This window comes from Saimiri boliviensis, chromosome X (genome assembly GCF_048565385.1).
Source record: "Saimiri boliviensis isolate mSaiBol1 chromosome X, mSaiBol1.pri, whole genome shotgun sequence".
NCBI classification, from domain to species: domain Eukaryota; kingdom Metazoa; phylum Chordata; class Mammalia; order Primates; family Cebidae; genus Saimiri; species Saimiri boliviensis.
In genome coordinates, this window is record NC_133470.1 from 102,396,567 (window position 1) to 102,518,462 (window position 121,896).

The 121,896-nt window shown below is 43.1% G+C and overlaps 1 protein-coding gene across 1 annotated transcript; it reads left to right on the forward strand.

Annotated features, from left to right (window-relative positions):
- Positions 1 to 21,748: 21,748 nt before the first annotated feature.
- Positions 21,749 to 118,950, forward strand: PLAC1 (placenta enriched 1). The gene is made up of 3 exons (XM_074391857.1): positions 21,749 to 22,302; positions 85,619 to 85,690; positions 118,147 to 118,950. The coding sequence occupies exon 3, from the start codon at positions 118,205 to 118,207 to the stop codon at positions 118,844 to 118,846; it is 642 nt and encodes a 213-aa protein (XP_074247958.1). The 5' UTR covers positions 21,749 to 22,302; positions 85,619 to 85,690; positions 118,147 to 118,204; the 3' UTR covers positions 118,847 to 118,950.
- The last annotated feature ends 2,946 nt before the right edge of the window (positions 118,951 to 121,896 follow it).

Here is a 121,896-nt window from a genome sequence, read left to right on the forward strand (position 1 = left end):
ACCCTGGTTCCGAAGAACCACAGCTCCATGCCTGTCACCATCCGTCTTCCCAAACGCTCATCAAATGAAATAACCCATCTGTGACAAATCTTCATTTGTCCAGTGTGGAAATGCAAAGCTTTTCTAATATACATCTGCATGTTATCCTGGTTTGCAAAAGCCTCCAAGCACATCAACAAAAGAAGCTGCTTGAAACGGATTCTGGTTAGTACTCGTCCCCTTGCTCATGTTCAAAGTGATGTCATTGCTGACAATTCAGAACCCTGCTACCTGCCACCTTCTGCAGGCTCCTAGGCTGTTTTCTGAATTCCCAGAATAAACTGTTTCCATGGCTCCAAAATGAACCCTTCTTAGGCCTCTACCAATCAGATCTCATTCCTCAGCCCACCCATCTCATCTAGCTGCTAGGGAGAAAGCATTCTTATTTAACTAATGCGCACTAAGGTGTAAGTGAGGTCACACACGAACTAGCCCAGGTGTGTTTGCGTTTCCAGAAGGGCCATCCTAAGAAACAGAATTCTAAACAGTCAAATTTCCAGAGTTATTTCGGGGCGTTGTGTGATGAGACAAGCCTTATTGGGCCAACTCAAATATACCGCATGGGTAACCGCCTCAGCGACGTCTGATGCCGTTCCTTTCTCTTGGAATGTTCTGGCCTCTCCTGTTTCTCGCTCCAAATCTTATTTTTCCTTCAAGGCTCAGCTCAAGTCTTACCCATGAAGCCTGCCCAGAGCACACCTGGCTTGAATTCCTGCCCGGCGAGGAAGTCATTGCCCCTCATTTGTTCCATCTGAGTTAGTTTGGTTTCTTCAAACAGATCCTGACCTCTCGTGAGAGCAGGAATCAGGTTTTAAACTTCTTGCCACTCTTCTACAACTCCTGGCATGATGCTGGCCTCACAGGATACGTACAAGAAATGTTCGTAGTAACAGCCATTGCTTTCCCGCATACATCAGATTTGAGTTCCAGCAGCCCTGTAAGGTAGGTGGTATTACCCCCATTTTACAGAGGAACTTGTAAAAAATAGAAAAAGAAAGAAAGAAACACTGCTCAAAAGGAAGAAGTTAAAGTCTTGTCTCCTTTCTATTTCTGGAGATTCTCAATATATCAGTCAATCGGATATTTTTGTGTGTGACCTCTGTGCCTTGCACTATTGGAAATGTAAAAAAGGTGTAGACCTGGAGGCCCGCCTTCAAGTCAGCCACGGGGCAGTGACTTCCAAACCCAGTTAATGACCAAAAATACCTCGGGAGCCTGTTAACATAGAGACTCCCAGGTCATCCCCAGAGATTCTGACTCAGCAGGTCTGGGATAGTGGCTTGGCATTCTCTCAGAGCCACCTGAGGAATTCTGGTAATCAGCCATGTTTGAAATCCACTGCCGCAGTGATCCATAACTTATATACACGCACAAGTCAGGTGTTCCCGGAAGAGTGGGAGGCACAGCACTCATAGGACTGGGAACACACAAACTTCGTATTTTAATTCTATGTTTATTTTAGTGTGTATTAGAAAGACTATAACCATTCCACAAAACTATGATTTCCCAGATATGATGCTTTTCTTTCATTAATAGTATATTTAGGCCGGGCATGGTGGCTCACGCCTATAATCCCAGCACTTTGGGACGCCGAGGTGGGTGGATCACGAGGTCAAGAGATCGAGACCATTCTGGGCAACATGGTGAAACCCCATCTCTACTAAAAATACAAAAATTAGCTAGGCATGGTGGTGCACGCCTGTAGTCCCAGCTACTCAGGGGCTGAGGCAGGAGATTTTCTTGAACCCAGGAGGTGGAGGTCATGGTGAGCCGAGATCGCGCCATTGCATTCCAGCCTGGGCAACAAGAGCGAAACTCCGTCTCCAAAAAAAAAAAAAAAAAAAAAAAAGTTTAACATTGGTAAAAGTAGACACAGACTGCAGATATGGCAATCAGGAAGGTGGTGTGCAAGTGACTGGTGTTTGGGAAACTGTTGTAGTTTGACTCCCTCGTTGTACTTAGTAGGGCATCAAGGCTCAGAGAAGGGCAAGGACTTGCCCAACATCACACATTGAGTCAGTGGCAGGGCCAATACTGATATCCAGGTCTCCCAACTCTGTCAGTATTTTCAAATTTATATCATCTGATTCATTGCTCAAATATCACTGTGTTGGCAACAGACACAGGAGGCACCCCGTGGATGCTAGAGAAGTTGGGGAGGGCTTGACGGAGGAAGTGGGACTTGATGAAGGCCCTTAAAGATGGAAGGATTTGTAACTCAGAGGAGATGAAAAGGGGCACGAACACAAAAGTCTATCAGTAAAAATGAATTTGGTTTTGGTTTGTACGGATATTGTGAAAATGGAACCCTGGCTGCAGCAGTTATGTTTTGCGATAATAGAAGCCTCTTGAACAATATATTAGTTTGGGCTTGATACAATAAGCAATAGGCAGCCCTTGTAGAATTTTGAGCACAGGTGTGACATGGTGAAAGCAAGCTTTTAAAAAGATTAATCTAGCAGCGGCCAACAGGATGCATATAATAAAGCCAGGCCAGTGAGTGGGTTCTTCTAGGAATTCAGCCACGGTAAGACAGGGACCAGAACTGGGATGGTGGGAGTGAGAACAAAGAGGGAAAGGTAAATCAATGACTCATTCAAAGGCAAGTCAAAGGCAGAACAGCCAGAACTTAGTCATCCATGAAAGGACAGATTTAAGATTCTTAAGCCTGGACAATGGAGTCATAGTAGTGCCCTTAACTGAAATGAAAAGCAAAGGAAGAGGAGATAGCGTGGGCAAAGCTGAAACATTTGGTTTTGGACGTGAGGAGTTGGGGGTGGTAAAGAAACATCCAAGTAAAGGTAGTTTCCAAGTAGCCTGAAATATGAGATTGGTGCCTGGGTTACAGGAAAGACGTCATTAAATTCTCATTTTAAATATGCGTAATTTACACAAGGATGGTGTTCCAGTGACATCCTCATTTGTGTTTAGCATTAATTCGAAAGACATATTGTTTTCATAAAGAAATTGTGGTGTAAGACTTTGAATGCAAGAGAACAAGCATTTAAGTGCCTTCAAAGCCAGAAAACATCAAGCAAAGGGTGGGACTGGTCCAAGTGAATAATTATAAATCTTCTCTTCTGGAAAGAAAAGAGAGAAAAGTCATGGTGTAATTTCCAGTTGTCCTTTCTTGGAGCTTTAATGCATAGAAGGATTTAGTGTCCTTGTCACCCAATACAACCTTTTAAGAACTGCTGGATGAGTATCTAGTAATGAACCTTTGGGAACACCTTGTATGGAACCCAGCTCTTCTGCAATTAATTCAGGATGGCAGCTGCCTGAATGATTCATATCAGAGCATCATGTAATATCACATAATTTGACAAAGCGAGAATGGGAGAGTTGACAGTATTTGCTCTGTTGTCTGTTACATACTTGCTCAGTGAACGAAAGGTTATACCTCCTTAAGCATAACTGACAACACTCTTGGACTTGCTAACCCCAAAAATTTCATCTCTGATTTCTGTGAGCCAAGCTGCAATAAACCGTCCTAGTTGGGGAAAACAGCAGGTTCCGCAGAGATTCTGGTGTGCTCTTAGAGCAAGCAGGGAGTTGGTTTGCTCTGGACATTTTTATAGGGAGAAGGACTGTGGGAGCCTTTTATTTCTCTTTCTTGGAGGCCGAGCCAGTCATCAGGGAAGCGTGTGAAGTTTCTCTTTTAGCCCTTCCACCATTCTTCCTGTCTTCTCTCTTCTCACGGCTACTTTTGATAGTCTACAGGCTTGCCTCTAAGTTCCCAGAGCTAGCCCAGCTCCAGGACCCCACTGTAAGACGCCACTAAAAACTCATAATAACTATTGTGTATTGAGAATTGACAATGTACCAGACGTTGTGCTAGGTGCTTTATATGTATAGGTTATCTCAGTTACTCCTATAAAAACTTATGAGGTAAGTACTATTATTCCCTTCCTTGTACAGATTAGAAACGTGAGGTTTAAAGAGGTTAAGTAGATTCCACTAAGGCACAAACCTGAGTCTGGAACTCTTTCCACCACATCACCCTTCATCATAGAGTGATAGGAAAGACAGGGGCATAACCTAACTAGCGAAAAGCACCCAAATCAACCCTAGCAACCAGCAGACTCTCACATCATGTTTTTGAGCAGGGAAGTTCCTAGAGGCCCTTACGTCTGCCCCCTAAGGCAGACTCCACTGAAGGCCTGAAGCAGGGGTGTCCAATCTTTTGGCTTCCCTGGACCACATTGGAAGAGGAAGAATTGTCTTGAGCCACATAAAAAAAAATACACTAACATTAATGATAGCTGATGATCACAAAAAACTCATAACGTTTATGAATTTGTGTTGGGCCAAATTCAAAGCTGTCCTGGGTCACATGTGGCCCACAAGGTGTGGGTTGGACAAACTTGGCCTAAAGGAAACTGGAAAGATGGTTTTTTACTTTTAACATGGGCAAAGGGAGAGTTTTGTTTTGGCAGGAAGTTTACAGTCGCTCTTTAGATGCTTTCAAGTTAAATTGTAACACACATTTTTTTCTTGGGAATTTCCATTGATTTTTAATTTGCACTTTGATTCTATCTAGCCCTGCCATGACTGATCTGTGACAGAGCCATGATGGCAATATCCCTTTCATAATCTCTTTCTACTGAAACATTGATCTTAAGAGTGGCATAGGACTTGAGGGGCAATAAGAAGCTTTAGGATTTGCATTTATCCCCTGTTAAATTGCAAGTCTCTTGAAAGAGTAGACTATCATCTCTTCTTGCGTTACCACCCAGTTCTGTATTGGGATTAATTCATCCCATTGGTTTCCAAGATGAAGACTAAGAACCATGATTCTTGGTCATACTGGAAGAAGAAATGGGACAAGAGACAAGCAGAAATATTGGGGCTCTAGAAGTGGGCAACCAAGAGAAGCCTGGGCTTCTTCCCAAATTTATCAAGGCTCAGTGCTGGTCCTGAGGACATGGCAGTCTGTACAGGCGGCCAATGCAGAGGCTTCAACGAAGCTAATCACTGCTGACCTACCTGAAGGGTTTTAAGGGGTTTTTCCATTAGTGGGCAAGACTCAGACTGAGCACGTCACACTCTCTCACCTAGTATTGCCTGTGCCAAACAAGATGGCTAGCTGAGATGAAGGAAGGTTTCTAACCAGGGAAACACGTTTTCCTTTGTTTATTTACTTTTCAATAAACTATCCCACCAATTACTGGTCAAACCAGCAATTCTGCCCTCTTGAGTATACCCTGGGTTTGTCATTACACCCTGCAAGAGATACTTATGATCACCACCGTTCCCATCTTCAAACCAGAGAATGACAAAACTCAAAGAGAATTCCTAACTCATCTCTTCCCACCCTTAGCTGCATGGATGGGGAACAGAGAGGCCTAGAGAAGGAGATGGATTTTCTTAAAGTCACATAGTGACTTAGTTATGGGCTAGAACCCAGATTTCCTGATTCCTGGATGAGCCCTCTTCCACCCCACCACAAGGTGACTCCATCAATAGCGGACCTCCAATTAAGGGCTTCTTGGCTTCCATGTGTGTCAGGTTCCAAAGTATTCTCTTCACTGGCTTTTCGGACTCACTTGATAATTCAAGGCTGTTTGGATAGTGCCTCAGCGTCATCCCGGATTCTTCTCCCCAGATCAGTTGCAATCCAGGCCAGGATGGAACATTGCCACAAAATCAGTCCTCCCTGGCCTCTGCACTGTGAGTAAACGAAAATGAATGTCTCTGTCTTCTGTCTGGGGCTTTTGGATTGCTGAGCAGATGTCTGTCTCAAAATGACTCCTTAGACACTGGACAAGGAAAAATATTAGTTACATAAGCCCTGATAAGGGAACACAAGCTTTTAGAGTGTTAAAAAAGCTATTGTTGCCTAGTTCCCACTCCCCGACAAGAAGACCAAATGCACAAAATATTGAATTTTTCCTTCTTAAAGAAGATATACATAAAGTCCCCTGACTTGAATAGCCTTTTAAGTCTTGTGTTTTTAGAAAATTGGCTTTTAAACCCAAACTTGAGCTCCTCTGAGGAGCTCTTAACCTGTTCTTCCACCAGGCATTTGATTTTAGTTATCATTTTTTCCATTCACATGAAGTGAGCACTATTTCCTAAGTATTAACCAACCAACCAAACAAACAACAAAAAAAGGGATGCCGTTTTGTTGAGCCTGCTGTATTCCATATATTTCCATGTTTTACCTCTCCTTATTCACCAGACTGTGACCCAGTATGGGCACTATTTTTGGAGCTAACCTAAGCAATAGAACTGCAGCACTGGGATGAGGAATTTGAGAAGGGCTACCTATGTATCTGGTGCTAGGCTGAGCTCTTGTTTCACTGCAAGCCTCAGCCCAGTAAAAGTTATGATATGGTGTTGCTACCTAATGCTACAGATGTCTCGTTCCTGCTGGATCCACTTTCAACAACTCAAATATAGCAGGGGACACAAGTTGGAACATGTTCCTCAGGAAGGGAACATGACACATGGCCACTCAGGAGGGCAAAAGCCACTCCTCTGTAGAGACCGACAGCTGCTCTGCTGAGGCCCTCTGGAGCAGCCAGTCAGTCTCCCGAGACAGGAAAAGCCATTTACTCTCCTCTACCACCTTTCGCCATGAATAGAGAAATTCAGGATAAGACTGTCTTTCTCCTGCATAGTCCAAGTCAGGGATGGCCCTGTGTAGACTTTATGGGATTTGAGGGATATGCCTAGCGTCAGCCTTAAGCATAACTGAAATAGATGACCATCTCCACATTTTAATGCAAGGGCTGTCCAATAAGGCTCAAATGATCTCCCTTTTGCAGCCATCATGCTGGCGGAAATCCTAGACCAGTCATGTCAATCATGGAGACTACCATTTCTACCATTTCCTTCTAAGGGAAACTGCACAGTCCCTTGCTGAAGAAAACAGCCCTAAATTATTACTTGAGAATGGAGTGGTAACTTCTTAGATTATGGTTGGGTACCTGACCCAAGCTGACGGATGATCTTTGTATGAAGTGGCCTAGCAAGAAAAAAACTGTACTTAGTAGGGCAATGGGAAGTAGCTGGGATGGATGACCTGTCTTCTGAGGATGTAAGTATGAAAATACTGAGATTTCCAGTTTGTTGGCAGCAGAAGTGTAAATGAAAAGACACTAAATCAAAGCAGAGTCCAACCTACGGTGGTTTTTATTTCTTTTTTAGTGGCAGAGTATTCAGTAACATTCAGGATATTGAGGAGATGGTAAGAATTAATCCCTGCAACTCTCTTAGTTCCTGAATGATGCCAATTCCTGAGTTTCTACTAAGAGTTTTAGAAGGACATTCATTTGCCTTCATATAGTTGGGGACGAGGCTGAACTATGCAAAAGGTAGTTTTTCTGTTGAGGGTTTTTAGCACCAGGTGGGCTCCTTTCCTTTGGAACTTGATTGAGACTTTGGTAAGCCTACCAATCTCTTACACATCATACAGAAGTCCCATTCTCAGTCTCCTTCTCCCATTTTACCCCCCTAAAATGTAGTCCCAGATTGATCATCACTGGATGTGGCCAGCTTCCCATTAGGACCACAGAAGATCACCCCCTTTCTTTCCGACTGGGCATTCCAAGCCAGGCCAGTCTAGTCAGAGTGTGTGCAAGGGATTTTTGATACCTTGCCTGTAGTGGTCATGCCAGCTTAACTTATTCTTTCCAACCTAGTCTAACATGATTGCAGATGCCCAACTGAATTTTCAGACCTTATGCGTGGTACCCACACAGACTGATGTTGGCACAAAGTGAGGTTGGGCATAGAGCCAGGATTGACTCTGCGGCAGCTCCGGAAGCAGAAGGCCTTTCATGGAAGTGTAAGACCTTCCAAGTCTCTTGTCACAATAGCTAGTATGGATGGTTTCACTGTATTTTTCAAGCCACATAGACACTCCATGTTTGGGCTCCATGTCAGGGACAGCACTCTGGAAGAATCCTATCCCTCACTTTACCAAAAGCCATCTCCATCATCTGTTTTCAATCTGGGCCAAATTAGCCTGTGATGGGAATCAGAGAAAGATAAATGATTCAAGGCCACTGTTTGCAAACCCCTGGCAATCTGTGATGGAAAAGACTTGTGACACTCAAATCTTTGTGCTGTCACACAGTGAGAGCAGACCAGAATCTCTTTTAGTCTCCACTGGGTAGGGCCATCTGAACCAGTTTGAAATTCACCTCTCTATTTTTTGTTGTTTATGTTGGAGATGAGTAGGCCCGCAATAATGGAGATAAGGTGCCCTAACTGACGTCTCTAGGATCTCTGTAGATGGAGGCAGAAATGGCCATGGAAGGCTAAGATGATTCCAAGGCCCACTAGATTAAGCCAAATCTCATTTTATTGCTCCACTCACACCCCCCAAATCAATCAATTGCAGCTTCAATCACAGGAGAAAATGAAAATTTCAAAGCTGTCTACTTCTTGATTTTTCTTTGTGTACTGAGACTTCACAGAAAATTCTGGAGATGGAGGGAGGGATGAAGAAAGCATTGAAATCGAACAAATAAATCACACACAAAATAATATTGCACATATTTCCTGGGTTTGTTTCTACAAGAGAGGAAACTGGACATGGTGAAATGACATCTTGGTTTCACAATTGAAGAGTCCATTTGCTCTTTTATTTATCTCCAATTACTGTCTGAGTTTGGGTTTTAAGGGACACTTCTCCTAGGCCATCTGATTAGCTGACATCCTCTAGTCAAGAGCAGACGGAGACTGGGCATGGTGGCTCATGCCTGTAAGACCCAGCACTTTGGGAGACTGAGGTGGGCAGATCACCTGAGGCCAGAAGTTCAAAACCACCCTGGCCAACATGGTGAAACCTCGTCTCCACTAAAGGTACAAAATTTAGCCGAGCATGGTGGTGCGTGCCTGTAATCCTAGCTACTTGGGAGGCTGAGACAGGAGAATTGCTTGAACTCAGGAGATGGAAGGAGGTTGCCGTGAGCCAAGATTGTGCCACTATACTCCAGCCTGGATGACAGAGCAAGACTCCATCTCAAAAAAGAAAAAGAAAAAAAAGCAGATAGAGGGATACTTGAGTCATCCATGGCAAGATTAGGATCCAATAACTATGAAGAAAAGAGGATGAGTCATTTGGCCAAAAGGCCCTTACTTTCCCCTTGAGCCCCTCAGAGCACACCTAAGCTTGCTTGTCTCCCTGGCAGGAGGAGAAGCTGGGGCTCCTTGCCGCATCCAACTGCCCTGTGAAGTGCATCATTTGTCAAAGTTCCTATTCTTCAAAGTGCCTGCTACAAGACAAATTAAATTCGGTTTAATTAACATCTGAGTCAGAAAGGGCCTTAAAATCACTTTGCCCAGAAGAATGCTAAGGCACAAATACAGAATTAAATATCACCATTTTACAACCATCACCTTTACAATGAATTTAGACAATGATCATCAACGTATGCTGAAACTACAGGGAACAAGTCTGCATTAGTTCGATTTCTTGGTTATGGTGGTATGTGCTCCGTTTTTCCATTATGAAACTATCTTTTTCCCCTTTGAAATTACAAGTCCAACAACAATAATAAATAAGCCTACAATGGAGCAAACTTACATAATGTGTCTCCTGATGTGACTCAATATGAGGACACAACATCATTTTAAAAGAAAAAGCTGGAGAAAAAGCATCTTGTCACAAAAATTGGGAAACTGGTCTCCAACAAGGAGAAGGACCTGAGTCTGAGCTCGGATTAGAATCTTTTTCCCGTGGCATCTTGCTGCACCATCTAGTTCCAGCCATAATGATATTGTTGGTTATGATACCTTCATATTTTTTCAACCAAAATTTTTTTTTAGTTTCTACTTTGTGTCAGGTAGTATGCTTGGCACTCAGGAGTCATCAGTGAATTAAAAGATGTCTGCCTTCATGGGGCTTATATTTATTTTCATGCTTTTTCATCTTTACCTTCTTCATCCTCATCCTCATCATTGACGTTTCATTGTATTCACCTGTTTTTTTTTGTTTTTTTTTTTTAAGTCCTCCTTTGCAGAAAGATTCCTAAATAGATATATCTCTAGGATCTGGCACAGCATAGATTTTTAATAAATAGTTGTTATCTTCAATTAAGGAATGTGTGTGTGGACGTGTGTGTGTGTGTGTGTGTGTGTGTGTGCGCATGTCGTAACTATGTGTATACTGCCATTTCACTTCTACACCTTAGCTCAATCTATTCCCCCCTGCTTGAAATAGCATCTCCGCTTCTCTCACATTATCCTTCAAGGCAGCCTCATTTCCTTAGTGATGGCTTCCCAGGAGGACCTCCTCCTCTTAACAACCAAAGTGTTTACCACTCATTTGAATCTCATCACATACAGTATTGTGACAGCTTGGGGATTGCAGTTTATTCATTTAACGCTGTTAAGGGCCACTGATGAATATGGGTAGGTAAAATGAGTTCCGGTTTCCCCGGGGCCCTGTGAAAACCACGATGCCCTAACAAAAGAGCAGCTATTACAATTTTAGGCCCTGAAAAGACAGATGAGGCCCTTTCTCTGATGAGGATCTTGGGCATACAGAATCTTCCTGGCCTGGTCACATGAGCCTGATTGCAATTCTGCCCCCAATCCGGGTCAAGCCTTAGCCCCTTGAGATTCGAACTCACTTGTACAATAAAGCGGTTGTTCTCTGGGCACTTGGGTCTGTTGCAGTTTTCTATCTATTAGGCTTGACTCTTCCTGACTTCAGGAAGGGAGGATACAGCCAGGATGCCTGAGAAAGGACAGTGCCTTCTCAAATGGCCCCAGCACCACCATGTCTGCTCTGCTCTAATTAAAAGTGCAGTGCACAGACACTTGGATATTGGCCTTAATTAAGGTACCCAAATGAAAAGCCTAGAATTACAGCTAATGTAGCACATATAGAACTGATTTTCCAAACCCTTAGCTGGGTAATTTTCCCAAGAGGCTACACACAAGTGACGCACAGATTGGAGAAGGAAGGTGTTTAGTTTCGTTTCGTTTTGGAATATTTCCTCATAGACAAAGAAATGGCCAGTGTTTCAGGCAGGACCCTCTTCTTCTTTTCCCTCCCTTCACTGCTTAACAGCTCCAGGGCATGTTGGCATGTGATATGACAGCCAGTGTGGTAGAGTAGCTGCGATGGTGTGCTCTGCCATCAGGATACCTGGGTCTTACTCTTAGCTCTGTCATTCGCTGGCTGCATGACCTTAGCCAAGTTACTAAACCTCTGATCTTTAGTTTCCTTATCTGTAAAAGGGAATAATAGTGGTACTACTTCTTAGGGTACTTGTGACAATTAAATAAAGGGATGCACATAAAGTGCTTAGAACAATGCCTGGCTCTTGGTGCTCTGTCAGTGTTAGAAGAAAATGCCCAAATTACAATATTGGGACACAAGAGTACCCATGTCCTTCTGAAGATTTGAGGTGGTAGCATGTTTGAAACTGAGGCTGTCCTGTAAAATTCATTCTCTGCCTAGGAAGCCATTTGCGCTCTGCTCTTTGCCTTAAAGCTCTGCTCAGTGGCTTGACCAAGTGGGAATGTACCACTCCATGGTGGAAAGAACAGAGATATAAACTCTAAGGCCCAGCCAGAAGCTCAGAGAGCAGCTAAGGCAATCACCCTCTTGTTCACCTTCACCCGCCACCGCCAAACGGACCCACAAACTCCAAAAAAGGAAGTGAATCTCTCAAGGTCACACAATAAATTAGTGGTGGACAGTTCCACCTCTTGATCTTTTTACTGCTTCTTTTATGAATAAGAGTTGGGAAAGAAAATGTGTGCAGCACAGAACAGGTTCAAAAACAAACTCCATGAATCTAGGAGACTTAAGCTAGTCTCTGTATACCAGGGTTCCTCAACTTTAGCACTATTGACTTTGGAGCCAGATCATTACAAATTACCACACATTACACTGTAGAATGTTTAGCAGCGTCCCTAGCCTGCTCCCCCAGTTGCGTGACAACCAAAAATGTCTTCAGACATTGGCAAATGTCTGCTCCAACAGTGAGGTGTGGTGGCAGAACCTCAGGCTGAGAACACAGCTGAGTAGGACAGCGTTGTAAATGCAGCTTGATCCTCAGCATTCTTTTTAGCGCTCTTCTCTCCACTATATTGTCTCCAATGGTGATATCATCCAGCCCCATGGCTGATGGCTTCCAGATGTGGATCTCTAGACTTGACCTCTTCCGGCCCTCTCCTGTCTTATGTATCCACAGCCTATTCGATGTCCCTCTTGCATCTGAGACAATATGTCGAACACTGAACTCCTGACTCTTGAGCCTGCCCTTTCTCCAACTCATTCTTGCCCTCATTCATTCCTTCTTGCGTTAGACAATATTGCACACCTAGTGTATTCGTTTCCTGTGGCTACTGTTACAAATGACCACAAAGTTGGTATGGTCTAAACTGCAGAAAATGTATTCTTTCACAGTTCTGGAAGCCAGAAGTCCCAAATCAAGCTGTCAGCAAGGCCTTGGTTTCTCCAGAGGCTCCAGGGGAGAATCTTTCCTGGCCTCTTCCAACTTCTGGTGGCTCCAGGTACTCCTGGCTTGTGGCTGCATCACTAAGATCTCTGTGTTAGTCATCACATGGTCTTTTCCTCTTCTCTCCCTGTGGCTCTCCTCTGTGTCTCTTTTTTTTTTTTTTTTTTTTTTTTTCTTTTTTGAGACAGAGTCTCACTCCATCACCAGGCACGAGTCTGGAGTGTAGTGGCACGACCTCAGCTCACTGCAACCTCTGCCTCCTGGGTTCAAGCAATTCTCCTGCCTCAGCCTCCCAAGTAGCTGGGACTACAGGCGCACGCCACCATGCCCAGCTAATTTTTTTTTGTATTTTTACTAGAGACGGGGTTTCACCGTGTTGGCCAGGATGGTCTCGCTCTCTTGACCTCGTGATCCACCCACCTCGGCCTCCCAAAGTGCTGAGATTACAGGCGTGAGCCACCGTGCCCGGCCCTCTGTGTCTCTTATAAGGACACTTGTCATTTGACTCAGAGCCCACCTATATAATCCACAGTGACTTCATCTTGAGATCACCTGCAAAGACCCTTCTTCCAAAAAAAGTCATGGTCGCAGGTTCCTGGGATTAGGACACAGACGTGTCCTTTTTAGGGGCCATCATTCAACCCACCACTCCTATTATGCACCAGGGATGTTACAGATGCTGGGGATACAATGGGGAGCAAAGCAAAGTCCCTGATCTCATGGAAATTACATTATACTTTAAGAAGATAGATAGATAGATAGATAGATAGATAGATAATAAATGGACAACTACATAATATAGAAGGTCAAGTAGTGATAAGTGCTAGGAAGAAAGAGAAAGCAGGGTAAGAAGATAGAAAATGACAGGCTATGTTACTTTTGATAGAATGCTCAGGGAAATTCTCTAGGAAGAGGTGATGTTCAAGTAGAGAACTGGAGTCAGGCATGGGAAGGTTGGGGAAAGGTATTAGAGGCAGAGGGAACAGAAAGTGTGAAGGCCTTTAGAAAGGATCGTTCTTGGCATGTTTGAGAAACAGCAAGGAGGCCAGAGTGGCTGTTGCACAGAGAGTGACCAGAAGAGCGCAGGAAATGCGTCTGGAGAGCTTGGTAGGAACCAGCGCACACAGGGTGTTGTGAGCCATGGAAAGGACTTTGGTTTGATTCCAAGCATGATGAGAAACCATTAGACTGAGGCTGTGGATCAGGGGAGTGACATGACCTGATTTGCATTTCGAAAATCCCAGCCTGTCTGTGATGTGGAGAAGGAAGCACAGCCGCAGGCTAAGCGCATAGCCGGTGAGACCAGCTCGTGCAAAGCGAGAGGCGCTGTCTCCATCCCCTTGCTCGAGGAGTCATTCCCGATTTCTCTCTTTCCCTTATCCCCAACATCTAATCCACTGGAAAATCCTGTCAGCTTTGTGTTCAAAATCTATCCAGAATCTGACCACTTCTCATCATCTCCATCACTACCCCTCAGTCTAAGCCACTGTTATCTCTTGCCTGGACCACTATAATAGCCTCCCAACTGGTCTCCCTGACTCCCCACTCTATTTGCGACACAAGAGCCAAATCAATCTTTTTAAAGGATAAATCAGAACATGTCACCCCCCTCTCTCCGAGCTTAAAACCTGTGATGGTTTTCCAGTGCACTTAAAATGAAATTCAAACACTCTGCCATGGTCTCCATTATCTTACTCCCACCTACCCCTTCAGCCCCATTCCCTACCACTCTCACCCTTACTCACTACCTTCCGGCCACTCTGGCCGGCCTTCTTTCTGTTCCTTAAACCCTTCCAGTTTTTTCCTACCTCAAGGCCTTTGCACTAGCTGTTCCTCTAGGTGATAATATGGGTTTTTCCAGCTGCTGTCACCTCCTCCAAGAGGCCTCCCTGATTATCCTCATGAAGATAGAATTCTGAGTGTCACCCTGTTTTCTTTTACTTTCTTCAGAACATGTATTACTTACTTTCTGAAATGATATCAGGTACTTGTTTGATTTATTATGTGTTTATATGGTGGCTTATTTTCTACCTGCCTTTTCTTACTAGAAGGTTAGCTTCCTGAATCAGGGCTCATGTCTGACGTATTTGCTGCTATGACCTCAGCATCTAGTACAGTGCCTGGCACACAGTAGTCCCTCAATTAATCAGTTGAGTGAATGAACCTCTCTCCAGTGCACAGCTGGACAGAAGCTTAAGGACCATCCAGTGAGTGGCCATCGGAATCATCAAGAGGGCTTTTAAAACAATCCCTATTGCCTGGGGCCCCTTCCATACCTACTGCATCAAAATCTCCTGGGGCAGGGTCCAGAAATCTGCATTTTGAACAAGTTCAGTTTGTAACAAACAGTTATATAGCATTTACTGCTATTATTCTAAGTATTTTACATGTGTTAACTCATTTTATCCTTACAAGAATAATTTTAGTATTCTGATTTTACTGCCAAGGAAACAGGCACGGGGAGGCTTAGTAATTTTGCCCAGGGCGACCCAGGCAGGAAGTAGTAGAGTCAGATTGAACCCAGTCAGTCTGTCCTCTTAACCACTATTCTGTGCTACCTCTGCATAGGAGGTTCTGTGATCAGTGCTGTTTGGAACCCATAAATAAAATTGGCTCCAATAAGGACACTGAGACCCAGACTAGACAATGGACCTGATTAAAGCCACAATCAGAAATGAAATAGATTTTGTGTCTTTCCATCTGATGAGCATTCCATTCTGTCCAGTCATTCTGTACTCTGTAGAGGGCTGGACTGGGGAGCATGCTGCCTACATAAAAATTCAATCACAGGAAGCTGTCTAGAAATCTTTTTGCTGTCAGTACTGGTTGTCAGGGAATGCAGGAACACCTCCTGGTATTGGGTTTTCTCATGATCTCTGGAGCAATACAAGCTTAATGTGGGAGACCCCCCTTCCCTCAGAAGAAGGCTAGCAAAGCCACAGGCCATGAAGCCTGCTGCTGCCGGAGGAGTTGAGGCCGGAGGTGTAAGAGAAATCCCCATAATGTCAGCGGAGGGAGCAGTATGTGCAGCGGAGCTTATCTGCTCCGGTCACAAAAAGTGCGCCAGGCCTCAGCAGGCAGCCTCACTCCCCCATCCTCGCCGGCCCCCACTGAGCGAACCAGGGGATGGCCCAGCCAGATGACATGCCTCAGTTACTCTCCAATGAGGCCCCGGGCCAAACAGGCTTTTCAATTTCCAGATGCTTTTTAATTAAAATAAAGGCCACTCTGTGACCTGACTTTGAACGGACAAAGTTTCCTTAGTAGAATGACTGTACGAGTTCACCCTTTTTCCATGACTTTTCATTGAGCAACTGAATGTTTGTAACCAATAAATTATGACTTGAGTCACATGACAGCAAGGGGCATGGAAGGGTTAAGTGACTTATGGAAGGTCACTCTGCTAAAGAAAGACTCCTTTGTTCAGCCTCCCCTCTTGCTCCTGCCTCTGTGAGCCCATATTCTACCTTTGGGGGAAACAGAAAGAGGGCTACACTAGCCCCGCTCAGAACAACAGAGGGTTGAGCAATGGTGTTGTGACCTGGTCCATCTGGGAATTCAGACTCTCCGTCTCTGCTCCAGAATGGATCTCAAGGGCTCAGATTTTCTGTACTGGTTGCCCACACCGTGAGTTCTAACCCAGCTTCCATCCTTTGGGGACATAAATGGCAGGAGGGAAAAAAGGTCACTTGATTTCCATCGAGGCTACATGGGTAGAGATATCTGGGGAGGCCTGTGGGGGACAAGGCAGTCTCACCAACTTCTGTCTTGGACTTGCCTGGTCTAGAATTCTAGCACGGAAAGGGGGCAAGAGGCCTGATGGCAGGGTTCGGCTCTGCCCAGATGTAACAGCTTACTTTTCCTCCTTAATTATAAGCCAGCTAAGCCTTTAGCAGAGTTCAAAGACAATGACGCTGTCTGTGGACTCAGAACAAAGCCCTGATCCTGGACTCCAGAGGTCGACATGTTCAGTGATGACTGATTCAGCTCCTCTGCCTCAGATGGTTCACTGTTCTTGTTCACCACATACTATGGTTAGGACAGCTGAGGTCCAGAAGGTTACATTTGTCCAAAGAGCCTCAGCTAAGAACTGAAGAGAGTAAAGGATGAGTATTTTCCTTTATGAGTTTTCTCTTCCCAAACTCCTGTCCTGTGTTCTTTTCGTGAAACCACAGCTTGGGTCGAGTTCTTTTTTCCCTGTTCTGCTGAAAGATTGGGTCTGATCTGTATTGCCAGCTGTAAAGACAGGACAAGGAAGGAGTGAGAAACCAATGAGAACTCATTTCAAGTTTTCCTTGAATGCTCCAAAATAGTTTCTTCCACATCCTGGAAGTACTAAAGCAGTCAGTGTGGTCTATCTTGGGCCACATCTACATGAAACCAACATAGCCCATAGGAAAGTGGAGGACCCAGCCAACCGCTCTTTGAGAGGCTGTTGATATTTGTTTTCTGCAGTTCTAAATTACCCATTTCTGTGCATCACAGATGCTCGTGGGTCACGGTGCATGTGATTGAGGTTATGGGTTGAATGCTGTAGGGACCATGTTTATTTTGTCCTGCATCCTTTCTCACTTGGGCCTTCTTTTATTGGCTGTGTGAGCTTTTCTTGTTTGGATCTCCTGAAGACATAGATACCTCCCTGCCCTTACCCCAACCTTCCATTTCATTCCTGAGTAGCCTTTTGGCTGGAGACTCCCTTGGCATTGCAAAGATTAAGGGTGTCTCCACAGGTCTGTTTCAGGATTCCCAAGAGAATTTGAGGCATAAGGCTGAGAAAATTAGTTTTCAGGTTCAGTGTTTGGAATCTTTTGCCCCAACATGTCATCCTGAATCTCAGAGTTCTGGAGACAATCCATAATTTCAGCTAGCTTTGGGCAACCTTGGTGTCTTCCTTTACCATTCAACTTGTGAAGTATCATGAAAGGGCCATATCCTAAAGGGCTCCCAAGTGGCTACTGGGCCAAGATTTTGGTGTTCAAGTAGAGTGTCTTATGTTTGACCCCGTAGGGAGTTGTGATCATACCCAACAGATGTGTAGCTTCAAAAAAGGAAAGGGTGGTAAGCTTCTGAAATATCCATCTGTTGAACATTTTTCCTTTCATCTGCAGGATAGATAAAGACCATGTGAACAGTTCTACCCAGTCCCACAGAAGATTATAGCCACATTTCTTCTCATGAACAGAAGAGTGAAGGCAAGTGAGGGACATTTGAGAAATGGCTGGCAGCACCTAGGTCAGGTTGTTGGAAGCTTTTGGGCTCTCATTCTGGGATTAAGTTATGTCAGGGAGCAAGGCCAGCCCCTTTCCTCCCTCAACAGATGGAGATCAAAAGGCAGTGTCAGCCTAACCATCCACAAATCTCTCCAGTATTTGACACTCACTATCAACAAATTCCATCTCTCTGTGAGGGAGGCTGCAATCTGAAACAGCCTTATTAGGGCACAGGGCTTGGGGACCAGGGTGGGCTCTGCATCCTATGGCCACATCTTATTTGGAATCATTTGGTTGACTAAACCTCTCTGAAAAAAAAATTAGGACTGTGACGAGATTTTCACATGATAGAGTTTCTAGGCTGAAAAGAAATGGCCACAGAATTATAAGCCATTTTATTCCTCATCCTGTCACACAAATCCACTCATATTTTCCTTTTCCCTGTCCCTCTCTCTGTCCCTTCTGTCTCACTTCCCTGCCTCCTTCCCTCCCTCTCTTCCTTCCTTCTTTTCCTCAATCCCTCCCTCCCTCCTTCTTCCTTCCTTCCTTCCTTCTTCTCTCCCCCTTCCCTCCCTCTCTCCTTCCCTCCATTCTTTCCTTCTCCTTCCTCCCTCTTTCCTCTTCCTCCTTCTCTCCTCCCCTCTCTTCTTCCTTTTCCTTCTCTCTATTTTTCTTAATTTTAAAAATACTTCAGCCTGCAGAGGCTTACCCAGTTTAATTTCAGCAAGTTCACAAGCCTGGGATGTTTCTCTCTTTCTCACCTTTTCCCTTGTCAGCACTTAGTGGATTCTCCAAAATGGCTATTTCAGCTTCAGCAGACACAGAGGGGGAAATCCATATTCTTGTGACTTACATAAGGAGTTTGAGCCTTGACAACTCCCAGACTCCTTTGGCTATATACTATTAGAGGCAAACTCTAGACGTTTCCTCTAATACTATGTAGCCTAAGGCGTCTCTGAAATGACAGGATTTATAGAGGTGCCTAGAAGTACATTCAATAAGGAGGAAAAACACCAGATCCGTTCTGAAATCTTCTCACCCACCAGCCGGTTGCCTATTATAGGGCATTGTTAGTGCAGCAATTTATGTATAGTAAATAATCAGTCCCTAACTTGTTTACTACTATATTGTGAATTGTTTGTTTGTTTGTTTGTTTTTCCAAATGAAACCCCCTTTTGGGGTAACATCCATGACTTATGAAAGAATCTTTTGCTCTGTTTCATCAGAATCATGAGTTTTTATTGAGGTTCATGTTGATCAAGGATATTCTTCTTCAGAGAGTGGGGATGTGCCTCCAAGCAGCTGATTAGATTAGTAGCACCAACATTTTCATTGAAGAGGAACATACCTGAGTATTGCCTGATTTTAGTACAGCTACCACAGGATGATGCTCCAGAGACACCATATAGCATCAAAATAGAAGGGAAGAGACAGCACAATAGAGTATACACATGAGAACTCAGGCTTCGTGGGCTTCTGAGAACACAGCCAGCTAGGGTATTGGGACCAACCAGAGACACCCTGTCAGCCCCTGCATTCCCCACAGAGGATGTTATGATAAGCCCTTGGAATTTGTCAGGGGATCCTGGGAGGTTATCTAATGATGCTGGAATCCCCTACACAGTTCCCACACCGAATAGCTATCCTTCCTCTCCTTGGACTATTCCAATAGTAGGGTCGTCACCACCAGAGACGGTTTTGCACTCTTGAATGGCTCTGAAAAGGATGCTTTTTATTTATTTATTTATTCGAGCTCTCAGTTTGATTTACTGAGCTTATGCTATGTGGTAGGCAGTGCACTTTGTACTGGGGATACAGTAGTGGATGAAACAAATGGGATCCTTGCCCTCCTGGAGTTTCCATTCCAGTGAGAAGGTAGATAACAAAGGAACAGAACTTTCTCCACCCAGCTCTATCACTCTCTATGCCTTTACCCACGTGTTGGTGGTGCATAAAATGTAACCCAATGACTTGGGAGGGTTTTGCTTGATTTATGAGGCCAGGGCAGAACTCCTTTATTCAGAAGACTAGACTCATGAATGCAACTTAGGACTACTTTTGCTTTTTGTTTCACTGGTGATATGGTTTGGATTTGTGTCTCTGGCCAAATCTTACGTCAAATTGGAGGAGGTGCTTAGCTGGAGATGACTGGATCACAGGGTGGATTTCCCTCTTGCTGCTGTCCTGATAGTGAGAGAGTTCTCATGAGGTCTGATGGTTTAAAAGTGCGTGGCACTTTCCCAGTTGCTCCCTCTCTATCCTGTTCTACCATGGTAAGACGTGCTTGCTTCCCCTTCACCTTCTGCCATGACTGTAAGTTTCCTGAGGCCTCCCAGTCATGCTTCCTGTTGAGCCTGCAGGACTGTGCGTCAATTAAACCTCTTTTCTTCATGAATTACTCAGTCTCAGATAGTTCTTTATAGCAGTCTGGAGTGACAGTTACAACTGGTCATATCATACATTGACTTACAGTGACCTGTCATTAGATACCCCTAAGCTTCCCCCCATTCCCCCCTTTTAAACATGTTTTACCACTAGGCCAGATTTTTCCTGTTTCATATTTGTGCAATTGATTTGTTGGACCAAATTACAACATTTTACATCTATTTCTGTACATTTCATTTTACATCTATTACATCTGTTAAATATTATTTTACTGCAAATACTCTGTCATGCCAGTCTGTTAAGCTAGTTTGTGATTTAGGAGGACAGAAAGCCCTTTGCATTTATTCAGGGGCCTGTATATAAAACTTATACCACTGGGCTATCACAGAGAGAAACTTAGTCTTAGCCAAAAGTTGAAGTCCTGACACCCAAGATGTCATAGGAGTTTCACCTCATGAGGTTATTATTATTATTTTTTTTAACAAATAAAGAAACAAGGCAATCATACTATGCTTTGGCTCAGTAGAATAATGCAAGGAACTTCCAAGCGTGTTATAGATAACAGCCTTCTCAGAAAGATCCCCAACTGCTCACCATGTGATTGAATTGGAACTGTGAACTTGAAACCAGCAGGTTCTTTGTTAGGGAAGAATCTGGGAGGGGGGTTTGCAAAGGCCAAATCCTCAAGGCAGTGGGACATAATTGGCAAATGTGTCCGTGATTGCTACCTCTTGGTATGAGTTGCATGAACTAGGACATCTTCTTGTCTTATTTGCATGGCAGGGCTGGAGGCAACACCATGACTTGGTGTTCATGGGACAACAAAATGACCAGCCAATTCTTCTGTTCCATGGAAGCCAGTCAAAGCAGGTTACTTGGTGGTGGGCTCAGGGACTGGAATCCAGTGGCTTGTGAACTCAACCAGCTAGGCAGGCTGGCAAGATGGGCCAACATGCCAAACCTCACCCACCCCAATCCCCACCCCCACCCAGCTCCACTTTCTTGAGGTTTTCGTTCACCAAACCTGAATGAGAGACTAACTGCCTGACTGCTAATTATTCCTGGAAATGGCATGATACGAAGTCTGCAAACATTTTCTGCAAACATTGACCCACAAGAGGCGAGCTGTTGAGTTTTGGAAGCTGGGAGGCAGGAGGTAGGAGGGGCTTGGGAGGCATTCCTCAAGCATGAGGCAGTCGGGTCCCATTGCCTGCTGGATTTCTGCTGTAAGGTCAGCAGGAAACAGATGCGTGGAGGACAGTCCCTGAGGTGGCATGGGACCACCCAGGGGTGTTAGACTTTTCAGGTGAACGTAGGAGGCTGGGCTGGGAGCTCCTAGGTAGCAAGAGCTGGACTGTTGGTGCCTTTCTGTTGTCAAAAAACTGTTTCAGCTGCCCCCCAGCCAAACTTTGCTTGCACACATGTTTTCCAGAGACAGAGACAAGAATGTGTTTCTCAGGGTGGGGGTGGGGTGGGGAGACTGGAGTGACAGTTACATTAGCCGTATGCGGGGCCACCCTCATCACCTCGGCATTTCCTGGAGATGGTTGCAGCCTAGCCTCCTGTGAACCCTAGCCAAGGTTCTTTCGAGATCCAGGGCAAGCCCCATGGCCAAGAGCAGGCTGGCCTGACTCAGAGGCAGAAACAGGAGACTTCAGGGACAGTAGCCAGGCGTGTAGACCCCTTCGCCGCCAAGCCCACCGCCTGCTTCAGCCTTGTCTTCCACTACTGCGGGCCTCCAGCTCCAGAAACGCCGGGCTGCCCCAGCATCTCACTCACATCAGGCAGTTCTCAGCTGCTCTGCCACTGCTCTTTCCTCTTCCCCCGTCCCGAGGGCTCTTTCCCCACTGCTTCTTTCTCCTAATTCCTACCCGTTCTGCAAGACTCTCCTCCGGGATCACCTCAGTTGGAAAGCCTTCCTGGATTCCCTCTGTCTGAGTTTGGCCTTCTCCTCTGTGCTCCCCCACAAAATGTTGTATTTCCTCCAATCACAGCATTTCTCAGCCTAGAGAATAATAGCTCACACTCCTCTCCAGCTTACAATGTACAAGTCGCTGTTCTACCTTCTTTACACATATTAACATCAGTATCTTGACCTTATTGATGAGGGACCTGAGAAATTCAGAGGTTAAGTAACTTGCCCAACATCACACAGCCAGGGAATGGTGAAGTCAGGATTTGAACCCAAGCTGTCTGGCTCCGAAGTGTGTCCCACTGGGAAATGAACTCTTTGAGGGCAGGTGAGTCAAATCATCCCTGAATTCTCAGAGTGGGCACTCCACAGATGTTGGGTGGGCTTAACTGAACTGCATGAAACCAGGAAGACCATGGGGAAGATCCTGGAAAGATGGGATGGGCCACAAAAAGAGGTAGCCCCTAATGACTCACACACCTCTCCCTCCTGCCCCTGTGGATGGATATTCAGGCATAACAGATCCTGCTGTGGGTGATTTCTGGGGAGCACAAAGGCCGGAACGATGTGGGAGGCTCCACCTTGGGAAGCAGCCTCTGGGAGGCCGTTTTCCAAGGCCAGACCCATTTTCGCTGGACCTTCCTGCTCTGTTGCCACCCAGCGTAGCCACTACTGCTCATTTGGTTTTGCTTAAAGACCACAATGTACTTACTCACTGGCGGATGAGAGTGAGGTGGGAGAGGGCTTGGCTTCTCTTTGTTTGGAGTGTTCACACTTAGCTCATCCTGCCCTGATCTCAGGGAAATTTGGAGAGGCCAGGAGGAGATCTTTCCTGGTCCTAGAATTTTCTGTCTTCAGCCTTGAAACCTTCATTTCAAAGCTTCACCTGTGTGAAATTCCTATAGACAAGTGTGAGCTGGCCATTATGGCCAGATTTAGACCCATCGCTAGTCCTTCCCGGGGCCCTTGGAGGCCCTTCTGAGGAAATAGACATCCCTTAAAAAAAAAAAAAAAAAAAAAAAAAAAAAAACGAGAACACGTTACCCGAGATCCAGAATACTGAATTACAAGTCTGGGCATCCAACTCTACACAGAGTGACTCTGGGTGTGGGTGCCGGAGTAGGACTGCCTGGACTGACATCTTAGCCCTGCCATTTGATATATGTGTGTGACTTTAGGTCTAGAGTTGTGCAACCATCATTACTAATTCCAGAATATTGTCATTACTCCAAAAAGAAACGGCACCAGTTAAACAGTCATTCCCATTATCTCCGCACTCCATCCTCTGGCAACTTCTAATCTCTTTCCATCTCTATGGATTTGCCTATTCTGAATAGCTCACATAAATGGAATCATGCATATGTGATCTTTGTGTCTGGCTTCTTTCACTTAGCATGTTTTCAAGGTTCATCCACATGGTAGTATACACTAGCCCTCGTTCTTCTTTATGACTGAGTAATATGACGGTGCCACGTTTTGTTTAGCCATTTGTCAGTTGATGGGCATTTGGGTTGTTTCCATTTTTTGCCTGTTGTGAATACTGCTGCTATGAACATTTGTGTACAAGTGCTTGTGTGGATCTGTGTTCAGTTCCCCTGGATGTGTGTGTACCTAGGAGTGGAATTGCTGGGTCATAGAGTAACTCCACAGTTAACTTTTTTTTTGAGACAGGGTCTCATTCTGTCACTTACGCTGGAGTGCAGCTATTTTTTAAATGGTTTTTGTGGAGATGGGGTCTCCCTGCATAGCCCAGGCTGATCTCAAACTCCTGACCTCGAGTGATCTTACTGCCTTGACCTCCCAAAGTGCTGGGATTACAGGTGTGAGCCACTGTGCCTGGTCCATGTTTAACTTTTTGAGGAACTGTCAAACTGTTTTCAAAGCAGCTGCATATTACAACACCATCAGCAATGTGTAAGCGTTCTGATTTCTCCACATTCTCACCATCACTTGTTATTTTCCATTGTATTTGTTTTTTATTACAGCCATCCTAATAGGTGTGAGGTGGTACCTTACTGTGATTTGGAATTGTGTTACCCTAATTATTGATGTCGAGCATATTTTTATGTGCTCAAGTGGGCATTTGTGTATCTTTTTGTGGAATACAGTTTATTCAGATCCTTTGATCATTTTTAATTGGGTTATTTATCTTTTTACTTTATGGAGTTTTAAGTGTTCTGTATGTAATCTAGATACAAGTCTCTTATGTGATATATAATGTCCAAAATTTTTCTCTCATTCCATGGGTGGTCTCTTCACTTTTTTGATTGTGTGCTTTGAAGCATAAAGGCTCTTAATTTTCATGAAGTCTCCCTTTCATCAAAGAAAAAAGAGACGTATTTTTTTTCCGTGGTTGCTTGTGCTTTTGGTGTCAAATCTAAGATTTATACATATGTTTATTTCTAAGAGTTTTATAGTTTTGGCTCTCGCACTTTGACCTTTGGTATACTTTTATTTAATTTTTGCACATGGTGGAGGGTAAAGGTCCAGCTCCATTCTTTTGCGTGTGGCGATACAGTTGTCCCAGCACCGTTTGTTGAAAAGACTATTCTTTCCCCTATTGAATTGTCTTGATGCCCTTGTTGAAAGTAAATTGACCATAAATGTGAGGGTTTATTTCTGGTCCACAGCACTTTTAACTGACAGAAAAGAATGGTCAGATATGGAGGGCCTACAATAGTCCCAATGTCTCAGCTTAGCACACCAAGAAAGAAGCCTCTCATTCCTCCATCTACTTGGTAGAGAAAGGATCGCTCCCCAAGGAAATGGTGGTCGCTGACATTAGGTCTAATGACTCAAGCTGGAAGGAGATCACGTGGCTAAGTTACACATGTTTGCAGAACCATCCTTCCTTTCTCTGGAAAGTTAGGCTTCAGTGTAGACCCCATTCCTCTTTCCGAGCATGCTGTCGTGAGTTTAAGAAAATCTTTTCTCCTTTCCCCTTAGCTGGGAAGGTCATCCAATGTTCACCCTCCTGAGACTGCACACTCTCAATTTAAGCTATAGTTAGAGTGCAGAATTTCAGAAAGCAGAGGGGTTTGGTTGCATTTTTTTTTTGTTTGTTTGTTTCTCGAAGGAAAAATGCTCTTGCTTGCAACTTCTTCGCTCCTCACACAGCTTCACACTTTGGGTAGCCCCCCAGCAAGTGGCAATGAAATTCCTCTGGACATGTCCTTCCCACTTTTGCTGGGAAGCGAGCACGTCACAGTTGCAGTGGACTTCCCAGGACAGAAAAGGAACGTGATCTCCCACTAGCTTTGGCCCTACCTAGCACCTAAGGATCCTGACTCATTCCTTCAGGAGATTCTTGACCTCTTGACTATAGGGTTTCCTGAGTTAGGGAAGGCAGAATGGCAGAGTGAAGAGGGGATAGGCTTTGAAAACCAGACAATCTGGGTTTGAGTCCCTGATTCTGCATTCGCTTGCTATGGCAGACACGGAGATGCACTGCTTGGATCCCCTGTCAAGAAAGAACCCGCTGACCAGCTGGAAGGAGTGTGGTTACTTGACAGCCTCCAGCTGTTAGCTCCTTCGGGGTCTGCCTCAGCTTTTGAGCCAAGGTCATGCTGTTCTTGAGGTGGCCCCTAGCCAATGACTGATGAAGGAGGTGATACAAAGCCCATTTCCACCACCCAGAATACTCCTCTAAAAGGCAGTATTTGCTCCAGAGTTCCCCATCAGGTACCGACTTTGACAGGTCTGCATTGTGCTCTGGGCTCCTCTTGCCTGGTCCTGCTTTCAAACCCTTTTCTTTCACAGGTTTTTCCTGCTAACTCTCTTGCACTCCCAACTGTCGGAGCATCTGTTTCACAGAGAACTCAACCGGTCTCTCTCAGCTTGTGTCTCCTCCCCTGTGACAGGGGAATAATGGCGTCATCACACAGGGTTGGTAAAAAGATTAGAACTAAGTAAAATATGTGCCACAAAGGAGGCATTCCATCAAAGGGAGCTGTTACTACTAGGGAATCTATCATTTCCATGGCTACATCCTAAATTTTAAACAAAATAGGCCTACCCATAATAATTCAAACGTGGAAATAGCCTCAATGTCCATCAACAGAAGAATGGGTAAATGCATTGTGCTGGGTCCGTACAATATAATTCTAATCAGCAATAAAATGGGTAAATCTAATCAGCATTAGATTGAGCTAAAGAAACCAGACACACAAAAAAATATATGTTGTATGATTCCTTTTCTCTAAAATGTGAGAATAGACAAAACTAATGGGCGATGGTAAAGGCCAGTGACTCAGTGGTGATCCTTAGAGGATAATGACCAGGGGCAAGAGAGAACCTTCTAAGGAGCTGGAAGTATTCTCTATCTTGATCTAGATTCTGATGTCACACACACATACACACACGCACACACATATACACACACACAAACACATATACACACCCACAAACACACACACATACACAGATATACACAAGCACAGACATATACACACATAGACAAACACACACACATACACACAAACACACACAAACACACACAGACATACACATACACACACACACACACACACACACACACACTCCAAAATCACAAAGCTTGCAATTAAGGCTGATATACTTTATGCACCTACCTGCATATGTTATAGCTGCATTTTTACAAAGGGAAATATGGGAAATATAGTGGAGAGTTTTTAAAAATTAGTAATTACCATATATACATGTTAAGTTTTTTAAATTTAGAAAATGCAGAAAAATAGAAAGAAAAAATCTCCTATGGCCCCACCTCCCAAAGATGACCAGTAGAGGCATTTTAGACATTGCATTGCATTCTCTATCCCTCTTAGGGCTCTACTTCTCTATGGTCTTGCTCTGGCTCAAGGAGAAAGAAGGTTCTACTATCATTTAAAGGAAGTTCCACCATCATTTCCACCTTCTTGGAAATAGTGCTTCTCACCCCTCTTTCACTCCTTCCCTCAGATAAAACCTCAAGCTCGATAGTGCCAAATGTCAACGTCCTCATCTGCATGTCACCTTGCACTACGTCTTCTGGGCCTCTGGCTCCCTTTCTGGACAGCCAGGTCACGAAGCCAGGTTCACCGTGTCTTCTGCCTTTACAGGAGTTGAAATGCTAACTCAGGCCCCAAAGGATGGGAATGTACCAATGCTCCCCAAGGCTGAAATGGTGCAGGTTCTGAGCAGCCAAGCTTTTTGCCTGGCAGTTGTGTGAATTATGAGAGAAGGGCAGTTTCTAGCTCACTTAGATGACCAGGAACTGTCAAGGTGACCCTGTAGGAAACATCTCAAGGCAGAATATAATCAAAATCAGGCATGTGAAAAACTGGGGCTTTCTTCCTAGACAGCTGCTTCTCAAAGTGTGGCTCCCAGACCTACAGCATCGGGATCAGCGTCACTGGGGAACTAGTTAGAAATGCAAATGGGTGGCGGTGGGCCCACCAGGGACCTAGCAAAAGAAACTCTGGGAGTGGGACCCAGTCATCTGTTTTAACAGGCCATCCAGGTAATTCTGAGGCACCGTCAAGTTTGAGTACCTCTGTTCTAGTGGTTTCTAAATTCCACTCACAGGGAAAGCAAGGACACATTCACACGTGCTCTGCTCATGCGCATAACCAGTGTCCTGTGTCCTTGGGATGACTTAGAGGCACACGCCAGGTCCATATAACTTCAAAGTCTCTTGTTCTTTATATCCTGAACCCAAGGAAACACATTTAACTTTTTTTTTCTGCTAGCGGAACAAAGATGAAATATAGCTCAATGTTCCCTCAACAAAAAGATTTATTAATTTGTACTAATGACTGTTTAGAGAAAAACATAAAAACCAATGTCCTTGTTGAATGCTTCTCGAGGGCAAAATGTGGATGTTATCTGCAAAATCAACAAATTTGTCACCAAAGTGAAATGTTATCTTTTCCTGAAGACTTTCCCAGGCAGCTCAAGGCCTCAAGAACTAGACAGCCTCCCCCATCACCATGATCAAATGAAGAGGGTTAGAACTTGCAGCCATAACTCAAATGCCTTAAGATGGCTCAGATGTCTGTTTGTTTTCAGGTTAGGAACTTTGCTCAGACACCCTGAAGAAAAGGGACCATGAACCTATTCAGAGACTCAAGGAATCCTCACAGACCTATGCGCCTCCTTACCAGTGTGTTCTGGTAAAAGCTTAACAATCTGCAAGTGAGCGCGCACACAAGCATAAATTTATGTATGTGTGTATATATATACATATATCTTTATTCTAAATGCGTAGCACATAATCCAAAAATAATAAAACATACAATATTCATTATTGTAAATTTCTTACAGCTAATTAACCCTCATACTTGTGCTTTAGTTGATTTTTACCTAACTCTTGTATCCATATTCAACCTAAGGTGGCAATTAACAAACAAGCGTGCTTCTGACATAAGTATTGGTTTAAATGAACGATTAAGACAAAAGCAAGACAGTAAAATGCATGTCGAAATTTCTTTGACTCACATCAGTGACACAAATGACTTCTTCACTAAATCAGATAATAGTCTTTAAATACTGGAAGAATATTTCCTGAAATTTTCTGTGCTGTTTGCAATGTAACAGCTACAGAGACAACACAGTTTTTAAGTTTCAAACATATTTTGTTAAGCCAGATAGTAAATATTTTAGGCTTTTTTTTTTTTTTTTTTTTTTTGAGATGGGGTCTCGCTTTATCACCCATGCCGGAGTATGGTGGTATGATCTCGGCTCATTGAAACCTTCGTCTCCCAAGTTCAAGCAATTCTCCTACCTCAGCCTACCAAGTAGTTGGGATGACAGTCGTGCACCACTATGCCTGGCTACTTTTTGTGTTTTTTACAGAGATTAGGTTTTGTCATGTTGCCCAGACTGGTCTTGAACTCCTGCCTCAGCTTCCCAAAGTGCTGGGATTACATGCATGAGCCACCATGCCTGGCTAAATATGTCAGGCTTTGCAGTCACATAGTCATTCTCATATTTTTTAACAACACTTTAAAAATATAAAAACCATCCTTTGCTTGTGGGTACGCAGAAACAGACTGTGGAGAAAGTTCTTAACTCTTGGTCAAGACAATCAGCACAATAGATTAAGCACTGCTTTGTAGCATTTGCTAGTTTTCGTGACATAAACAGTCCTACCATGGCCAACTTCAGACTACACAACTTGACGTCACTGAATATGGAGTTGAGGAGACATGCCCAGTGGCAGAACATTATATAGTATTTCTACTATACTGATACAAAAAATGTAAGTAACCTCAAGAACATGAATAATAGAAAGTGTAGTACAATAATTAGAAAAGGATGAGCTTCACATATGTATTAGCTTTGTGAGTTTTTTTGGTTCTGTTTTTTGAGACAAGGTTTCATTCTGTTACCCAGGCTGGAGTGCAGTGGCATGATCATAGCTCACTGGAGCCTCGACCTCCTGGGCTCAAATGATCCTCCTGCCTCAGCTGGGACCACAGGTGTGTGCCACCATACCCAGCTAATTTTTTAAACATTATTTTTTTGTAGAGATGAGGTCTCCTTATGTCGCCCAGGCTGGTCTGGAACTCCTCGGCTCAAGTGATCCTCCCACCTCAGCCTCCTAAAGTGTGGGATTATAGTCATGAGCCACCATGCCCAGCCAAGCTTTGTTTTTCATATAATTTATTTAATTGTAAGGTTATATAATTTAATTTCTAATAATGACTGGATTTAAAAACTCAGCTCTCAAAATTAATTTGTCTCTTGTGAGTTGGTATGAGCACACTACTGACCATAACAAATTTCACCCTGTCTTTTTTGTTGGGGGGTGGGTAAAAAGAGACTCTTCACTCTGCTTGGTCCATTATTCCTCGTAACAAAAGAATTTACTACAGGGTTTCTTTGAAGCTGGGAGTTTCCCTGGCTCTTCTAAAATAGGAAATGATTTTAGATGTTATTTTTACGTATTTTCAAAAAGAGGTCTGTCTCTATTCTCAACTGCTTCCTGACCACTTTTGCTTCCAAATAATGAACTATTTAAAGGAAAAAGCAACGAATATAGTGTGGTTTTAAGAAAAGCACATACTTTGCTCTTTCAGAAGCAGTTAAACAATACTTCTGCCCATAAAGTGGGGAAGAGTTAAAATAGCTTTCCAAGCCTCCTCCCAGGGCTGTGATTTGCCTGTCATCTGCTCAGGTAATGCCACTCATGGTTCTCATTGATTTATTCAGCTGTTTGAGCATCTACCAACTGCCCATCAGTGTGCTGAGCCCCAGGGACACAGCAGAATGCAAGAGAGACATGGCCCCTGCTGAATAAATAATTACGCAGATCATTATTTACTTATACTTTTTGTTAGCACCTTAAAGGAGATCATATAACATAGCGACCTGATCTCTTCTGGGGGGCTCAGGATGTGGCATTTAACCTGACACTTGCAGAACGAGTAGAAAGTCATGCCAAGGAAGAGGCAAAAAGAAGTAGAACAGTCTCCTTCCAGGTGACGGGGACATCCCATACGATGCTTGCTCAAAGCGCAGGTACACATACAATACATACACAGATATACAGTATATATTTGGGGTTGAAATTTAATGGGGGAAGAAATTTAAAAAAAGACATCCAAAAAGCCTCCTGGGAGGAAGACAATGATAATGTTTTTAAAACAACATTGAGGCCGGGTGCAGTGACTCACACCTGTAATAATCCCAACACTTTGGGAGGCCGAGGCTGGCAGATCATCAGGTCAGGAGATCGAGACCATCCTGGCCAACATGGTGAAACCCCGTCTCTACTAAAAGTACAAAAAATTAGCTGGGCATGGTGGTGCGTGCCTACAGTCCCAGGTAATAGGGAGGCTGAGGCAGGAGAATCACTTCAACCAGGCAAGCGGAGGTTGCAGTGAGCCGAGGTCACACCAATGCACTCCAGCCTGGGTGACAGAGCGAGATTCCATCTCAAAAAAAGAAAAATTTTTTTTTTTTTTAAAATTGAGAAACATTGGTTTATATAAACAACTTGGTGTTCTTGAGCTATTATCAGAGCAATGGCAGAGTTAAGAGGCTGACTCCTCCCATGAGGACTAGCTACAGACCTGCAGGCTCCAGAGGCTGATACTAAGACAGGAAGTTAGAGGATTCATGGTTTCCTACAACTCCAGAAAATATCCTCTGTTATCTTTCAAATATTGCCTCTTCCTCATTCTCTCTGTTCCCTCCTTCTGGAACTCCAACTGGACACTTACTGGAATTTCTCATTCTGTCCTCCATGTAGATTAACTTCCCTTTCTTTCCATCTCTTTATTCCTCTACTCTGCATTCCGGATAATTTCCTCAACTCTGTCTTCTGATTCACTCATCCTCTCATCAATTGTGTTTAGTTTGTTGTTTAATCCCTCTTTTGAGTGTTCTGTTTTCCATTACAATGCCTGTATTTCGATTCTTTTTCACATTCACCGGTATTTTTCAAACTGTTCTATTCTTGCCTTCTAGTTCCTATTCTTTTTTAAAATCTCTTTTGGCCAGGCATGGTGGCTCATGCCTGTAATCCCAGCACTTTGGGAGGCTGAGGTGGGTGGATCACCTGAGGTCGGGAGTTCAAGATCAGCCTGGCCAACACGGTGAAATCTTGTCTCTACTAAAAAATACAAAAATTAGCCAGGTGTGGTGACAGGCACTGGTAATCCCAGCTACTCGGGAGGCTGAGGCAGGAGAATTGCTTATACCCAGGAGGTAGAGGTTGCAGTGAGCCGAGATCACACCACTGCTCTCCAGCCTGGGTGACAGAACAAGACTCTGTCCAAAAAAATAAATAAATAAAAAATTTTAAAAATGAACATTTTCAGCATATTTATGTTAAAATCCCTTTCAGATTTGTCTATTAGCCGTGGTTCCTAAGGTATGAATTCTCCCGTTGGTTGCACTGGTCTTATGGTGGTTTATTTCCTCAAGGACTTAGTAAGTTCTAGTTATGCATTCATCGTCAGAGTCATAGTTACAGAGACTCATGTGCTATATACTACGTGGGTTTGAATTCTGACTCTGCCACTTAGTAACTGTGTGACCTTAGGTAAGTTATTTAATCTCTCTGTTCTTTCAGTTTCAGTATCTGGAAAACAGGGCTGTTCTACAAATGAGTTATTAGATTGGTGCCAAATTATTGCAGTTTTTGCCACTAATTGCAATGGCAAAACCTGCTTCAACACAAATAATATAAGCCAAGCACCTAGGATAGCATCTGGCACATAGTGAAGCACTCGGCTAGTGTTAGTACTGTTATTTGGCAGGAATTGTTTTACCTTGGAGTCTTGTGTACTTTGAGTTATGTGACTGCCTACTCTCAGCTCAAAGTGGCCAGTACACTTCTGAACTGTGTTTTCTCCCCCATTCCCACATACAGGCCAGCACTTCCCACTGCTGACTTTCCATAGGTGCTCAGATTCCACTCCTGTTCCCACCCTGCCATTCAAACCCTTCACTCAGGACGCGTGACCACCTTTGGTCCTTCTGTAGGCTGTGGAGTTGCTGCTGTGGCTTTGAGCTCCCTCTTCATTTCTGGCACTGCGATGTGTTTATTTTTGCTTTTGCTCTCTATGACATTTTTAAATTTTTCAAAAACAATGTGTTTGGGGCAGGGGAGGCGCTTCCTGCAGCAGCTTAGCCAACCATACTGACCAGCAATCCTTGAAAATTCTTTTTTATTTTTTTTTTAAGTTCTGGGGTACACGTGCGGGATGTGCAGGTTTGTTATGTAAGTAAACATGTGCCATGGTGGTTTGCTGCACTGATCAACCCATCACCTAGGTTTTAAGCCCAGCATGCATTAGGTATTTTTCCTGATGCTCTCCACCCGCCCCCGCCGCCGCCAGACAGGCCCCAGTATGTATTGTTCCCCTCCCTGTGTCCACGTGTTCTCATTCTCCCTGAACATTCTTCCTGAAGAGGCTTGCCTCTCATTTGGCAGTGGGCTCCTTGAAAGAACTCAGGACAAAGGCTGGATTCCTGGCGGGAAGGGACATATTTTATGTGTTTTGTATTCCCTCTGCCTGATATACTTGACATATGTTTACTGAATAAAGAAATGAAAGACTACCTTGGCAACAGCAAGCACTACAAATGGCCAGCTCACTGCTTGATTTCTCTAAGAATTACTACCACTGGGCTGTGCGTGGTGGCTCATGCCTATAAGCCCAGCACTTTGGGAGGCCAAGGCGGGCGGATCATGAGGTCAGGAGATCGAGACCATCCTTTCTAACACGGTGAAACCCCTTCTCTACTAAAAATGCAAAAAAATAACCAGACGCGGTGGCACATGCCTGTAATCCCAGCTACTCGGGAGGCTGAGGCAGGAGAATTGCTAGAACCCGGGAGGCAGAGGTTGCAGTGAGCTGAGATAGTGCCACTCCAGCCTGGGAAACAGAGCAAGACTCTTTCTCAAAAAAAAAAAAAAAAAATTACCACCACCATGATGTGACCCTCTGCCCCACTCTTCTTCCTGTGAATGACCTCTGTCAAGGTGACATGGCTTCTAACACATGACTGTAGGTATCATTCAATCATTGATGATCTCAAGGGTGAATACCACACATGGGTTTCTTTCGCTCTGTAAACAAAATGCCAAACTGGGAAATGCTGTAGAGGCCACAGGTTATTCTGACTTTCAGAGTGTTGTTTTAAAAGCACCAGAATAAAATGTTAAGCAGGTAGCTGATGCAATCTGGCAAAGTTAGTATGTAGCTCTATTTATATAAAGACACACACATATATCAGGCCATCAGCAGGATTTATATAAAGAGTAACTCTCCTATGAAGGTAAAGGCCACCCCCACTTCAGTTCCAGTGACTGAGATACATTTTTCCAATCCTGGGGGCAAATATAGATGCAGCAAGTTCCTTCTTTCCTTTGGAAATTTGGCAGGTAAGTCAAGTCTGTCACTGTTGCCACATTCTCTTGAGAGTTTATGACTGTGCACATGGCTTGTGTGAAAGCTTCGCTTAGGTCACCTTATGCCTTGGCAACCAGCATGGTGTATGACGATTCATGAAGACCCTGGTGTTTCCCAGATGGGGCCAGATCTGGCCATGCAATTATTGCCCTCCAGCTGGGAAATGTGACGTGGGGGTGATAAAGTGGCTGCTGAGAAGGAGGCAGTTAGACTCGGAATTTGGCCTGTTCTTTATTTAAATCTAAAGATTGAACACACACGCATAGATCTGAAATCGCTATCATACACACATGCACTCACACACGCACCCAACTGCACAGGATATTCTTTAGGAATTCATGTGGAATTCCCCATAACTCTATTTCCCAATCTAATTGCCTATTCCTTCCCCTGTTTACTTACCATCTCATCATTCTTATCATTCTTTCTTCCTTTACTCTCCTACTTATTTGTTTTTGTTTCTTTGTTTGTTTTTGTTTTTTTGAGATGGAGTCTTGCTCTGTAGCCCAGGCTGGAGTGCAATGGCACGATCTCGGCTTACTGCAACCTCTGCCTCCGGGTTCAAGTAATTCTTCTGCTTCAGCCTCCCAAGTAACTGGAACTGCAGGCACACGCCACCATGCCTGGCTAATTTTTTTTTTTTTTTTTTTTTTTTTTTTTTTTTGTATTTTTAGTAGAGACAGGGTTTCACCATATTGGCCAGGTTGGCCTTGAACTCCTGACCTTATGATCCATATGGGGCATTTGAATGTGGATTGAAAATTAGACCATATTAGGAGATTATTGTTTATTTTCTTAGCTGTGATAATAGCTTGTGGTTAGGAGGGAGAATCTTCTTGTTCTTTAAAGAGTCATTCTGAAGAATTGAATGGCAATGTGTTATGATGTCTGGGACCTTCAAATTGTGCGTGTGTGTGTGTGGTGTAAATAGATTGATAGAAACAGAACTACATAGCAAATATGTTGAAATGTTAATAGTGGAGTCTTGGTGGTTATATGTGTGTAGATTGTTCTACTTCTTTGATCTATTTGTACATTTGAATTTTTTCAAAAAAAAATTCAGGGAAAAAATAATGCATGAACCTTGTTAAAAACAACAACAACAACAATACAATACAAAAGGGTATGGTGGGAACCTTGCTGCCCCAGTCACCCACCACTCCTTCCCAGAAGCAGCCCCGTTCACATTTCTTGAAATTTTACCTGCATTTTACAAGCCTATGTGTTTGTAAATTCTGTTCATGAATAGATAGGTTCATGCTATGCGTCTTTTTGTTAGCTACAAATAGACTCTCTTATCTATTCAACTGGGAGAATAGATGGTCAGTTAATTAAACATCAGTAAAAATGGAAGTGCTTGAACCCACTAGGGAGCAGTGACCAAGCGCATGCAGCATGCTGTGGGTATCAATCAGTGCATTTTACACAGGAAACGGAGAGCATCCTTCAATTGTGAGAGTTGACTCCACAGACGTCAGCTAAGTGAGCTGCCACTGTAATGGTGGCAGCCTGCTTTTTTCCTCCCTTCAGAAGCCTTCTTGGAGGTGTCAAGAAGGCCCAGGCTTGCTAACATTGCCCCTGAGCCACTGGTAGAACCTTCAGGAATGAGAGAGATGAGCCATCGGGCCTGGGGAGAGCTGCAGTCAGCACGTGCATGAGGGGCCTGGGCCAGGACTCTTTTCAAATGTGGCCGCACAGGCCCACCCTGACTGTTCTGTGTGACCACTTGTAGATCTGGCTCATCTTTCAGTACAGTTTTTAGGATGGATTGCTTTTCGGATGAGTATGGTTTTAATCATTTTGTGCTCCGGGTGATGGTGGAACATCTGAGTAGAAAAAACATTGCCTAGGCTTCCTGAACTTGCCTGATCATAAGAATCATTTGGGTATTTGTCTAACCAGCTTTCCAGCTAGGGCAGTGCTGCCATACGCAGTTGGAGAACCAGGACTGGGGATTCAGTGACGGGACTGGACTGAGGGATGGAAGTTCCACTAATGGTGCTAGTTAAAGGCATGAGAAGAGACAGAAAAGGCAGGATGCCAGAGAAATGCTGAAGTCCAAGGACAGAGCCCACTAACTCCCATATGAGCTTCCGCCCCCAATCCCTCCCCTCCAGGGATGATTGCCTCCTCTTGCAATCATGAGAGTCACATTTCCAAAGCATGTGCAGCTTTGAATCCGAAAACCCTCCCCATCTGCCAGCACCTGGGCAAATTCAAATCACATACTTGGACACAAGACTCCTCCTTGCAAATGGGAAGGATGATTGGAAAAATGTGACTTCAGAAACCAGATCTGGACTGAACTGAAATTGCCTGAAAAATGAAAGCATTGGCACAATTAACAAAAAGGGACTGGATTCCTTTCTTTCTTTTATTTATTTGCAGCTAAATCCTGCACAGCTTGCAGACCTTGGGAGACAGCCATCGTCTTATCATTCCTGATATGAACTTGAATTTCTAAGAAATGACTTTTTTTAATGGCCTGTGGAATTGAACCCCTACTAGAAGCAGTCCTAAGACTCCCAGTCACAATGCTTTAAGAACATTCCTGAGACAAGAGCAGCAGCTCTGAGGGGCTCGAGTGCCCAGACCTATGAAGCCATGTGCTGATCTCAAATTGGTCTCTTCAGGTGTCCTAGAAAACCTGGCTCTGCATCGAACTTGCCCGCTGCATTGGGACAAGGTAGGGCAAGTCCCGATGTCATTGTAGAGCAAGTCCCACAATGCCAGAGGACTGCATTGGCTTGTCACACTGCCTGAAACGTTCACATTTCAGTGTCAAGCACTAAAGTCCCCTGTCTTCTCTAAATCAACATGTCTAAGAGGTAAAGACAGGAACTCTCTCTTTTTTTTTTTTTTTTTTTGAGACGGAGTTTCGCTCTTGTTACCCAGGCTGGAGTGCAATGGCGCGATCTCGGCTCACCGCAACCTCTGCCTCCTGGGTTCAGGCAATTCTCCTGCCTCAGCCTCTCAAGTAGCTGGGATTACAGGCACGCGCCACCATGCCCAGCTAATTTTTGTGTTTTTAGTGGACACGGGGTTTCACCATGTCAATCAGGACGGTCTTGATCTCTTGACCTCATGATCCACCCGCCTCGGCCTCCCAAAGTGCTGGGATTATAGGCGTGAGCCTCAGTGCCCAGCCCTGTAATTTTTTTTAATACAATCAGCTTTTCACTTAAGATTAAAAAGCAAATGGGGAAGGGTGGGTAGTGATGTGTCTGGTTTTTGGTGTAAGCCTGGAGGGTGAGCAGGTGGTTAGGAGAGGGAAGGGTGTCAAGAAGACCCAGGCCTGTCAACATGGCCCCTGAGCCACTGGTAGAACCTTCGGGAATGAGAGAGATGAGCAGAGATGAGCCATCGGGCCTGGGGAGAGGTGAGGTCAGCATGTGCATGAGGGGCCTGGGCCAGGACTCTTCTCATATGTGGCCCCACAGACACACCCTGACCGTAATGACTGTGGAATCGGGAAGCCATCACCACAGTTTCCAATTCCTTACCACTATTATTACCATGACTGTGTTGAGTGCCTGTGCTTTGAGTTTTCAGTGGACCTGGTAGCCAGGGACACTTCCACCTGCCCGATTATGCAGTGACACAGACTGATGGGCCACAGTAGCAGAGGGAAGCCATGGGCCTCACATCTGGGGGATCAGGCCTCAAGGATCTCTCATTACAGTTTATTCCAGCTCTGCCATGTCTCTTAAGAAATCCACAATTTTGATTTTCTGTAACCGCTCCCCCCATGCTTTTAAAAGCACATATTGTGTGCCAGATGCTAGAGCAAGGATATTAGATATATCGTTTATTTTATCCTCAGCACAATGCTGTGAGGTAGATGTTATTGTTAACCAATTTTACAGATGTGGAAACTGAAGCACAGAGAGATTAAGTAACTTGGCTGGCACTGCTCTGCTCCCGCCGAGCTTCTGGAAGTCAGCTGACCAGCTAGACCCTTTCAGATTACTTTTCCTAACTCAAGCCCACTTCTGAATTGTCTCTTCCTACTGACTCAACCCCTGTGTTGAGGGGTTTATCTTCAAATGAGGTTTCTAACCCTGCTGTGGAGTCAACCTGACCAAGGATGAGCCTCACCACTCACCTGGGGGCAGCTGCCTGTAGAACCATAGAACAGAAAGAACAAACTTCACTAGGGTTGGCCACAAACCACAAGATCCTTTAGAAGGACCCCAAAATGTCCATGAAGACCAATAGTCTGATCACGGACCGTGCCGCCAGAGAAGGAGAGGGCAGCATACCAACTAGCCATCCAATTTGAGTCACATGGCTTGTCAACGTGGGTTTTTTCAGAGGAAAGCCTTCAGCTCACCCAGCAATTCCAGCCTAAGTTCTTTTCAGAGTCTGCCTGAACTAGCTAGATAGTTGCCTCTGGGTCACTGTAACCCAAAAGGGCTTAATTAAAATCAGGAAATGGGCTCAAGTTCTTCTGCTGCAATGCTATAAACTCCAGATAGGCCAGAGTAGGCTACAAGGACACACGAGCATAAAAGGTACTTAGGGTACAGCACAGACATCTGGGGTCTTCTTACACACACAATACCCTCCTCCCCCCATAGAAATTAAGAACTGAGAAAAGGGAAGTATTTGGCTCTAGGTGAGCTTCCTTTGTAAAGGCTGGAGACAACAGCATTTGTCTATTGAACACATTTTGTCTGGGTATGGGGGAAGCAATCTCTCCAGTCTGAGGGTCTCAGGCAGGACTTGGTCTGGTGGGTGCTTGGGGTCAAGTGGGGGATGACTGGCAGGCTGAGGGCATGAGGAGAACGGAGGAAGAAAGCGGAGGCAGAAGGTGGGAGGGGTGAGAGACTAGAAAGTGAGGGGAACAGACACAGAAGAGAGAGACGAGGGATGCCGGAAATGTTTGGCGTAGGGACAGTTGGGAGGACCCGTGGCAGTGGCAGTTAGCTCTGCATCTTGATAAAGCCATTTCCTGTTTATCAGACATCGTTATGGCATTAGAGTTCTCACACTAAAGATTTATCCAAGAGGCCGGGCGCGGTGGCTCAAGCCTGTAATCCCAGCCCTTTGGGAGGCCGAGACGGGTGGATCACGAGGTCGAGAGATCGAGACCATCCTGGCCAACAAGGTGAAACCCCATCTCTACTAAAAATACAAAAAATTAGCTGGGCATGGTGGCACGTGCCTGTAATCCCAGCTACTCAGGAGGCTGAGGCAGGAGAATTGCCTGAACCCAGGAGACGGAGGTTGCGGTGAGCCGAGATCGCGCCATTGCACTCCAGCCTGGGTAACAAGAGCGAAACTCCGTCTCAAAAAAAAAAAAAAAAAAGATTTATCCAAGAGTAGACATTTGTGCCCTTTGGGTATTAATCCTTTTGGAACTCAGTTTTGCTTTTTGTTGTTGTTTGTATGTGTTTGTTTGTTTTTACTGTGAATATACCTTGTTTAGTCATTTCTGTTTACAAGTGAAACTCTGGGAACTCAAAATTAACATCATTATCTATGAGATTCTTATAGAGCCCAGAAAAAGTTTCAACCTTGTGTGCTGCATTGTTCGGCTGTGCTTTGTCCAAATGAATCTTTCCAAGGCAGCTGCCATCCAGTCTCAAGTAGATTTTCTTGCCCACAATTTCACTTGGAAAGGTCAAGTCCTTAATATCACATGGTACACAGCAATCAGAGTACAGCTCCTCTGATGCTTTTGCTTATATATTTTTTTTTTTGTATGGCTTTTTCAAGTTGGCTTAGGCAGAATTCTCCTCTGAACAATAAAGAGAACATGCTTTTCACTGAACTTTTTCCTCCAATTCACGTACTAGCCAGACTTGGATTTTCTGGGAAGATTTCAGTTGAGAAACAGAAACAAAGATTATGATTGCTTCTGACTACCACCAACTTCAATTTCCTTGACTGCTATGATATTCAGCTCCCTGAGCTGAGCCTTGAGGTCCATGTTCATCTTTGGCTCCAGAAGAACCTGGGAGATGCCGAACTTGAACTTGTCCGGCTTCTTGCCATTGGGCTTCATGATCCTGGTGTTCAAAGTGAACATGACCTTCTTCTTGCTGAGTGTCGGCTTAGGAAGAAGTCCAGGTCTCAGTTTGGAATAGATAGCTCTTTGAAATGTATTCACACTCCATTGCTTTCTGAAACTAAACATCCTGAGTCCTTTTTCTGGAAGCAGTGGTAGAAGAGGCAAGGAGTTTGCTTGTGAAAATTTGTTTCATTCTTTAAATAGCTATTTGTATATTCAGGGCCTTCTATGCACTAAGAACTGTGTTGGGTGCTGTGGACGTGACGGACATGAAGCCTTCTTATGGAGCTGGTTCTGCCTATAATTTGGCCCATTTTGAGGGAGTCAGAGTATGAACACTTCCGCTTCCTAAACTGTGCTGGGCTGTGATGTAGTGAGGTCTTTGAGGGTCTTGGGAATCAGTTGGGTTGTTTCCCTTGTAGTAAAAGGCTTCAGATTGTGGTGCCAAGACTTCCCAGTGTAAGCTGTCACTTGGTGCTGCTGTCATTGTGTTGTTTCTGTAGGAGAAGAAAGGTGTGATGTCTTTCCTCAGCCATCATAAGGGTCATGTCCAACACTCCTATAGCAAAGGCAGTTAACAAAAGCATTTAACACACTTATTAAATCAAAGTTTTACATGACATGGAAGCTTTCAGAAATGAAGACCCAAAGACTGAGGGAAAATTGTGTATGTTCATGTTTAGGTTCTCTGAAGAATGCATAGAAATGTGATTGGACAAAGGGTATGATCTAATGGAAATAGGCTGAAGGCAGAGGGTATCCAGTAAGGCCTGTATGTTTAGATTCTTGACTTCTCTGTGTAGCATTCCTGCCTCCCAGGTATAGGGCAGGACCTGTCTGGCATGAGGGTCTACAAGGGAGAAGTGACCTTTCTAGATTTTATGGGTTGCCTTGGGGGAGAGAGGTTCTAGTTTCTATGATTCACCACAGCGGAGAAAAGAGGGGCGGAAGACAGGAGGGTGGGAGAAGGTCAGAGAGAGATTTTGCTTCTGAAGTGGCTTCCAGTCTCCTTTAGTTCAACATACGCAGCATGACAAAGCGTTATCGTTGGGGTATGATTTTCTGAGCCCCAGCCCTTCTTATCTGCCATGGTTTTTTTTTTTTTTTTTTTTTTTTGTTTTGTTTTGTTTTGTTTTGTTTTTGAGACGGAGTTTCACTCTCGTTACCCAGGCTGGAGTGCAATGGCGCGATCTCAGCTCACTGCAACCTCCACCTCCTGCATTCAGGCAATTCTCCTGCCTCAGCCTCCTGAGTAGCTGGGACTATAGGCACGCGCCACCATGCCCAGCTAATTTTTTGTATTTTTAGGAGAGACGGGGTTTCACCATGTTGACCAGGATGGTCTCGATCTCTTGACCTCGTGATCCACCCGCCTCGGCCTCCCAAAGTGCTGGGATTACAGGCTTGAGCTCCTGTGCCCAGGCCCTCTGCCATGGTATTTAACACATATTTGCCTAGGCTGGGGCCTTACGGTGGCTTTTCTCTCCCATGGAGTATAAAATGCACGTGTTTTGTGATCATGGTTGGCCACTTGGATGTATTTCCTCTTCCTCCTGAGTTCTAAACTGCATTCCACAGGTTGAGGTTGCTGAAGTGCAGCTTCCAAAGAAGCGAGGACTGACAGTATAGTTAGTGTCTGTAGTCCCAGCTACTCAGGAGGCTGAGGCAGAATTGCTTGAACCTGGGAGGCAAAGGTTGCAGTTAACCAAGATCGTGCCACTGCACTCCAGGAGGAGAAAAGAGGGGCGGGAGACAGTGGCATGCTGACAGATGTCCAACAATTGCCTCCCTCAGTTGAGCAGGGAGGGGAATGCTGGTTTATAGTGTTTGCTGATTTCTACGGTGTAAATGCTCCCACCGTGGCCAATTTCAAGCTCCCAACGTGACATCACTGAACAAGGAATCGAGAATAGATGTGCAACAGCATGGCATCATAGAGGATATCCACACACAGATAAAATAGATGTAAATAACCTCAAGAGCATAGGTAACAGTAAGTGTAGTAAAAGAATTAGCGAGTGATGAGTTGTCAGTATTCATTAGCTTTGTGTTTAATATAACCTAATTGTAAGTTGAGATCATTTCACTTTTAACAATGTGAATTTCACTTTTTAACATTTCACTTTTAACAAACTGGCTCACAGAATTCATTCTGAAGCATCGATTCTCACTATCCGGGTGAGTGTGATGCTGCCTCACCTTTCTCTTAGCTTAAGTAGTAGAGAATCTGAGTAGACCGGGTCCCAAGGCTCTTGCCCCCACTTTAACCAGAACAGCCCTGCTTGTATTCATTTCATGCGTAATGGGGTTCTGTGTTTGAGCCCAAGAGAGTTCCAATGTTTTTTTTTTTTTTTTTTTTTTTTTTAATTTTTTTTTTCTTGTTTTGAGACAGAGTCTTGCTCTGTCACCAGGCTGGAGTGCAGTGGCATGATTTCGGCTCCCTGCAACCTCCGCCTCCTGGATTCAGGCAATTCTCCTGCCTCAGCCTCCCGAGTAGCTGGGACTACAGACACGTGCCACCATGCTGGACTGATTTTTATGTTTTTAGTAGAGACAGGGTTTTGCCATGTTGGCCAGGCTGGTCTTGAACTCCTGACCTCAAGTGATCCACCCACCTCAGCCTCCCCAAGTGCTGAGATTACTGGCATGAACACCCAGCTTCCATGTTTTTAAAATGTCTTTTTAAAAGGCATTGGTATAGATGGCCTATGAAGCTCCTTCCATCTATGGTATCTTAAGTTAGCCATGTCTTGCTAACCTTCCATTTTCCCTTTCATCCTTTCGTCCTCTCTTGTCACTCAGGCATCCTATTCCTGCTATTCCCAGAGATCCTCCTGTCCTGTCCCAAGGCTCTCCATCTTCAGTGAAGAGATAGCTGTTAGCAGCTGATATGGTTTTAGGTGATATTCTTCCCAGGTGTATTTTACTCTTCAACACATGACTCCAGAAGACACATAAGGTCTTTCAAATACAAAGAAATGAATTTCTGAAAGCTGGAATTCCAAGCAAGTCGCTGTGGGTGAGGGGTGGGGTTCTATCTGTACTCAGTGCCCTTAAAATCATAACACTGAACAGTCAGACCTGATTCTACTTTGCAGTAGCCTTTAAAAATCTCTTGATCTTGATGGGTTGCTAGGTTACTCCCGAAGAACTGCCCAAGAGTGTATCTCTATTTTTCTTTATACAGCACAGTTTTCTTGCAGTGAAAACTAAAACATTATCCTAGCAGATGTTTGGTTCATCTTCCCCTGAATGCAAACTTTTCATCCACGGAAATGGTAGAGAGGCTGCAAGGGTTATGGATATGACACAATCCTTTCTGAAGGCAAATTCACCCTCTTTTGCATGCCAGAGAAATTATTTTTCCAGGAAAACTAAACACTAAGCACATGCTTGGATGTTCCTTTCAAGCAAGAGAGGAGCCCTTTCTATCCCATTAAGGTCAGGCAATTGCCCAAATGATTTGCTTCACTGCCTATCATAGCAGGGAGTGTGGGATGGAACCAGCAGGGGTCTACTCTCATCTCTCTCTCCATCCAGCAGGCTTACTAAGCAAAGTTCATAGGTACAGGCACCCTCTGAAGCCTGGAGTCAGAGAGGCTGAGGCTGGGGGCCACTCGGGACCCCTCCAAGACACACACACACACACACACACACACACACACACACACACACAAATACACACACACACATACATGCATGCAAGCACGCACACACATAGAAGCCCACAACATTCCCTCAGTTCAACACAGCAGTTCATGAAAGCCAGTATTATGGAAGCAAAAGTAGAGCAGATCAGTGGAATAAGATGCGTGGAACCTGAGCACCCAGGAAGCCATGGGATGGGGCACAATAACAAGCTTCTTCACCAGCTGCCCAGTCTGCTGGGTGCATACTGTTCAAATGCAGATAGGCTAACCAGTGGTTCCGGAGCTGTAGAGGACAAGAGGGCTGCTATTTCCTGCCTACATGGAAGCCTAGGGGTACTGTCCATAGCTGTGCTTCTCAGGTTCTGTCCCCACTTGTGACACCAACAGCCATCTCCCTTTGGCCGCATTTCGCTGAGGACATGGCTCATTATCTGAAGGCTTCATCTGTAAGGAGGTATGTATGCATACCCAACACACAAAACAGACCTAAGGCCAAACTCTGTCCAGAGGAGGCCAACTTAGGCAATAAATCTTGCTCAATTCCCTGGTCGGAATACCTCTGGCTACCTCTGCAAGCCCGGTCTAGTCTTGATCCACGGCCCTTTGGCCAAAGTCCCTGCACAGTCGGCACTCTTTCCTCTTCTCTGTCCAAGCTGAGCTCACTCTCCCCTGGCCTTCCTCAAAGTCCTTCACTTTCAGAAGTGGAATCTTTTGAACCAAAACTTTCTTTCTTACAAAAAGCTCTTCTCTAACTCTCACCTCTAGCCTTCCTGCACTTCTAGGGTCTCTTGTATCTTCTAACACTTGAATTCTGAGGGAATTTGGTCTCTCCGGGGGAAGCAGAGAGGCACTCATTATTTATCCAATAACATGCAAAGGCTAATTATTACTTACAGACCATCACAGCAGTCATCAATCTCAGAGTGTGTTTTCCCTGTGTCACTTGCTCCTGACCTTGGAGAGACATTTGAAATCTAAATGTAAGCCGCCAGCAAAATATTGTCTCTTCGACACACCAAGAGGAGGGAAAGTTAACTTATCTTGTAGAACCCTTCAGAGAACTGTGGACTAGCTGAGGAAGGGTAATTAAAGAAAGGAAAAGGGAAGTCAAGGACAAATTCCCATGTAGTTGAAGAAGTCTCAAAATACAGTGAAAGTTCCCAAGAATTGCCAGAAAGCAAATCTTAACAACCACTGGGAAATGATGAGTCCAAGAATTTCAGAAGAACCTCCACCCTTCACCTGGCCTTGAAATCACCAAGGCGCTCCTGCTGCTCCACTCCAGGCTCAAGAAGCAAGCTGCTTTTCATTTCTGCTTTTCCAAGTGCACTCATATCCATTATTTCACTTGATTCTCACCATGACCCTGTGAGGTAGGTAGGACCGCTATTAGTTTTCCCTGTTCACTTCTGGAAGATTCCCAGGAGTCAGATTTTGCACAATTGTAAGTTGACAGGTTTGGCTCTATTTGCACATGCTAATGAAACCTGGCCTGGTCCAATCATTATGTAAAGGGAAGATTTGTCATGCAACATTGACCTAAGCTATGCCAAGAGAAGTCTGATCATCGGGGAAGGGGACTAGGGGAAATTTAATAATTTCTTGGGAAATGTAGTAATTCTACTCCTCCCTTCCCTTCCTGGGGCTAAAAACCCAGGCTTGAATTGGAAGGGCTTGAGTTATCCTCAAGGTACTCAAAAAGTTTCTTGGAGACTGGATACCAAGGCCAAATTCCTATATATTTAGCTATATTTGATCAGCCTTGTCAATGAATCATCTGTGCATCATGGACCCAGCTCTTGCAGGGAGGAAGAGACAGAGTAGAATGAGATCAGTGTCAATGGATCCTGACCTCCAAAAGATTACAGTTTTCCTGGAAGGTAAACTTGTATGCACTACAAAACAATTGTGTAGCAGCCAAACAAAAGGAAGAGAAGGTCAGAGAGGGTTGAGGCAGCGAGGGGAGGCATGCCAGAGAGTCAGAACAGGGGGATGGTTAGGAGCATGACCTCTGAATTTGGGCAGCAAACATGGCTTTGAATTCCGGCTCCACCATTATCAGCAATGTGAACCTCGAGTGAATCACTATATGTGATCCATAAAATGGGATGAAAATGAATAAGTACTTTAAAAGTTGCTGAGAAGATTAAACAAGCACAGTATGGTATCCATTATCTCACTGGAGAAAGTAAAACGTGGTGCTGTTTAAGCTGACCATACAAAATGGGGAAGGTTTGGAGATACTCACGGGGAGAGACAGGACGATACGAGGCACTGAAATAAACAAAGGTACTGAGTTGAAAAGGAAAGGAGGTGGGTGGTGATATTGAAAACGCTGATCTTGCTAAAGCAGAGGGTACACATAAAGGGAGTAGGAGAAAAGAAACTTTGTTAGATTGGGTGCGGCAAGATGGTAAAAGGCCACCAAGTGGCCGAGTTTAGACTGGATATGATAGGAAGAGAGAAGCCACCAGAGATTTTCAAGCAAGAAAGTGACTCGACCGGACCGGGCGCAGTGGTTCATGCCTGTAATCCTGGCACTTTGGGAGGCCAAGGCGGGCAGATCAGGAAGTCAGGAGTTGGAGACTAGCCTGGCTAATATGGTGAAACCCCATCTCTACTAAAAATATAAAAAATTAGCTGGGTGTGGTGGCACGTGCCTGTGGTCCCAGCTACTCGGGAGGCTGAGGCAGGAGAATTCCTTGAACCCGGGAGGCAGAGGTTGCAGTGAGCCGAGATCACGTCACGCCACTGCACTCCAGCCTAGGTGACACAGTGAGACTCTGTCTCAAAAAACAAACAAACAAAAAAGAGGGACTTGACAATAGTAGTCTTAGAATAGGATTGGCCTGTGGTCCACTTGGTGACTTGGAGAGGGCCTGGAGGATATCCATTGTTTCAGGCATGAGTTGATAATGGGTCTGGACTAGAGACATGAGAATGAGAATAGAAAACATTCAAAAAATAATTTGTAGGAAAAACTAACCAGATAAAGTAAGTAATTGGATATCAGAGATGAACAAGAAGGAAGAGTCCAAGAGAGTTCCAAAGTTTTTAGTCTAGGTGATTTCCAAAGTGGTGGTGCCATTGTTCTCGCTTATAAGTGGGAGCTGAACAATGAAAACACATGGACACAGGGAAGGGAACAATGCACACTGGGGCCTGTCTGGGGGGCGGGGGGAGGGACAGCATCAGGATCAATAGCTAATACATGCTGGGCTTAACGCCTAGGTGATGGGTCAGTCTGTGCAGCAAACCACCATGGCACACTACCTATGTAACAAACCTGCATGTCCTCCACATGCATCCGAGAACTCAAAACAAAATTAAGTTAGATTAAAAAAAAAAAAAAAAAAAAAAAAAAAGAACGTGGTGACACCGTTGACAGAAAAATGGGAGTCAAGAAGAGCAGTAGATATGGAGGGAAAATGATGGATTCAATGTTGAATTTATAGAAATGTCTAGAAAACTAATAGTTGATATTGGAATACCCTAGAGAGTAGAATTTCCTTCTTTTACTTCCTTTCATGAGATGCAGGTGTCATTTTTTGTTAGATGATTATATTATCTACAAATATTGACAATTTTGTTCTTTCTTTTCTGGTGCTATTGATTCTATTTTTTTATTGTATGGCATCGGCTTGGAGCACTAGTAAAACGTTGAATAGCGGAGTAGCAGTAGAAATAGACATTCCTGTCTTGTTCTTGATTTTAAGGGTGAAAACATCTAATATTTCAAAATTTGTTAACAAACACTTGTGTAATGTTTCTGTGTGTGAAACATCTTTATTATGAACACTTTACAAATATTTGGCTATTTAATCCTCCTACAATTATATGAGATAGATACTCTTATTATTATTATTATTATTATTATTATTATTACTATTATTATTCCCCTTTCACAGATAAGAAAACTGAGGCACAGAGAAACTGAGTAACTTGCCCAAGGTCGCACATCCAACAAATGTTCAAAGCTCCACTGCCTAGCTTTGGAGACTGTGTTCTTAACTACTCTGCTATACTTGCTGCCTCTTTAAGTATGAAGTTTTCTGTACCTTTCTGGAAGGTACTCTTTATCAAGTTAAACTTTCCTTGTATTCCTAATTTTCTTAGAGCTTTCTAAGAGCAAATGAGTTTTATCAAATACTTTTGCTGCGTCTATTGAAATGATCGTACTATCTTTTCCTTTGCTATGGAAATATAATTTACATTATATTTGGTATATAATGTAATTATTACATTGTTATATTTTCTAATGGTGAACCAGCCTTGGATTTCTAAGATAAACCCTACTTGGTTATGGTATAGTCTTCTTTTACCAAAGTGCGAGATTTGATTTGGTAATAATTTATTTAGGGGTGTTCTATAGAGTTAGTTTTGGTATTGGTGTTATGATAGCTTTGGAAAATAAGTTGTAAGTTTCTCGTCTTCTCTAATGCTCTGAAATAGTTTGTGTGGTAAAGGGATTATCTGTTCCTTAAAGCTGTTGTACACTTTACTTTTAAAGCCTACTTGTGTGTGTTAAGGGGGCTGAGGTATATACACCTTTGATTCTATTTCCATTTCTTTTCTAGTTTTGTTGATATAGTCAGATCTTTGTCTTACTCTCAAGCCAATTTTGGTAAAGTCTCCCAGAAAATTGTCCATTTCATCTACGTTCCAAATTTACTGGTATAAATATTAATACAGAATTCCAATTATTTGTAATTTTATACCTATACCAGGATTTACACAGTTACCAAGAATAATATTATCTTATACTTTTTAATATGTTCTTTTTTATTTTTATTTTTTTGTTTAGTCACATCCTTCGCATCTGACTTTTAATGTATTCTAAATGCAGTCTGTCCTCCTGCTGTCTCTTTTCCTTTTTCTTCTTCTTCTCCCTCTGGCTCCCCCTGTTCTTCTCCCTCTCCCTTTCTCTGCCTCTTTTTACTCTTGAGTGATTGTTGGTTTATTTTTTGCTAACCTTTGCCTATTTTCATGGTCTTTCCAAAGAGCTGGATTTTGCTTGTATTGATCAACATTTCATTTTTGATGATTGTGTATTTTGTAAATTTTTGCTTTAATCTCTGTTAGCAAACCTTACTCCTGCAAAGCTCATCTGTCTGGAATATCCTTTTCCCCTTCCCCTTCACTTGGCTGACTCCTACTCATTCTTCAGTTTATGCATCATGTCTTTCAGGAAGCCTTCCCTGACACTTCAGAGTGATTTAAATGCTCATCCTCTGTCTTCCCCCGACAACTTCCAGCCCTCGTCATTCCATGTTATAATTAGCTGTCTGCTTTACCTCTCTTCCCTATTAGACTGCAAATTCCTTGAGGGCAGGGACCATGTCTGGTTCATAATCATACCTCCAGTTACCTAATATAGTATTAATACTTGGCATCCCCAATAGGAGTTCAAATGGAAACTTCATTGGAGGTAGCAACCCACCCATAAGCTGGTAGGTAGATCTCACAAAGGAGCTCCTGGTACAGTCTGTTGCCTGAAGTTTGGGGTCCTTTTTTAAAAAGGAAAAAAAATACCCTTGGTAGCTTTCATTTCTTGATTTTTAACGTAATCAAATCCCTTCAAATGTGTCATTCCGTGGTCTGCCCTTTGGGGAAGTGTTCTATGCGTTCCACCTCTGCACTCCAGCATGGATCTAGAGAGTTCAACCCCAAAGGGGACAAGGCCAAGAGCTGGCCCCAAAGGAGCTGAGCCTGACTATAGTTAGAGTCTGCAGCCTGCCCCAGGGCCTTATTATTTCAAAGCAGTTTCCTGCGTGAGAACCTTTCCTTCTCTGTAGTGAAGGTTGGGGTACCTCACCCCCACCTCCACTCCTCTTGTTTCCAATCTCATCTGAAACACCTTTCCTTCGATATATTCATCTTTCCCCTCAATTCCCTCCCCTTATTTGCCATTGAGCTTGTAGTTTTTATTACTTGTGTCCAGGAGGCGTTTTGAGAATGTGAACTGAGGTAGTAGTTTATGAAATTGGCAACATCTGTGCTTTGCTGCCCTCAGTTTTCTTCTAGAAACTTCTGTGGTTAGCACTCAGGTCCAAGGAAAGCAGAACACAGAACGAACTGAAAGAGAGGCATACCCAAATCATGGAACACCATCAGCATCAGGGCTGGCTCCTGCCCACGTCTCAGCCCCCACCTCCACCCTAAGCTACAGGCTGCTAGAAGGCTGTTTCTAGAGACAAACATCAAGCTGGTGACTGAGGGTTTTCCTGCTCACTGTGAATTTACTTCCTGGGAAAGACGGTCTCACTTCCTCACGTCGTCTGGGTTCCTCTTTGAGGAAGGCATCATGAAACTAAAAATATAAAAAACACTTCTGAAAGAAGACTCGTTCTGAAATTGTTGGGAGCTCAGAGGATACAGGACCCAAAGGACGCCCACTCTGTGCTACCTGCCTAACACAGAACTAAGGAAAGAGAGATGGCTACAGGGAACCATGCAGGCCCCAGGGGTGCTAGGAGAAGGTGATGAACTGGTGCTACCAGCCAGCCTATATCAGACTTTTCTTCCTTCCTTTTCTTCTTCTTTTTTTTTTTTTTTGGAAAAGATGGGATCTCACTATGTTGCCCAGGCTGGAGTACGGTGGTGTGATCATAGCTCATTGGAGCCTGAAACTCTGAGCTCAGTGATCTTCCCCTTTCAAGCTCCTGAGTGTCTGGGATTACAGGCTTATGCCACCACACCCAGCTAATTTTTTTTTTTTTTTTTGTAGACATAGGGTCTCACCATGTCACCCAGGCTGGGCAAACTCTTGGCCTCAATCAGTCCTCTCTCCTCACTTTCCAGAGTAGCTAGAACTACAGGTACATGCCACCATGCCCAGCTAATTGTTTTTTTCTTTGTACAGACAGGGTCTTCCTGTGTTGTCCAGGCTGGTCTCAAACTCCTGGGCTCAAGTGATCCTCCCACCTCAGCCTCCCAAAGCTTTGGAATTACAAGTGTGAACCACTGCACCTGGCCCCTTACCTCAGACCTTTGTAAGGTTGCTTTGCTGACAGCAAATGTGCTCTAGGTAGTGTGCTGCGCTCTAGGGATGTAGCAAAGAATAGGACACAGTTACTGCCTTGAGGAGCTTATAATCTGGTGTCTGTGTGAGACAGCGTCCACATTTGGAACTCTCCTGGTCACTGTGCTATCTGGCACCTTGACTTCATTATGCACCATCTCTTCAGCATTTTCAGTGGCTCCAGAAACAGAAACTGCATCTCATTTATCTCTGTACCACCCAACATCTAGCACGCTACCTAAAATATGGTAGGAACCCAATAAACATTTGTTAGATGAATAAAGGAAGGAAAGAAAGGTGAAGGGAAGGATGATAGGAAAGAGGGCTAGATGAGGTATCCCAGAAATGTTTCGTATTGACTGGAGATGATGTGGAGCAACTTTCATAGGACCCAATCTCAGAGACATGCTTGAGTCCCTGATGATCATTGACTGGACCCTCCAGAAACAACCCTCCCAATCAAGATGTCTCTGAAGCAACTAGAATCCTGAAGCAGTTCCCAAAGTCATGGGACAAAAACTCAGGCATACCTAGGTCAGCTTCGCAGATGTTAGTGACTCTGAATTGGTCACTTTTATTGTAGTGTTTGCTCATCCTCGAAGGTATTAAAATAATAGGATAGGAAAATAGTTTGATGGTTCCTCAAAAAGTTAAACATGGAATTACCATATGACCCCACAATTCTACTCCTAGGTACATACTCCCCAAAAATTGAAAACAGGAACTCAAACACATGTGTTCACAGCAGCACTACTCACAATAGCCAAATCGTGGAAACAACCCAAATATCTATCACATGATGAATGGATAAACAATAATATGGTGTATCTATACAGTGGAATATTATTCAGCTATAAAAAGGAATGAAGTACTGATATGAGTTGCAATGTGGATGAACCTTGAAAACATGCTAAAGTACAGAAGTCAGACCCAGAGGTCACATATTGTATGATTTCATTTACATGAAATATTCAGAATAGGTAAATTTGTAGAGCTGGGGCACTCATGATTTCCAGGGTCTGGGAGGAATGAGAAGAATCTGCTTAATGGGTAAGGGGTTTTACTTTGGAATGATGGAATTGTTTTGGAACTAGTTAGAGGTAATGGTTATACAACATGTGACTATACTAAATGCCACTGAATTATTGAGTTGAAAATGGTTCCTTTTACGTGAATTTCACCTCGGTCAACTATTTTACCTTGGAAAAAGTCAAGAGTAGAACAGCCTCAATTCTGACGGCACACTGGGTAGTTGTGGGAAGTGGTAGACGAGGTGGGTGTAGCTTCCTTCCCTACCCACCACCCCACCACACCCCAATGCTTGTTCCTTTCTTCAACTAAGTCAAGTGTTTATTCCTATCTCCATTCCTGTTCATATCAAGAATCATCTGGAATTATTCTTAAGAATATTCTACTTCTCTAAGGACTGTTCATCAGAAAAAGGCAGTTTTAATTTGTTGGGAGTCCTAAGAAAGCCTAAATATCAAAAATTTTAGGAATATGGAAAGCCACCATGTAGCCATACGTCAGCTTAAGAAGACCGTCTTTTGCGGAGAGTCACCAGAAAATGATATAGCCAACGTGATGGGTGCATACAAGATACTGGGTACCTGGGGGATGCTAGGAAATGCTTGTTGATTGACTGATTCCTTGGTTGAGTAAACGAAGACATTTACATTATCCTAAGTGAACTAACACAGGCACAGGAAACCAAATACTGCATATTGTCACTGATAAGTAGGAGCTAAACTTTGGGTACACATGGACACAAAGAAGGGAACGACAGACACTGGGGCCTGACTGAGAGTGGAGTGTGGGAGGAGGGTGAGGATCAGAAAACGATTGGATACTCTGCTGATTACCTGGGTGGTGAAATAATCTGTACACCAAACTCCCATGACACAAAGTTTACTTGCATAACAAACCGACACGTGTACTCCTGAACCTAAAGTAAAAGCTTTTTTAAAAAAAATAGAAGGAGCCAGCCGTGGCAATAGCCAGGAAGGCACACCCAGCAGAGGGAATGGCGAGAGTAAGAGCTTAGAGCCAGGACCAAAAAAATATACCACCTGGAATTATGCTGCAGATGTTGACACAGCAGACAGCTTCAGTAGAAGTAGAGGATGGGAATCTTTCTTTAGAAAGATTCTAGTGAGATGCTTTGCAAAAGTAGTGATGAAATGAAAAATACAAATACCAAGGCAACACAATCTGAAAAAATAGAATTAGTGATGAAATATAATTAACTGATTTTCTCTTTGAATCATAGTATGACATTGATAGAATACTTGCGTCATGCAAGTATTTATAAGATTCTTCTGCTAATAGTCAACACCGGAACAACTGGCAGCTCACTTTTTGCACGTTTACCAAAGTTTGTCTTAGAAAGCTTATTACGGAAAGCAGCTCTTTAGTCTGAATGGCAAGTCTTGTTTTACAAAATCGTATCTCAACACAGCTGCATGTGAAAAGTGGTAATTTTTGAGCAGTCTTTGTAAAAGTAACAATGAATTTGGAAGTAGAAGCTGATGCTTTGTATCTTCTGCTATTTGTGTGGTCGGTGACACTGTTACTGCTCCCAAAGTAAACGATATGTGCTAATGAATATTTTGTGCAAGTTAAATGCTCATTATCCTCTTGCTGAGAAATAAAAATGCATTCCTTTAAAAACAACCAAAAAAGGACATTGAAACAAAGGATTCCACTCCAGTAAAATCTCATTTATGGGCTTCAGACCACATTTTGTGCAGGAGCTTTAAGCCGTTCATTTTTTCTTTCATTCCACAAAAATTTATTGAGCACCTGCTGTGTTCCAGGACATACAGTAATAGGGATGTACCATCATAGGCACGGATAGAGGAAATTCACATATAATCCCCCAGATTCATTTTTTTTTTTTTTTTTTTTTTTCTTTTGAGCCAGAGTTTCACTCTGTTGCCCAGGCTGGACTGCAGTGGTGTGATCTCAGCTCACTGCAACCTCTGCCTCCCAGGTTCAAGCGATTCTCCTGCCTCAGCCTCCTGAGTAGCTGGGATTACAGGCATGTGTCACCACACCCATCTACTTTTTGTATTTTTAGTAGAGACGGGGATTCACCGTGTTGGCCAGGCTGGTCTCAAACTCATGACGTCAGGTGATCCACCCACCTCGGCCTCCCAAAGTGCTGGGATTACAGGCATGAGCCGCCATGCCCGGCCTACAATCCCCCAAATTCTTTGTAGACATAATTTCAACCCTTTACTATCTCTAAACTTTGAGCTTGAGTAAGCTGATGGGCAAGAACAGGACAAGTTATGGTAATGATGATGGTGTGTCCACAGACTGGAATATGTGATCCAACAAATATGGTTAAGGGACAACAGAGAATACTTGAAAATAGGGCTATTGAAGGAAATGGCCCTTTGACAAGGAAGGTAGAACAGTTGGGAAAGCGTGGTCGATGTCATCTTCCTTCTGTCCTGTCCTCTTCCCCTTGCCTGGACCACCTGGGGACCATGGATTAAAGCAGTATTCTCTTACACTGCCATGGCTACACACACCCCTGGGTGCAGCAGCTGCTTTCTCCTCTCTCCAACATAGCGCATGAGGGACTCCATGTGAATGCTGGGTTGCCTGAAATTGAGGGAAAGCAATCTGGTCAGAACTAAGTTGGGCCTGCTTCTTGTTGACTATGCTACAGTTAATCCATTGCCATCTGTCTTTATTTTGCTGACTCACTGCTTTCATTTGGGTTGGCAGTTCTTTTGCTGTTGGCTGCAGTCTTTAACTGTTTACAGAGGACTGAGATGGATGGAGAATTAGGGGCTTTGCATTCATTCCCTGAATGAAATCCTACCCAGGTACCGTGGGCCTCTTGTCGAGGGGCTGAGGCCAAGGCCCCTGGATTTTGATGGATGATGGAGATTAAGTGTAGGGTAACACATCATTTAGTCTGATTGCAAGGCCAGATTTCTCCCAAGCGCTGCCAAATGAGCTGGGAGGTCATGCGAATTGTCTGCCCGAGCACAAGAGAGCGCGATATCTTTTAATTAGAACAAGGATGAAGGATATTTGGGACCTTGGTCTGTCAGAGGACTTGGAACACTCAAATGCTATACTTCGTTCAAGTTTCTCTTTAAGTTTCACCTTATCCATGAAAGCTTTTCTGCCTAAACTTTCATCCCCACACTGCACCCCATCCCTCCTCCAAAATTCAGTTCCCTGCACTTTGAATCTCATCGGCATTTGGTTTCGACTGTGTACAATCGTGCCTCCCACAGCCATTTTGAAGCTGTCCTTCAGCAGATTTGAGACCTATAGTTTATCCTGCGAGATAGAAGCTCATCAAGGTATGAAACTCAGGCCAGGCGCGGTGGCTCACGCCTATAATCCCAGCACTCTGGGAGGCTGAGGCGGGCGAATCACCTGAGGTCGGGAGTTTGAGACCAGCCTGACCAACATGGAGAAACCCTGTCTCTACTAAAAATACAAAATTAGCTGGGCAAGATGGCACGTGCTTGTAATCCCAGCTACTCGGGAGACTGAGGCAGGAGAATCACTTGAACCCGGGAGGCAGAGGTTGCAGTGAGCTCAGATCATGCCATTGCACTCCAGCCTGGGCGACAAGAGCAAAACTCCGTCTGAAAACAAAACAAAACAAAAAAAGATGAGCAACTGTAACTTTTACAGCTCATTTGGTTATGTGGCAATTGGATCCTGGAGGAAGCCATCACTGGCCTCTGAGACCTATAGGAATTCAGTAGAAACACCTTCAGGGTGCTTTGTCAAGAGGGTGATTTGTGTTAAGATGCTAAGGGTTTGTCGTGGGCTTATGTAAGTGTTAACCCTTTCAAGACTACTTTCTGTCAGCATTATATCATTTCTGGGATAGAGGGAGTTGAGGGTTTTTGGGTATATCTGCCTACTCCGCCTTGGTGTCAACCAGTCCTTTCCTGGAACAATAGAAGTTTGAAAGAAACCTTGTGCTTTAGGTAGTGGGGAGCTGGTTTGTTCAGGATAGTCCTATTTTACACCTGCTCTCTCAGTGTCATTACTGAAGCATTGCCGTTCACCCACAAAAGTGTCCCAGTTTGTACAATAAACTTAGCTTTAGGCAGAAAATATGTAATATACAGAATCACACTCAGAGCTAGAAAGACCACAGAGTTTTGCATCTTGATGAGCTTCTATCTCACTGGGATGAAGAACGGCCTTTCAAGTCTGCTGAAGGACAGCTTCAAAATGGCTGTGGAAACCAGGATTGTACAGTCAAAACGAAATCCTAATGAGATTCAAAGTGTAGGGAAGTGCATTTTGGAAGAGGAGTGAGGTACAGTGAGAGGATGGAAGTTTATGCAGAAAAGCTTCCATGCATACAGTGAAGTTTAAAGAAAAACGTAGCTGGGTGAGGTGGCTTATGCCTGTAATCCCAACACTTTGGGAGGCTGAGGCAAGGGAATTGCTTGGGTCCAGGAGTTCAAGACCAGCCTGCACAACATAGTGAAACCCTGTCTCTACAATTTTTTTTTTAATTAGCTAGCCAGGTGTGGTGGTTCATGCCTGTGGTCCCAGCTACTGGGGAGACTGAGGTGGGAATTTGCTTGAACCCAGGAGACTCAGACTACAGTGAGACCTGATCACACCACTGCACTCCAGCCTGGGCAACAGAGTGAGTCCCTGTCTCGAGAGAGAGAGAGAGAGAGAGAGAGAGAGATGAATGAAATTTGGCATTTGAGTGTTCCAAGTACTCTGACAGACCAAGGTTCTGAATATCCTTCATCCTTTTTCTAATTAAAAGCCACCACACTCCCTTTTGCTCAGGCAGACAATTCACATGACCTCCCAGCTTGTTTGGCAGCAATATCTTTTATAATTATATATTTTATAAGCAAGTATAAAAAGTCCATGCTTATAAAAGTTGTTCCCTTGACAAGTTAAGATTGTGTGGTCAAACTATCCTAGGGAAATGGCTTCTCCAAGCCACCAACCCTAGAAAGTATCCTGTACCAATGGGACAGAATCAAAAGTAGCCTCCAGGAATCGGAGCTCTCAGACACTGCTGGCAGGACTGTAAAATGGTGCAGGCATTTTGCAAAAGTTTGGAAGTTCTCAAACAATTCAACATAGAGTTACCATATGACTCAGCAGTTCCACTCCTACATATTTACCCAAGAGAACTGAAAATATATGTCTACACAATAGCTTGTACGTGAATGTTCATGGTGGTATTATTCATAAGAGCCAAAAAGCGGAAACAATCCAAATGTCTATCAACTGAAGAATGGATAAACAAAATGTAGTATATCCATATAAGGGAATATTATTTAACCATGAAAAGGAGTGGAGAACTGATATATGCTGCAACATGGATGAACCTTGTAAACATGATGCTAAGTGAAAGAAGCCATTGCGACTGTATCATATTATTCCATTTCTTTTTTTCTTTTTTGGGGGGGTTTGAGACAGAGTCTTCTTGTGTTGCCAGGCACCAAGCTGGAGTGCAGTGGTGTGATCTTGGCTCACTGCAACCTCCGCTTCCTGGGTTCAAGCAATTCTCCTGCCTCAGTCTCCCGAGTAGCTGGGACCACAGGCACGTGCCACCATGCCCAGCTAATGTTTGTATTTTTTTTTAGTAGAGACGGGGTTTCACCATGGTCTCGATCTCTTGGCCTTGTGATCCGCCCGCCTTGGCCTCCCAAAGTGCTGGGATTACAGGCGTGAGCCACCGCGCCCGGCTCATATTATTCCATTTCTAGGAAATGTCAGAACAGGCAAATTCATACAAGTAGAAATTACATCATGGATTGCCTAGGACTGAGCAGGGTGGGGATTTGCAGATGGGAGAGTGACAGATGAAGGGTACAGAGTTTCCTTTGGGGGTGATGAAAAGGTTCTAAAATTGTGGTGGTGGTTGCAGAATTCCATGAACATACTAAATGCCACTGAATTGTGCCATTTAAATGGCTGAATCGTATGGAACGTAATTTAGATCTCAATGAAGCCAGTAAACATGTGGCCTCCAGTTTAGGCTGCACTCCTTTAGCAAGGACATGGGCACTTTCTTCCAGACAGCTCTTCTCAGGCTTCAAAATGGGCAAGTATGAACTTAGGCAAATGCCTCATGAGGGCGGACCAGTGGGGAAAAGCCTTGTTAATACCGATAAACCTTTGGGTTTTTACAAAATTTATCTTTATAGAAACATCCAACCCAAAGCCACACACTTCAATAATATTTGACAGACAAGCTTGCCTACTCCTATCCCTCTGTGTAGATGCCCAGAAAGATGAAGTGACTTGCTCAAGTCACACAGCTAGTCAGTGGCAGAACGTAGACCAGAACCTGATTCTCCTAACTCCCACTCCAGTGCTCTTTCTCCTGCCCTGGCCTTCCACTACTTCCCTTTTCCCAGCCTTGCCCAAATCAGCCCCGTTGGCCCTTCCTGCTGAAATCCAGGAGTCAAGTCTGAGAATCCAAGCACAAAATCCGGGTGAATTTACAATTTGGGAAATACGGTACAACTTTCCTAAGTAGTAGATCAGAAGATCTGTATTATAGGTCTCCCAACATCAGGATGTGGACGGAGGACAGGATTTGACCCCTGGTACAACTACATTTGTGGAATAATCACATGCTTCTTTTTATACTGTATTTGGCAGTATTAGAAGAGAAAAATAATATTCATCTTAGGAAAACCTTGGTAACTGCAAATTTGCTGGCAACCTTATTTCCTCTTGCTTTCTTGGAAGAAACTAAACGAAAAAGCAGCTGTACAAATGAGCCCTGACCAACAGGCTCAGGACCAAAACAAAACAAAACCAAAAATAATAAAGCCAAAAACAAATTAAGCTTAATATTTAAATCAGAATGAAAAATAGGTCCAACTATACGCCTACTGAAGCCCTTGAAACTGCTAATCTCTACTTGATTATTCACAACCCGACCTTTGCAGGAGGTCAGGACAAAGCTGGGGACAGTCTGACCGAAACGTATCAGCAATTTTCCAAACCCCATCATCTGCATTCACAGATTTTCCTGAAAGCCCTAAGAGCAGCGAACCCATTGATCATGCTTGTTGGAGTCCTATTAGTACCACAGTGAAAAGAAAGTATGCTCAGTAGGCCATTAGTCAGTGGACCCTGTGTGCCAAGTACAATGCTTGTGCCAGGGGGAGACAGGAAAGGAGGAAGAAATGATGGCTGTCCAACAGTAGCCATATACCCCCAAAATAGGGTTAAGGCGAACCAGGCATGGTGTAGGGCAACGGCGTGCGGCAAGAGCAAAGCTGAAGGGGTAGGAGAGTTGATGTATGCTGTATAACAGTGAGAAGACCAGTCTTTATGGAATAGGCATTTGTTTTAAGGGAGTTAATGGGATGTTTGATTGAAAAAGAAGGTTGGAGACAGATTACAGAGGCAAAAGGCAGCATTTTGAAGAGGTGAGTGGCCAGATGAAAACCACATCAGGGGAGCCTTCTCTTCAACCTCCCCTCAACCCTGGTTTTGGTGTTCTCTGGGCTCCCACAAGCCCCTGGGCCTTATCCTAGCACTTTACACATTGTCCTATAATTCGCTGCTTCCTTGTTCTTCTTTCCTCAAACTGATTTCCTTGTGGGAACATCTTACATCTGGTTGACGTATATATCCCTAATGCCTAACAAAGAGTCTAACACATGGTCAGCACTCAGGAAATGCGTGTTGATAGGATGGGACAGGACGGGATGGGACTTGGTGGAAGGTTAGATCTGTGGAGGAGCTATCTGGAAAAGAAGGCAGGAAGAGATCGTTAGAAGGATGTCACCCTGCGAGATAGGAGGAAATATAGCCCTGACCCAAAGCAGTAGCGATGGTGACAGAGAAGAAGGGAGGCTGTCTGATGAATTTTGAAAGAATAGACAGGACTCGGGAACCTTACTTAACACTGACCCAAGGAAACAGTGCAAAAGGACTGTGGAAACAAAGTAGGTTCCCTATGAGGCAATGTGGTGGGTCCTACAGACCCCAGTAGGATTAACCAGCCTCCACTTGCACTTTGTGGACAACTGGTTATAAGCCCAGCTGTACTTTTCATGGCTAGAGGTGAAAGGGACTAGACCATTGCAGAGGGGACTTTGCCCAGCTGTCTCTGTACCGGCTGTGCTAAGTCACCAGAGAGCTCATGTTGACCAGTAAGACAAGGCTCAAGAGTGATGAACCACCGTTTGGCTGTGTTAATCCTAAAGTCTCGACTCAGCTCCCACCACCTGGAGGTGTCACACAAAGAATTCCAAAATAAAGAAGAGTGTCAGCCCAAGAAACAAGAGTCTCCTTTTCCTAGCCATGCCTGTTTCATTCCACCCTCAGTCTTTCTGTAGCTCAGGAAGGGAGGGCTGAGAGAAAACCACGGAACTTTTCAAAATCTCGTTTTCCAAAAGCTGAATCAGATTCCTTCTGTGTCTCCTGCGCAGACTGCATTAGTCTGGGTAATGTAAACACCGTGAGGCCGCAGCTGTCTGTCAGCTGCAACGTTAAAGCCCGTTTTGGGGGGCATGAAAAAAACCTGTCTGTAACTATCACAGATGAGAAGTGTTAGTTAATGAATGGTCCCTGCTGAGTCCAGAGCCCAGCTGAGTTATTTCAGTCTTGAGCCTTAGCAGAGATTTTTATTGGGTAACAAATTTCAAATGCTCCAGTCACCCCTAGACCCCAGATTGAAGCCTGTTGCTCAATCCAACCCCCACCCCCCTGCCAAAACTAATTCACTCCAGGGACATTCCTGGTTGCAGCTCGAGAATCTTGGTGTTTGGAGTGTTGGGTGATTGCTCAAGGAGGATTCGGTAAGGGCTTAATAATAACAGCAGTCCCCTTATGCTCCCCGCAGAACTGTGCAGACTGATCTTTTTCAAGAGTAGAGTCATCCATGGCTTCCACCAGGGCTGGTCAGCTTGGAGCAGCCTAAGGAATGGTGGCTTTGAGTGGGACACCATTGTTTCTGAGGCCCAGCAGAAACACCACTGTTTCTGCTGGGCCTCAGCTTAAAGCTCTGGGTTTTGCTGGCACCTTTCCACTCCTACTATTCCTTTTCTTCATTCATGGGCTCAGGTCAGGGGCAAGGCCAAGAGGGCCAGCATACCACCAGCTGCATTGAGACAGGGGCTACGGCCCAGGCCTTTACAGGCACAATTCAGTGGCATTTAGTACATTCACAATGTTGTACCATCATGACTTCTGTTTAGTTCTGGAACATTTTTATCACCACCAAAAACGATTCCCATACCCGTTAAGCCCTCGTTTCCCATCCCCTCCCCTCACCAGCTCCTGGAAACCACTAATCTGCTATCTGTCTCTGTGGATTTGCCTATTCTGGACATTTCATACAACCGGAATCATACAGTATGTGGTCTTTGTTGTCAAACCAGCATTCTTTGAGTACCCACTGTAATAGACATGAGGATTCCTCCTCAGGTGCAGCAGTTACTGCTTTTTAGAATACTTAGCTTACTCAAGGCACATGCTGGGTGACTGATTTGCACCATTCTGATTAATCTTCACAACTCTAAAGTAGATAATAATAATGTTCCCATTTCCAAGACGAGTAGTCCAAGACTGAGAGAAATTGAGTAGCCTGGCCAAGATCACACTAGTAGTTAAGATTCCAACTCAGGTCCTTCCATTATTTATCATGTATTCAGCCCCCTTAGAGCCAGTCTGCTTACTTAGCGGGAACATGCTCTCTTCGTGGTATGTGCTGCCTGTCCCATCTTGCCCACCCTTAAATCCCCACCATGACAGACCCCATAGGCAAGGGAATAATCTCATGAGGCCCTTGTGAAAATACCCATGTGTTGCCAGGGCTAGTAGCCTGGCACGAGTATCCCTAGTATTCATATGCCCTCGGGCACACCCAGAGTTTTCTTTAGTTCCAAGAGAGCTAAAGGTAACCCACCCACTTCTCTCCCACTCGTGAAAGCATATGGGAATGTTAGTGAGAGTTATTTATAGAGAAATCCTTGAATCTGCTCAAATTTATTTTTAAGTAAATCATACACAAGCTTTGGTGTTTGATTATTCGAAATAAATAATAACTGATTGTCAGATACCAATGTGTCCTGACATCAAAGGTGAGAACCTTTGGTCCAAACATATCTAGAGGCTCCAGAGAGCCACATCTCAGCTCAGTTAGCTCCAGTTTGCAGGTGAATTCCCAGATCAGTGAAGTTCTCCCTGAAGACTGAAGATCAGATTGTGTCAAACAAAGGTCTGGAGAGGCCTTCATGAGGCAGCCTCAAAGGCTGTGCACCTCATGTCTGGACTTTTGAGTAGTGACTCTGGTTGTGTCTGATAGACTCTCATGTCCCAACCGCATGTGCAAGAAATCACAAGAGGTTGACCCAAGTTGTGCAACAAAACTCGAGAAAAAGGAAAAGGAAAATGGGAGTTGTTCCACTGTTTTAAAGACTTCAGGATATATGTTTTAAAAATTCACAAATGGGAGTGGCACTCAGGAAAGTTCAGTGCAACTGAAAGAGACAAATACTGATACCCAACAGTCAGCTTCTATAATAATAATAATAATGGGACGGCCTGAATTCAAATAAACGGAACAGATGTTCCTCATGTGTTCTGAGTTGAAAATCATTCCTTTATGTGGGATCAGTTAAAAATCAAGCTTGGGACTTAGTGTATGTTTAATATAAAAACTCTCAATAAAAAGACTTTGGAGGCAAAATCCAAGTAAGGGCATGCTACAGTCATCAGTGCAAATAATCAACCAGTCAGCATTTGCCTGTAACAGACAAGATGTACATGTGTGAGGATGAGAATTACTGAGGATAGAGGTGGTGATAGAAAGTTCTTTGCCATCACATCTGACTGGAGCTCAGCATGCAGGGTCTTTCTCAATATAAGTGGAACCTGGAACTTGAAGCTGTAGTGAGCCCTGGAAAAATGGAAAAATCAATTCTTCTGATATTTAGTGGACATTAGAGGAATTTGCAAAAGATGGCTCTTAGGAGTAAACGAAACTGTCCGACAGGATAGCTAATTTCAACTTTAACCAGCCCAACCCCCGTACTGGGGTGGATATAATGGGAGGACTTTAGCCATAGTTTCTGCCATCAGGACTCCATCCACACCTAACAACATCAGAGCTGGAAGACATACTAGGAACTATGATCCAACATTCTCGCTTCACTGATAAGGAAACAGGCACAGGAGTCTCTTAGACACACCCAGGGTCACACAGGAAATTCATCCCCTGGCAGAATTCAGGAAACCCACTAAATGAAAGAGGCAGAATCAAAATGGAATATAGAAAACATTGTTGCCCTTTCACAATAGAGGCATAACATTAGGATTCTACAAAAAACACCAAACTGGCATGCTCTTTCATTCCACAGTACCAGCTAACAGCCTTGTTCATTTTTAAAGAATTAGTGCCGGGCGCAGTGGCTCACGCCTGTAATCCCAGCACTTTGGGAGGCCGAGGCGGGTGGATCACGAGGTCAAGAGATCGAGACCATCCTGGTCAACATGGTGAAACCCCGTCTCTACTAAAAATACAAAAAATTAGCTGGGCATGGTGGCGCGTGCCTGTAATCCCAGCTGCTCAGGAGGCTGAGGCAGGAGAATTGCCTGAAACCAGGAGGCGGAGGTTGCGGTGAGCCGAGATCGCGCCATTGCACTCCAGCCTGGGTAACAAGAGTGAAACTCCGTCTCCAAAAAAAAAAAAGAATTAGTGGAGTAAAACAGTCATCTAGTCCAAAAAAAAAAAAAGAGAGAGAGAGAGAGACACCAAACAGGCAGCCACAAAGGAGGTACTGACGAAACTAGGAAAGGGTCAAGGGCATTGGGAGGCTGCCTTACAAGGTCAGGCAGGAAAGATCAAACCAAAATAGTTAGGGAAGATGAAGGCATAGAAGGGATGTCACGTAATCAAAGTTTATAGAGAAACTCCTGAAAGTCATGGATCCAGAGGAGTTAGACACATTCACCAGATTCTGGAGTACAAGACAGTCGGACAGCCTTTGCAGTGCTTATCAGGAAAAGCAGACCGAAGAAAGCAGCTTTACCATACACATATACGAGATGCCCAGTAAATGTGAAGGAAGTGTGCAAACCTTCTTATTCTGAAGGTGTTGTGAAGTTAAAAAACATTTTAATGCTTCCAGTAAACCAATTCTTGGTTTAATAACGATGATATTAATAATAGCTACAATTTATTGAGCACTTATTATGTGCCAGGCACCATGCTGAGCTCTTTACATCGTTTTCTTATTTCCTCCTTTTACCTTTATTTCATCCTATGGTTGTGATATAGGCACTACCTACATTTTTCAGATGAGAAAACTGAGGCTCAGAGAGGTTAACTCATCTTCCCCAAGTCAGACAGCTAGTCAGTGGTGGAACCTCTGCTCAAATCCAGGTCTCCCTTAATTCCAAAGCACAGAAACACTCCCCCATCTTGCATCTGTAATTGGGATGGCTTGGTTGCTTGAGACTCTCCCTCTGACAGCAGAGAGATCTGACAAAAGTGGTATTTCAGAATGTTCATTCTGCCTGGTAGAAAAAGTGAACTGGAAAGATAAGCCCTGCCTGGGACCAAGGAAACAGTTAGGAGGCAGAACCAATGAAAGGGAATGAAAACAAAGAATTCTGTGAAATAGAACTGGAAGGAGAAACTGACAGACTCCAAAGATGAATGGGATCTTAATGTGTTGGGATCTGCTTTTGTCGTTTTGGAAATCATGGAGCTCTTCCTATGACAAGACATATAAATCTGTCTTGTACCTTCTGTGACTGCCGAGGCATTCATTCCTTGTGAGTACTATTACCACAAACACCGTTCTAGTGAGCACGCTGGATGTACGTAGATCTTTGTATACGGGAATGTATATAAAAGATCAATTCCCATCAGTGGAATTTCTGGGCTTAAAGCAACATATTTTAAATTTCGATAGACATTTTGGGGAAGATTTTCATGGTTGAGTCATTATTATTTTCGATTAGAGATGTGGGAGGGAACCTTCCTTGATAGATATTCTAGAGCAGAAATAAATGACTTGGTCGTCATTCAAAAGTGTAATCAAAAAGCACAAGGCCTTCCATACCATTCATACCGAGCAACGTCCATGTTGTCGAAGCTAATCACAGGAAGAAAGGGGCCAGAAGGCACGGTCACCCTTTTGGGAACCATTTGCAAATGGAGAACTTGGAACTCATCTCTCTTCAATACTTAATTTTGAGGGAAGGGAAACTATGCTGCGGGGTTGAGCAGCTGGATTGCTGTGGCAGGGACAGGGTCTCACTCTGTCACCCAGGCTGGAGTACAGTGGTGTGATCATATCTCACCGCAGCCTCCAACTCCTGTGCTCAAGCGATCCTCCTGTGTGGCTGTCATTCAATAGACAGCCCACTGAGAGGCTCCTAGGAGGAAGATTGGCAAACTGAATGGAGGGCAATTTTCAGATATAATAATAACAAGTTGATTTCATTTGTAGTTGAGAAGGCTGGCTATTGTTTTTAGTGAGGGAATCTAAATAAATTCTTTAAAACAGTTCCCAAAGGGAAGGGAAGGTAGACTTGAGTGTTATTATGAAGTATAATGGTCTGTTCCTCCAAGTGGTAAGTTTGATCCACTGCTAGAAGAGCCAGTTCTGCTTGGCACCTCCCCAGTACCAACTGCCTCTGGCCGAAAAGCTACCAGGCCATGGTGCCAGATCCTGGGTGTCATGAGCCAAGTAAGAAGGGAGTAGATAGGGAGAGAAGATAGCTGATGCTGGCTGTCTCTTCCAGACAGATGGCTTACAACAGAATCCAGTGCAAGCTTTTACAGAGACCTATGTGTGGAGACGATAGGACTGCTTTTTGAATTTCCACAAAATGAACTAGGTACAGAATACCACCATTTTATTCACTCACTTGGCAAATGTTTACTGAGCATCTACCATGTGCCAGGTACATTGATAAACATGGGGAGTAAAGTGTTGAACAAAACAGAAGTGGCCCCTGCCCTCAGGGAGCTTACTGTCTCATAGGCGAGGTGAGTGGAGAGCAAGTAAACACACAAACAGATACAGAATTACAGATGGCAAAAGAAAAACTACAGGTGGGGCATGGACTGAGGGTCAGGATGGCCTCGCCATGGTGGCCTGGCATTTAGAGTGAGTTCTGAATAAACAGAAGGAGGCCAGTCACTTACAGAGCCAAGAGAAGAGCCTTTCAGGCTTAAGGGAGCATGTGTGAAAGCACTTTTGGGATTCAGGCTCTTGAAGTTGCTGGTCAGGCAGGAGGCTCCCTGAAAGTTCCTCCACTTTTTGCTCCCCACTGCGTAAACCAAAGTGCTCTGGGCTTGGCGGCTGCTTGGGGCACAGAGGACCAGGTGGGTGCCAGAGAGCAGCCTGAAAGTTGCCCAATAGCATAGTGATAGCCTGCTAGTTTCAACCAGTTGGATGAGGTGAGCTTCTAGAATATTCTTAAACCCTACAGCCTCCGAGACCCATTTTGCAGTGATTTCCATTCCGGATCATCACTTTCTTTCTGCAGGGGACGCTTGCCTGCGGATAAGGGGTGCCTTGCCTTGGTTAGGGTTAAAGATTGAGGCGGTGCTGGCCTTGAGGAAAAGTGCAAGCAGCGAGGGAGAGAGCACAAGAACTGAAGCCAAGGAAGCAGCCCCTGCCAACAACTTCCGTTCCTTCCCTTTCCTTCGGCATGGCTGCCCAAAGAGTCCCCAATGACTGTTTATGGTGATATGTTTGTTTTGCAATTGACAAAGAAGGAGGGAGCCCTTTCTGACATTTTTGCCCAGAGGCCCCAGATTTCTCAGTCTGAAACTGCCAAATATGCAACCTTGGGTGGATATTTGGCTGAATCACTTTGAAGGGCTTGTCAGTGCCTAAAATGGAAATTGTTAGAAAGCAGAGGAGGGTGGTTGCCAGCAACCATGAAATGGTAATGACCAAATCATTTATTTTTGCAATGAAATGTCATCCCCTAACACTACAAAAGCAGGTTTTTTTCTAGCTTAGAAGTACTGACTACCTATAAAAATCTCAAAAGTGATTCTGTGTGCCATGCACGTGTACACACATACCCCATCTCTCTCCCACCCTCTGCCTTCCCTCCTAAACCAAGCTTCCTCCACATTCCTGGAGCCCAGCTGCAACCTGGGATGAATTAAGATATTGGCTGATTATGAAAGGTAATCAGGTTTCAGCCATCCTATAAAATGAAGGGGAGTTCATTTGGTTATTTGTAAGATGGTATGTGACCGACTTGCCATGTGGGAAAGTTGGTAGGCTGTAACAGAGCATGCCCCAAAACATGATGTGGGTTTTTAAATTTTTTATTTTTTTGAGACCAAGTTTTGCTCTTGTTGCCCAGGATGGAGTGCAATGGCACGATCTTGGCTCACCACAACTTCTACCTCCTGGGTTCAAGCCATTTTCCTGCCTCAGGCTCCCGAGTAGCTGGGATTTACAGGCATGCACCACCACACCCGAATAATTTTGTATTTTCAGTAGAGGCGGGGTTTCTCCATGTTGGTCAGGCTGGTCTCTAACTCCCGACCTCAGGTGATCCGCCCACCTTGGCCTCCCAAAGTGCTGGGATTACAGGCGTGAGCCACCACAGCTGGCACAATGTGGGTCTTCTGTTCAAGGGTCTAGCTATAGCTGCACCTACGAGACGTGATACTTAGTAAGGTCTCTCTCTCTCTCTCTCTGTGTGTGTGTGTGTGTGTGTGTGTGTGTGTGTATACACACATACATACGTATATACATATACATATATACGTGTATATATATGTGTATCTGCTTTGTTTGCAGGCAAATCACGCAAGATTTCCCATTGTGTACTTTGTATTTTTAAACTCTGATATGTTTTCTTTTTTTTTTTTTTTTTTTTTTTCCTGAGTTTAGGAGGAAAAGACTGGAAAATACATTGTGGGTTGACACTGGGGAATGCAAGAGGATCTTTCTTTGAAAACAGCCATTAAGATACTGTTCCCTTGGGCCAATTTCTGGGCGGCTTTAACCACGTACAAAGCCCCAGGTCCTTCTTTTAGCTTTTCCATATTGACTCCTGTGTTAGGATCAGTGAAAATTTATACTATCATAAAATGTATTTTAAAGTAATACTTTACAAACCTTTGGCTGGAAAATATTTCAATAACATTTGCACATTCAATACTGAGAAGTAAGATGGCCCCATTCGCGCTCATGGTAGTAGGCTTTGAGAAATGTCTTTTCTTTGTATCCCAGTCATTAGTCCAGTGGTTGATTGGCTTCTTTTTCAACAGAAGCGGCTTTTTGCAAAGTCGTTTGTGATTGTTGGTGTGGGATCCATTTTGTAAGCAGGCTTGCCGTTAAGGAAGGTTATAGGAACATTGCCATTTAGCCATGGACCCTGATCATCTGAATGCGGCAGCTGGGTGGTATCTCAATGCGTTTGAAGCCCATGCTTATGGAATCCCTGTTATGCAAGGGGTCGGGGCAGCCTGCAGGAAAAAGTGGCTCCAGTGTGGATGAATTCATCCTTCAGATTCCTTTGTAGGGTTGGCTTAAAGGATAATTATAAGTGAGGCTAACTGTGTCATTTCTGTCCATTTCCCAAGCTTTTAAGAGCTCTCTCAGCCTTCAATTTATAAATATCTAATACCACGTTCTCAACCTCAGTTTCCTCATGTGTTCCGTGAAGGACTTGGACTAGACAAGCTACAAGTTCTCCCCAAACTGTGACATTTGACAAATCTAATGCACTTATCAGCAGAGAGGAATGTGGCTATTTTCCAACACTTTCTTTAGTTTGGGGAAACTCATTTTATATGTTCTTTCCCTGTGTTTCCCTTTTAAAAGGAAAACATGACCCATTTCCAGCGTCATAAAGTCAACACTTCGCAGCCCTGCACGAGGACACTTCTTTCTATGTAGAACGGGCACAGAGTGCCATGGGAACCAGGACAGGAACTGACACCTGACAAGAGAAGCAGGCACATGCGGCATGTGGAGCAGGCTGTCCCTTACAGGAGCCAGAATAATCAGTGCTAGTCTCAGTCCTCCCATGCAGCTGGCCCCACTCAGAAGCATAATAGTGTGGAGCAGAGATCCCTGAGCCAGCATTCCTGGATTAGAATGCTTACTAGCTGTTTACCTTGAGTGAGTTAATTAATCTTCCTGTGCCTCAGGTTCCTAATCTGTAAAATACGAATAATAATCACACTACTGCAGAGTATAGTTGCAAGGATTAGATAAGATCATGTGAGCATGTAAAGTGGTTAGAACAACATCTAGCACATACATAGTAAGTGCTCAGCAAATGTTAACTATTTGTCCATTGGGCTCACATGTCCAAGTATAGATCCAGGAGTTGAAAGGGTTGGATTCCACAGGGCCATCCTCCCTCTTGAGTTCAAGACTCTTTGTGGTCTAGGACAGCATTTGTAAGAACAACTTTTATCTGCTCTGGAATAGGTGACTTTCCCTTTTCTATACAGCTACTGTCCAATTAGACCAGCCCTGTGTCCCTGGGTTCACAAGTCAATGATAATGACCAAAAATATGAAAAACTATTTGACGAGAGGGAAAGTGTGATCAGTGAGACTGCAGCCATAAGCAACTGTCTGCCATTGCAGAGGATTTAACAGAGCTCAGACGTGAAGACTCTTGGATTTGACAAAGGATCTTTAGAAAAGAATGTTCCCTGAGGGTGCTCCATGTCTACAGAGGTCCAAACAAGAGAAAACAGATTGTGGTTAGACCCAGGGAAGACATTTTTACCACACATGAATAAAATGCTACGCCAGATTCCTGAAACAGGTTGTATAGTGTCTTCCCCCGGTAAATTGGGAAAAGAGTGGCTGGCCATCTGTCCTAGATCATTTCACAGACCACCAGGGCAGGAAGAACTCTTAGAGGTCATCATATCCAAACCTCTATGTTAAGGATTGAGAATGCTAATACACAGAGCAAGGAGATAATTACCCTGCAGTCATGTAGCAAATTATTAGCAGGACAAGGATTTAAATCTTAGGCCAACACATCATGCCACTGCACCTTAGTTATCTCTTAAGGCACTCAAAGTGCTGTCTCTTCTAGTTCTGGAATGCTCCATGGTATCAACGTACTAAAAAAGTAATTGAGGCCCACCCAGAAGGACTCAAAGGTATTGAGCAGTGTCCAAACTGCAATTCCTCTAGTTTGCCCATCCGATTTTGGAGCTCCAGCTGTCAAAGTGTTTCAGCCAAGCCTCCTCATTCAATTAACTGGTCTTAACTTACCATTTGAAAGCAGCTGTGGTTAAAGCAGAGCTTGCTGACTCAGCCCATGTAGTAAGGATGACTAAACACAAGAATTTCCTGTTGGAGGGGGGGGAGGTAGAGGGTGGAAAATGTCTTTCAAATGCATTTGTTTCAGGGATCCCTTCTGATCAGCCAGGAGGTAGCCCACCGTGGGCCCATGAGGAAAAGCAGCAGGCTGTCCCCGCTCAGCACCAAGGCCGGATTTGCAGATGTTTCCTTTCTTTTTTCTAAACAGCATTGTGGCTATCTCGGCACCATTTTGGTCTGGCAAGCATTTGCACAGAGTTTCATCTGCCAACTGATACAGCCCAAAGCCAAGCAGAGCAGATGCCTTCCCTGACTGGAGGGGCCTTTCACATTCCTCTGCTCAGAGCCCTTTTCCCAGGGGTGAATTGGGGCTGATCTGCCTTGTCTCAAGACAGTTTCAATTCTGAGCCCACCTTGAACTCAAAAGAGAGGATCATTTATGCTAACCGATCAGAAAACATTATGGGCTGGCTTCCATCTCCAGGATGCACTCTGAGGAGTTTGCAATCTGGAGTCAAGTTATCATTTTTGGGTCTGAGTACCACACAGACATTGGACAATTTTAAGAAACAAATATTGACCTTCGGTTGGGTTGCTCACCAGCTTAAAGCAGTAATCCAGTGAACCCAAAATGTGGGTAAATATTTCAAGACTCTTGGCTGGGAAAGAGGCTGCCTTTCTTTCAGTTAGAAAGTTGGAGACACCGGGTGCATTTGGAGGGTGACACATTTTATTTACAACTTGCAAAATAGGAAAGGGCAGCAGGGAAAAAGAGAGAGCGGACATACTCAGCCGTCTTCTGAAAGCCATATGTAACTCGAACAGTTCAGTCATTAAGGAGTCAAGTCCAAGGGGCCTGCCTCAGCATCTTCCCATCCCCTCCCCACCCTCACCTTCACGTTCACAAGGAGAAAACAGGACTCACTGCCTCCGAGGTCTCAAACAAGGCCAAGGATTTTTTTTTTTTTTTTTTTTTTTTTTTTTTGAGATGGAGCCTGCTCTGTTGCCCAAGCTGTAGTGCAATGGCTCGATCTCGGCTCATGGCAACTTCTGCCTCCCGGGTTCAAGCAATTCTCCTGCCTCAGCCTTTCAAGTAGCTTAGATCACAGGTGGGTGCCACCATGCCTGGCTAATTTTTGTATTTTTAGTAGAGATGGGGTTTTGCCATGTGGGCCAGGCTGCTCTTGAATGCCAGACTTCAAGTGATCCACCAGCCTTGGCCTCCCAGAGTGCTGGGATTACAAGCATGAGCCACCACACCTGGCCAGGATCTATTTTTTATAAACGAGTAAAAATTTCTTAATCTAATGGGGAAAATGTTCTGGAACAGGCAATGTGGAGTAATGGAAAACAAACTGGCCTGCCAGGGGGAGAGGGGAGAAGGAAGGAAGGATTGTCTTAGTTCCTTTGGGTGTGAAGGGTGACCCAAGAAGTGTAAGCTTTGAAGTGTTATTTTACTTTTCTAAGCCTGTTTCTGATTCTGATTCAGTAAATACTGACTTTACCTACACACAGTGCCTAGTAATAATATGTTTTCTGAATAAGTGATAGTGAGAGAGAAAAAGCAAGCAATGAATATATGAATGAATATATAAAGAAAGTGAATGACTATATGACAGAATGGTAAGGATTTGTGGAGTTCACGGAGTTGGTTTCAAGCTTAAATGAAATAATGGGTATGAGTTCTCATTTTCTAACACTTTACACTTAATACATTATCTGTATACTCACTATTTTATTTGAATATTTCGAGGCACCTGTGAGATAAACAAGGTAAGGACTGTTACCTGTCCGATAGAGGGAATTGAGGCTCGGAGAGGTGAAGAGGCAATAGATGATGGAACTAGGGGTTTCTGATTCAGTACTCCTTCAAATGTACCACATAACCTCTGACTTTCAGACGAAAAGGTTTTTTAAGGTTGGGCACAGTGGCTCACACCTGTAATCCCAGCACTTCGGGAGGCCAAGGCGGGTGGAGGACGCTGGGAGCTGGAGACCAGCCTGACCAACATGGAGAAACCCCGTCTCTACTAAAAATACAAAATTAGCCAGGTGTGGTGGCGCATGCCTGTAATTCCAGCTACTCAGGAGGCTGAGGCATGCGGGAGGCAGAGGTTGCAGTGAGCTGAGTATGCGCCACTGCACTCCAGCCTAGGCAATAAGAGTGAAACTCCATCAAAAAAAAAAAAAAAAGAAAAGAAAAAAAGAAAAGAAAAAAAGAAAAAGAAAAGAAAAGAAACAAAGAAAGGAAAAGAAAAGAAAGAAAGAATAAGAAAGCATAAAAGAAAAGTTTTTTTAAGAAGAAAGTGTTATAGGACCACCACATAGGATCTGTGACTTATAACTAAACACCTTTTATATGAGGACTTAAACACTGGAGGCGGGCTTAGAAGAAAAAATATCAAGCTAGGACTAACAGTGTTATTGAAGACCACAGTAAGATCTTGTCAACTCAAAACACAAGAGGCCAGGAGTAAATGGTGTTGGAATGACTTGGGTTTGGATTATCTAATATTTTTGTAAAAGAACAATAAGACCTCTAGTTGGCAAGGAACTAACAGTTGCTATTTGGAATAACATGGGCCAGTATAAGAAGGTTGACTGTAGACTCAAGTGAGTCAGGCAGTATCTACTTAGTTTGTCCCCATTCACTGCTTAGCAGGAGCAGACTTGTGATCTGACTTTTCTCCAAGTTTACATAGGTCTTAGAACCTTTGACTAATGATACTGAATAGAGCTGTTTAATAAAGTCATATAGTCTAGTCCCCATCCAGTAAAGCTATTCCTATCTGATGAGTTGCTCCCCACCCTGTAGTGACAAAACAAAACAAAACTAAACTAAACTAAACTAAACTCTTACTGCCTACTGTGCCTGTAGTTTCCAAGCTCTGTGTTCTGAACAGTTCTGATGATGGTCATCTGTGCCATCAGCATTTTTTTTTTTTTTTTTTTTTTTTGAGATGGAGTTTCGCTCTTGTTACCCAGGCTGGAGTGCAATGGCGTGATCTCGGCTCACCGCAACCTCCGCCTCCTGGGTTCAGGCAATTCTCCTGCCTCAGCCTCCTGAGTAGCTGGGATTACAGGCACGCGTCACCATGCCCAGCTAATTTTTTTTTTTTTTTTGTATTTTTAGTAGAGACAGGGTTTCACCATGTTGACCAGGATGGTCTCGATCTCCTGACCTCATGATCCACCCGCCTCGGCCTCCCAAAGTGCTGGAATTATAGGCTTGAGCCACCGCGCCCGGCCGCCATCATCATTTCTAATGCATGGGCTGCTAGGGAAATATAGACATGTTCATCATAAGTGTACCTCATGCAGGCAATTAGACATTGAAAACAAAATTTTTGTAAAGCAAATCTTTATTTTTGTGCCCTAGATCAGCTTGTTATTTAAAAGAATCATCGATCCCTAGTTTATCATTTTCTAAAACAGAATTAGGTTTTCTTTGTTTTTTTGAGATGGAGTCTTGCTCTGTCACCCAGGCTAGAGTGCCATGATATGATCTCAGTTCATTGTAACCTCTGCCTCCCGCGTTCAAGTGATTCTCCTGCCTCAGCCTCCTGAGTAGCTGAGATTACAGGCACATGCCACCAGGCCCGGCTGCTTTTTGTATTTTTAGTAGATACAGGGTTTCACCATGTTGGCCAGGCTGGTCTCGAACTCCTGACTTCGTGATCCACATGCCTCAACCTCCCAAAGTGCTGAGATTATACGTGTAAGCCACCATGCCTGGCCAGAATTAGGTTTTCTTAACACAGGAGTTTTAAACATGGGGTCTGTTGCTCTTGGATTAGCTACAGGAAGCTGGGTGATTTTTTTCTGAAACTATGTGCACAATTGTATTTTTGCTTTTATACATTTTTCTGAGAGGATCTACAGCTTTCCTCAAATTCTCAAAAGGGTTAATACCCAAAAAGATGAAGAAAAACTGGCTGAAAAAAGTGATGGAACTGTAATTGTGTTTGTGAGTCTTAAAATATGCAGCTTCAACCACAGTTTATTAAGAAGGTGGCTTTGTCTCTGTCAATTGCATGGTCTGGTTCTCTTCCTTCTGCTGGCTCTGAAGGATAGGTACCCATGGGACATAGTGCCAAGCTTTGACTTTCTCTCTGTCAGATTTGCAGGGTAATAACTATGCTAGTAGGAGTTGAGTGGCAATTGTTGTAGACTGAAATAAGGTATTGCTTGATAACATTTCCAAGTCCTTGTCCTCAGTTGTCAACCCCAGAGTACAGCCTATAAAGCGGTCATCTTTGTTCCATGACTTCAGCTTTAGAATCAGAGTGCTCTGTGATCTTGGGAAAGTCACTTAATCTCTCTGAGGTTCAGTTTTTAATCTGACAGATGGGGTTAATAACAGGATTGTTCTGAGGATTATAAGTGAGATGATGAGGCTGGGCACAGTGGCTCAAGCCTGTAATCCCAGCACTTTGGGAGGCTGATGTGGGCAGGTCACTGGAGCCCAGGAATTCAAGACCAGCCTGGGCAACATGGCAAAAACTCAACTCTACTGAAAAAAAAAAAAATTAGCCAGGCATGGTGGTGCACACCTGTAGTCCCAGCAGCTAGGGAAGCTAAGGTGGGGGGTTTGCTTGAGCCTGCTAGGTTGAGGCTCCAGTGAGCCATGATCACACCACTGCACTCCAGCCTGGGCAACAGAGTGAGACCCTGTCTCCAATCAAAAGTGACATGATGTATATAATGTGCTGGAAACATAGTAAGTGCTTAATAAGTAGCAATGCCAATGGTACCTGGGCTGATAACCAAGTTCTATACACTAACCACAAACTATACCAAAAAAGAATCAAGAAAACAATCCCATTTACAGTAGCACCAAAAGGAACAAAATATTTAGGAATAAATTTAACCAAGGAGAAAAAAAGATCTGTTACACTGAAAACTAAAAACATTGATGAAATAAATTGAAGAAGGTACAAATAAATGGAAAGATATCCCATGTTTATGGATTGGAAGAATTAATACTGTTAAAACGTCCCTACTACTACCTGAAGTGATATTCAGGCTGGGCATGGTGGCTCACACCTGTAATCCCAACACTTTGAGAGGCTGAGGTGGGTGGATCACTGGAGGTTGGGAGTTCGAGACCAGCCTGGCTAACATGGTGAAACTCTGTCTCTACAAAAAAAAAAAAAAAAAAAAAAAAAAAAAAAAAATTAGCCAGGCATGGTGGTAGGCACCTATAATCCCAGCTACTCAGGAAGCTGAGGCAGGAGAATAGCTTGAACTCAGGAGGCAGAGGCTGCAGTGGCCACGATAGCACCACTGCACTCCAGCCTGGAAGACAGAACGAGATTACCTCAAAAAAAGAAAAGTGATATTCAGATTTGATGTAATCCCCATCAAAATTCCAGCAGCATTTTTCAAAGAAATAGAAAAAAGAAATCTAAAATTTGTGTGGAACCACGAAAGACTCCAGATAGCTGAAGCAATCTTGAGAGAAGATTGGGGGGAAAAGAGAGAAAGTTGGGGGCATCCCCCTTCCTGATTTCAAATTATATTACAGGCAGGTGGTCCAGTGGCTCGTGCCTGGCACTTTGGGAAGCCAAGGTGGGAGGATAGCTTGAGTCCAGGAGTTTGAAACCAGCCTCAGAAACATAGCAAGATCTTGTCTCTACAAAATAACTTTTTTTTTTTTGCCGGGCTTGGTGGTTGTCCTGCAGTCCTGGCTACTTGGGAAGCTGAGGTGGGAGGATTGCTTGAGCCCAGGCATTCATGGTTACAGTGAGCTATGATTGTGCCACTGGTTTCCAACCCGGGTGACAACAAGACCCTGTCTCTAAAAAAAATAATAATAATAAATTATATTAAATATCTATAGTAATCCAAACAGTATAGCTCTGGCATACAAAAAGACACACAGACCAATAGAATATAATAGAGAGCCCATAAATAAATCCAAGTATACACTGTCAACTGATTTTTAACAAGGGTGCCAAGAAGACACCATGGGGAAAGGGCAGTGTCTTCAACAAATGCTATTGGGAAAACTGGATATCCATGTGCAAAAGAAAGAGATTAGACTTTTATACCATACACAGAAATCAATTCAAAATTGATTAAAGACCTACATGTACGACCTGAAACCATAAAACTAGAAGAAAACATAGCAGAAAAGCACCTTAACACTAGCTTTGGTAACGATATTTCAGGTATCACAACAAAAGCTCAGGTTACAAAAGCAAAAATAAAGAAGCGGGACTACATCAAACTAAAAAGCTTCCATACAGCAAGAAAAATAATCAACAAAAGGAAAAGGCAGCCTACAGACTGGGAGAAAATATTTGCAAATAATGTATCTAATAAGGGCTAATAGCCACAATATATAAGGAACTCACAGAACTCAATGGCAAAATAAATCAATAAATAACCTGATTTAAAAACGGGCAAAGGATCTGAAAGGACATTTCTCTAAAGAAAACATAGGAATGGCCAACAAGTATATGAAAAGGTGCCCAACATGACTAATCATCAGGGAGATGCAAATCAAAATCACAATGAGATACCACCTACATCTGTTAGGTTGGCTATTGTCAACAAGTCAAAAGATAACAAGTGTTGGCAAAGACGTGGAGAAAAAGCCCCCCCCCCGCCCCCGCAATACACTGCTGGTGGGAATGTAAATTAGTAAAGCCATTATGGAAACCAGAATAGAAGTTCCTGAAAAAATTAAAAATGGAATTACCATATGGCCCATCAATTCTCCTTCTGGATGTATACCCAAAGGAAATGAAGTCAACACCTCGTAGAGATATCTGTCCTCCCATGCTCATTGCAGCATTATTCACAATAGCCAAGATTCAGAAACAATTTCTGTCCAGGAATGAATGCATGGATAAAAAAATTGTGTCCAGGCACAGTGGCTCATGCCTGTAATCCCAATGCTTTGGGAGGCTGAGGCAGGAGGATAGTTCGAAGCTGGGAGTTTGAGACCAACCTGGGCAATATAGTGAGATCCTATCTTTACAAAAGTAAAAAAATTAGTTGGGCCTGATAGTGCACATCTGTAGTGCCATCTACTCAGGAGGTGGAGATGGGAGGATACCTGAGCCCACGAGTTTGAGGCTACAGTGAGCTATGATTGTACCACTGCCCTGCGGCCTGGGCAACAGAGTGAGACTCTGTCTCTACATAAAAAAAGAAATTGTGGTGTGTGTGGGTGGGTGTGTGTGTGTGTGTGTGTGTGTGTGTGTGTTAGTTACATATATGGAATATTATTCAACCTAAAAGAAAGAGTGATTCTACCACTTGTAACAATGTAGCCGAACCTGGAAGACATTAGGCTAAGTGAAATAAACCAGGCACAGAAAGAAAATACTGAATAATCTCACTTAAACGTAGAATGTAGAATTTTTTAAAAGTCAAATACAGAAAGTGAGGAGATATAACTGAAAGGGTACAAATTTGATTTATGTAGGATGAATAACTCTAGAGAGCTGATGATGTACAGCGTGAGGACTATAGTTAATAACACTGTATGTAATTTTCTAAGAAAGTAGAGTTTAGGTGCTCTTACCACACAAAAAATGTACCCCTGTGAAGTGATGGACATATGAATTTGCTTGATTGTATTTTACTGTATATATATATATATAATGTTATACATCTCAAACATATATGCAATAAAAAAACATTTTCAAAGAATATATGAAAGTAAAAATCATAAGAAAGTATACTAGACACTGGATGATCTGGCACAGTTAAGAGATGTGAGACTGTAGTGAAGGGAAGATGTAGGTCAATTGCGGGATCCAGGGAAGGCTTCCTGGAGAAGGTGGGCCCTGGGCTGCCAGGGAGGCGGAGGGAAGCAGTCTGATAGGCAGTTAAGCAGGAGCATAGAGTCTGGGATGAGTAGACTTGGGGAATGGAGGGGCTCACACAGTGGTCAGCCAGGGAGTTCACTTTGGGAAACGGTGGGAATTTTGGTTAAAGAGGTTATGGAAGGCATTGATTGCTCAAACAAGAGAAGGGGACTGGACTTCATTTGGTAGGCAGTGAGCAGCGAAGTGTGGCAACAGAGTGGCGAGAAAAGGGAGTATAGTCGGAGAGTCCACCTGGGAGCCAGGAGTAAGAATCCAGCCATCAGTGGTCAGTCTGGGCTAGGATGAAGCCATGGAAACAAAGAGGAAGGATGGAAGCACTCACTGGTCTCTAGAGCCTTTGGCTGCAGTAACACAAAGACTTTTCTCTCTGTAAGAAGCAAGTCCATTTTTGGTCTTTATATTTCTACAACATGAGAAATGCCTCTTTCATTCAGGAGCACATGTCCTGCTTGAAGAAAACCAGGCAAGACAACTTGCAAAGGAGGGAGCCTGAGAGGTGACTTTTCATGTTGCACCATGGTTCTTCACCAAAGGAGTCACAGAGAGTCCTTTGACATAGAAACTGCCCTCGCTTATGTCCAAGTTACTGCCCTAGGGACGCTTTGAGGGGTGGGATGACAAAGTACCTCCACAGTCCCCTTCCTCCGCCTCTGCCCAGAGTCCTACTTGATGTAACAGGTCTTGCGAGGCTTTTTGTGTGGAAAAATGGTCTCTCAGTTTTCACAGGTGAGTCATGAACCTGGTCGCAATTCTGTTGACATTTTAACATGAAAGGTACAAAACGGAGATCTTGCAAAGGTCTCTTGGGATTCAGTTCCCTGGATTGTCATGAGCATTTCTTTCTCAGATTTGAGCTTTTTCCTTTTATTTTGGAGATGAAGGTCTCACTATATTGTTCAGGCTGATCTGGAACTCCCAAGCTCAAGCGATCCTCCCACCTCAGCCTCCCGAGTTGCTGGGTTCACCGGTGTTAGCCACCCAACCCATCTCAGGTTTGAGCATTTCTTTCAGAAATATGAGTGAGGTGGTTTCATGTAGAGACCCCTCTGAGGCTCTGAGGCATCACTTCTACCTGTGATGTGTGCCTGAGAAACCCATGCCTGACCCAATCCCCATATACCCTCAAGTACAAACAGGATGACAGGAACCCTGCAGGGCTTCATGCACTTGACCAAGATTGCCCTTGGAGGCTGGATTCAGTACAGGTTCAGCTACTCCAGCTCAGGGGCAGGGCAAGGCAAAGGTACCAATACATCCATCTGGCTGGAAAAGGAGGATTTTGTTCTTATGAACTTTTAAATATAAAAATAAATATATTTTTATATATATTTAAAGGAATATAAAAATGACATTGTTGTGTTTCAGTTGCCTTGCTGGATGAGTGTCCTGTGGCTCCAGGGCTTAGAGAGGACTGTACGGAGATCATGTATTTTCTTATGTATATTTCCATATAGATATATTTCCTTATATACAAATATCTGCACAATTGTGTTTGGGAGCCCAAGACTAAAATTAAGACCCTGACATTTTTGAAATTTTGTTGGATAGAAACTAGGGGTGGAGAAATCCCATTTTAATTGCTGAAAGTAGTTTTTAGCTTATAAGAGATGAAACCTTTGATATTCATTTAGGACAAACTCTTCCTGTTTTAGTGATAGCATCTCCTATATATTGAGAGCGTTCTATGCGTCCAGCACTGTGCTAAACCCTTTACATACGTAATCTCATTTACTCTTACAGCACCCTTAAGTGAGATAATATTGTTGTCCTCCATTTACGGAGGGGGAAACTGATGGAAAGGGAAACTTAGGGACTAGGGCCAGGTGGCTAATAGGTGGAAAGCTGAGGTTTGAACCCACAGTCTTAATGACTGTGCAGAACTTCCTGGAGAGGACTACTTAAGTTTCTTCTCCCTGCAAATTTAAAGAAAACGCTTTCTAATGAAAATCAAATGTAGTTCAAGAAGCAAAAATGGCTTTGCAATGAGGAAGATATATAAAGTTGTCTACCAGAGAGGCAGAGTAGCATTTCTGCAAACTAGTTCGCTATTGGAGCATTTACATCTTGGCTGAAGAGAGAACAAGTATGATGAGGTGATGGAATGCAGTTTGACTTCAAGACCCTTGAGTGTGTGAAGGCCAAGGGCCAGAGGCTGGCTGACAGGCCTGAGAAACCGTAGCACCCATGGAGCTGCTTCTAAGCCCAAGGGTCCAAGTGTGACCGAGAGTTTGGCAGAGCTGACAACCAGCTCTTTGCACTAAACCTACACCTGCCTTGTATCTCACGTCTTTTTATCATGGTAGTTTTTGACTGGTTATTTCTGGCCCACTGAAAAGCTTTCATTTTTGCGCTGTCCACTGTGCATCCAACTACCGTATTGAACTCTCTTATACATTCTTTTGTGAAATTACAATTCACTTACACCTCTTGGGTTTCAAGATATCCAAGCATATCATTACAAATATATATGCATATATATGTGTGTGTGTGTGTATATATATATATATATATATATATATATATAGAGAGAGAGAGAGAGAGAGAGAGAGAGAGAGAGAGTAAGGTGCTCAGAGAGGCTTAGTAACTTACTCTAGGTTGCACAGCTAATCAGTGATAGTGCACAGTAACAGGCCTACCTTCAGATCCTGAGTTGTAAATTACTATACAATATCTCTCATACATAAATTACATTTTTTTGTAAAAATGAGATGATACTGTATGCATTCTTTGTAACGTCCTTTCACATAACAATGACTTTCCTATATGCCTAGATATATTCAAAAACATAATTTTAATGGATGTATAAAATACCTTTATTATAAAAGCATAGACTGGGAGTGGTACCTGACACTGTAATCCCAGCACTTTGGGAGGTCAAAGTTCGCAGATCACTTGAGCCCAGGAGTTTGAGACCAGCCTGGGCAACATGGCAAAACACCGTCTCTACAAAAAAAGACAAAAAATTAGCCAGGCATGGTGGTATACACCTGTAATCCCAGCTACTCAGAAGGCTGAGGTAGGAGGATCACTTGAGCCTTGGAGGTGGAGGTTTACATGAGCCTTGATCACACCACTGCCCTCTACCCTGGGCGACAGAGTGAGACCCTGCCTCAAAAAAGTATAATAATTGACATTTATTGAGTGCTTAAGATGGGTAAGGCATCTTAACATGGATTATTTCAAATAAATTTGTTTACGTGAGACAGGATTACTGGTTGTTGTAGTCATATCAGTTCAGAAACTCCAGCCTGCCACTATCCTACTTGCTGGCATCCCAGCCTGTCACCCCCAACCAGCTTTGGAGCTGTGGGATCTGCATGGATTGTTATGCCATACAACGCAAAATGGCCTTGCCGTGTTCATATGGGTAAAGAGTAAGCAGCACGTATCTGGAGTGAGCACTGAGCACAGGCCATGGCAAGGGTGGCCAGAGTGACCCTCCATGTTGATAAGGGGCTCATGAGGCTGAGTGTAGTGTCTCATGCCTGTAATCCCAGCACTTTGGGAGGCTGAGTTGGGTGGATCACGAGGTCAGGAGATCGAGACCATCCTGGCCAACATGGTGAAACCTCATCTCTACTAAAATACAAAAAATTGACCAGACGTGGTGGCACACACCTGTAGTCCCAGCTACTCAGGACGCTGAGGCAGGAGAATTGCTTGAACTCGGAAGGCAGAGGTAGCAGTGAGCCTAGATCACGCCACTCCACTCCAGCCTAGCAACAGAGCAAGACTCCGTCTCAAAAAAGAAAAGAAAGAAAGAAAACCAATGACACAAAATGAGAGAATAAATGGAACAAAGCACATTCACTGTGTTGTCCAACCACCACCACTATCAATTTCCGGAACATTTTCATCATCCCAAAAGGAAATCCTCTCCCTCTTGAAGTACTCACTCCTTGTTCTTCCCCTAACCCTACATAACCACTGATCTATTTTCTGTATCTGTGGATGTGCACATTCTGGATATTTCATATAACTGGGATCATATAGCAGTCCTTTTGTATCTGGCTTCTTTCACTTAGCATATGTTCTCGAGGTTCATCCAAATTGTAGCATGTATCAGCATTTCATTCCTTTTTATGGCTGAATAATATTCCATTGTACCGATATACTACATTTTGCTTATCCATTCATCAGCTGATGGACATTTGGATTGTTTCATCCTCTTGGCTATTATGAATAGTGTTGCTAAACATTTGGGGTACAAGTTTTTGTTTCAACACCTATTTCCAATTCTATTGGATATGTACCTAGGAATAGACTTGCTGGCTCATATGGTAATTATGTGTTTAACTTACTGAGGAACAAGACAATAGCACTACTTTTACTGTTGTAAAGAAAAACTCAACAACCGAAACATAATTATATGGAGATATATATATTTTTGTATATTTCTTTTGCAGTTTGGGGAGGTGGTCTTGGTTACCGTCTCTCTTTGCATGGCTCCTGCAGGGTACTGAGTCACCTCTACCCTCACAGCAACCTTCTCTCCATCATCGATGACTTCAGGTCACTCAGTGATGAGCAAGCCAGCTTATCGCACTTTTCAGCTAAACGAATTCGTAAATCACAGAAACCAACATTTGTCAGACACAGCTATCCTGATTCTTGTTGTGAATAAAATGCTCATAATTCTCTTGGACAAGTCCCCTAGTCTCCAGGCATTTGTCTTCTTTCCCCATGGGCCAATAAAAACGGGAATCTTATTAGTGGTCTCTAGAAGCTGGATGAATGGACATCCCTGGGCTTGTGGAGTTCTCATCAAGTGGGCAATGACGGGTATGATCCTCTTTGGAGCCTGTCACTGATGTTGACATTGAGAATACCAGCATGGAAACAAATGCTGTCTTTGTCACAGGCTCAACTACAGGGGCCTCTCCTTCCCAAAGCTGGCAGCTGAGGCTAAGTACTTGAGATCTCTGGGCCAGCTGTTGTGAAGTAAACGCCAGGCAGTAGGTAAGGCAAGATTCAGAGCTGGGCAGAAAGCCAGGCTGGAGTGGGAACACTGATAGGAGTGGAGCATAAAAGTTGGCAAACAAGTGCTTTCCAAGCAGGTTTTAAAAAATCCAGTCTGGCCTCTAAAGTAGACAAAGCACCAATGGGGTGGGGGGGGGGGTGCAGGGCTGGGGGTGCTGCCTGAAAATGCCTGCTCTAACTCACTATCAGCTAAAGAAGATTCTAGAACTGGAAAGGCACTGTGAGCAATGTTTCCCAAGGAGCCTCCCCTTGGAGCACAGAAAGATAGCCACACCCTTTGAAGTTAGCTGGGAGCTTACAAAGGGCAGTGTTGTTTCCACTAAGGAAGAATGATAACCCTGCATAATGGTGTCCTTATTCTGTAAACCCCAGACCTTGTGCGTTGAGGGGCAAGTGAGCCTGCGGGCCCCAGCAAAGGGGGAGGGTTGGCAAAACACGTACTTTTAGCTTGCTTGCTGGTCAACATGGAAGTTCTTCGCCAGGAGGACGGTGTGGTCAAAGTCAGGGGTCTGTTTCAAAACTCTCTTCCAAGGATGATTGCTAAATCAGATCAAAATACCTTTTTAATTTGATGATGGCTGGTGCAAGTTTCCAAATGCACATATCTTCTGTCATATTTGATGTATTTCAGTGAATCATGCTACAAGCTGAGAGGCTCTAGAGATGAAAGGCTGATGAGAAAAAAATGGATGAGCCCATTGTTTTATACCAGAATGAGAATAGTGATATTTCTGAGTAGTGGGATTCCTGTCACACAAAAGGGGAAGTCAGTAGGCTAGCAGTAGCTGACAAGGGCAGCTAATTGGACAGTTATTAGGGAATAGAGTCCTAAAATTGGAATTTTAACGTAGACTTGATCAACTTTGGGATGCCTATGGTATTGTGTCATACATGCTTATGTCAGGGACCACCTCCAAAATTCTGACTCATCTCCCAGGCTAATGAAACCATTTCAGTATGTGAATTACACTCCTGGTGTCATCCGAGGGAATTTTTGTCAACCCTGGTGCCCAGGACTGATTCCAATAGGCCTAGGAGAAGCTATGTGGCGCAACAGAAAGAGCCACGAAGAGCCCTGAGCTCCAGTCCTAGCTCAGTCCAATTAACTGTCAATCCAAGTGAATCTTTTATTGAATCTGTGTCTTGGTTTCTTCAGCAGTTAAAAAGAGACTGTTGAATTTGATGAGTTAGTCTCTTCTGGCTTTAAAAATAAAAATGCATGTTGCATAGCTTGGCATTCAACAAAGTATTGTGGATATATGCAAGTATTCGAATTTTATAAATTTCTTTAAGTATAAAGGAGACCTTAAACATCACATAGTCCAGCCCCTTTATCATACAGATGTAGAAACCAAGGTCCAGAGAGGGGTAGGGATTTGCTCAATTAGTGCAGAATTAGGGTTAGAGAATAGGTTTCTAGATTCCCAGTCCAGTGCATTTTCCACTGCATTCATTTTTAAATCCAAGTAATACATGACCATGGTTTAAAAATATTAAATAATACAGAGAGCTGGTAATAAAAAACAACGGTTCTGAGCCGGGCGCGGTGGCTCAAGCCTGTAATCCCAGCACTTTGGGAGGCTGAGGCGGGTGGATCACGAGGTCAAGAGATCGAGACCATCCTGGTCAACATGGTAAAACCCCGTCTCTACTAAAAAAAAATACAAAAAAAATTAGCTGGACATGGCGGCGCATGCCTGTAATCCCAGCTACTCAGGAGGCTGAGGCAGAAGAATTGCCTGAACCCAGGAGGCGGAGGTTGCAGTGAGCCGAGATCGCGCCATTGCACTCCCGCCTGGGTAACAAGAGCGAAACTCCATCTCAAAAAAAAAAACAAAACAAAACAAACAAAAAAAAAAAAAACGGTTCTCTGCCCCACTCCTCCGCATCCGCAGTCCCACTCCTCAGAGGCAACCATTTTGAACAGATTCTGTTGACAATTCATCTGATAGTTACGTCTGTATCTCTAAATATTACTCTATTCCTATTCTTGACGTATCCATTTTGGACATTGTCTATTGATTCCTTGTTATAAAAATGGAAGATTTAGCTCACTTAACATTACTCCCAACTGCCTCTCTTTCTTCCACTTCCCCATGTTTGATAGTATTATTTTTATGAGACTTTTAAAATTTTACTTTTTAAAATAGTGTGCTATTTTAAAATTTGCTTTTTTGGTGTACAGTTCAATGAGTCTAGGCAGATACATAAAGCCACGTGACTGCCACCACAATGATGATACAGAACTGTTCCAGTCCCCCCAAAATTCCCTCATGCTGCCCTTTGTAATCAGCTCCTCCCTTTAACCCCTACATTGATCTGTTTTCTTGCTACAATTTTGTCTTTTTCGGAATGTCCCAGAAATTGAATCATGCACTATGTAACCCTTTGAGACTGACTTCTTTCAGTGTAACTATTTTGAGATTCGTGTATCTGTTGTTCTTTCCTTTGTATTGCTGAATAGTATTCCACTGCATGGTTGTACCACAGCTTATGCATTCACTAGTTACAGATCATCTCAGTTATTTCTGGTTTGATAGCATTATTTTTAGTTATTCTATCAGTTACTTTTCAACTGGAAATCATAGACTGAAACGTCTACTTCTTGTACCATTATCCACTACGTAGTAAGTAGGTCTTCCTTTTCAGAATAGTAAATGCTTTGGACTGATTAAAAAACATAAGAATTTCATTTCTTTAGTCACAGCTTTAGACTGATTTAATTTGAGGGTGTGATTTTTCTTGGGGGTGGGAAGATTTGTTCAAATGCTGTCCAGCAGCCCTATTCAAGGCTACCATTCTAAATGCCTCCTGTCACACAGGGGGTCTTCTCTAGTACCAGACATGTTTGTTGCTGGGAAGATATACATGTACTTTCTGTTCTGACCGTTGCTAACTCAGGCAGTAGTTTTTGGGAAAAAGACTTCTCTTCATGTGGATTTCAGCTTTTGTCTGTCATGCTTTTTCTGTTCCAGCTGCCTTCGCCAGTGAGCACAAAGCCACATTTCAGAGGAAACTGACAAATTATCCCCAGCTGCCAGAAGGAGGTTAGTTTTCTGGGTGTTTTGTGTCCCCCTTCTCTGATAACCAACAGGTTAACTTTCTAAAGGGAACTGACAAAAGCAGAAATTGTCTTTTCACTTAAATGAGTTGTGATTGTTGATTTTTAAAAATATGTGGATTTGTAATATTCCTTTCCATTCCTACTCTAATTTATACGAGGAAATAGAGTGTAAGTGATCACAATGAAACCTCTATTGTTTGCAAGATTTATATTATGTATTCTGGATTTTTAAGTGCTTACAAAATCTAAATTAATTTTTAAATTAGCTAGCACAGTGTCTTTACTCAGTGAGTGGCCATTTAAAGGCTGAATAATGTCAGCCCTGGACATAAAAATGTATGTGTTGTTATATTTCATTTGCATTTTTAACCATCTTTGTACATGTGTTATGCATCTAGCATTTATGCTGTATAACAGGAAAGATGCCTAGCACAGCACCCTACACACAGTAGGTGCTCACTAAATGCCATTTGGATTGAAATGATCCAAAAGAGTATTATGTATACATGATGATAATATATCCTGTGTTAATGCAGTGAGTCAGGCATTCTCAAACACTAATAGGAATACAAATTGGTACAACTCTCCCACAGGGCAACTTGGCAAAACACTCCAAAGCCTTAACAATGTTCTTATCCTTTCACCCAGTAATTCTCTATCTAAGGATTCATCCTAAAAGAAAATGGAGAGGCACAAAATACAAATGCACAGAAATTCATTGTGCCCTCATTTAAAATAGAGGAAAAGTGGAAACAACTTCAGTTGTCCATACTATGAAATCCTATGCAGTAACATTTACACTACGAAATGCAATGTAGTTATTTAAATCATGCTTACAAGAATATTTAATGACATGAGTAAATGCTCAGAGTCTAAATTAAGTGGGGAAAAGGAGGATACACAGATGAACGTACAGCGAAATCTCAAGTGTGTTTGTTTGTGTGTGTGCATGCAGAAAAAAAAAAGACTAGAAAGATATAATAGAAATTAGCAATGGGCCGGGCACAGTGGCTCATGCCTCTAATCCCAGCACTTTGGGAGGCTGAGGCAGGTGGATCATGAGGTCGGGATATTGAGGCCAACATGGTGAAACCCCGTCTCTACTAAAAATACAAAAAATATATATAATAATAATAATTAACTGGGTATGGTGGCACACACCTGTAATCCCAGCTACTTGGGAGGCTGAGGCAGGAGAACAGCTTGAACCCAGGAGGCAGAGACTGCTGTGAGCTGAGATCACACCACTGCACTCCAGCCTGGTGACAGAGCAAGACTCCATCGCAGCAGAAAAAAAAAGAAATATTAACAATGATTAGCCAGCCATAGTGGGACATGCCTGTTGTCCTAGCTACTCGGCAGGCTGAGATGTGAGGATCCCTTGGATCCGGAAGTTTGAGGCTGCAGTGAGCTGTGATCGCACCACCTTGCTCCAGCCTGGGTGACCATGTCCCTAAACAACAAACTACAAAACAATAATTATCCCTGTGTTGTGGGATTATGAGTCATTTTCATTTTCTAATTTTTGTAATGAGCTTATCTTACTTTAAAATCCAATTTTTTTAGTTTGAAAGAAGTAAATACTACTTAGGCTAGAGGGCTGACATTCATAAGATCCTAGTAATGAGATACCCATTTCTCCAACCAGTGTCAACTCTTCATCCTTAAAAAAAAAATCAGATAGGGTCTCACTAGGTTACCCAGGCTAGAGTGCAGTGGGGTGATCATAGCTCACTGGAGCCTCAAACTCTTGGGCTCAGCGTCAACTCTTCAGATGCCATATGGTCGGTTACGGCAGTAGTCAGCTTTTGGAAAAACTAAAGCCCAGAAGTCATTTCAGATTTAAATGCTCTGAGAGGCCAGGTACAGTGACTCATGCCTGTAATCCTAGGACTCTGGGAGGCCAAAGTGGGTGGCTCACTTAAGCCTAGGCATTCAAGACCAGCCTGGGCAACATGGCAAAACCTCATCTATACAAAAAAATTTAAAAATTAGCCAGGTCTGGTGACAGTCGCCTGTAATTCCAGCTACCCGAGAGGCTAAGGTGGGAGGGTTGCTTGAGGCCAGACGTTCCAGCGCAGCCTAGGCATCATAGGAAGACCCCATGCCAACAAAGAAAAAATGTGAAAAATGAGCAGACATTGTGGTATATGCCTGTAGTCCTAGCTACTCAGGAGGCTGAGGATGATCATAGCCTCAGGAGGAGGATTGCTTGAGCCCAGGAGTTCAAGGCTGCAGTGAGCTGTGATCACACCACTGCACTCCAGCATAGGTGACAGAATGAAACCCTATCTCAAAAAGAAGAAGAAGAATAATTCTCTGAGCCTCAGTTTGATATTGAAAGGCAAATATGTTTATCCTTTTCTCGAGGCCTAGTTAATTTTCATCCTTCTCTCTCTATCCCCACCCCTTTTTAAACTGTCCAGAATTGTGGAACAAATGTTGAGCAAACTGGAAATAAATAAAATCCAATGGCTTTAAGATACCACAAATCCCTCCCTTCCTGTGTACTAATGGCTACCTGCCCATTCTACTCCCCAGAGTGAAGGGCTAGAGTCAGCCAAAATGGAGGCTTTTCTGATTCAAGCATGAAAAATGCAAATGCTCAGAAGATAGAAAAACTTAGGAAGTCTGAAAAGATTGAGACACAACATGTATAACCCTCCCTCCCCTAGATTCTTAGTTTCACATGATATAAACTGGTGGGCTCTGCTGGAGGAAAAACTCAATCATAGAAGGCAGATGTACTAGTCTGTTCTCATGCTGCTTTGAAGAAATACCCGAGACTGGATAATTTATAAAGGAAAGAGGCTTAATTGACTCACAGTTCCACATGACTGGGGAGGACTCAGTAAATTTATACTCATGGTGGAAGGGGTAGCAAACACGTCTTTCTTCACATGGCAGCAGGAAAGAGAAGTCCCAAGCAAAAGAGGAAAAAGCCCCTTATAAAACCATCAGATCTGGTAAGAACTCACTCATTATCACGAGAACAGCATGAGGGTAGTCACCCGTATGATTCAATTACTTCCCACCAGGTTGCTCCCATGACGCTTGGGGATTATGAGAACTACAATTCAAGATGAGATTTGGGTGGAGACACAACCAAACCATATCAGCAGATATATTAAGGACAGTTCATATCTCAAAGTAATCACACAATCCTAGATCATTAGAGCTGGAAGAAAAATATTCCAGCCAGTATAGGGCTCCTTCCAAATACCAGATACTATGCTAATCCAATGTTATCTCACTAAAAAAAAATACCTACCAATGCACCTCATGTAATACATGAGGAAACTGAAGCCCAGAGAGAGGTTATTAATTACCTTAGCTCACATCATTTGTTGGCTGCTAAGATGGGGTAGTTCCTATATCTTCTGGAGACTCTCAAGTGAAAAGATGGGTTTATCTAGTCTAATCTTTTCTTCAGCTCCAAATATTCCACATACTGTGCACTTGTTCTCAAGCTAATCAGGTACAAAGTTAAATGCACGGTGTTTCCGTCGTCTCCCTGTCACCCAGCATCTGAACCAAAGTCTGTTTTACTTTTTACTGAATTTCATCCCCACCAAACAGTCTGTTAACAAGTCCTGTCAATTTTTCCTTCAAAAACCACCTCCAGGTACTAACATACTGTCAAGACAACTCAACCTCTACCTTCCTAAAAAAAACAACGCTTCTGGACCACTTCAACCATACTACTGCCTCTCTTCTGGCTTCATATAGCACTTTTAATCTGCATCACACAGTTAAGTTTAGCACTTCTCATTCAGGGGCAATTAGCATGTGCTCAGCAGCATTCACTCATGCAACAAGCGTGTATTGAGTGTCTACTATATTCTATGTCCTGAAATGGAGAATTCGCTTTTCTTGTTTTCCCACATAGACATAAAATACCCTGAGAGTCAAGGCCACATCTTTCTTCATAGTTTCTTAAACACCCAGTACAGTTCTGGGCACATACTGAACACCTGTTAGTTAAAGAGCAGTACAGACTCAAGGAATCTGTCACCAGCTCAGCAGCTGACGAGCTCAGGGGACACTTTAATCTATAGTTCTGCTTCAACATCTCACAAGCTACATGAATATGATCCACTCGTTCAACAAAGACAGTGTATTAAAATGTGAGTTTTTGACACCATACCTCCAGAGATAAGTAATGAGATGTGGGATCCTAAAAGTCAACTTCTGCTTTTAGAGAGATGGAATAGATACACTTTTCCTTATTCCTTTCACTAAGTACAACTATAAACCCTAGTTATTATATATGCAACAAACATAAGACAACGAAGAAAGATGGAGAGAAGATAGACTCACTAAGGACCTTGAGACTCAAAGAGTGACATGTTCTTGAGTTCCCCAAGCTTTCTTTTTGCCTCATGTATCCCAGACCGGCTGCTAGAGAAGCTAGCAATTCAGAGAACACCAATGGGAACAGATTTTTCTTTTACTTTTTCTTTTTTTCTTTTGAGATTGAGTCTCACTCTGTCGCCCAGGCTGGAGTGCAGTGGCATGATCTCGGCTCACTGCAACCTCCACCTCCTGGGTTCAAGCAATTCTCCTGCCTCAGACTCCTGAGTAGCTGGGATTATAGGCATGCACCACCATGCCTGGCTAATTTTTTAAAGCTTTTTGTTAGAGACAGGGTTTCACCATGTTGGTCAGGCTGGTCTTGAACTCCTGACCTCGTGATCTGACCACCTCGGCCTCCCAAAATGCTGGGATTTAAGGTGTGAGCCACTGTGCCTGGCCAAGGGAGCAGATTTTTCTAAAGCCCCAACAAAAGCCTATTCTCTCTAGCCAAAGGACTAGGAAAGGGGCACCCTAGAGAGACAGAAAACTTTTACACAATTACTCCTCTACTGTAGCCAAACGTGGGAGGAAAAACTGTAACCCTCACCTCCAACTGCAAGCAAAGGCTGAGTGGTGAGCCTGATCTTCTACTCCAATCTGGCAGTAACAAGGCATCCCTTCCCCTTTTTTCTACTAAAGCAATGTCAGAAAAAAATCACTAAGACATAAGGTTTAAATAAGATCCAGAGTTTCATAACATAATATCCAAAATGAACAGTATTCAACTGAAAATCATTCATCATACCAAAAACCAGGAAGATTTCAAACTGAATGAAAAAGACAATCAATATATGCCAACACTAAGATGACTGAGATAGAATTATCTGACAAAGATTTTGAAACAGTTATCATAAAAATGCTTCAGTGAGCAATGACAAACATGCTTGGAACAAATAAAAAGAACAGGGGCCGGCGCGGTGGCTCACGCCTGTAATCCCAGCACTTTGGGATGCTGAGGCAGGTGGATCACAAGGTCAGGAAATTGAGACCCTCCTGGCTAACACGGTGAAACCCTGTCTCTACTAAAATACACAAAACTAGCTGGGTATCATGGCACACGCCTGTAATCCCAGCTACTCGGGAGTCTGAGGCAGGAGAATTGCTTGAACCGGGGAGGCACTGGTTGCAGTGAGCCAAGAACGCATCACTGCACTCTAGCCTGGCAACAGAGCAAGACCCTGTCTCAAAAAAAGGAACAGAAAGTCTCAGCAAATAAGAATATATAAAGAACCAAATGTAGATTTTAGAACTGAAAAACACAATAACCAAAATGCAAATCTCAGTGAATAGGGTGAACGACAGAATGGAGGGGACAAAGGAAAAAAAAAATAGCGAACTTGAGTATATAACAATAGAAATTATGCAGAACGCAAATAGATTGGAAAAAAATAAGAGTCTCGGGGACCTGTAGAACTATTATAAAAGATACAACATTCATGTCATTGGAGTCCCAGGATGAGAGGAGGAGACTAGGACTGAAAAGCATTTCAATGAATAATGGCTGAAACTTTTCCAAACTTGGCAGAAGACATAAACCTACAGATTCAAAAAGCTTAGAGAATCCCAAACATGCTAAACCCAAAGAAATCCACACTAAGACATATCATAGTCAAACTGCTGAAAACTAAAGACAAAGAAAACAATCTTGATAGCAGACAGAGGAAAAACAATGATTTGGCCAAGCATAGTGGCTCATGCCTATAATCCCAGCACTTTGGGAGGCCAAGGCAGGTGGATGGCTTGAGCCCGGGAGTTTGAGACCAGCCTGGACAATATGGTGAAACCCCATCTCTACAAAAATTACAACAATTAGCCAGGTGTGGTGTTGCACACCTGTAGTCCCAGCTACTCAGGAGGCTCAAGTAGGAGAGTCATTGAGCCCAGGGAGGTTGAGGCTGCAGTGAGCCATGATCATGCCACACTGAACTCCAACCTGAGCAACAGAGTGAGGCTCTGTCTCAAAAAAGAAAATAAAAACGATTATTTGACCGAGAAACTGAGAAACAATTACTTAAATGGCAGTTGATTTCTCATCAGAAACCACAGAGCCAGAAGGAATTGGCACATTTTTCAAATATTGAAAGAAAAAAACTAAATCCTCTATACCACAAAAATGTCCTTCAGGAATCAAGGGAGAATTGAGACATTCTCAGATGAAGGAAAATTAAGAAAACTTGTCTCCATCAGAGCTACTCTAAATGCATAACTAAAGGAAGTTCTCTAAACAGAACAGAAATGATAAAATAAATCTTGAAACAGCAATAAGCAAGAAAGAACACAATAAGCAAAAACATGATGAACATGATAGACTTTCTTTCCTCTCTGAGTCTTCAAATGTTGTTTGATGGTCATAGTAAAAATAATAATACTGTCTGATATAGTTCTAATTGCATGTAGAGGAAATATTTAAGATGATTATATCATAAACTAGGGAGATAAAGGGACATTAGCAGAAGTAAGGTTTTTACACTTCACTCATACTGGCAAAATAACATTACCAGTAGACTGTGATAAGTTATGTATCTACAATGTAATACTTAGAACCGCAACTCAAAATCTGTACAAAGATATACACTCAATACACTAAAGATAAATCAAAATGTTACAGTATTCCCCAAAATATTCAAGTACTCATAGGAAGGCAGGAAAAAGAAAACAAAATTAAAAATAAAATGGCAGACGTAGATCCTAACATACCAGTAATTACATTAAATGTATATAAGGTCCAAATACACCCAGCAGAAGACAGAGACTGGCAGAGTGGATAAGATAAAATGACCCAACAGTATGTACTCTACAAGAAACTTATGTTAGCTATAATGATATAAGACGACTGAAAGTAAAAGGAAGGAAAGATACATATCGGGTAAGCACTAGTCAAAACAAAGCATGAGTGTTTATATTAATATCAGACAGACTTCAGAGAAAGAAATTTGCCAGAGACAGAGAGGGACATTATATAATGATAAATGGCTCAACTCACCAAAAAGACCTAGCAATCCTAAATGTGCATGCACCAACCAACCAAGCTGTTTGTGAAGCAAAATATGTGAAGCAAAAACTGATAGAACTGAAAGAAAATCCATAAAGCCACACTAATAGTTGGAAATTTCAACACCCCTCTCTTAACAATTGATAGAACAACTAGACAGAAAATTAGCAAAAAGAAAGAATCAACAATACCATCAGTAACAGGATTTAATCAACATGTATAGAATACTCCATCCAACACAAGCAGAACACACATTCTGTAGAACATAGCACAACATAGACCATATTCTGAGCCATAATAAAAGAAACCACAACAAATTTAGAAGAATTATAGTTGCACATAGTGTGTTATCTGATGGTAATGGAATAAAATTAGAAATTAACAGAAAGATAACAGGAAAACATCCAAACACTTGGAAAATAAACAACATTCTTCTAAATAATCTATGGGCCAAAGAGGCAGTCTCAGGAGAAATATTTAAAATACATTGAACTGAATTGAAAATAAAAGTGTAATATTTCATAGTTTGTGGGACACGGCAAAAGCCACACTGAGAGGGAAATTTATATCACTGAATTATACATTAGAAAAGAGGAAATGTCTTAAATCAGTAATCTTAAGTTCCCACCTCAATAACCTACAAAAAGAACAAATAAACACAAAGGAAGCAGAAGGAAGGAAATAATAAAGATAAGCGTTGAAATCGAAAGAAAGGAAAACAATAGAGAAAATTAATGGGAAAAAATCCTGTTCCTTTGTAAAAAATAAAAAAAAAATAAAACTGACAGATCCTTAGCAAGACTGGTCAAAAGGAGAGAGAGAGAGAGGGAGGGAGGGAGAGAGAGAGAGAGAGAGGGAGGGGGAGAGAGAGAGAGAGAAGAAACAAATTACCAGTATCAGGAACAAAACAGGGGATACCACTACAAACCCTGAAGACATCAAAAGATTAACAACTTTAGACACACAAATGTAAGAATGAACCAATTCCTTGAAAAACACAAACCGAAATTAAAACCAGACAAAAACACTACAAGAAAACTGCAGACCAATATCACTCGAGTGTAGATGCAAAAATTAATAACAAAATATTAGCAAATAGACTTCAGCAATATGAAGGAATTACATACCATGACCAACTAGGGTTTATTCCATGTACGCAAGTCCGGTTTAATATTTAAAAACCAATCAATATGAACCACCATATTAACAGCTAAAGAAGAAAAACCGCATGATTTTGTCATTTGATGCCAAAAAACATTTGACAAAATTCAGCATCCATTCATGATAAAATCTCTCGGTAAACAGGGAATAGAGAGGAATTTCCTCAACTTGATAAAGAGCATCTGCAAAAAAAACAACTCTACAGCTAACATTTTACTTAATGGTGAAAAACTGATTGTTCTCACCCTTAGATCAGGAAAAAGGCAACGGTGTCCACTTTCACTACTCTTATTCATCATAGTGTACATTCTGTACATTCTAGCTAGAACAGAAAGTCCAGAAAAGGAAATAAAATGTATACAGATTAGAAAGGAAGAAATGAGAATTTCATTATTTTCAGATGACATGATGGTCTGTATAAAGACTACTAAGAAAACTATTTTTAGAAAACTCCTAGAACTAATAAATGGGTTCATCAGGGTCAGGAGATACAAGATAAGCATACACAAATCAATGTATTTCTATATACTAGTAATGAATACATAAACACCAAAGTTAAAAATACAACACCCTTTATAATTGCTCAAAAAAAGACTTAGGTGTATATCTAACAAAACATGAATAAGACTTGTATGTTGAAAACTATGAAGTGCTGAGGAAATAAATCGAGTATCTAACTAAATGGAGAAACACACTATGTACTTTAAATGCTTTAAATCCATTTTAAAGATTATGCATAAAGGTATCAATAATTCCTAAATTGATACACGTTTAACATAATTCCTATCAAAACAGCAACAAGACTTTTGTATAATTTTATGTCAAATTTATACAGAAAGTCAAAGGAACCCAAATAGCTAAAGCAAGTTTGAAACAGAAGAATAAAGTGGGAGGAATCAGTTGACCCTGTTATATATCTACAGAAATCAAGACTGTGTGGTATTGGTAGAAGGATAGACACATAAATCAATAGAACAGACCAGAAACCAGAAATAGACCCATAGAAGTATGGCCAACTGGCTTTTTAAAAGATACACATGCAAGTCAAGACATTGATTGTTTGATTGATTAAGGAATTGGCTCATGGAATTCTGGAAGCCAGCAAGTCCAAAATTTGCATGATAGGCCAGCAGGCTGGAGACTCAGGGAAGAGTTAATGTTGCAACTTGAGTTCAAAGGCAGTCTGCTGACAGAATTCCCTCTTCCTGGGGAGGTCAGTCTTTTGCTTAAGGCCCTCAACGGACTGGATAATGCCCAACCCCATTATGGAAGGTAATCTACTTGAAGTCTGCTGATTTACATGTTAATCTCCTCTTAAAAAAAAAAAAATACTCTCACAGCAACATTCAGAAATGTTTCATCAAATGTCTGGTTACTGTGGCCTAGCCAAGTTGACACATAAAAGTAACCATCACAAACCTCAGTCTAAGACTCATACGTTATACAAAAATTATCTGAAAACGGATGCTGGAGTTAAACGTAAAAACGATTTTTAAATGTTTAAATAAACAGTAGAAAATGTTTGGGATCTAGGGCTTAGGCAAAAAGTTCTTAGACTTAATACCAAAAGCACAATCCATGAAAGGAAAAAAATCAATAAATTGGACCTGACCAAAATACAAAATGTTTACTCCGTGAAAGAAGATGAAAAGACAAGTTATATAATATAATGGGAGAAAATATTTGCAAACCATACATCTGACAAATGACACATATCTGGAATACATTAAGAACTTTAAAAAATTCAACAGTAGAACAAAATCCAATTAGAAAATGGGCAAAGGACATAAAGATATGTTTCACCAGAGAGGAAACATGGACTGTAAGCCATGAAAATATGTTCACCATCATTAATCATTAGGGAAATGCAGATTAATACTTCAGTGAGATTTCACTACATACCTATTAGAACAGCAGAATTAAAAAACGGTGACAATACCAAATGTGGGTTAGAATGTAGAGAAACTGGATCTCTCAGACATTGCTGGTGGGAATGTGAAATGCTGCAGCCACTCTGGAAAACTCTGGCAGTTTCATATAAAACTAAAGATGCATTTACCATAGGACCCAGCAATCACACTCTTAGGCATTTATCCCAGAGAAATGAAAACTTACGTCCACATAAATTCTCGTACATGAATGTTTACAGCAGCTTTATTTGTAATAGCAAAAAACTAGAAACAACCAAAATGTCCTTCGATAGGTGAATAGTTAAACAGACTATGCTACAATAAAAAGATAATGGGCAATAACTTGGATGGACCTCAAGGATATTATCTTGAGTGCCAAAATTTTTTGCACAAAGACCTCCACTCCTCACTCCTCTGCCATTGCAAACATTACAGCTTCGATTACAGGTGCCCCATCACACCCAGCTGATTTTTTTTTTTTATTTTTAGTAAAGATGGGGTTTCACCATGTTGGCCAGGCTGGTCTTGAACTCCTGACCCCAAGTGATCTGTTCCCCACTCCGTTGGCCTCCCAAAGTGCTGGGATTACAGGCATGAGTCACCTCACCCACCCGCATTGTACGTTCTTTGAGATACAGAATCCCAAGCTCTGAATCTTCTGCACATGAAATTGTAGACATCAGTACTCATGGATCCATCATTGGAGGGGTTTCTTTCCACTCGCCAAATATCCCTTGAAATCATCCAGTAGAGCCCAGGGGTGGAAGGAACCATTTGCTACCCAAACTACAAATGATTATTTCCATCCCCTATACTATTTCCCCTAAGGGAACAAGTTGAGCAAGCCCAAAGGATTTGAGAGGAGGCTGTGCTTTAGACTTTGACCTTAGGACCCCAGTGCTCTTCCTTGGGCTTCTCCAGGTTTCCCATTTCCTGTCACATCACAGCCCTCCCTGCCAACCAGTTAGGAAATAGAGATTCCACCAGTGGGAGAAACTGGAGGGGCAGGGGGAACAAGCCCAGAGTCGGAACATTTCGGGGACAAATCCAACCTGTTTAGCCTCTCACACAGAAGCTTGCCTTTTCTTCTCAACGTACCGTGATTTTGCGCCAGGCCACATAGGTTCCCCGCGCCTCCTCCACCCAGTCCCTTCAGGGAAGGTATCCAGTTATTACCGAGTTTGAAGATGAGAGTATTTTTCATCAAAACAGCTAGAAAATCGCTAGCTTTCCCCCTAAAGAGAGGGTAAGCTAATCAAATCGTAGTCAAGGAAAATCTATTCAAGGGTGGTTTTAATAACGTTTCCTATATGCAGACTCTGTAAATAAACCTTCTTCAAAATGTTCTGAGAAAGAATACAAGTACCAGAACCTTATAAATTGTTTTGTTTTTTTTTCCTAGGGTCAATCACATTTTTCAAGTGGGGGTAAAATTGTACCAGTTCATAAAAATAAGAAATATGTTGACAGTTGTTTTATTCTGCATGAAACCTGCCCTTTTTTATGGTTTGGAGGTTATGAAGGGAGGCAGCACCTCCCTGCACTGCCTGCCTCATTGAAAGCTACTGGGTCCGGTGAACAACCTGAAGATGCCCGGGAGCCACGGCAGAGGCCACCATGAATAGCACTTGAATGAAGTGAGAGCAAAAGGAACATTGGGAAGCATCTTACTGGTGCCACCTCTCCCACTCAACATTTTGTATGATGTACCTGGGCCCTCTCTTCATGAAGTTGTTCTGGAGAACTGAGGGATTTAAAGGGCTCGACTCCCTAGAGCAATCTGCAGCTTAACAGGGTCCACAAGTGGAGGCTTTTTTTTTTTTTTTTTTTTATTGAAACAAGGTCTCACTCTGTCGCCTAGGCTGGAGTAAAGTGACAGAATCATAGCTCACTGGTTCAAGCGATCCTCCCACCTCAGCCTCCCGAGTAGCTGGGATTATAGGTGCCAACAACCATGCCTGGATAATTTTTTATTTTTATTTTTGTAAAGACAGGGGTCTCATTTTGTTGCCCAGGCTGGTCTCAAACTCCTGGGCTCAAGTGATCCATCCTTCCTCCCCGGCTTCACAAAGTGCTGGGATTACTGGCCCCAGCCACCAAACCCAGTCTATAGGGGGAGGCTTAAGGAAATGTCTGGCTTCTATGGGGAGGGAACCAGCTGTGGAGTGAGCTCAGCCTGGCCTTGACTCCTGGTCACTTACCAGGATGTGACCTGCGTGAGCAAGTCATCCAAACATTCTGGGCCTCAGTTTCCTCCTCTCTCATGTGGGAGTAATAACAGTGCCTACCTCAGAACACTGTGAAGCCTACACGAAGCAAGGCTCACAAAGGCCTAAGTGCAGTGCCTGGCATGTCAGTGCTCCATCAGTGTTAATGAGGGCGGGGCACGGTGGCTGATGCCCGTAACCCCAGCACTTCGGGAGGCTGAAGTGGGCAGATCACTTAAGGTCAGGAGTTAGAGACCAGCCTGGCTAACATGGCGAAATCTCTACCAAAAACAATACAAAAATTAGCTGCGCGTGGTAGTGCGCATCTGTAGTCCCAGCTAGTCGGGAGGCTGATGCAGGAGAATCGCTTGAACCTGGGAAGCAGAGGCTGCAGTGAGTCAAGATCATGCCATTGCACTCCAGCCTGGACGACAGAGCAAGACTCCGTCTCTCTCTCTCTCTCTCTCTCTCTCTATATATATATATATATATATACACACACACATATATATATGTGTATATATATATATGTATATATATATATATATTTATTTGTGAGGAGAAGGAAGAGAAGGAGGAGAGGGAGGAGGCGGCAAGATGACCTTGGGGTCCCCTTGAAAGAAAGGCTTAGCTGCCCTCTGCTCTGCGTCCTTCCCCTACCACTCTTCCTTCCACAGCCTAATCCAAAGGCGGCTTCACAGCCCCTCAGGTTGAACAGCTGAGACTTTGTTTCCAAACTCACAGGTGTGCTGTACTGAGCACCTGGGTGGAATGTTGCTCTCTCCTTCCTGCAATTACCAAATCTCTTTAAGGGCAACTTTGTACTTTTTTTTTTTTTTTTTTTTTTTTTTTTCAAATGAAGCCTGTGCTTGTGTTTGCTCACAGTGAATTTTAAAATTGAGGAGATGATGAGCTTGTTTACTGAATAAATATGTGTGTTTGGATCCAATTGCTGTCTCCTCCCTCCAGATGCCCTTTCCCCTCCCCTCGCTGCCGGCAGTGGGGTAGGAAAATGCAAGTTGTTGGTCTTCTTGGACCCAAAAATTATTTACAGAGCACAGGATTTACAGTCACAGAGAATTTTTTTTTTTTCACAGAAATGGGCAAATCCTAGATGCTCTCTATGTATACAGACCTTCTTTCCAACAGTTATGAAAGGACATTTTACATTTTAAATGAGAGCCCTGTTGGCGGTACATTCTCAAACGCGAAGTTCCATCAAAATACCATATTGAGGGAAAGGAGGGCACGTGGCAGTGGCCACCTTTGGGTCCCAACTTCTCCCCAATAATGCTGTGATTCAGGAAGTAGGCAGGGGTCCTTCTTTTCACCCTTAGTTCCCTCCCGCAACTCCTTGTACATCTGGTGTCAAAGCATAAGCTGGTAACCTATACCGGGGGGAGAATTCCATCCAGGGGCAGCTTAACTTGAGCACTTCTGTACAGAAGCCCAACTTTAAATACTACCCCCCATAGAAGTTGTTCCCTTCCTGCAGCTGCTCTCTACCAGCTGCCTAACCAGCTGCCATTGGGCCAAAATTACCCCCACCTCAGGGTCCCCACCTCAGAACATCACAAACACACTCCCTGGGGCTCATTCAGTAACTCATGAGCCAGAGTTGCCCACTTTGGAAGTCAGCTGTGGTCTTCACTTTTTTTTTTTTTTTTTAACTTTAACAATAAAGAGCAACTCACAGATACTCCCTCACTCTCATCGCATGTGGAATGAGGTAAAAACAAAAGCTTGTTAAGTCAGATCCCAGAACCAAATCAAGGCAGCAATGATGTGAATGTGGAACTAATCAAGGAGTTACATGTGTTAGCAAGAGCTGGCTTAATGGTTCTCTTTAAAATATTTTTAAAAATTTAAGTCGCATCATGAAAGGTGGAATCCCTGCCCTGTTTTTCCGATTCCTTGTTTTTATTTATTTGGGGAGAAAGACGTTCTGCCTGTGTTTATGTGTCAGTTGCAGAATTTGTGGGAAATAGATCAGATGTGAAAGTGAGGCTAAGAGCTCACAGCGAGCAAAAGATAAAGAATCCAGGATTCAAGATTCAAATCGCTATTGCTTCTGTGGTGAGAGGCTGTCACACAGGCAATTCATTGTGAATTAATTTTCCAGTGATGTAGTAACAAAATCAGCACATCAAATAAAACATTTAACACCCAGGAAAAGCCAAATGCATATTCTGCATGTGTGTACTTAAGTGTTATTTTTATGGAAGGAAATCTTATTTGAAACAAATGTTGGAACAGAACTTGAGCTTATGAAGGGCACTGAGAAACCCTTACACATAAGTGTTTTAAAATGTTGCCCATAAAAAGCATAATCCTCAGTGACAGTCCCTTGGATGGTCAGTGTGCACGTTCAATGCTCGTGTTTATCCACCTGTGTGCACAATGTCTTGACTCACTTGCAAATCCTTCAGGGCAAAACCCCGTAGTCATATTGCTCACATGTGTTACGTGGAAAATGGAAGTGGACTGGTGGATCCTGTTGTCTGGCACCCTACTGCTTGGTCTCAGCACAAGAAGGGACTCTCAGAATGATGGGTGGGGTTGTATCTGGATACCCCTTGCTGAGCTGCCTAAGATCAGCATTTCCGCCCACAGCAAAGCAATTCAGGTGCTCTGAACCCAAAGTGGCGAGCCCCCAAGCTTCTATCTGGATCTCTTGAAGGGAGTGTGTAGGGTGTTGCGCATGATCTATGCAAAAGGAAGGAGCGAATTGGAGTTAGTGAGTGAAGCCATAGCCAGGGGAGGCCCCTGAGATAGATGTCGTGGAGGCAGTCAGGAAAAGTTTGCCGTGACTCAGATTTCTTTCCCCCACTGCCCGGATGCCTGCCTGCAGCTTTTTTTTTTTTTTTTTTTTTTTTTTTCATTCACTTGTACATACATTCCTCAAGTATTTACCGAACACCTATTTCAGGCATGAACCTGGGCTAGCCAGGGTAGTAGTATACAGAAGTCGTTTGTTTTCTCCTCTCCCTCTCAATGGGTCTTCTCTCCTTCTCTCTCTCTCCCCATAATTCAGTGGTAACGGGTGGATGGAGGAATATCCAAAACTGGTCTCTGTAAGAGACATCTGTGCCAGGAATTTCCAGCAACCCCTGAGGAGAGTGGCAGATTGATGGGACTCTAGTTGGGACTAACCAGGGCGTGGAGGGAGGTAGGGGCGGAAAGAGCCCTGCAGCCAGGCTGTCTGCCTGAGCCTATTCTATAGCTCCCATTGATTGGACACTTGCTCTGTGCCAGGCCCTGTACGTGCAGTTTTTCAGACCTCATTCACTCCTCCAATCCTGTTGAGGTTGCTATTATAACTGTCCCTATTTTATACGAGGCAACTGAGGCCAGGACAGGGAAGGGACTTACCCAAGGTCACACAGCTAGGAAGTGACAGAGCCTCAATTCAAGCTTAGGTCTGTATATCTCCAATTCCCTGGGCATTTAAAAAACAAAAACTCAGATGTGCTTTAGATGGAAGCAATAAATAAATAAATAAATAAATAAATAAATAAATAAAATAGCCAGGCGTAGTGGCTCATGCCTCTGATCCCATGCTTTGGGAGGCTGAGGCAGAAGCATTGCTTGAGGCCTGGAGTTTGAGTCCAGCCTGGGCAACATATCAAGATCCTGTCTCTACAAAACATTAAAATAAAAAAATAAAAAAATAAAAGAAGAACTCTCCTATTCATTACATCAAAAGTCCAGATATTTTTTAAAAAAAGAGAGAAAGATTAGGAGCTTCTAAAAGGTGCTATGAACGCTGTTTCCATGTGTGGTTTAGTCTAATTTCTATATTAAACAATAATCATTTTAATAATGACTCTTGGTGAGCACTTGCATCTCAGGAACTAAATAGTTTTACACTCATGGAGTCATTTAATAATCATAATGACCCTAAATATGCTGTGTTATTGTTATTATTATCTTCCTCATTTACAAATGATGAAAACAATGTTTAGAAAGTAGTGGCCAAAGTTTAAGACAGCACTGTCTTATTCCAAGTCTCTCTTGGTATGTCAAAGCCACTCAACTACTAGACTATCCTGCCTCAAATCCTCTAGGACCTCATTCCAAAATTCTTTCCCTAGACTTTCTTCTCACCATTCTTCTGTCCCTGTAAGTCTGTCCAAATACATTGCACTCGTTTCTGTCCCATTAGTGAGCTAAGTCATTGTCTCCTCATTGCCTTTTCTCCTCATCCAAATCACTTCTGACCACCAATATCCAGTTAGGCCGATCTGGAAGTTTCAGGGATGTGTCTATATAGGGAAATCAGAACAAGAATACTACTAACACCAAGTTTTCAGTCACCCTTCTAGATTCACAGAATTTTAAGAAGACAATGCAAAATCATAAACCCTTGTACCTAAAAATAATCACTTGGTATTTATTTTATTTGGTATTCATTTTATTTTATCTTATTTTATTGACAAACACTATGGTGACTTTAAAACTTCGTTTTAAAAAAATGACTCCGCGAGGCCTATCATCTCCCACAAACAAAATCTCTAAAGGAGAGGCTTAAAAGAGAAGTACTCCTCCCTGAAAATCAGACTATTTTATAAATAATGATAAGGCGGCCCTTCTGAAAATATTGCTTATTTAGAGGCTCGGGATTTAAACTTAGATCACGAGTGAGGGTGTGTTTCAATGACCATATCCCTAGAAAAACATGACCTTCTTTAGTCAGCTTTTGCCTCCTAGTTTCGTAACAGAGCTGCCAATGAGCCAGGGCAGCTGCCATTTTGTGCCAGAGTTTCTTTTGCCATTTTCCAATGAAGCAAAGAATAAGGAATGCCTCCCTCCCCTCCCCATTCCCTGTTTGGAGTTGTGCCCTCTGAGAACTTATTCTATTTCAGTTTCTACCTCTCGGCATTCAGAAAAATGATTCCGAAGAACCCATAGAATGAGCACCTGCTTCCGTTACTGTCCCAATGTGAACATGCTAATCCATGGGTTTAGGCGAGCTTTGCCTTCCACACAAAACAGTCAGGCCATTCTAACAGGCCAGCACTTCTGGTTTTAATACCCCAGTCTTGATTTCTAACAGGTGGGTGCCACAGTTGTTCAGCTCTTATTATAAGCCAGTTCATAGCTCGAACAATATAGGATTCTTCATAAAGAGTCTGAGAAAACTGGCTGGGTGCGGTGGCTCACGCCTGTATTCCGAGCACTTTGGAAGGCCGAGGCAGGTGGATCACTTGAGGTCAGGAGTTTGAGACCACCCTGGCCAATATGGTGAAACGCCGTTTCCACTAAAAATACAAATACTAGCCGGGTGCAGTGGTGGGTGCCTATAATCCTAGCTACTCGGGGTCTGAGGCAGGAGAATCACTTGAACCCGGGAGAGGAAGGTTGCAGTGAGCTGAGATCGTGCCATTGCACTCCAGCCAACATGACAATGCGACATTCTGTTTCAAAAAAAAAAAAAAAGAGTCTGAGAGACCACCGGATGGTATCATTAGGGGGAAATACACTCAATTCCTTTCTTCAGCAACTCAAGGTAGTGGTTTTAATCAGGAACGAAGGGTGCTTCCACCCTGCTGCTTTCTTCAAACTCAAGTTCCCCCGACTCTTTGTTCAGTTTTTACAAACTGAAATGTTTGTGAAAACCCAGCTTAAGTCAGGGAACTAGGGCTGTGTAGCTCTGGTTGTTCCCAGCATGCCACTAATGAGACATTGCCCACTGACTCAGTCGTTCAACTGCCCGTGCTCTCTCCCTCCCTCCCATCCAAGCCGCGACATCCAAGTCCGGAGTGTCACAAACATTCAGGCTTGGTAAGAGAAGCCCATTCTTTTTAAAGACATGATGAGATCAGAAAGACAGACAATCCCTGTCCTCGGAGTGGAATCAGGAATATATAATTCTCCATTTCCATAACAAATGCAAGAGTTTGAGAATTCGTGGTACCCTTTTTCCATTCAGGAAGATTTATGGGGTGAGTCTACAGGCCATTCTTCTTAGTTTGGGGTTGCCATATTTGGTGGCTTTGTACAGAAGCCATACACATTTCCCTCGTCAAAACAGATTGAGAAGGCCTGAATATACGGTGTGTCCCGAGGTTCATTGTGTTCTGGGCATGCACGTAGCCCACAGAATAAATGTGTTACATTGAAATAAGGAATGACTGCTTGCTGTCAAGAAGTCTAAAATATAGAGAGTGATAAAATAGAAACAGTGGTCCCGACTTATCTACTCTAAATGCCCTTGGATTTCTGTCTCCCATTTATTGCTTCTATTTTTCTCAATTTCCCCTGCTTGAAAAGCTATTAACTTCCCCACCTCCCCACCACCCTAGACTCTGATACCCATAAACAATCGATGGCATTCTTTTGTGTCCTCTGTTTTGAAAAACCTTCCTTGTGTTTACTTTCTTGGCAGTGGCATAAACAGACAACTATAGAAGCTTCTCATCCTGGATAACCTTTGTGTCTTTAGTGAATTTCCTAACCTTCTGATCCTCAATTCTTCTTCCATAAAAGGAAGCTAATAAGAATTCCACACAGAGTTACCCTGAGGGTTAAGTGAGATACTGCACGTACAGCCCTCAGCACAGTAACACAGTGTCTCAATAAATATCCATTTCCTTCTTTCTTGTGTTCCTTCCTTTCTTCCTTCTGCAGGAATCTCGGTTGCTACACTTAAGCAGCTGCTTCTGATGAAAGGTTTTGTCTAGTGGATGGACTCAGTTTCTGCCTTTGTTCTCACTGACGTGTAAAAAGAAAGCTTTAAAACGTGGGATTATTTTCGAGGGTGCAGAGAAAAGAGGTTTATCTTTGTGCAAGATAAAATATCCAATTTTCAAAAAATTCCACGGGCCTGTGTATCGTGAACCTCTTTCTGTTCTTCTACCCCCAAGGGTGCTCCAGTTGACAGAAGGTAGCCACGTGAGAAATTCAGCAGTCTGTCTCTATCTCTTTATACCCAGCATAAATGCAGTGCAGTGGATTTTAGAACTGGTAGCTTGGCCTAAGAAATAGCTCTGTTTGTTGGAAGCAGGGCCGTTTCATAAAGAAGTTCACAGAACTCTTGGAATACAGGAATTATCTGCTCTTATTGGACGTGGGTGTCCTCCTAGGGATGAGCATCTGCCCTCACTCTCCTAAGTTCTAGAGGCCTCAGCTTTCCGGGAAAGCACAAACCACCTGCTCAGCTGGGGCCTATCTGGGTTTGCCCTCTCCAGCCTGTGATACAAGTCTTGTGTGAAAGCCTGAGAACACTCCCTTCTTTCTCTTGTCGTTTTCAAGAAAGTTTTGTCCCTATCTCTCACTGCCACCCACCATCTTAGAGCTTCTCTCAGCTTCTCCCAGTCCTACGTGGGAAATTGCTCCCAGAGCCCTTCTGTGCTTTGGTTTGCTCAGTTTGAAAGTTGTGTCCCCTCTCCTAAATAACTTAGCCATCAGACACTGAGGCAGAATCACCCGAGTGTTTTAGAGCCATAGTCCAGAAGCCAAGCCACCTCGAGACTTGGCTTTCCTTTCACGAAGATTAAACTCATTATAATGTCTGACCATTTTTCTCTGAGTTGTAAGGCAGAGAAGCCAGGCAGGCTGGTGGAAGGGCCTGAGGCCCCAATTGACTTAATCCAACCTTGATGTTGGCCAAGGCTCTCCGCCCTTCCGGGGGCCCTGTTTTTATAGTTTTAGCATGTGATGCTGTCTTCGGGGCCCTTACAGGAGAGGGGAAAGGATCAAGAGGGAAACCAGGAAGGAGTGCACTCTATTGGGCTGGGGCTGGGGAATCTCTAGACAGAAGATATCCATATTAAAGCAGAAGTTGATTTGTTGCCATCTGTAACCCATAAATGTTTAAACTGGCTTTTTAGGACCCTTGGATTCTGTAATCACTTAAGACACTGCAAAGAAGCATAAATATATATATATATATATATATATATATATATATATATATATATATATAAAAGTCATCACTACTACTCCTTTCAAGGTGAAATAGAAAACATTTCTACTTTTGAACATTTGCCCTGTAACTGTGACAGGGCCTCCACAGACTGTAGTTCCAACGATCAGAGCCCCAGCCTTTTCAATTTGGTGCAAGAAATTTGCTTTTATTTGGATATCTTTTGTCTAGAGATTTCCCCAGCCCCACCCCAGTAGATATCTCCCTCCTCTTCTCTCTCTTGATCAGCTTTTCTGCAGGTTCCCCAAAGACAGGCATCACATAAACCCCCAGGTCTGGCTTCCAGAGACCATGCTACTTAGAAAGACCATTTCCTAAAAAAAAAAAAAAAAAAAAAGTAGCCAGGCATGGTTATGCATGCCTGTGATCCCAGCTACTCAGGAGGATGAGGCAGGAGGATCATTCGAGCCCAGAAGATGAGGCCGCAATAAGCTATGATTGTACCACTACACTCCAGCCTGGGCAAAAAGCAAGCCCCTATCTCAAGGAAAAAAAAAAAAAAAAAAAAAAAAAACAGAAAGAAGAAAGACCATTTCCACTACCCTAGCCCCAGGCTTTAGAGCTAGGCAGTAAGCCCTATTCTGAGGTTTTATTCCTAATGACTAATACTTAGAATCATTCTGAGTATTTTCCTCTATATCATGACCTGCCCTCCCTTTTCCCCTTCCACCTTCCCGTTGTAATTGCCACCAATACACAGTCATATCCAGTCACAACAGTAACCTAGCTGAGAGGTCAGGTCCCTGTTAGGAAGTGTTATATAATCTTCTGTATATCAGAATTAAAGGCTTCAGGCATCAATGACATTGTAAGACTTTCAAGAGAAGACCTACATAAATAACCTCTGCATGTGTGCATGACATATGTATGTGTGTGGTGTGTTCCCATGCGTGCATGTGTTCATAATACGTGTGCTAATCTATCCGCGACACACACACATATACACAAACAGGACATTCTGTGATAGAACTTTAAAGACCATCTTTTTTTTTTTTTTTTTTTTTTTTTTTTTGAGATGGAGTCTCTCTCTGTAGCCCAGGCTGGAGTGCCATGGCATAATCTCAGCTCGCTGCAACCTCTGCCATTATCCTGCCTCAGCTCCCAAGTAACTGAGCCTACAGCCATGTGCCACCACGCCCAGCTAATTTTTGTATTTTTAGCGGAGATGGGGTTTCATCATGTTGGCCAGGCTGGTCTCGAACTCCTGACCTCAGGTCAGGAACCTGCCTCTGCTTCCTAAAGTGCTGGGATTACAGGCGTGAGCCACTGTGCCCAGCCAAAGACCATCTAATCTAGCCTCTGATATAGAACAGGATCTCCCTCTCCAGTAACTCCAGCAAGTGGCCGGCCAGCTTCTAACTGAATGCCTACAGGGAACAAATAGATCTTAGTTTCACTCCAGGTTTCTCCATCCATTTTTGGACAACTTGTAGAGTTACGAATATCTCCCTGATATTACACTACAATTCTAATTCAGTTTCTCCTGTAGGCATCAAATAGCAGCACCAGCACCAATTTTAACTGGCTCCTTTCTAAGTTTTTGTCTGTATTCCTTGGTGCCTCATCAGATTTCCAATTCTAAATGAAATTTAAGGTTGTAGCAAAACACAGAGTCAGAACATTAATAGTCGCAGGCTCCTATCTCAGGAAGGAGGCACATGTGTCTGTTGCGTTTGTTGGGAAAATGAAGTTGTTAGTTTGCTAAGGCTGCTGTACACAAACTGGGTAGCTTAAAACAACAAAAAAATGTGTGGTCTCACAGTTCTGGAGGCCGGAAGTTAAAAATCAAGGTGTCAGCGTGGCCATATTGTCTGAGAGCCTGAAGCCTCTTCTGGTTCTGGTATTTGCTGATAATCCTTGGCGTTCCTGGGGTTGTAGGTGCATCACTGGAGTGACGCACATGGCCACCTTCTTCCTCCATGTCTCACATTGTCCTCCCTCTGCTTGTGTCTGTCTCTGTGTCCACATTTTCCCCTTTTGTAAAGACATGTCATACTGGATTGGAGCCCACCATAATGATTTCATTTTAATTTGATTACCTCTGTAAAGAGTATATTTCCAAATAAAGTCACATTTTGAGGTACTGGGGATTAAGATTTCAATATAGCTTTTTAGGATACAATTTTATACATATATATGTATATATATGTAATTATCTAACATTATAGAATATAAAGACATAGAATAGGTATAGATATATAGAGAATGTATGTATCTATATATAGAATATTAGCTATCTAGATATAGAATACATACATATGTATTCTTAAACATTTGTAGTCCAGTGATGTAAGCTTAAGTCTCAGTCCTAGAAAAAAGTTTCAGAAAAAGGTCCTTCATTCTTTGTTAAGGCAAGATAGATTATCAGTGGAGGGAAACTTCCTTTTAGTTGTTAATGTATTATAAAAGTATTATATTAATATCATATGTATATATATTATTAGCTATAATAGATGAGCCTTTTATATTAATTTTTAACATTATATATGCTATATTTTAAAATATTATATATTATTATATGAAAATAATGAACACAAATTTAACCAATTGCTTTTTCTTTAACCAAGTAACTAATTCCAGGAAAAAGATGTCAAGCCTCAAGGCAACACTTTGTTCTTGCTGTTTTTGTTTTGTTTTGTTTTGTTTTTTTCCTGACAGGGTCTCTCTGGGCTCAAGTGATCCTCCTGTCTCAGCCTCCCAAATAGCTGGGACTACAGGTGTGCACCACCACATCCAGCTAATTAAAAAAAAAAAAAGTTATGTTTTTTGATATTGCTAGGATAAGGAGCCATCACACCCAAAGTCACATCTTTGTTATATAAAAAGTCCAGATGAGAGAAGTGTATAGTGATATTTACCAGTAAAATACTCTATCATATGTGGAGATGGGATCAACTGCAAAGCACTTTTGGGAACATTCAGGCTCGGGGACCCTCTAACAGACCTCAAGTTGGCCTGAATCTATCTTTTAGTCCAGAGTTGGCAGAGTGAAAAGCCCAGCTCAAAGGGAGCCAACAGTCAACTTGGGGTAGGGCAGAATTCACCCAGCTTACCTCTGATTTCCCCGGAACCTCTGAGGCGTTTTCTGGTTTCCGTGTCTATGCTTGGAACTGGGACTGGGAGTAGATGTGTAGGTCTGCTCTCAGGAGGAACAGATATCCAGCCTGTGATTTAGGTTTTTTTTCTGGCTAAGGGAATCCTTGGACAACCTCAGGGGATAAGTCCGTTTGCCTGGGTAAACCTGGGGACTCCAGCAAGCCCCTTTCTAGGCACCCCACTGGTACTCAGTACCTCATGGACCTGAGGCTCCCACTTCTGATTATGCCGTCTCTCAATGGCCTGGACTTGGTCTACGTATGACTTGATAATTTCTTCTTTCCTCCCATGTAAAGGCCAGACTAGGGGAGAGTTCCATATTGTCTTCTTTCCAGAGGATGACTTAGGGATGGAGGGAAAGGGGTACAAAACGTGCTGGCTGCACTTGGAGTCACTGGCTAAGAGCTAACTGAAAGGGCAGTGGTTGGGTGGGACAGATATAGAGCCCTTGGCATTCTAGTGAGCCTAGAAGGTAAGCAGGTGTGCAAGTGGACAGGCCAGGACCCTTTTTAGGACTCTCTACTCTCTATTATAGAAAGGCTGTACTGCTACCCCAGGCCTTCAACTGGGAGACTGGAGAAGGAGTGGGGGAAGGGGTTAGACAAGGAGGCACAGGGGCAGATGGTGATTTCTGGTGGCCATTCATTAATTTCTTCATTCTTTCATTTAAAAATATTTACTGGCCAGGCACAGTGCCTCACGCCTGTAATCCCAACACTTTGGGAGGCCAAGGCGGGTGGATCACAAGGTAAGGAGTTCAAGACCAGCCTGACCAACATGGTGAAACCTCGTCTTTACTAAAAATACAAAAATTAGCTGGGCGTGGTGGCACACGCCTGTAATCCCAGCTACTCAGGAGGCTGAGGCAGGAGAAGTGCCTGAACCTGGGAGGCGGAGGTTGCAGTGAGCCGAGATCGCGCCATTGCACTCCAGCCTGGGCGACAGAGTGAGACTTCATCTAAAAACAAACAAACAAACAAAAAAAAAAAAAAAAAAAAAAAATATTTACTGAGTACTTACTGTGTGCCAGATACCATAGTAGACCAAGACTTCATTTTTAAAGGAATTTACAGTACAATAATTAAGGAATGGGGGGAAATAGTAGGGATCAGGGCAATAGTAGGAAACAGATTTGGGAATTTTCTTCTCCTCAGTATGTGTGTGTCTATCTGTCCATCACATACGTGTGTGTGTGTGTGTGTGTGTGTGTGTGTGTGTGTGACAGAGAGAGAGAGAGAGAGAGAAAGAGAGAGAGACACTGAGAGAGAGAGAAAAAAAAAGGTTTTTTCTCTTCCTACAATGTCCCGATCACAGAGCAATGCATCTTTGCCTACTCCAATATGCATGCATGCCCCAAATTGTAGGCTCGCTAACAATGACCAACAGCCTTCCTATCAAAGGAACCTTTTCTAAAACCTTTTCTACTTCTCAGGAGCCAAAAGATGGTGAATGGCCTCAGTCAGGGCGTATACACATGTACCAAGTGACCACATTCTGGGTTTTGGAAAGACGCATTTGGGTCAAGTCAGTGAAAAATCAGTCAAGTAGCCTATAAAGTCAACTGTGGTTTATTTTGGATTTAAGCCATCCTTAAGGGGCCATATGCATGCACCTCACTTTAAGAAAACCTGTACCCAAAAATCCCAGTTTTGAAAGGGAGACAGGAATGTGCCTGACCGTTTTTGGAAGCCAGCTAGAGCCCTCATTTATTGACACAGGTGTATCAAAGAGGTGGTGAAGCCCTTGAAGGAACATCTGATTCAATCCTCTGCCTTCTGATGATTTCAGATCATCTCAGGCAAATGGGCCTTTATCTGGTTTTGGCAGACTCCCAGAGACTACTAATGGGTTAAAAATGTGGCCGTGGCTGCCATGGGGTTGAGAGGTCTGCACAGACACAAACCTGCCTTGTCTTTTAAAATGAGAAGGGACTCTGGGGCTTTGTGGCAAAGGGTGTAGTTTTCTGAAAAAAAAAAAAAAAAAATCAAATTCAAATAAATTATTAAATTACAACATAAACTGAATTAGGGGCATATATTTGGGATGTCCCTCATACTTCATGGAAATTATGAAATACATCTCTTTGTTCAAGTTTAAAATTCAACCAACTCAGCTTCTCTTCACAAAAGGGGAGGAGTTCTCATGATCTGATCTTTGCAATTTCCTCCAAAGTATGGCTTTCTGTATTTATTTAGGAATATTTATGTTCAGTCAGGGCATGGTTTACCCTTGTTGTGTAGACTTATTATGGCTTGATTTCACATGGGACTACTCACCTTTTAGTAACCAATTTGTGACCCAGCAGAAATGTCTCTCTTACAAGGAGCTTGGAGTCTTATTTATTTCGCAACCTTTATTTGTGTATGAGATGAACCATGACATTTAAACTATGCTTGATAGCTTAACAGATTATAAGAACAAAACCAGATGGCCCAAACAAAAATAATGCTTTGATTGCTTTAAAATTCAATGTCAAAAATTAAAAACAGCTTTCAAAAAACCTTGACTCTTTTTTCCCCCCGAGAGAACTTTGAATCATATATGTGGACGTATATTTGCCCCCCAAATTAGAAATATATAAACCAAAAACGTAACAATGGTTATTTGGGGATTGAGAAGTCTGTTTCCTTCTTTTCTCCTTTTGACAGCACTCAATTTTTCTGCAGTTACTTTTAGAATGAGAAAAAAAAAATGGAATGGCTGCTTTTTAGTTTGATTTTAATGAAGACTTTTTTTTAGGGTTCGGTCAGGTGTTTTTTTCTGCTGAGAAAATGGACATTGTTAAGCATTAGCAGTTCATAATTCTTCTTCCACACAAAATGATGAATAATGTGCGGTTACTTTAACACTGGGCTTCAAGAGGCTGGAAAACTGAACCGATCTCAGCGTCTTTAAAATTAATGTAAATTCTACAAAAGCAGTTATTTAATTTTCTAACTCACTTTAGTGTACTTTCAACATCATTAGTATTAATCACAATTGTCACTTTCTTTGAGAGCAGTGAACCAACTAATTCCTTAAAACTGGGCTTTAAAAAGAACTATTTTAAAAGGCTCTCAAACCTTGGGAGAAGTCAGAATGTGACTGCTTGAATGTTTAAACTAAAGCATCCACAAAGTGTTAGGATTCCTTTTTTTCGTTCTTGTCTTGTAAAAGAATCTTTATTCTGACTCAGATTCATTTTTCTTTAAATCAGCTGCAAGAGAGTGAACAAACTTTGCTGCAAATCAAAGCCTTGACAGTTACATTTCCCTGAGATAATTGCATGCTGCTTTGGAGTTTCCTTTTCCCCTCTGTTTCCTTTTGTTTTGACAACAAGTTTCTGGGAAAACAATATACAAATGATAACTATGCTGTCACGAGTATACTGAATTTTAAAAATAAATAGCTGTCGACCCAAAAAGCTTCCAGGAGCCTATGGAGTGAGTTCTTTTTCCAAACCGTTCCAAAACCAGATGTGGAAATGTTTAGCTAATTCCCCTTCCCATTCTTCATGCAAAGAGTTCATACATGTCTCTAACGACATCAGAGGAGATGGGGAGGCAAAAATCCTGTCTGCTCGGAAAGCGATTTCTTTTACACTTCTCAATTCACTCTGTAACGTCACAAAACTAATTTGAACTTCTGCTTTTGTCTTTTTTTATAAGGATTTTTTTGGGGGTCCTGAGATTAAAAATGCTTTGTGCTTAGCCCAGTATTCAATCTCTTTATTATGAAACATTAAGAAATACAGCTCATGGTAAGAACATTTAAAATTTACCGTCTTAGCAATTTTGAAATATGCATTATTATTAGCTGAAGTCACCATGCTGTGCAATAGATCACTAGAACTTATTCCTCCTGCCTAACTGAAACTTTCACTTTTTGACCAGGATCTCCCTTTATCCCATCCACGCCATCCCACCAACCACCACTCTACTCTCTACTTCTTTAAGTAAGGCGATGGACGTGTTAACCAGCTTGATCTAAAATAATCATTCCACAATGTATACACATAGATCATTGTTACATGTATATATATAGAACACCGTATCCCATAAATACATACAATTTTTATTTGTCAATTTTAAAACAGAACAACGCTGAACTTTATAAGCAGCATTTTCAGCATAAAAAAATTAACGATGGAGAGTTACGTGGCAGCTCTTTTTCCTCTTTCCTTTTTTTGTTTGTTTGAGCCAATCTATTCTCTTCCTGCCTATAAGAAGAAAAAGGCTGTCTTGGTTTTACAAGTACTATAAGATCTCAGTCGGGCTTTGCTAATCAGATTGTACCATTGTCAGTGACTGAGGTAGACATCTCTCAAACATAAACACTGGAATTTTTCTGAACTTAATTAAAAGAGCAGATTTGATTATGGGAGAAGAAAGGAAATGTAGTTTATATTCCCAAAATGAAACTTTTTATGATTTTTTAATGTAAAGAACTTGTTAAGGCTTATTAGGGAGTTCTTGAAAAAAGGGCAAAGAGGAAAACTGTTAAAGGAGCCAGTGGGAAACGTATATACATAAACTCCATTTAGAAAAAAAACAGAAAGCTACTTGTACTCTGTAGCTTCAAGGAAAGCAAACATTTTGCATCCAGGTGTTATTAGCAGCTCTGGGTTTGCCTGACCTCTCTATAGCTCAGTTCAGGACGCTGTGTACCAACAGCTGAGCCCTACTTGGCTATACAAATGCATCTAAGCTCATTGCTTCAGGCATGTTGCAAGGCTAATCTGCAATCAAGTCAAAATGCGGCTATAGTAATACAAACCCTGAGACCTGCTTTCTTTCTCAGCCCAGCGGGCTCCCCAGGAAGCTGTACAGTAGTCCCAAAATGAGTGCTCCCTTCTTTGCATTTATTCTTCCCCAGTCCCCAACCCCACCTCAGCTCTAAAGAGTTCTGAAGACTTTAAATAGAATTCTGCCCTAAGCTCCTGGGATACTGTGCATGCCTGAACGATGGTTAAAAATACCTTCAGCTGGGCCCCCCCACACTGCCCTCTCTTCTGGCACCTCCTTCCCATCTCTAGGCCCTCAGCCTTCTTTTCGCTCTGCCTCCAATAACTACAGCCCACTTTCTCCCTCTCTTGTTCAGGATCCCATTCTTCCAGCACATCTCAGCAAGGTGTTAGAAAAGCAAGCTGATGAACTCTGTTGTGAATGACTTGTAACTATCCCCGCTGGGAGCGGTGGCTAATGCCTGTAATCGCAGCACTTTGGGAGGCTGAGGCGGGTGGATCATGAGGTCAGGAGTTCGAAAGCAGCCTGGCCAACATGGCGAAACCCTGTCTCTACTAAAAATACAAAAATTAGCCTGGTGTGGTGGCACGCACCTGTAATCCCAGGTACTCAGGAGGCTGAGGCAGGAGAATCGCTTGAAGTCAGGAGATGGAGGTTGCCGTGAGCTAAGGTTGTGCCACTGCACTGCAGCCTGGGTGACAGAGTGAGACTGTCTCAAAAAAAAAAAAAAAAAAAAAAAAAAAAGAATTAAAATAACCATCCCCCATCACACACATACACACACACACACACACACACACACACACACACACACACACGGGCATACACTGCTCTACCCTTCCCTAGGACTTGCAGGTAGCAGAAGGGAGGCTGCCTCGCTTTGAGGATCTGTACTTAGCAGGAAGGAGAAAGTCCCAAAGTGTGCCAGTGAGCCAGGCATTCACAAGCTTGTTAGAAAGTACATTCTGCTCTCCCTCTAATCTCTCTCTCCCCTTAGAGATGAGCAACCTTAGACCTGGGTCTCAGTGACCTCCTCTTTAAGCTTTATCTGAGCTCAAGGGTATCCTGTCACACGCATAGTCATCTTCATTTATTTCTCTATCACATGGTGAGCTGTTCTTGGCTTTATAAAAATCAGAGGAAACAGATTCTGCTGTGTTCACATTTGGAGACTTGTACTAAGTGAACCCCTCAACTCCATGACGTTATTGAACTCCTGCCTTTGAGATTGATACAGTGCAACATAATTCAAGAAGTGAATGTGCGGGGGTGGGAAGTGAGGTAGTCGAAAATGATTCCTTGAGGGACAACAGTCTCATTTCTCAGAAATTCTAGACATTTTATAATTGTATTTGGATTATCTATGGGGAGAGAGGAGGAGGAGTACAGGAAAGATGCTTGAAGGAGGGAGAGGAAATGGATGGCTTAGCTCCCTGGAAAAGAGTAGCCTTAAACTTGGGTGTTCGTTTTGGGGTTTCAGTAAAAATAGTTGTTCTGTTGGCCTAGTCCAGAATTACTTAAGGAGGGTTTCATTCAGGGCAATTAGGCCCAGGTTATGGGATGATGTTAAGGAAAGACGGAAAGAAGAGAGAGAAAGAGAGGCAGGAAGGGAGAGAAAACCGACCTAAAGCACATTTAGGACAAGGTGGGCTTTAGACCAAGACAGTCGTGCAGTAGTGATGGGCTGATGATCTTAGCTGCCGAAAGACACCTCAGCAGATGCTGTGCAGTATTCCAGAGCGGGTGGTCGCTTTGCTGAACTGTCGAGTCCTCCAGGACCAGCTCACGTCAGAATGTACTTATTTGTGTTGTTATCGTTGTTGCCTTTTTGTTTGTTTTGGGGGGCTTTTTGGTGCTGGGGAGTGGGGAGAGAGAAAGGAGGTAAGTTTTTGTTGGTTCCTGCTGCCTCTGTTCTTGCTTTGTGGAAAACAAAACCCCAAAAACTGGTCCCAGGAGAGACGTTTCAGAAGGAACCAAGAGGAAAGGAAGGAGCCTGGTAGATCTTTGGGGGTTTCTCTTTTACACCCCCAACACCTCTGAGAGAATGAGGAATCATTAATGGCAGAGTGAAAGAGAGTCAGACCAGTCCGTACCAATCAGAAACAAAACGTTTCATCCAGGCCAGTGCACTTTGCTAGTGGGCTCCTATGCCATGGTTTCCATTAAAGAATGCAGCAAATTTGTCACTATCAAGGGAAGAGAAAGAGCTGCATTTTTGCAACTGGGGAAAAAGAAAAGAAATGTCTTGGGACCCGTTTTGGCCCATTGCTATGCACATAGTAGGCATTCAACAAATATTAGTCAAAGAATGAATGTGTGTAGGGGTTACTTGTCTCAGCAGGGAATGAAAGTGAATTCCTATATGCATGTACATTTCCTTCCAAACTGTAGGCACTTTATGTGATTTATGGCATTTTCACTTGTAAAATGAAAGTTGAGTTGGAAAACAATGGATGATGTTGCTCTTACTTTCTTCTTCCTTCATCTGTTACCTCCTTCTGATAACATGTTTTAGATACTTACTCCTAGCACCGCCTTTTCTCCTCGCTGGTCTGCCTGCCACTCTTTGACAGCTAAAAGCAATAGGACTAGGAAGTGGGTCACAGAGCTTCCTACTGAAAAAGTAAACAATAAAAAGCTAGAGAAAGTAAAAGTATGTAAAGCAAAGTTTTAAGGAGATATCTTGTCAATCAGTGTGTAAAGTACAAACAGTCCTCTCTTTCTTCCTTTTTTTTTTTTTTTTTTTTAATTTGAGGCAAAATTTTTCTCTGTTGCCCAGGCTGGAGTGCAGTGGCTCAGTCTTGGCTCACTATAGCCTCAACCTCCCAGGCTCAAGCAATCCTCCTACCTCAGCCTCCCGGGTAGCTCAGACTACAGATGTTCACCACCATGCTCGACTAGTTTTTTGTGTTGTTTTATAGAGACAGGCTCTCACTATGTTCCCGGGGCTGGTCTTGAACTCCTGGGCTCAATCAGTCTTCCCACCCTAGCCTCCTAGAGTACTGGGATTACAGGAATGAACTGCCACAACCTAGCCCCTTTCTTTAATATAAGATTTTTACGGTAGTTTTCATGTGTAATATGCATTGAAAAATGTAAAATTTAAAACCAGCATGTTGGCCAGGCACGGTGGCTCGCGCCTATAATCTCAGCACTTTGGGAGGCCGAGGTGGGCAGATCACGAGGTCAAGAGATTGAGAACATCCTGGCCAACATGGTGAAACCCCATACAAAAATTAGATGGGCGTGGTGGTGTGTGCCTGTAGTCCCAGCTACTCGGGAGGCTGAGGCAGGAGAATTGCTTGAACCTGGAAGGCGGAGGTTGAGCCGAGATGTGCCACTACACTCCAGCCTGGCTCCCGCTGACAAAACAACACTCTGTACAAAACAAAACAAAAAAAGGCATGTTTTTATGTTTCTGTAATTTCACTATTTTACAAGGTGTACCAAAGAATATATCAGGGAATCTATTGGTCATAATGACTTACGATGCTGCTGCCAGAGTTTATGAAGCATTCGTTTAATCATTTTAAGTGCCACTCGGCAAAATTTCAATATTTGGTTGTTAGGAATAAACCACAATTCCTTATGTTTTTATTTCATCAAATTTGTTGCTAACCACAACAAAAAAGCAATAGGGAACGGTTCATTAGTATGGTCTATGGGAGGACATTGAGGCCCTTAAAGAGGCAAGTATTGCCATCTTGAATTAAACGCTATCTCCTATCTCTTTATTCAATGTTTGAGACAAAAACTGTTCTGTTTTGGGTTCGTCTTGAGGTTAAACACAAAAGGATGCCAGTCCTGATCAGTGTATACTGTTGTTCTACATATTTGGGATATATGTTTTATACTAGAACAGCATGGGAAAGTCACTTTTAAAAGCCATTGTAATTGTCCATAAGCACGTGAGTTCCAACAATGAAATTCAAATTCGGTTCTCTCTCAAATGAATGTTTTCCTCTTCTTAATGCTTTAGGGACAGTCTTTTGCTTAAAAGATAGATCATGTTTGGACTTTCATAGAAAATAAGATGATTTACCTCTTGTGTTTTTATGTGCTCTAGAAATCCTCACTGGACGGCTTCCTGTTTCCTGTGGTTCGTTATCTGATTGGCTGCAGGGATGAAAGTGTTTGAGTTCATAGGAGTGATGGTCCTCCTCACCTCCGCGTTTTCAGCCTGTTCAGGACAAAGTCCAATGACTGTGCTATGCTCCATAGATTGGTTCATGGTCACAGTGCACCCCTTCATGCTAAACAACGATGTGTGTGTACACTTTAATGAGCTACACATGGGCCTGGGTTGCCCCCCAAACCATGTTCAGCCACATGCCTACCAGTTCATCTACCGTGTTACTGAATGTGGCATCAGGGTCAAAGCTGTCTCTCCAGACACGATTATCTACAGCACTGAGATACATTACTCTTCCAAGGGCACACCGTCTCGGTTTGTGATCCCAGTGTCATGTGCTGCCCCCAAAAAGTCCCCATGGCTCACCAAGCCCTGGGGTTTTATGAGAGTAGCCAGCAAGAGTAGGGCCACAGCCCAGAAGGATGAGAAATGCTCCGAGGTATTCGCCTCGTCACAGCCCAGCCAAAGGCCAAACTGCGATTGTCCACCTTGTGTCTTCAATGAAGAAGAGCGTACCCAGGTCCCCTGTCACCAAGCAGAGGCTCAGGAAGCCCAACCTCTGCAGCCATCTCACTTTCTTGATATTTCCGAAGATTGGTCTCTTCGCGCAGATGATCTGATTGGGTCCATGTGATCCCCAGGGTTGGAATCTCCTGAACATGCTATTTCTAGAGTTAGTATGTAGTCTACAAATATTCATGTGAGCACTTTTGAGAAAGAGCAACCCATAGCCACCTCATGAATTAAGCCTTTTTCTATATTTTTATAATCATATGTAAACAAAAAAAAATAAAATTCTGATTGCATAAAAATATATTGGGCATTTTTATTTAATAAACGCATATCTCACTTTTAGTATGGGCCAGGCATTGTTCTAAGTGGTTTGCAAACAGTGGTGCCTGGTCTCATCTCTCTAGGATGACTTCCGTCTCTTTAAAGTTCCTCTAAGAAAGCCTTCAGCAATTGACCCTCTATCTATATCCCCATTTCCCTTACACTCTGCACCCCTAACAGTACTTAGCTACATCGTTTCTTAGTTCGATCTACAACTGTGTCACTTTTTATCCACAAAAAGCATAGGATGCACTGGGGACTGATAAGCCATCAATGGTTCTAAGAAGCGCTCAAGTCACTACCCACCAGCTAGATGGTAAAGTCCTCGTGTCGAGAGCCAGAGCTTATGCTTCAGCCACAGACTGATAGTGCTTTGAAAGGAGTTTTTTCTCCCCCAACATCTATGATCAGAAAATTTTTGCCAAAGTTTGCCTATTAGCTTTCTCAAAGGGGTAAGAGAGAAAGAAAGGAATAACAGGAAGTGAATTGTTAAACAGAAATTTATTATTGAGGCCAGGAGCAGTGGCTCACTCCTGTAATCCCAGCACTTTGGGAGGCCGAGACAGATGGATCACCTGAGGTCAGGAGTTCATGACCAGCCTGGCTAACATGGTGAAACCCCGTCTCTTCTAAAAATACAAAAATTAGCTGGGCATAGTGGTAAGCATCTGTAATCCCAGCTACTTGGAAGGCCGAAGCAGGAGAATTGCTTGAACCCGGGAGGCGGAGGTTGTAGTGAGCCGAGATCGTGACATTGCACTCCAGCCTGAGCAACAGAGCAAAATTCCATCTTTCAAAAAAAAAATGGCCGAGTGTGGTGGCTCACGCCTGTAATCGCAGCACTTTGGGAGGCCAAGGCAGGCGGATCATGAGGTCAGGAGTTTGAGACCAGCCTGGCCAATATGGTAAAAGCCCGTCTCTACTAAAAATACAAAAATTAGCCGGGCATGATAGTGGTGCACGCCTGTAGTCCCAGCTACTCAGGAGGCTGAGGCAGAAAAATCTCTTGAACCTGGGAGGTGAAGGTTGCAGTGAGCCGAGATCATGCAACTGTACTCCAGCCTGGGTGACAGAGCGAGACTCCATCTGAAAAAAAAAAAAAAGAAAGAAAAATTTATTATTGAATGCTACTACATGATGATGCTAGGCACAGAGAATACGGCAGTGAATAGAAAGGGACTCAGAAAAATTGAGGTCACATAGAAAATAAATAAATAAAGATAAATTCAGATTGCAACAAATGCTATGGAGAACCTAAAATTTAGGGAAGGTCTCTGAGGACTTGTCATTTCAACTGAGTCTTGCATGTGAAGAAGGAGCCAGTTCTGAGATGATCTGGGGAGAACACATTCCAAATAGTAGAAGCATCTCATTTAATCTTCACTGCAACCTGTAAGAGAAATACTCTTCCTATATCTATTTTATAAATAATGAAACTGAAGCACAGAGTAACGAAGATACCTGCCCAACGCCACATACCTATTAAGAAGCAGACTATCTCAAAGCATCATATCGTACACCATATATATATATATATATATATATATATATATATATATATACTTTTTGCTTGTCATTAAAAATAAATTAACTGACACAAGAACAGAAAGCCAAACACCAAATGTTCTCTCTCACAGGTAGGTGTCGAACAACGAGAACACGTGGACTCAGGGAGAGGAGCATCGCACACTGGGGACTGTTGGGGGGGGGTAGCGGAGAGACAGTCGGGGGGTAGGGAGGGGAGGGTGGGGAGGGATAACATGAGGAGAAATGCCAGATATAGTATGCACCTAAAGTTAAATAAATAAATTGTTAAAAAATTAAATAATTAATTTGGCCAGATGCAGTGGCTCACACCTGTAATCCCAACATATTGGGAGGCCAAGGCAGGAGGATTGCTTGAGCCAAGGAGTTTGAACCCAGCCTGGGGAACATAGTGAGACCTCATCTCTACAAAACATTTTAAAAATTAGCTGGGCACGGTGATGCGCACGTGTAGTCCCAGCTACTTGGAATTCTGAGGTGGGAGGATCACTTAAGCTTTGGAAGTCAAGGCTGCAGTGAGCCATGATCATGCCACTGCACTCCAGCCTTGGTGACAGAGTGAAACCCTGTCTCAAAGATCAATTAATTAATTAAAATTACACAATGTTGACACAATGTTTGCATATTGAATATAGGCAAAGTGCTTCAGTAGATGAGTACATTTAGAAATTCAGTCATGGTAGCTGAAGAAACAGCTGTTCATTTAAAAATCCCCTACCACTTCTTGAGGAAAACTAAGGAATAATGAGGAAAACAGTGTATTCACACACAAAAAAAATGTTTATTGGGCCTGTCTTAATGCCAAATACTATGTTAGATGCTGGGGATGCAATGAGGAACAAGACTGACACAGTCTAATTGGGGTGAGGGAGATAAGTAAAGAGGCCTGCAGAGGTAGAGGCTATAGAGTCTACTCCAGCCCAGAGCATGTGCCTGTGCACAGACGTGAGCGCTTGGCTTGAGGTCATCAGAGAAAGTGCAAGTGGTCTGGTCCAATACAATGAAGGTAGAGTGGGGGGCAGTGACGGTGATGAGTGACGGGGCTAAAGCAGTAGTGGTATATGAGACTAGGTACAAGAGAGCTAGCACATCCCTCCCCCACCCTCTCTTCAGAAGCTCACAGATTATTTAATACCGAAACACAGGCAAACAACTTAGCAACAATCAGCACTAGATACATTAGACTTGGACTACAATATGGAAGTTGAGCATTTCACAACTGGAAGGGTGATATTCACAGAGACTTGCCCTGAAGTTGCAAAATGTATCAGCCTTGGAAAAAACTCAAGACCTCCATTGTAATAA

Bases quoted from the DNA above. Each gene is read 5' to 3' on its own strand.
- PLAC1 (XM_074391857.1), top strand. From the start codon at position 118,205: ATGAAAGTGTTTGAGTTCATAGGAGTGATGGTCCTCCTCACCTCCGCG.